General features: G+C 39.8%; 1 protein-coding gene across 14 annotated transcripts; it reads left to right on the top strand.

Annotated features, from left to right (window-relative positions):
* Positions 1–44,627: 44,627 nt before the first annotated feature.
* Positions 44,628–121,915, top strand: LOC144024108 (uncharacterized). 14 transcript variants are annotated; one of them, XM_077530191.1, is made up of 10 exons: positions 44,628–44,792; positions 45,270–45,312; positions 46,556–46,800; positions 46,875–47,017; positions 54,737–54,837; positions 95,975–96,017; positions 96,106–96,208; positions 98,381–98,478; positions 105,291–105,323; positions 120,751–121,915. In XM_077530191.1, the coding sequence occupies exons 5-10, from the start codon at positions 54,797–54,799 to the stop codon at positions 120,799–120,801; spliced, it is 369 nt and encodes a 122-aa protein (XP_077386317.1). In that variant the 5' UTR covers positions 44,628–44,792; positions 45,270–45,312; positions 46,556–46,800; positions 46,875–47,017; positions 54,737–54,796; the 3' UTR covers positions 120,802–121,915. The 14 variants fall into 14 exon arrangements, 5 of the variants coding, with proteins under 5 accessions (XP_077386317.1, XP_077386320.1, XP_077386319.1 ...); XM_077530194.1 differs by having other exon boundaries at positions 120,622–121,915; XM_077530193.1 differs by lacking the exon at positions 98,381–98,478 and having other exon boundaries at positions 105,223–105,323.
* Positions 121,916–144,179: the final 22,264 nt, after the last annotated feature.

Genomic DNA, 144,179 nt, shown 5'->3' with positions numbered 1-144,179 from the left:
TAACGCATCTTCACAATTTAAAGTCGGTGTTTACGGCTTATTGTTTACAGTGGTAAGAGCGCCTGTGCTCTCCAAGCATCACTTTTTTATCATGACCACTTGCTTGCTGCCACTGCTAACTCCCGAGTGTGATTTACCATTTCAAATACTTACACATATGGTGACCACAAGCATGGGATCAACATGAACTTATTCACTCATATTTATGGCCAAAATAACGATACGAATAATTACATACAAAAAAAAATAATAATCCATGAAGCCATTACAAACTCCACATGGTTTCCACTCTTCTAAGCACATTTTAACTTCTAAAAAAAAAAAAAAAAAACAACAACAAAAAAAAACAAGTAAATATTACGTCGCTGTTATAAATCCTTATATTTTGTGACAGTTTGTAGGGTTGAGGACCCAGGTGCAGGGAAGCAGGGCATGGAGGCAGAGGTGTAGTCAATAAAGGGATTTAATTAAACAAAAACAAACAAAACATCCAAAATAAAACAAGCAAGGCAAAACATGGTGGGAAGTTCAAGGCAAAAACGGGCAGCATGACGGGAGGAAACCACAACAATGGACCAACACAGACAGAGGGGAGACAAGAGACTAAATACACACACACTAATTGACATAACGAGACACAGCTGGGCAAGACAAGTGGCAGAGGGTTCTGATAGGTTGACACACGAGGAAGTCAGGCAAACTCAGGTGGGCAGGACAATGCTTGACGAGACAATGGGAGACACAAGGAAAGCAGAGCCTAACAGATCAGAACAGAAACTTGAAGGAACATGATGACAAACTCAAACAAAACCCACTCAAAACTAGAACGCTGACAAAAGCAAAAAAATAAAAAACAAACTGAAATCCAACCCAAACCGTGACATACTTCTGGTGGAAGTTATTTTTGTCTTCCATTTAGAAAAATTCGACATTTTTTGACTGGTCCGATTAAGAAGGAAGGAAAATACCGTAGCAACAGAAACTGCAAAAATAGCGGGATAAACCCGCAATATATGAAGCTAAGGTCACAAATGAAGAAATTGCAATAGAGTGAGACTGCAATAACCAAACCAGGAAGTAGCGAGGGAACCATATAACGAAATCATCATCAGGACACTCTTTTAAACCCAATTACTTTCACACTCTTGGGTTACTGGACTTTGTTATGGTCAAATGAAATAGTCCTTTATTAGTTATACTTGAAAGAATTGGTTCCTAGTGTGACTGCAATTTTGTCAATGCCAACATCACGTAGATATTCTGTGAACGTGCTCAGGTGTCTGGAAGTTGGAAAGGGTTTTGGGCTTCTTTCATGCTGTACTCATCCAACTGTGCCTTTATAGACATAATCCTAATTTGTATAGAAATTATAACAAGACTAATAATGGAAAACAAATACACGCAAAGCCCCCTTCCAAACAAAATATACAGTAAATACACTAATCGTGCAAATAGATTATGAGCGTTGATGAGGTTTTTAATTGGATAGTTAAGAAGAGATTTGTTTTAAAATCCCTGGTCACCTTTTGCGGTTACAAGGTTTCCAAAGGAAATGGTGGAATGGTAAGAAGACTTACGTGTTAATCACACGATTAAATACATAGGATTCACTGCCGATTTGGTCCTCTTGTGTCGGACCATGCCGTGGAATTAAGATAGGGGTCCGTTAATCCTTTCTCATTTTCCACCTCAGCACAGGCACATCTCAAAAATATTCAGGTGTTAATGACATCAACTTAGTGTGTGAGTGAAGCGGTGCACTTTTTTTTTTTTTTTTAATCTCAGGTGACACGAGCAATAAAACATTAAACAATTAATCGTCGTAGATAAACGCATAAGGCATGTTGTCACTTTTTATAGGGAATTTGTGTAATCCAGGGTTCCCTCTGTCTATCTGACCAACACATGCACAGACCTCTAATTAAAACCATTGTTGTGAAGAGATCTGATTCCATCTCAGTGTGGTTAACAGACCTTCATGGATAAGTAATGAGCTGCTCCTGTTGCTGCTGATGGAAGAAGAGAACTTCAAACCTTAAATTCCTCACCTCTACAGGACTGCAACCAGGTTTCTTTTTATATCTCACAATGACGATAGTGTCTTTGTGACAGTAGGAGCTTGTATAAAGAGTAATGTAAAGAATTGAAATTCTATCAACCCCTTGTACATAGTAGGTGATGTGTGACTGAGTTTTATGGTACTTAAAGAGTTGTGCGACAAAGAACACTGCAATTTCAGAAATACTGTAAGTTGTTACTTTGATTATCTGCACATTAAGATGGTACGATTCGCCCATTCGCATCAGTGCATCAACTATAAAAATTCATGACGCGACTGGCCCAATTAAAAATGAGTGGGCTGGGTATGATTTGAGATGAACTTGGGATGAATTCCAACAGCTTCATCACCATAAACGTTTTCTAGTCAACTGTCTCGATGGCCTTCCAACTCAAATCTTAATTAAACTTTCAGAGATTTTAACCTATATGGGAGGAAAAACACTATTTAATTCAGTCAGGTATCTTATTATTTAAACGCATATTTAGGAAATAGACATCATTTCCAGTTTTAAGTTTCTATAAAAGACATTATATCCTTTGTTCGTCTCTATGTGCCCTGCGATATGCTGGCAACCAATCCAGGGTGTCCCCCACCTACTGCCCAGAGCCAGCTGAGATAGGCGCCAGCACCCCCCGCGACCCTTGTGTGGAATAAGCGGTCAAGAAGATGGATGGATGGATGGATGGATGGATGGATTATATCCTTCTGACTACCAGAAATTCAAATTTGTCCTCCTTTAGTGCTCTATAGAGGACATTCAGAGCTTTCCAATGATACCAAATGTGTAGGGGTGGGGCTTTGCTACCTTTGTGTGCATCATAAAAGAAAATGGTTTGTTTACCTCTGCTTGAGTATTTCTGTTGGCTTGCGTGCCGTGTCGAGAGAGAAAATAATGTGAAAACAGCGCAGAGAAATCAATGTATTCCAGTGAGACTGGTTTAGCGAGTGGGACGACGCTGTACATACGTGTCGACCCCGTACTACAAAGACCAACATTCTTTGTGAATTGAAATATGAAGAAGATGATGAAAACAGGAAAAAGAAGAATAGAGCTTCTACAGAAGGCAATCTTATGCCTTCTTCAATCGAGGCATTCCAAATCTATTATATGAACAAGAATTCTGGTTACCAAAGGACTAACTCATGGGTCTTACTTGATTTTTTTTTTTTTAAACTCTAATGAGAGCATATTTAGGTTTTTACGGGTGTTTACATGGCCTTAGAAAACCTAAATATTGCCAATATTCGGGTGGGTTTTAAAAGGATCATTGCCTGCATTTAAATGTATTCACTGCCAACTTTAACCACATGGATATGGTCACAATTCAATCGGACAGAATTTGTGACACTATTTATGTCATGACATGTTTTGTTTGGGGCAAGTGGCTGATTTGGACTTATGCAATCAGCATGTAACCAGCAACTAGTTTCAACTGGTCAGAAGCTATGTGATGTCAGAAGGTATGTGATGTCAGGAACCTTTAATCTCTGTCTGGCCACAGCCAATCAGATCCATCCATCCATCCATCCATTTTCTTGACCGCTTATTCCTCACAAGGGTCGCGGGGGCTGCTGGCGCCTATCTCAGCTGGCTCTGGGCAGTAGGCGGGGGACACCCTGGACTGGTTGCCAGCCAATCGCAGGGCACACAGAGACGAACAACCATCCACACTCACAAGCACACCTAGGGACAATTCGGGGCGCCCAATTAACCTGCCATGCATGTCTTTGGAATGTGGGAGGAGACCGGAGTACCCGGAGAAGACCCACGCGGGCACGGGGAGAACATGCAAACTCCACCCAGGAAGGTCCGAGCCTGGACTCGAACCGGAGACCTCAGAACTGGGAAGCGGACGTGCTAACCACTCGACTACCGTGCCGCCAGCCTAACAATTTAAATTCCCAAAACAATAACATACTTATGGCCATAAAAATTGTGCTAATATATTTACCAATACATTTTACCAATTTTTATGTATATTGTTAATTTGTTGAAATGCTTTTTTAAATTTGTGGTGACGAGATGCCTTTGCCTTTCCATGCAGCATTTATATTTCAGCTACACTACCCTGAACTGCACAGTTTCTGATCAAGTGTTTTGGAATGCTGGTTTCAGATGATAGTGCTCACATTTAATCAAAGGAACCACATCAGAGTTTGTTTCAACTGAAGTATGACAGGACAAAAAATTAACATAGTTTGATATACTCAACTCAACTAAGGCAAAACCAGTGAATTCTAATAACGCACTACTAAAACAGCAGCAGTTAAAATACATGCTCCTTTTTATGAAGTTATGGAATTCTATGAAAGGGGACAATCTCAGTCCTCAAAAGAGCTTTTTAATCACTGCATGCATTCATAGGTTTTAGCCCTTTAGCTAACACATTGGCCTCCCATTTTCAAGGTTGAGAGTAATTTTCAAGAGAGGCTTTTCAGCAGATGAATGTGAAAACAGCCTTCTAGTGTCAAAATGTCATCCTGCACAGTAATGCACAAACATTTACTGTCTGTTATGTAATGATAAGCGCAATACGTCTTTCATGGAAGCTATTATGTGTGACTGAAAAGTAAACAGAGTCAATGGTCAATAACGTGTGTAGGTGTTTTGGCATTCATTATATGGCCTTAGGCGCCGTCGTGGGCGCAGATTTAGCCATACACCCACACCGAGTTGTCAATAGCCAGGTTGATTAAACCCATGGAAGATGGGGTGAGAAATGCTGAGAATAGATCGACTATTGTTGAATTGTCAATCCTAACAAGGACATACAGTATCTGCAACAGGCTTTAATCTTGTGTGTTTACCTAAAATTGCTTTGGATGTTTTTCACAATGATCCGTTTTTTGAATGTCTCTTGCCCTACTAATTTTATTGCGCACTGTCTGTGTGGTTTTTGTAATCTTTCTCGAGCCCCACTGTGAGAATGAGATTTCCCTTGGCATTAAATGATGATGATGATGATGACACAGTGCTGCGGTAATGTTTTTTTTTTTTCATATTGGATTTTATTATCAATTCAGTTCAATCTCCACATTGGTGATTAAATTGGGACCAGTTACACAATTACAGCCACAACTTTTCCCTGATGGATAGCCACAGAGGGCTGACAAAAAGTAATTCAAAATATGGAAGAGTGGCTTTAGGTTGGTCATATTTCAGAGGCATGATTGGGACTTACCCCGGGATTACACCGGATGCGTGTGCGTCTTGACTGCGTGCTCCGGATGCGTCAATTTTTTGGCCAACTCACACCGGATCCGCACAGCTGCGGTCCGGCAGCTCCGTCGCCGACAACTTCCCGCCGTGTCTCGCGTGACCGTGCGCGATCATGTGGCATTAAAAACAACGACAAACACACAAAGGGGCATATTCACTAAGCGTCTGGTAATAGCGCAAAATATTGCACCACAACTGCAACCGCAGTCTGCGCCCAGTTACCCACCTATTCACTAACGATATTGCTCTCATCATATACCGGCGCAAACACGCCCACAAAACTGACAGCTTGGAGCAAATTTGCACCTGATTTACCACACATGGCAATGGATTTGCGCCAACAACATGGTTGTTATAGTAACAGCTGCAAGAAAGATGACATTATCAGAAAGCGAGGTTGGACCGAGAGTAAGCGTTTAGAGCGCCATTAAGCTGTACAGAGCAGAGAGGACGACAACGATGTCATTCATTCATAAAGTACAAATTATTGGTGCGATCGTGTTTTAAAAATATATTTTCAGAGGTTGGCGTGGCCGTACAGTATGCATCTGGCACGTAAAAATGATCGTAAAATGCCTCTCCGCTATTGCCGATCAGCCCGGGTTACGCGATGTGTCTTAAACTAACACGGAAATAATTCCCCCTCGCTCTCTTTCTCTCTCTCTCTTTCTCTCCTCTCTGCGTGATCAGCCGCGCATGTTGTGCGGCAAATGTCACGCACTGCCGGAGATCGAGGTGCGTCAGGTTAATACATGCTTTCCCAAAACATTATTTGCGTCACGCAAACTCAGTGTGGCTATTTGTGCTGGCGTTCGTGAATTAGACGCTGCATATCAATGGGTCTCATTTGCATTGGGGTGGGCATATTTTGCGTCAAATGTATGCAAATTACCTCATTTACATACGCGCAAATAACACCGGCGCACCGTGACGCAATCTGTTTGGCAGAGCACTTAGTGACGGATTTCCCCATCTGCGCGTGTTTAGTGAATTAGGTGCTCCCTAATTGCTCTATTTTTGACGGTTAGCACGGTGCAAAGGTGACGTGAATGAGCACCTCGCACGTTAACTCCTAGCCCGGCTACGCCCACATCACATTTTGCTGACATGCTTGCGAAATAGGATCTGGCGAGTGTCTTACTCTGAAAGGTAACCGGAAATTTATTTTGAAACTGCGTCTGTCTTCCTGTCCCGCTTGATGTGTTTTGTGCGAGCTTGCCATTTGTCGGAGGCTGACCGATGCGGCATCCGTCAAAAATAGAAAATAGGTCTATCCTTGCGGAAGGGCGGCAGCATGCCGCAGCTGAAACACAGTCGACACACAACGCACACGCAAGCGGTGTAATTCGCACCATTCGAATGAATGGAATCTAATTGGTTGCGTCGCCGGAATGCACCGCAACCGCATCCGGTGTCAATCCCGGGTAACACTTCTGCCTTGTGCAAACATCATGCAGTCAGTTAAAGGATATGTAAAAGAGAAAAATACTTGTATTTGATATGATCGTAAAATGAAGTCATTTACGAAGAAGAAGTGAGTGTGAGTGTATGTATTTTTTTTTTTGCTGTGTGAGCTTTGCGAGTGACCTAGCTTGGACTGATTGTAGTGAATTCTCTGTCAGGCTATTGACAGCAGGTTGTAAGGAAACAGGGAAATAAGGAAGGACAATCTCACCCTGTCTGTTGGAGGAGATAAAAAATAAATAAATAAATAAATAAATAAAAAACCCTGCGACTCAGGCTGTGTGTACCATTCCTCCTCTTTTAACATATTTTCTTCTCTGTGCCTGTCGAAAAAAGCAAGGCCACTTTGATCAGAGTGTTATCTGCACCGCTGCGGCCTAATCCGTGTATTTGCTCCGAGTCTTAGCTGGATCACCGCGCTCAAATCAAAGCAGTATGGAGTCAGAACCGGCGAGGGCATAAACGTGTGGGAACACTCAGTCATACAGTCGGCATGCACGTTTTCAAACTCACTTTGAAAAAAGGCATCAAGACAGACTTCAGATGCTAGATTTCCATACCATGAAGTACGATCAAGACTAACTTAACGATGAATGTAACACTTTTATCAGGCCAAGTATAGACTGACTTTACATTTGAGTAATCACCAAGTAGCTACTAATACTTGTAATTTTGATAAAAATGTATCTTAGTTTAATCAAGTATTATTAAAAAAATTACTTTTATTGAACATAATATGTATGCGTTTCAGTAAAATGGAACATTTTATATACACAAATAAGTGTAATTAATGTGCACTCCATTTACCATTATTATTTACACAGACATGTTGTTCAAAACACATTTTATTGATTATGGCATATAACTCAAATATAATACTTTATTTAAAATAATAATAATACTAATAATAATAATAATAATAATAATAATAATGATTATTTTGTGTATTTTAAATTTTCTTATTATTATTATTATTTTTTTATATATAGTGCTTAGAAATAATAAGTTGTGTTAACTTGTGCCCTGCTCTTCGAAACACTTCCATTTGCCCGGCAGGTGTTGCCTTGAAATGAGAAGCAAAAATTTGAAACACAAGCACTATATGGTAGCTGTGAACACAATTCGCGTCACAACAAACAGCAGACGTTTACTGTCAACCCTAACTGAAAAAAAGGAAGACATAAATTATATGTGTATTGCAAACAACTGTGTAGCTTTTCCTTAGTAAAGTTCCTGGATCCCACAAATTACAGAACAGGTTCCTTTTTTTTTTTTTTAATTGGTGGTATGTGTTTTATTTTATTCAGGCTATTATGCTGAAACGTAAGTATGTGCTCAAATGTCTGTCACATGTACTTTCCCTGAAGTGTCCCGCACAACATCACGTGACAACGTACACCGGTCCACGACAGCCGGAAACTTGTTAGCCTGCGAGCTAGTGGGTGGCTAGCACCAAAACCGGAGCCAGCTGTTTTTTTCACGGTTCAAACATAAAGGGATGTGTAGGCATATGCAAGACATACAAACAACATATGAACCACCCGCTAGCACTGACTGAGCCTAGCACATGCGCTATCCTACCATGTTAGCTTGGCAGATGCAGTCAATATATTACCTTAGATTGACCTTGCTGGTAAATTTCACACTAACGTCCATCGGTCCATCAATTAAAAAACCGCGATCAAAACAAACAAATTTATTAAAAAACGTTCTCATAAATCAAATGTGGCTGGTGAGATTAATCCAGATCAAAGACTTTGACTGTGGAATCATATTCCGAATGCCCTCTCTTTATTAGATAATCTAATGCCCTTCTTGTGGCCTCCCAGAGGAAGCAATACTCATATGCAGATAGAAAAACAAAGCACAGAGAGGGAACACAGAGCTGGTGCGGTAATGAAATAACTTATGGAGATGTGACTCTCTTGGCAAGGCGACGAGAAGGAAGGAGCTAGCTGCTGTTGACTCAAATTATCGCAAGATCAGTTTGCATTGAGGACGCTTTCTGAAACCTCATTCTGATGGCCACAGAATAGTGGAAAGTACTTTGTAGGTACAATCTTTTCTGTATCCTTTTTAACTCTATATATTTATGTTCATTTCTGCGTTTTCCTCATTGTTCATGTTTTTACATTTGTCATATGGAAATAATTATTAGAATATCACAGCATTAGTAATTATACAAAAATTATTTTTATATAACTTTTACGATTTTCTCACTGCAACCTGTAACATGGCCGTTTTCTGGATGATATTTATTAAGAAGGGATTTTGACTTTGTGGACTTGATTACAGATTGATCTCATCTTGAAGCTCTGACTAAAGAAGTAAAATCATGACATCAGCAATGGGAAGTGGAATCAGTGCTGTGGCAAAGGTCTCCCAGCAATATTTTCTGCTCAATATGTGACTGAGACTGAAACAGGGCATCAGATCTACTGTAATTCCATAGAAAACTTTTAATTAATTAATTGAGCATTAATTTTCCTTATAGCCTACCATGGCCAAAAAAAAATTATTAAAGTATCAAGAGCATTTCTGACACTGGCCACAGTTTGTGCACTAGTGACCATAAATCCACTTGATTCCAACCTCCTGAAAGTCAGGAGCTGAAAATTTCGTGGTTACAGTACCCATATTGCAATGGCATGAATCACAATTAATTCAAAATTAATATCATTAAATACAGATCATTTTGGTGATACCTAAAATTCTAAGTGCTGCTTGAATGCGTGCAAACTTTGATGTTGTGCTTCCTGCACGAACCCGTTGAGACTTTCATGTTAATAAATGAGATCTCAGCACAGCAATACTGCTTTAACCCTATGTATTATGGATGAGGCAAAAAAAAAAAAAAAAAGAACACAACTAAAAAGGAGGAATCACCTAGGCACACATAAGTGCCAGAATCCAATCTCGGCTCCATTAGTGCAAGACAAATCCTATACAGTGAGGAGGGTCTCCATACGTTTCCATGAGAAAGCACAGAAAACCATTATGGAAATGAAAGAGGACAAATCACATGATACAGATCACTGCGTAAAGAAGGAACAAAAATCTCGCTACAATATACTTTGGAGGGCTTGTACTGAACATGTTCTTTACAAGACTTCCAATAATGTTTGGGGACAGCTTGAAATTTCAATCCTTTCATTTGTGTCATCTTGTATCTACAATGAAGTTGTTTTATTGTTCCCTACTATAGATCAATGATTGCGCCTCTTCGCACTCTCTTCTTCACTTTGCCATAGCGTCTTCCACCTGAAATACTGCAGTTCAACGGCATTCCATCATGTGCCACCCCTTTATCGCTGCCTTCCTCTCAACAACCCAGAACTCATTCTAAGTAGATTGGAAGTCACAACAAGGTTATTTGGGAAGACAATTTGCCTGTGTTTTCCAATGTGTTAGCATCCCCTGCCAGCATATGCTCCATCACTGTAGATACAGATCCTTACAAACAATCTCCCTAATGCTAATTGAGGTAATTAAAGCTGCAGCATCCAGAGCATACAGGTGCAGGTGGAAGGCATTACTCATGTCTTCTTGCCCTTGGAGGTAACCCTCTCAATCTAACGAGGTAAACAAGACACGTGAGTCATTTTTCACTGTTGTCTATGTAAAGGTGAGGGAACGGGAAGCCATATTTCCCCAGTGGTATGAGAGTGACATTGTTATTGTGTATGAAAACAATCAAGATTCCCTTCCCGTCTTTTGAATCACGTTTGACTTTGTGCAGAAACTTCATCAACATCAATGCAGTATTTCAAGGACTAAACCCACTGATTGGCTGGAGCAGCATCGGGCCTAATTCAAAACGCACACATCATATTTACTGTAGTCGTATGGTAACTTCATTAAGAAAATGGAACGCTGAGCCAAAAATACCTTTCGATATTTGAATGAAAATGCCATGGTAGCAAATGCCACGGAGAGCTGGAGATTGGTAGCGATGGCAGCAGGTGTCTAGGATCTTGTTTTTATCACACAGTGATTAGATTAATACTCATTAGAGAATATTTGCATGTGGATCACCCTCACCCCAGGCAACTGGAACCATGGAAATTAAAAATAGGAAACAATAACCCTCCTCCCTCCTTGCGAATGCGTTGGCTTGACAAACCCAGACATGCATGTGTGCTGAAATGAAAAAAATATAATCAAGCTTACATTAATTCTATGTTACGTTTTTATTCAGTGACTTCAATCGCTACGATCCAATAATACAACGCAATAAGAAATTGCAACATGACTTAAGGTCCCGAATAAAATGCAAGAATCCTGACAGTTATTCTGCTTCTGGACGAAAACAGACAATTTGTCAAACATTTATGACCTTTCCCTGACTCTTCAAGCAGATTATTTTTTTGCTTAACAGGAAGATGCTATTTGTATTCTGTATGTGCATGCTTGCCCTAAAATCCATATTGCTCCTCTGCCAACATCTAAAATGGAAGCTCATCCATGTAAATTCTAACACAGTTGCTCATTACTTTTGAGAGCATTTTATTGGCAATTCATCGTGACATTGATACCAATTTTAAAAAGCCACAATTCGATCAATTGAACTCTGTCAAGACAACTGATACTGCGCATGGTTCTCAAACAGTTATCACATTTTACGCAAATCGCCACAACAAACAAAATCCTCACTTCTTCTGTCCAATTTAGATTGAATCCATTCTATTACCAAATTGAACCACACCAATTAATAGACTAACTCTCAATTGTTTGGCCACTTGGAAAAAAATTCAACAGTATATATACTTTAGTCACTTCGGAGTATATGTTACATTTTTGGGTGGACATTTATTTTACAAATCCAAGACCAGTGTGCTAATGAGGGTGGCGCTAATACACCAAAAGTATTTTCCAAGTGCTAGTGCTAGTTTAGCATGTAGCACCCAACACAACAGGTCAACGATTTTCTATTTACAGCACCAAAATGAGCAGTCTGACCAAGATTCTACCTTTGGCCAGAATGTGACAAGGGATGCTAGTTAAAGTAAGCCAAAAAGAAAAACCTTTCAGTAGCTAGAAGAGGAAGTTTCAAATAAACTCAAACTCGTTTGCTGCTGTCAACATGATAAGTGAGCAGAGATTTTGGGTGCTAGTCCGACCGCTAATTTAATAATTTAATATACAAATTGCACCTGAGTATCTGTTGCAAGACTAGCCAAACTATAAAAAAAAAAAAAAAAAAAAAGTGTGACTTATAGTCTGAAAAATACAGTAGATCCTTAATGTTTAATGTGTATATCTGAGTTTGTTTAATAAAAATTAGCATTTCTCCTCCTTACGACCAGGGTTATTATATTTTGGAATTTTTATTTTCTTTTTATTTCGTTTTTAATTTTGTTTTTTAAATTTAGTTTTTTATTAGTTATTTAATAAATGCTTAGTTTTGGTTTAGTTTTAGTTAGTTTCGGTATTAGTTTTATTTATTTAATTTAAAAAAAAAAAGTACATTACTTGTGAGCAATATTTAACAAAACACCATGGGAGCGACGTCATCTTAAGGTGCTTTTCTAATTGGCTGCCGCTAGATGACGCTTTCAAACGTCCTCATTCCGGTTAAAATCAAAATAGATTTACTTAAAATCACATTTAAAATCATCCCCATAGCCTCATGCATTAAATTAATTACCACAAACTAAAACAAAGGACATTTATGATATAATTATAGTTAGTTAATTTTGTAAACATAAAATGTAGTTTCAGTTAGTTTTTGTTTTTTAACAGCAATTTCGTTTTAATTTTATTTAGTTAACGAAATATTTTTTTTTTTATTTGAGTTTTTTCATTAGTTTTAGTTAACTAAAATAACATTGCTTATGACCTTGTTAAGAGCAACACGGCCATCATCATTGCTTCAAAACTGATTTAAATAACTGCAGCCCTGTTCCATGATGTTGTATACATATATATCCCATTTGAAACATTTCCTAATAATTAGCCAATTTGTATGTGATCCTCATATGTCCTTCCATCCCCTGAGATCATTGCGAGATGGTGATCTTAATAATTAGTGCTTAGAAAGTCACCGCTGCCTTTGTGACGCCACTTTAGCTGTCATTATAACCGAATGTATTCATGCCATCTTTTTGAGTCATTTTAAGCACCGTTTGGTGCTCTATTAGCTATGGGTTATGATCATTAGGATAAAAGGGGCGTACTTTACTAAGCCCGAGTTTGCCCAAAAGGGACAAACTTCAGAGAGCACTGCTCCCTCAAAGATAGAGGCAAACTTTGTGCTCAGGCTGAGGCAGCTTTAATTATGCCTGTCATAAAGGCTTCACTTCCCTTTGCAAGTGTAAAGGCGCAACTCTGATCTCCTGTGTCTAGAAAAGAGTTCCTCAGATGTTCTTCGTGCGATGGCTGCCAGCCGCTGCTTGCAGTGAGCATTGCTCTCAGTCAGGCGTCCACAGTGATGGTCAATCCGGCCTCTCTCTGCCTAATTATCCCATCTCTGCTGTGTCGGTGTCCTTCCCTATTTGTGCACTCCAACACGCCATCATGAGGAACATCGCAGAGGTGTGATTAGACGGGTCGGGGCTTGTGAAAAGACAGCAGACGCACAAAAGAAAACAAATGTAAAGATACTTAAATGGCACATTAATTCTGTCAAGTGTGAGCGTTAATAGGGACTTGATTGGTTTCCTTTACATTGCATCTTTCAGAGACATTATTAAAACTAGGGATGGGCGAGTACCGATACCAGGTATCGGTGTCGGGCCGATACCAGCCTTTTTTAAAGTACTCGAGTACTCGTGACGCAGACGAGTACAAGCGACCGATGGCAGAGGGGGAAGACGTTAAGTGAGTCTTCCTTGCCTGTAACTGGCGCTAGCTAGCAGCAGTTTTTCACCAAAACTTCACCGGTTTGGAAATACTTCAAAATTGTGAATCTTAAACTAAAAGAGCATTTTCGTGTTTTATTTTGAGCGTTAAGACTATTGAAGAGTGACTGTGCTGTTTTTTTTTTTTTTTTTTTTGTCAAATTTAAAGGAAATATATTTGTTTAAAAATATCTTTTAGTGATTTTTTTTTATTTGTCAAAATGTACTACTGGTATCGGCAGTTGGTATCGGTATCGGTGAGTACTGAGGGTCTGCGTATCGGTATCGGTCTGAAAAAAAAGTGGTATCGAACGTCCCTAATTAAAACCTTTAAAAACAATTTATTTGCATATTCGCACAGGTGAATATGTTAATCTGTCTTTATGTTTTTAAAAGCCCTGCGGTTGTAAATTGCCTGCTTTCCTGTTGGTAGTGAGAAATTGTCCTTTCAGCTTTTGTCGGTTTTTGTCGAGTGGTTTGATGTAACAGTGTAGTTTGGAAGTGTACCGAAGTTTTTATTGTTGTTCCACGGCAAAGTGCTGTCATTAGTGCCTCTTGGATCAATATGCTCTTAACACAATGTCCATATTCACTTGAGAGCAGGGGCCTTTAAAGAAGCTGTTTAACAGCAATAATGGCCAAAAAGACACAGGCAACCAACTGTGTGTCCCTTTGAAGCTTCTGTCAAATTGCAGAGATGTGAGCTATTGAGTGATGAGGAACTCAGCCCATCAATAATCGCAGAATCAAAAGTACAACAAACAGATTTTAGTTGCAATTTGGTAGCTTGCTCTACAAAGACGCTTTGTTCCATTTCCACACAGGCAGTTTCTTTTTCTATCCAAGGGTGCATAGGTTGAAACAGGCTCAGGTTGTGGTCAATAGTCATTAGAGGTGACCAGTGGCCTGAAGTCAGAACCTGTCTCACGCTGGTGACAGGCCCAACATCATCTGTCCATCGTTTGCAACACCTCAAACTCACCAATGCTTCATAAAAAAGAAAGAAATTCTATACCATATAGAGTGTGGTAAATGCTAACAGTATGTAGAACGTCTAGCTTCTGCTTCTTTCCTTTCCTTCCATGACATTTGCACAAAGCTTTCTGCTGGTACAGACAAGGAAGGTAAATGTTAGAGGTGGAGGTTGCTGTTGGTATGTGCATTGGCCATAAGTACCCTTGTTTAATTCAAAGCATGAATCCCACTCTTAAGTCCTGTCTGCACAAACCACCTCTTGTTAAAAACACAAGCACAAAGTGTGACTTTTTGTGTGCAACCACACTCTGAAATCAATAAAGAAAACCTTTCATTTATGTTCCGGCCGGCCTCTTTACAGTCTTATTGATTTTTACACAAATGCAGATTTTATTATGCAACATGGTGCTCTGTGACTGAACCCCCTCTGTCAGTTTCTTAAATTTGGATATAATCTAAGGCCCTTTTTAATCTACATGAATGATTTAATACAGCCCTATGCGACAACTCTGCGTAGCATGTTTGCTTCACAGTGTAATGGTTCTGCATTCCAAAAATGTGTGTGATAGGTTAATTGTTGATTCTACAACCAGACATATGCAGACGAACTAGAGGAGGTCGTGCACTCGAGGTTGCGAACGGCACAATCACTTACCACTGTACTAACTGTTGCAAGTCAATGTGGCTGTTTGCCATGACGTGACATTACGCTGACATCGGAAGGCAAAAACAATAGGAAAGCACGTGATCTTTTATTTCACAGCAATAAAAACAATAGACCGACCTCTTACATCAGCACTTCCAGTTGTAAAGTTCAGATGGTAACTTTCACCGTTTTTTTTTTTATCTTGAATATTTGTTATACTAATAATAACCAGGAGAATGCATCTTCTCAGTTGAACTATTTAGTGGATACCTGGAAGATCGAGTACGCAGATGTGGAGCCTTTTCTGCTGAACGCGGAAGAAGGTCTGATCTATTCAAAATGGTCGCTACTCTTGCCCACACACACATGTGGGCGTGGGGTGGGGGTCTTAACTGGTTTCAACTGAATAAGTGTGCCCGAGTGCAGCTACATAGTCAAGCCAGGACAGGTTCACAGCGACAACGGCCTAGCTCAAGTCGCCGATTGAAAAACATTAAGAGACCTAATCTAACACAAATACGGGTACGCTTGCATTCAGGGTGCTGTCGTCCTTGTAAATTCCACGGTAAATTTTATTCCATGAACAGCGAAGTTCTAAGCGAAAGCGTGTGTGTTCTTTGGATCTGGTCGGATCCCCTCTTGATTCCAAATGTCCATGATTCTTCATCTGTAAACTGTTTGGGTCTCTTTTAAGTCCCTCTGATTTCTAATTCAAATGCTTATGTACTGAACCACCGCCATGATAGTTCAGAGGGTTCAGGATGAAGAGTTTTTAATGGACTCCAGTTCTAAAGTCCCTCCCACTCTCTTGCACCCTTTGTCTTCTCCACCATGTTTTGCTTTGAATTGCCGCCAAGCTCTGTTTGTTTCGGTAATTACGAGCCGTAAGCGTGCTTTCAAAAGTCCATTTTGAAAATGGCAAACGCACCAATGGTTTATTGATAACACATTACCCCCTGCTGCTGTACATATACTCGGAGCTCCTTGAGCCTTTTCGGGTGGCCTGCCTTCACTGAAATGACAAAATGCTAAAGTAATATTTTTCTGCCACAGATAGGAGGGTGAAATTTTGGCAGGCCACTCCATCTTTGTGTGGGTAAAAACAACAACAACAAGAAAAACTATAAACATGATCATCACTAGACATTCATTTGAATCTGCAGCAGTCAAGAGACATTTGATGGCTTAATTTTCCCCAGCGGTAACCGGGGAGAGCTATAAATGTAATTCTGGTGATCCAAGCAGGCTTTCGTGATATTTCAAATTGGCATGGGTGACCCTTCGCATTTGCGAGTTGTCATCGCGCATCAATTGGCAAGGTAGATTTCCAATTAAGTTTTCAAATTATATGATTATCTGCTACAATGTGCCGAGGCCTTTTTGGAAACGGCCTGCATTACTAATTTAGTTATTTGCTTCGATAACAGCATCAGTGGCTAACCTGCTTGTGCATTAGTAATATTAATGTATGCCGACTGGTCAACCCAATAACCTGCTTATCATGCATCATCTTTCTCTGTATCTTTCGTCCTCCTTTTGCAATTTCACCTTGTTAAAAGACAATAAATGCAAAAGTCCTTAATAGCGCAAATGCAGAAGTTCCTGCAAGATTGTGAAAGCCTCTTAGTAAAATGATACCAGCCACACGTACTATTTGGCGTATATAATGGAAGATATGGATCTCCAGTAACCACATGCATGCACACGTGTGCACAGAGAAAACAACACCGCTCACTGAACGTGAATCATTGATTTGAACATGTTGGCTAGGGGAAGATGTAGAACGTCACTGTGGGGAAATCTTTGGCTGTTTACAGAAATGCTTTCTACTTTTTGAAAGTTTACAGAACAACAGCTAACGGTTGCCTTATGGTGACCAAACATTCTCTTTAGCTCAGACATGTCAACCTTTTTTACATCCTGTCCGGGGATCTGTTTTTATTTTGGACAAATGGGAGGTGGAGTCTGTTATATATTAAAAATGATAAAAAAAAAAAAAGTTCATCTGTTTACGTACCTCCCTTCCTAAGTGTTCAACAAAAGCCCTAAGCCTTATCAGCAAATTTAATCTCACTAGGTGCGTTTCCATTACCCTTTTTCGCAAAAATAAAAGCGATATTGTGCTATTTTGATAAAGTACAATTTCGAATTGTCGTTGTTTCCATTGAAGAGAGTTTCTCCTCTGAGGCGCAATTCTCAAAATGTCCTGTCTCGCGAGACCTCGATGTTCTGTAGGAGGTGCTCATGATGTTTACGGTAGACGGATACCCGGTGTAGTTATATTACTTTAAAAACACTCACCCCTTATCGGGCGGTTTCGGGCATTTAGTGTTGGTGTTGTTGTGTATGTCCCTCAGCAGTCGGCAAGCAGTTCTGACACGAAAGCGAGTGGCACCGTACTTCCTACTTCCTGTAGTCCTAAAATGTTGTTCCCATGCAGAGGCTGGGTAAAAGACGGGTTACATATTGTTAAAAGTTTCTGATGTTTTCTGGCGTCCTGCCTGCTAAATTAACCAGACATGGCAGGACAGGATTTCAAGCTCTCCTCTCCTTCAACTTCTCGAAGGAGGCTCGCTCGGTTACACCTCTCTCTCTTTTGCGCTCAGGATGTGCAGTAGCCGATACAAATCACTTCAGCATGTAAAACCAAAATACAGTACCAAAATTAACAAAACTTCTATTCTCAAAACAAATAGCAATTGCAAGTTTATAAGTCCTTTCCTCCGTGACCAGGCGGGTATCACATGGGGGTATCACAAAAAGGTTACTCTTAAAACATCATGTCATGAATTATTCATTTGGCAAGTAAAACGTCAAATGAGAGTTGAGTTTTTTGTTTTATGCTCTACTCATATGCCTCCTCTAGGCATACATTAAAATATACAGTATTTTTGAGTAAACTTTGAGTATCATTTACATATCCTAAGACGGGGCCGAATGTCCTCTTTTTTGGAAGTCAAAATATGGTTATCTTGCTTATAGTGAGCGGAGGCACACAAGCATAAGAAAGGGTGTGGTGGTCATTGGGAATGGTCCCTGTTTGCAATTCCACCTCACATGTAGCGGTGCACTGTATTGAAAATAAAACGTGATACATGGATTGTGTAGAATTTGGTCGATGTGTAGATGAAATCAGCTGAAGCGCAAATTCCTCTGGCTGAAATAGTTGATGGTCTAAAGAACATGACATCAGCTATGGGAAGTTGAAACGCATCATCCTGTACAACTGCATTTTCAACTTAATAGGCTGGACACTGGCATCGAAATAGGGATTCAAAGAGGGATTCTCCAATTCCATTAAAACTATAATTAAAAAGGTAAGAATTAATTATTAATTTCCTTTATAATCCAGGAATTTTTTAAATGATGTGAAAAGACCGTCTGTAAATCTACTATTGTAAACAGTGAAAAAGTCATTTCAATTGAAGCATGTGGTTAAGTTCTATTTGTGAGTTGATAGCATTTCATCACATACTTTGCAGCCTCCAGCCTTTTTAAACTGCAGGTTTGTTGTGATGGTAATTGTAGTAACAGCAGTAAAAAAAAAAAAAAAAAAAAAAAAAAAAATTGCTGAAGCTTACAAATTCCCTAAATAATTAGTTTATATAATGGGATGCTGCACTATCTCACTGACATTTACGCAAAACTCGCCCAAAATAAAACGTGCCTTCTAAAACACTTCGGTATTGTACTATTGCATATCACTATTCTTTCAGGGGGACAAATTGGCTTATGACCGTCTTGCAAATGTAAGTTTAATATCGCCTCTTAGTTTTGTTTTCATCTCCACTTACTCCTGAGGGAAATATTAGCTTTTAGTAGCTCAATAATGCAATATGCTCAATACGTAGCTCTACACTGAGCAAAAAGGATTCTTTGAAATTTTGTATGATCCTATAAAGACAGCTGCCAAATGATACTACAAATTTGGTTCATGAGATAATAACGTAGTGAAGTGTTTTAAGAAGGCATTATATTTGAGACACATGATAGAGTTCCCCAGGCTTGTCCACAGAACAGCAGAAGCGTGTTGTACGTTGTTTTCATTCTACGTGACACTATTCGTTATACATCACAATTTAATCCCTAGATGATAAAATGTGGATTCTTCACCTATAATTTGATCATCCACTTGCACGTCTCATTTTGCGCAAGTGTTTACTGCTGCCAAATGTCTGCACTTTATAGAGTACACTTCAACAGCCTATATGTACGCCTATATGTGTGTATCACAGTCCCACTTATAGGTGTTGAAGTGTCAAACCTTATTCAGAACTTTTTGAAGTGTTTACAGGATAGAAGCGAGCAGAAGATTGGGTTGTGCTAGAGCCTCAAATGTGAGCAAGGAGGAGAGAAACAGCTTGCCATCCTTCATGATCATAATCTCCTCGGCGCTACTTACAGCACACCTCAATATCCAAGGCTACACCAGTCAGATTGTACCTTGTGACAAGTATAGATTGCGTTACAACAGCTGGCAAATCCTCAACCCGTAGACACATTACCATATCTCCTACTAATTAGAATTATTTGCAGCCACTACAGGATTTGTGTTTATCATTCACTTTGCCGTAGAATGCAAATTCCGAGTTCAGGATATTCCTCCTTTTGTGTGCGGCAGATGAAGAAAAATGTAAAATGAAGATGTTGTGTATTGTGGTATTAATTCACTTTTCTTTTTACACATTTACAAATTACACATTTGATGCACAAGCACGCTATCTATGTTTGGTCGAGACTCCTTCCCTCTTTTGTTTCATTGTTGGGAACTTTTTTTTTTTTAACTGAAGCTCCTTTCTGTTCTAGCATGACACATTCTCGGCGAACACTCCTTAACCTGTCCTGCTACTTACCTACTTAGTACTTATCTACTGCAAACAAACACTTTATTGCTTTTGCCTGTGACTAGCATGCCAGCCAGGCATAACTTTTGTAGTAGTCAAATGACATTTTATTACATTTTGAAATCAAAATAATCCTCACAAATCAAATTATAACGATCCAAAGCCCAATGCTTTTCAATAAGATGAGCGCTCCCTTTCACTGAGTTGACCACCATTTTGACTTGTGACGTAAGCTCAGAATTGTCAACAGGACCAGGTGAAATTCAAATTAAACACTAGAGTTTGAACTTAAATATTTTTTTGTTATTCTTTTGGTGAACAGTCTGTATTTTAGACTATTTGAGAATTATAACGTAATGTGTTTTAAATAAGTAAAAAAAAACTAAAATAATAGGCAACGCTTAATACGCACATCAAACAGCTGGAAAGAACCTCCGCATAAATAGAATGTGTGAAAGACTGCTTTTTAATTATTATTATTTTTTTTTTAATGTTAGGCCACTGTTTCAGTGGGAAACATCCATCCACCCATTTTCTTGACCGCTTATTCCTCACAAGGGTCACGGGGGGTGCTGGAGCCTATCTCAGCTGGCTTTGGGCACCCTGGACCGGTTGCCAGCCAATCGCAGGGCACACAGAGACAAACAACCATCCACACTCATCAAGCACACCTAGGGACAATTCGGAGCGCCCAATTAACCTGCCATGCATGTCTTTGGAATGTGGGAGGAGACCGGAGTACCCGGAGAAGACCCACGCGGGCACGGGGAGAACATGCAAACTCCACCCAGGAAGGTCGGAGCCTGGACTCGAATCTGAGTGCTCAGAACTGGGAGGTGGACGTGCTAACCAGTCACTCACCGTGCCGCCTCACCCATCCCTATACTTTTAATTATGCAAAGCACATTGATTTACATTTTGTAATGAATGAAATGCGTTATATGAGTTATATTAATTAGCCTAACCATTTTGTAGCCGTTTTGAAATATAGGCAAATTACAAAATATTGACACCTGATGGGTGGGCAAGCACTCCAGTACAATAACTACTGCATATGGATGCAAGCATTAAAAAGTAAGTTTTCCATAATATGTCCCCTTTATGTTTGAAATTCTCAACACATTTAAGTTATTTTATGACATTTCATTTATTTTATTAACTGTTGTATTACGACTAAATCAAAAGACCAATAAAAGGTATTGGATGGCCCACAGAGAGAGATTGGTTTGTGTGGTTGATGGGTTCACCCTGACCATTTTCAGTCAGGTTTATATCTTCTAATAGAAAGTTGGTACTTATCGTCTAACTACAACAAATAATTCAACAATAATTATTATTGTTCTCCTGACAATAAACCTAAGCATTTATGGAGGTAGAAAACTTCAAGGCAATATTCTCTACAAGTCTTGATTCTCACTCATACTGTGGTTAGCTTTTGATAATGAAGACTAAACATTGAAATAATGGCAAAAAGTTAAATTTTATGTATATGGCGCTTTTGAAAAACCCAAATTGCTGCACAAGAATGAGACAGAGGCGCAAAGAGAGCAATCAAATTAATTAGGGTTTATTGGGAGAAAATCTGTGAATTCAGCTCCAAGGACAGCATGAGTGATTGTCTACACATGGGCAGCGATGTTTTACTTGTGTGTTGAGTTTGGAGAGCATATGCCATCCTAAGCGATCCTCTTTATTATCTAAGCTCTCTTTGCTGCATGGGGTCACAGGGTCATGTACCTTTCAAAACATTTCCTTAAAAGAAGCATCTAAAGAGTGTTTTGCTAAATACTGCACAGTGGACCTTTTTAGTTCCAGACAACTTCTGTTTGGCTGTAGTGCAAGTGAAAGGCGGTTTTAGCCTTGCACTGACCTTCGGGCATGAATAGGGATTAGTCTGTATGGATTGTGGAGCGATATAAAGCAGATATGTCGAGGCAGGGCATTTCTAGCTCATGTCTCAGGCAGCACATCATCTTAGCGCTTGCACTTGTTTTCAGCGTGCACGATGGAAAAGTAAACCGGTAATAGCTGAGGTTATTTCAGGTAAAGCCCTATTCATTTTTTCCCTTTATCTAAATCTCTCCCTCGGATAATCTATCCATCCTACAGCTGAACAGGAGCACTCAGATTGTGCAAAATGATAAAACTCAAGGGAGGAGAGTTTCAGAGTGAGAAATGAAGGGGCAAGGGGTGAGGTGAAGACTTGATAGATTCAATTTTATGGCCAAGAGGAATTTGAAAACCCATCACATATGGGCTAGAGATCATTGCAAACCAGCCTTCTCCACCTTTTTTCCCCTCTTGATTCCAATAAGTAGCAGGGAATATGAGACACAACCCCATCCCCTTCTAAAAGATACCAGTGAATTGCCAGGATTTGGATCTCAAGACATATACTGACCAACCACATCTTTTTTCTTGCCAATATTCACTTTTAACACTAATCTGCTTGTGTTATAAGAAGAGTGATAGAAAAAAAAAGGCTTCAGATGCCATCAAAGTGTTTCTTTTTAATTTGCTGTGATCCCTTGCATACTATCTGCAATAATTGGACCACCAGAGCTGTAGTTATATGTTGCATGTTTTGCAGGGTGACCAGGCATTGTGTTTCGACTGCGCCAGTCCCGTTTTGAGCCTTGGGTCCTGCATCCAGGCGGATTGCGCCAAACTCATAGTTTTGTCCTGATATTACTCAGTGTCCTGATTTTGCCCTTTGTATGCATGCCAAACACATTGCTGTCATAGCTATTCAGACAAAAAACACATTAAAAGGGAATTTAACTGTTAAATTCCTTCCTATTTATTTGCAAATTCACGTTTGTGTTCTACTTTGCATCCGCATCAAATCATTTCAATATCGTGACTTGCAACACAGAGGTTCAGTTCAAGTCAGAGGTGTCCAAACTACGGCCCGGGGGCCATTTGCGGCCCGACGTCCATTTTTCAGTGGCCTGCTACATATGCTAAAAATGGCATTTGACTCAGTTCAAATAAAAATAAACAAAACCAAAATGTTTGGAAATGGTCAAAGTAAGAAGGGAGGGTATCGAAAAACAGATGCCATTAAAGGTCATTTTAGGTCACTAAAACTAATGAAAAAACTAAAAAAAAAAAAAAAAAAAAAAATGTTACCAAAATAAAATAAAAACGAAAACTAACTGAAACTACAATTTATGTTTACAAAACTAACTAAAACTAACTATTATTATAGCAAACGTCCTTCGTTTTAGTCTTTGATAAGTAATTTAATGCATGAGCCTTTGGGGATGATTTTAAATGTGATTTTTAGTAGATTTATTTTGATATAAACTGGAATAATGACGTTTGAAAGTATGTCACACAGAAGTGACGTCATCTAGCAGCAGACAATAGAAAAAAAAGAGGATGTTGCTCCCATGCTGTTTTTTTAAATATTATGCACAAGTAATACACATAAAAAAAAACAAAAAAATTACTAATACTGAACCTAACAAACTAAACTAAAACTAAGCATTTTTTTAAAGAACTAAACTAATAAAAACTAACAGAACCACCCTGAAAACTAATAAAAACTAACAAATGGAAAATTCCCAAACTATAATAACCCTACTGCCATATTATAAATAAATCGGTTTATATACTGTAGCATTTTTCTAAATATGCAAAAGTACAAATAAATGATTTGGACAATTTTAGGACTAAACACAATTTCTCTTCAAAATATTATGTGGCCCATGCGTCCTTCGAATTTTCTGTATGTCGCCCACAAATGAAAAAGTTTGGGCACCCCTGGTTTAAGGCCTCGTTATACTTTTTATACACGTCTAAATAAGCACTGAATAAAAATTGTGACCATTAATGTGAGGGTTTTCATGGTCAGGTGTCTTTCTACCACAGAGGGGAACTTCATTGCAGCTGAGAAATCCTGGACTTCAACTGAACTTCATTCACATCTTTACCTCAGATTCGCTGTGTGGTCTCTGTGTTCTCCACTATATGTCGCCATGGAGATTTGATGTGCAATCAAAACATCTTCTTTCATTTGCCGTGTCAATTAGCAGCTGCAGGGCTTAATCAGGTTTATGTTTCTCAGAATGAATTCTTCTCCTGGTCATCTGAAACAGGTTCATTCATTGTTACTTTTCAGCTCTATTCTAACAGATTCTCACCACGTCCAAAATTGGACTCTTTCTTTTTCATGGGAGATTGTGCTGCGTGCACTTCTAGCTTCGTTATGGCAAAGTATGAGCAAGTATTTGCTCTCATTGCTCCCCAGAGTATTCCACCTCCATGGTGATGAACAATGAGTCAGTCCATCACTTTTCCGGCATTTATTAAACATTATTATCCAACTATGCGGTATCATTTGTCATTGTGTGGCAACAGCAGATAAATTATTACTCCAGCATGCTTGCTTTGTTCGTAATATCTGTTTCACTGCTTTGGTGTGATTGTCGCGCACTGAGAGAATCTCATGATTGCAGTGGCTATTAATACATCAGACACTGTGTAATTAACACTCCTTTGTGGCGCTTTATGCCGCAGTAGTTGTGCAGAGTCACCTGTCCTGTCACAAACCTTGTACATGAGAGCCCACTGTCAACATTTGATGCATCTCTCCAAAAGCCAGACACTCAGCACTTATTCTTGTCATGTAAAGATGAGATGTAGCAGGTGTTTTAGGACAGTATGATACAGTGGTGCCCAGGGGTGCTGCTGGTGTTGATAGGCCCACATGCATAATGAAGCACATTGCCAGATGGGAAGCGTATGATAAAGTCTGGTGGATGACAAAAAGGAAATTGGTAATGTTTTGAATTTACAGATGCAAGAACAAGTATGCAGACCCTAAATAAATGTGTCGAAACGAAATAAAAACTAACTAAAATGAAAATTTCCCAACCTCTTATAACCCTGATCATCACAGACGAAGACGCTTCTGTCTAAGAAAACATTGTTATAGGATTGAAATTTGCAAAAGATCACCTTGATGCTCTATAACATTACTTGCAAACTGTAATGTTTAGCAAAGATTAATGCAAAGTTGAGTTGTTTGAAAGGAACACAAAATGTTATGTACTGAAAAACAAAGCTACAGGAGACGGCCATAAAAAACTTCATCCCAACCGTGTATAGAAGATGAAGGGAGCATTATGGTTTGGGACTGCTTTGCTGTCTTCAAGAGAAAAATTAATTCTGTCAATACGTTTTGCAGAAAAACTCACGGCCATCTGTCTGCTCGTTGAAGCTGAACAGAAGATGTGTGATATGACAGTAGAACAACCCAAAAGTAGAACAATACAATGCAACTGCTCACAATGCCTTGAGCATCTGAAGGTTCCTTGCCTCGACATCAAGATGGCCGTGACATCAGTGCTTCTGAAAATCCCAGGAGAATCTCTCCAGGAGTCCATGAAGACATCGCAGAGACAGCTGGAGAAATGCCTGAGAGTCCAGGGAGATTACTTTGAATGGGAAAACTTTAGATTGGATTTTAAAATATATCATTGTGACGCCAGTCCTGGAACTTTCCTGACACACCTTCTTTAAAGGGATCGTTCGGCTTTTTTAACATGAATCTCTATTTCATCCTCACCTCCCGTGTGTGCGATCAGCACTGACTTACCCCTGACAGTGTTCTGTGACACGAGTTCTGGTCCGGTGTTGGACGAGAGGAAAATAGTCCAGCAAGCTGGCTGGGGTCTCGGAAATAAAGCGTTTTTCTTCGCCTGAAGTTGTTTGCCTTTTCGGCGGAAGTATCAGCTAGCTGGCTGCAGTGCGTCGGTTAGCGCTCTACAGAGCGCCGAGCAGTGATACGAACGAACAGAAAAGTAGTGGCTGGCGGTAATGGCGTCTGACTTTATTCAGGAAAGAGTGTGATGGAAATGTATCACGCTTTTGAAAACAAATAGTTTTTAGAAGAAAAACGCTTTATTTCCGAGACCCCAGCCAGCTTGCTGGACTATTTTCCTCTCGTCCAACACCGGACCAGAACTCGTGTCACAGAACGCTGTCAGGGGTAAGTCAGTGCTGATCGCACACATGGGAGGTGAGGATGAAATAGAGATTCATGTTAAAAAAGCCGAACGATCCCTTTAATGCTTTATTGCAATGAGTTTCCTCGCGAAGGGTGCTTTGGAATATGCATTTGTATTTTGCTTATCATGATCATCACAATACAAAACAAGATTAACTCATTTCCCAAAAACGTATAAATACGTCATATTTTAAATGTTTTAAGTGTCCCAAAGATGTATTTATACGTTTTTTTTGTTTTTTTTTTATGCCAGAGCATAGAGAAGGCTTTGATGCAGTCTCTCTACTGCAGAAAATGGGTGAGTGGCAGCAGAGTATAAGAGATCAACCAGGCCATGTTAAAACTCCCACAGTTTTCCCACAGTTCTAAGCAGAATTGTGAAAAACGATGAAACTTAGCTATGTTATATTGCTAATTGCTGCACAGCGGAAACAGATAGGAATGTACTTTTTTTTTTTTTCCCTGATAAAAGAAGAGACTCTAATCTCTCTTTTGGTATGTTCCATATTTTGATAGCAATAGAACATAATATTTCGCGGGCCTTGAATAATCAGTCAAAATCCAAGAAAACACTTAAGTTAAAATGGTTGGGAGTGAAAGAGTTAACCACTGGAGTGCAGTGAAGAGAGGAGGGCAAATATGCTCTGCATGTGTGCACATGCACATAGCAGGGAATATTTGTCTCATATAATGTTTTTTTTTTTTTTTTTTTTTTTTTTTTTTAAATCCAGTGTGCGTATGTGTGTTTTGAAGTGTGTGCCATTGTAAAAGTGGGCTTTTAGCAGTCAATCAGGCTTCTCTGGAGCCTCTGACCCAGTGTCCCTGGATGTGGTCCAAGTAGCCTACAGTTCCATCTTCTCTGCCAGCGTGGTCTCACAAAACCTTTTCTTTACACAGCCACCATTTTTTGAAAGTTACATTCACACTATATTCACATACTATCTCTCTCTTACTTTCAGTTAGGCAGTTACTACATCCTTTGTGTGCCATTATATCCTGAGTCTGTTTACTTTAATATTCAGATCTGACTGTCATGTTTAATTTATACGCTGCATTTTGTTCTGACTGCACACAAATTGTTTGTGCAATACCCTTCGAAAGCTTGCAACATTTAGTGCTGCAAAGCTATATTTTATCGCTCACGGTTATAGAAATGTTGATTATTACCGTGAAGGACCTTAACATTTATTGCTCCTTTATCAAGGTATTGTTATCCTGGGAGGTAGGGCGGAGATGCGCATAAAAAGCTTTATACTACAGCAAAGTAGCGGCTTTATGACAGTTGCTCCCACGTCTGCTACTTGCTGCATCACTCAGTGTGCAGATGGTGCATTTTTAGTGTCAGCCAGCCTCCAGCACTGCACAGAAAGTTGTGAAACTCCAAATCTTCCTCTCAAATCTTGCCCCTGATGGAACATCTGTTTTAATGCAACAGTGGTGGTGTTGCAAAGATCCATCCATCTATCCAGTTTCTATACAGGTTGTCCTCGTTAAGGTCACGGCAAAGTTGGTTGAGAGAGCAAAACATATATAGCAAAGCAACCGTTTACACCTATGGGGATTTGAAAGACTTCAATTAGTCATACGTGCCTGTTTTTGGAATATAGGCAGAAACAGCATAAAAATAGGCACCCTTCAGTGCTAAACCACTCCCTCGACCATGCTACTTGTATTGCAAACAGATGTTTCCTTAATAACCAACAATATTGTAAGTTAACATAAGTGAACATGCTTGCAGCATGGCTCGACACAGAATACAGGAGTTTCCAAATAAGGGTTGACGTAATTTCCGCACTTTTGTTCTTTTCTTAAAGGGACAGTAATGTGAAAAATCTACTTTTTTGGATGGAAATGGCCACCCTACTTAAATACCGTGATACGAAACCTTTAAAATGTGCGCAGGTAGAAATAAGAATTTGTGTTGCTGTGGGAGTGAACACAGTTGGCTTACTTCCCAGTCAATGAAAGTGGTTGCTCTTATTTCCTTTAAAGTCAGCGCAGGTGAGGCGCGCACAGTCTTCGACATTGCAAAAGCAGAAATGGGGTTGCCTAAAGTACATTTGGAAGGAACTGCAAGCAGACTTCAGGGGTGGATCATGTAAAGTTGGCCAGAGCTATCACAGATCGTTGTTAAGTGGGCACTTGGAGAATTCCTTCAACCTCAATCTACTGAATTAAATTACAACAATCCATCAATTACATGAATTACTAATTCATGTACTTAATTTGGCATATATAATGATACAAAACTATGAGTATAAAATCTCCATGTTGTCATTCATGCCCTCCTGCCTGTAGTGTAGAATGCAACAAATTGAGGTTTGCACCTTGGTGACTAGATTAAAAGTTAAGTTAAATGCATTATAGGTAATATAGGAAACAGTACAAGCATTTACAATACATAATCTCAAATACAGTGGTAATAGCGTGAAATATTGCACCACAACCGCACCCGCAGTCTGCGCCCAGTTACCCACCTATTCACTAAGGATATTGCTCTAATCATATATCGGCGCAAACACACCCACAAAACTGACAGCTTGGAGAAAATTTGCACCTGATTTACCACACATGGCAATGGATTTGCGCCAAGAATATGGTTGTTATAGTAACAGTTGCGAGAAAGATGACATTATTAGAAAGCGAGGTTGGAACGAGAGTAAGCGTTTAGAGCGCCATTAAGCTGTACAGAGCAGAGAGGACGACAACGACGTCATTCTTTCATAAATTTCAATTTATTGGTGCGATTGTTTTAAAAAAATATATTTTCAGAGGTTGGCGTGGGCGTACAGTATGCATCTGGCACGTAAAATTCATTGCAGATAGAACCCCCCCCCCCCCCCCCCCCTCCCTCTCTCTCTCTCTCTCTCTCTCTCTCTCTCTCTCTCTCTCTCTCTCTCTGTCTCTCTCTCTCTCTCTCTCTCTCTGGTGTTGCCTGAGAGGGCCGTGCATGTTGTGCCGCAAATGACATGCACTGCTGTCATGATTCCGTGATCGAGGTTGCGGCAGGTTTATACATGCTTTCCATAAACGTTATTTGCGTCACGCAAACTCCATGTTGCTATTTGTGCTGGCGTTAGTGAATTAGACGTTGTATATCAATGAGTCTCATTTGCATTGGGGTGGGCATATTTTGCGTCAAATGTATGCAAATTACCTATACGCGCATATAACACCGGTGCACCGTGGCACAATCTGGTTGGCAGAGCACTTAGTGACGGATTTCCCCATCGGCGCGTTTAGTGAATTAGGCGCTCCCGGATTGCTCCATGTTTACTGGTTAGCGCCGTGCAAAGGCGACGCAAACCTTTAGTGAATATGCCCCAGAGTCTGAACACATTTTAACCAACCATGAGGCTGTCACAGTGAATGAGATACTAAATCTGTTTTTATTTTCCAGGGTCCAGCATGTCATTATATATCAAGTCAAGTCAAGTCAAGTCAGACTTCATAATTTCACAGGGTGACATTGACCATTGCATATTTATTTGGTTTTATTCTCATACAGACCAAAGTCCAAGATGCTCCTTTCTTCAAAAGCTAGAGAAGATGCTGTGTTGCTTAATATGGGATGTGGGATTGTGCGTGGGAACAGCATGAAGAAGGGGGAAGGGTGAGAAGGTTAGTCTGTTTATGTGTGGGCGTGTGCACGTGTGGTTTTTGCTGGGGGGTTGGTTGCCGTTGGGACCTGCCTCTCAGTGTAATTGAAAAATGTGACCTGGAAAATGTTTGCCCAGCGGAGCATGAAAGTTACCTCCACATGGATGGTGGTGTGCTACGAGACGGCTCACCTGCCCCCCTGACAGCAAGAGCCTTGTACTGGCTGGAAGCTCACGTGAAGAGCCACTTTAAAGCCCCGGCATAAGCACAAAAATTCATTATTTAATAAGAATCCGAAAGTGACCGGAAAAATGCAAAATAATTCATGCATAATCCCCCACAAGATTGACCTCAACAAGGATTCCTGGTGTGCTCCTCCAGTGTGAGTGTGTGTATGTATGCATATTCATACACAAGTTCCTCACAGAAAAATACGTAATTTCACTTTAATAGTCACATTAGAAATCCGCTACCTGATATGATCCACATTGGAAGCAGTTACTGGAAAATATATTTTATGTGCAGAAGGGAAATAGGAGATAGAGAATCTTATGGTTCATTTATTATGGGGGTGAGGGGGGTGATAAAATCCGATGAAAAACATGACCTCCCTCTTGCACATTCAGGTTCCCTTGAGTCATTTTCATTAACCTAAAACCATTATTTAACCAAATGCTTGCGTCCTTCTACCTCAGCAGGTAGGGAGATGCATGAGTGGGGCCACACTTAAGTATCATATGGGCCCATGTGATGAATACACAGAAGTGCACAATCAGCACAAGATGGTGGTATTTTATAATTGCAGTATTGAGACTGACCAACAGTTCATTATGAGCGGTCATAGGGAAAGAAATGCATATGTCAAGGCTATGTTTTACTACACTGAGCACATTGAAATGCAATTTTGTCAAGACATTAACTTGTTACACATTTGGATATAGTCATGCATTTTAACCTGTGCAGGTTTTAGTTCAAGTATGCGCACACACAGAAGTAGAGGTGGTTAGAGTAGCCAAAATCTTAGTCAAGTAAGAGTATTGTTGCTTTAGATCAGAGGTCACCACGGGCAACAGGTAGCTCCCAAGGATCACACGAGTAGCCTGCGGACCTGTTGCAAAAATAGTGCAACATTGATGATGCATTGTGATTTTCAAGGAATGTTGCAAACAATGCAGATATTTCGAGAAATAAAGTCGAATATTCATATTTATCAGTTTCCTTAATTATAGAGAGAAACTGTTACCATGATCAGTGCCTTCACATAAATAACGTCATTAATTTTAATAGCAACTAGAGCTGTCACTAACACATTTTTAGAATTGAAGCAATTATTACAGCAACTACACAGGTAATCGCCCCATTTGGATGAAAAGAAAATTGAGGACAATTTGTGGTCGACTTAGCCAAGTTGGTCATTTATGTCCATTATCAGAACCGCTTATCCTCTCGAGGGGGCATGCTGGAGTGATTAAACGGAATTTGAGCTAATTTGTGATTTCAAAAGTGTGTATCAAACTTTTAGCCCTTTTGCACGAATCAGTCGAGAAGGAGCTCTCAGTTTGAAGAGGTTTGGTGACCCGTACTTTAGAATAATTTAACTGAAGTCAAAACTATTTTTTCGAATTATGACTTAAATTCGTAACCACAACTTTAATACAAAAAACAAAAAACAAAAAATGACAGACATTTTGAAAGAAATATCTTTATATCCCAATATAGTATATTTGCTTAAAATTGGATGAAATTACTGGCAATTTTATATTCTTATTTCAAATTTCTAGTTCCTATTATGGTGTGGAGGGTTGAGGACCGAGGTGTAGGGAAGCAGGGCGAGGAGACCAGAGGTGCAGTAAAAAAAAAAAAAAAAAAAGAAAAGAAAAAAGAAAAAAGAAAAAAAGAAGATTTAATTAAACAAAAAACAAGGAGGTAAACTAGGATCTGACTGACAAAACAACAACATTAAAAAAACAAAACAAAAAAACAAGCAAGGCAAAACGTGGGGGACATCAGAGCAAAAACGGGCAGTATGACGCGACGAAAGCATACAATGGATCGACGCAGACAGAGGGGAGACAAAAGCCTAAATACAGACCAACACTAATTGACCCGTGACACACCTGGGCAAGACACAAGTGGCAGAAGGTGCTGATTGGTTGACACATGAGGAAGGGCAGGCAAACACAGGTGGACAGGACAAAGCTTGACAAGGCTACGGGGGCACAAAAGGACAACATTGCAAAAACACAGATCATGACTGAAACTAGAGAAACACAAGGATAAAATCAAACAAAACCCAAACTAAACCTGAACCATGACGTAAGTAAAAAATAAAAATCCAACCCAAACCACGACATTTCCTAATTGTAAAATGGCCACTAGAGGTGGGTTGACACTTTTATTGGCGGCCATCATAAGGACCATTACCTTGAAATAAGGCCCGGTATCGGCCCGATACCGCTCCCTGGTATTGGTCCATGCAAAATGAATACTATGAGTAACGAGAAGAGAAGAAGAAAACTAATAGATGGCTAGATAAGAATTTTTGGATGATTTAAATAATTACTTTAAGTGCATCTAAAAAGTATACTCAATACATCCAAATTGAATAAAAAAATGTTTCACTTAAAATTCTACATACATCACCCCATACTGACCATTTTCCCTAACTGTTTGAAAATGTATGAATAAAAGAAAATAATAAATCAGTTGTACTGTAAATATCTCCCGACTTTGCCTCAAGCCTTTTTGAAAATGATGTCATGAGCTTTTAGCACTTTGCAGCACCTCCCGAGCTGCATCAGGTTGGATGACGAGCGACGGTGCGCAGCCATTTTCAGACTTCTTCAGACATGTTCAATCGGATTCAAGTCTGGGCCCTGGTTGGATCACTCAAGGTCATTTACAGGTCATGAAGCCACTTCTTTGATATCTCGGCTGTGTGCTTAAGGGTTGTTACCCTGCTGGAAGATGAACCATCGGTCCAGTCTCAAGTCAAGAGCGCTCTGCAGCAGTTTTCCATCCAGGATGTCTCTGTACATTGCTGCATTCATCTTTAATTAAATCCTGAGTAGTCTACAGTTAATGCCACTGAAAAACATACCCACCGTATGATCCTTCAACCAATATGCATCACTGGATGGGTGGACTAGCCAAGTGTGCCTGGTTTCCCCCAAATATGGTGACTGGAATTCCTGCCAAAGAATTCAGGCTTTATTTCATCAGACCACATAGTTTTGTCTCGCATGGTCTAAGAATCCTTCAGCTCCATGTGTACAAACGAAGGGCGGAAGATGGCTGTGTATTGGTAAAATATGTATTTAAAAAAAATGTGTAAAATATGTATTTAAAAATAAAAAATAAATTACTGGCCCATGTCGGCCTGGAGTGCCATTCGGAACCTGCATTCACCTATTTTTTTTGTACTTACATAACTCCATAACACTTAACTCATATGTGTCTTCCAGAGAGCGTGCTGTGTTTTTCGCTCTTGTTCTCTATACAATTTCACAGGAGTGGCGAGTGGGTTTATTAACTTCGGTTTAGTTTTAAGTTTCACTGCCCACACAAAGTCACGCTTAGTGTCTGCCGTCTGGACTGTGGACTGACTTCAGCCATCATTGACATTTAGGCAAGGCAAGGCAAGGCAAGTTTATTTGTATAGCACATGTCATACACAAGGCAACTCAATGTGCTTTACACGAGGAAAGACAACACATAAGCATCAAGCATTCAGAGGAAGAAAAATAAATGAAAATAGGTTACAAACTAACAATCTTAAAACATTATTCAACAAACTTTAAAAAATTTAACATAAGGAAGTTTAAAATGATAAAAATAAAAATAAAAATAAAAATAATAATTAAAAAAAAAAAAAAAACACTTAATTAAAGCTGTTTAAAAGTCCCTAATCAAAGGTATAAGAAAAAAGCAAAGTTTTCAACCTGGATTTAAAAGCATTTACACTCGGGGCTGACTTCACTTCTGTTGGAAGCCTATTCCATCTGTGTGCAGCATAATAGCTAAATGCAGCTTCACCATGTTTGCTTCGAACTCTGGGTTCCACTAGTTGGCCCAAGTCTGTAGATCTCAGAGCCCTGCTGGGCTTGTACTCAATCAGCATTTCTTGGATATATTCAGGACCCAAACCATTTAGTGATTTATAGACGAGTAGCAGAACTTTAAAATCGATTCTACAGCTGACAGGGAGCCAGTGTAAATCCTTAAGTACTGGAGTAATATGTTCTGATCTTTTTGTTTTGGTCAGAACTCGAGCTGCAGCGTTCTGAATGAGCTGCAATTGTCTCATGTTCTTTTGAGAGAGTCCAGTCAGAAGACCGTTACAGTAATCTAGTCTGCTGGAGATAAAAGCATGGATAAGCTTCTCTTGGTCTGCTTGAAGCATGCAGTCCTTCAGTCTGGATATGTTTTTCAGCTGGTAAAAGGCTGTTTTAGTGATGAATTTAATATGATTGCTGAAGGTCAGATCTGAGTCTATTAGTACCCCAAGATTTCGAACTTGGTCTTTAGTTTCTAAAGACAGTGACTCAAGCTGTTTTTTAACAGCAATCCTCTTTTCTTTATTGCCGAAAACAATGAGCTCCGTTTTGTTTTCGTTCAGCTGAAGGAAATTTTGGTTCATCCAGTTGTTAACTTGCTCTAGAGAATGACACAATGCGTTAATAGAACTGCTGTCATTTGGGGACATCGATAAATACAGTTGTGTGTCATCTGCATAACTATGATAGTCAACATCGGTGTTCTGAAGCATTTGACCCAAAGGTAACATATACAGACTGAACAACAGGGGTCCAAGGACTGACCCTTGAGGGACCCCACATGTCATGGCCTTTCGATCAGATTCAAAATTTCCAATGGTCACAAAGTAACTCCTTTCCTCCAAATAGGACCTGAACCATTTAAGGACTGTTCCATTTAATTTAGGTCATTCACCTACTCTTATTGTTTAGGTTTTATATGAACTCAAAACCAAAAGTTTCAATTTTGCCCCTTCACCAATCACACAAATTTACTTTCATCATTACCCTGTAAACAACACGTAGGAAATGTCATATCGGGCGATATATTAATAACAACACAAATGAGCTCATGGAGTGTGAATCTAATTAAAAGATAATGTCAACCAGTTTGTTGAATGTTTCCTGCATGGGTCCGCCATCAAAACCTGCAGCTCGCTATCTGTTGAGCTCTATTGCTCTCGGCTTGGAGGCTGTATCTTGAGTTATACTGCTATCTCCACTCCTTCACTGTGGACGGTATCTCTCTGACTTGGTGGCATTTATGCCAGCCATCACGCTCGTCCGTGCTGTCACATTACTTTCACCTTCGGATGATAATATAGCTTTTTAGCTTCCTCTGTTGCATACAGTTTGGAATTGTGTGCAGGGAAGTGGAATATACTCAAAATGGATAATACAAACAGGCACTGATGTAGTAGTAATGTATTAATGAGCTCCTAATTAGCTCCTAAACTATAATGAAACATATTTTGAAGGCTCAAAATGATTTATTCTTCTTTGCGGAGCAGTTTTGCAAATCAATGACTTCATTTGAGTAGTAACGTTCTAATTTGTAGAACATAGAATTTTTTTTTTTTTAAAGTGTTCAAAGTTGGATGTTTGCCACTTTAAACGTAGGCCAGCCAGGCATCTGTGAAAAGTGTACAAGTGTTAGCTTAGCATTTAGCACAGCCTCTCCATCTTTTCTTGTCATCCCTTTGTGAGTATGACAGTTGTTAGAAATGTAGCTTATTTGCGGTGATTACTGACTTAGGAGCATGTTTAGGTGCACCAGTAGCCAACTGAAGCTGTTGTTAGTTAGCTGCTTCTGCGTAAGTAGCACATAGTGCAAAGCGTTTTGAGACGGTCTTGTTAGTAGGCCACTTCTACTTTCTTTTGACGGTTGTCTCGGTGGTTGACTTGCAAATTTTATCTCTTAAACTGTGATGTGAAACACGTACATAGCTATGCACATTCATAGACCAAGACAGTTTTAGTGACCCCTTTAATAGCAGACATTTTGACATTGTAAAACAGAAAACAGTAGGACAGTTACTTTCAGGCGTGATGCAAAGTAACCTGGCACCTCTTCACAGTAATTTTGCCGGGAAAAGGCGGGACATTCTGTACAATAATTTGAGTTGACTGGACGATGCGACATTCTACACGGCTACGGGTGAAAATTTCGTGTTCGTTCTTGTCGAAGGGGGAGAAAGAACGAACATCTTACCAGCAAGAAATGGAAATGCACGAAGCGCCTCTCGCTGTTCAAAATTCAACAAGCAAACAGTGAGTAATTCTGCGAGAACATTAATTGGAGCGTCCATTCGTCCATGTTGGGTTTGTTTGTTAGCCCCTGCGTCGGCGCTAGCTTCCTGGTTTCGTTACAGTTTCATATCCCGCCCCCAAACACGTCGCTCTGTGATTGTTCCGAACCACTGGCGGTTATCTGCGGGAGAGCTACAAGATTCTCCAGAGTTTGTGAACTCATAAATACCTCGAGAATTCATCTTGCAACAGCAAGGTTAGATGCAAAGGATAAGGAGGACCACATTCAATTTGGTGAAAAACTGAATACAGTCTTCCCTCACTATAACGCGGTTCACTTTTCGTGGTCTCGCTGTATCGCGGATTTTTTTTTAAGTGCAATTTTGCATATTTTTTTACAGTAATATACCCATTTTATAAAAAATTATGAAGTTTTGAACATTATCAATGTTTGAACAAGAGAGAAATGTGAGAACATGTAAATGCCTCAATGAGAAAAGTGTATTTTAATTGTGCGGTCGGGGATTTTTGAGCCTTAAAACATTTATAAGAGTTGTAAAACATAAAGCTAACTACTTCGCGGATTTCATTTATTGCGGGTATTTTTTGGAACCTAACCCCAGCGGAAAACGAGGGAACACTGTACAAATATGGATGGTTTATTTTTAATTTTCATTCTCATTCCTGTCCTTTCTTTGCTCCGATGAACCAGGAAGAACATTTTGTTCTCCCTTTTTTTATTTTCACTAAATGCTGGTAAATGAAGTGCTAAAGTAGCAAATGCAACATTTTTTAAGCAACAGAATTTTCCAGTTGGACTTAATTTCTCTTTGCGCGAAAATCCTAGTTTTAAACACGTCTCACTAGAAGAATTTCTCTGGGATGTTTAACTGTCCATATCTTCACAGCAGCCACTGCACGTTCAGAATCAACATCACGTCACAGAGCTGCCAATGCAGGGAAACTTGAAAGAACACGAGTGAAGACTTCTGACACGGCCCTATAGATGCCTCAACATTTGCGGACAGTCTTCTTCAAAGAGAGAGCCTGTTTTGAACGTAACGGCCAGGAAACTCAACAGCCTGTGCATGCAGTGCAAATAGTCATCAAGAGTTAGGATTCCATTCAGAAATGATTTACATTTTTTATGCACAGTGTCTTGAATTTAATTTGACTCCATGTCTCATTATTGACACGCTAAAGCTTGCGTGCTTCTTCTTGATTTTTGATGTACTGTATACTTATATGGGACTTGCATTTTCATCAGACAGCGTCTGATGTTATTGCACATGGAGGCAATGGATAACGCTTTTGATTCCTGCGGTTCTGAGGGAATGCTGTGCGGGTAAAGCTGCCCCAGAGGCACATGTTGTTTATTTGCACAAATATATATTAATCCAGTCAATTTTCCTCACTCATACCTTGTGCTAAATTGCAAAACAGCACATGGATGTTGAATATTCTTAAAAAAAAAAAAAAAAAAAAGTCTTCATGCCCTCAGACTAAATTTTAGCTACTTACTTTTATACGCTGAAATGATCTTTTTATTTATAAATTTTGGGTACCTGCAATTTTATGGTTCGATAATTTATAGATTAGTTAGATGAGTGCAATGAAAGTGTTGCAAAAAAAAAGTATATTTTTGTTTTCAAGTAATTTTTGCGACTTCATTAAAGATAAAGGGAAACGTATACAACATTTTCTTTTATTCAATTTTTTCCCATGTCCACATTCACAGAAGGTCAATTAAACAATGTAGAAACATGATGAAAACACTTAGACGGAATATTGTGTAACCTTTTCAGTCGTGTTTCCATTTCATATTTATTACCCTTCTTTCATACTGAAGTCACTCTCAAGATCACTGTTAGTGTATTCATTTCTTTTACTCCATAAAATATCAAGCCCCAGGACACAGTCTCACAGTCTTGTTTGAGAGAGAGAGTAGGGGGTGGCGAAACGTCTTAGTGTGAGGCCATGTGTGACTGCATGTGTGTATGCGTGCGCTCAAGCGTGTGCACATGCCCGTGTCGCAGTGTCATCCCACCCTAGAAAATGACTTATTAAAATGAAATTACGCAGTGCCCTGACCCACGGCAAACGGCATGAGCCTCAATTTGTCTAGCAGTTGAGCTGTGAATAAAATCTGATTGGCAATAATTTGGCTTTGCTGTTGATGTAGCATCTCGTCCTCCTCATCTTTTCTTCTATCCCCGTTGCGCCCACCCTCTGCGCCTTATCATGGTGGTGTTGATCTAAGGGTGAAATATTACTAATCTACCAAGGTGGGGTCAGTGAGCGGAGCACTGTGATGGCGGTAAGTGGGTGGTTGTGAGGTTAGTGTTATATGAAGCAAGAAAGGATGATGTCAATATGAAATGCCACAACAAACTACTGATCTTCGGTAAAAGTGTGACTGATTGAATGTTTGGGGGCTGATTATTGTGCCTGTGTGAGAGCGTTCATCCATCCATTTTCCGAACCGCTTATCTTCACGAGAGCATAAAACTGCGTAAATCCTGCCTGGTGTGTAGCATAACTCTGCACAGAGGCGAGATAGACCTCACCAGCGTTGCCGCATGGGAAATATAGGATTATCGTACCATAGACTCAAAATTATCGTATTTTGATGGAAATTATCGTACACCCATCTTAACCAAAATACACTGATTCGCGACAAATGTAGTCGTTCTGTACATGTAGTACCGCTCACAGGTACTCAAGGCTTCGTTGCGGGTTAACGTCACTGATCTGTATATATTAGTGGATAGGTGGTTTGAGTCTTGCGCGATTTCCTGTTTGGGTGTGTTTCCTGGGGGCGGGCACTTACCATTCAGCCAATCAATGCATGGACGTCTCTCGTTACTCATGCGCAGCATTTCACATGATAACAGATGCCTTCAGGGGTCGCAAAAATCTTCTGGCAGTTTCAGTTTTACCGGCAGTAATCCGAAATGGTCAAATTATCGTACATTTGCCATTTTTTTAGGACTATTGATCGTACATCGTACAGAGGGTCAAATTATTGTACAAATACGCTAATTATCGTGCACCTGGCAACAATGGACCTCACAGACAAGCACAGTCCAATGGCTATGTGTGTATATATATATATATATATATATATATATATATATATATATATATATATATATATATATATATACATAATAGTAATAATAATACCGTGACCCTTGTGAGGAGCAAGCGGTTCAGAAAATGGATGATGGCTAATAATAATAATAATAATAATAATAATAATAATAATAATAATACAAATATTCTTTACTGATCATAAAATACTTGTTTAAAAACAAAATCAGTCTGTAAATTTGAGACATAGCAGAGTATTCTCTGCGTCTTTAGACCAAACTGTCTCACACTTTTTTTTTTTTTTTTTTTTTTTTTTTAAATGTTGGATCTCAGCTCAGTTAAAGAGCCTACTGCAGTGGCGGCCTTGGACAGGTTAATATACTCCCAGCAATGAGCAGCTCATAAAAAGTGCTATCCGTAGGCTTCAGGAAGATATTCTTTCTCTTTGCTGCAAATGGAACAGAAAAAAAAAAATCACCTGTTCCATCAAAGTCAGAACATGTCACTTATACAGCAAATTCTCAGAAAATTAGAATACTGTGATAAAGTCCTTTATTTTCTGTAATGCAATTTAAAAAAATGTCATACATTATGGCTTCATTACAAATCAACTGACATATTGCAAGCCTTTTATTGTTTTAATGTTGCTGATTATGGATTACAGCTTAAACAAATTTCAAATATCCTATCTCAAAATATTAGAATATCATAAAAAAGTATACTAGTCGGCTATTCAACTGATCACTTGAATCGTCTAATTAACTCGAAACACCTGCAAGCGTTTCCAAGTGAATCCAGAATGTATAACATTTTAATTTAATTGCATTACAGAAAATAAAGGACTTTATCACAATATTCTAATTTTCTGAGACAGTCCTGTATAAAATATAAAAGAGGTTAATGAAAAATCTTTATTCATGTACAATCATTATTTGTTAATATTTCACTTTTGAGTAAAATGTATTGTATTTTGAAAATTTGCTGACATAATGGGCAAGAAAAAGACGTCTTTGATCCCAAATACTGCGTCAAATAGTCCTCAACACGTTAGGTTTCATGCCATTCCGTGTGGGGGTGGGGCGGTGGGCTATGTGGGCTAAAGCATGCTTAGCACACGACATGTGGCTTAGCCTAGCAGAGTACAAATCCCCCGGATGCTTACCGTCCATTTCGACTCGCCGATGGCTGGATCTGCCAGTTTCATCGGGATTTCGGTTCGAAACAAATCTTTGGCATGCCCTCCGTGGCTGTACTGCTTTTCCGTGGGGCGTGATAATTCCTTGTGAATTCTTTACTGTCACTGGCAGCCATGTCATTGAATGTCTATTATACGCACGCGATACGTCACGATGATCACGTGACTGTCCAAAAATGCCCGATACAGTACTTAACGCAAAAATATTCATAAAAAGTGCTATAAAATCATAATTGCTCAACATAAATTGTCTTTTTTTTTTCAGGGAAGAGTTGAAATTAACTATTTCACAGAATAGCTGGTTAGTTTTTCATAAGTCTTGTGTTCCTTTAACATCGCAAATACAACCGAACACTGGCTTGGCTTCTGATTTCTCTTGTGTCGATGTAAAACAAGTGAAAACGACTTGGTTCATTTCTTTGACACTTAACATTTACTTGTTCGCGATTGTATACCCGTGTAAATGTTATTTTAGACGTTCAAGAACTCACAAGGAGGCATTTTACTGCACAGACCTTTCGGGTTGAAAACCCCCTTCCTAGCTCTGAAAAGCTGTCTGTTTTCCCGCAAGGAATCTTGGGGTTTTTGAGTACAAGAACTACTTGTATGTGCGTTTTCACCAAACATAATAGAGGTCTACAATTTCATGGACACGTTGACTAAAACATGATTACATTTACAACACAGAGAGCATAATATTATATGAACATGAACAACATACTGCGATTGGCTGGCAACCAGTTTCAGGGTGTACCCCGCCTACTGCCTGAAGCCAGCTGGGATAGGCTCCAGCACCCCCGCTACCCTTGTGAGGAGTAAGCAGTTAAGAAAATGGATGGATGAACAACTTAACACACAAATACAAATCAATGATTCAAGTTTCAATTAAAACAATGAAATGCGTAACAGCAATAACTCCAGCAGAATGAACAATATTGTATAATGTGGTAATGTATGGTGTACTATGACTGTAACCAATGGACAAATGTAAAAAGATAAAATGGGATCATAAACAACGGGAGCAAAAGGTAACGAAAATATACAGCAAGTTGATCTTTGTCCAATTTATTGCTCTTAAATATCTACAACCTACTCTAAAGCATGTTGACAATAACTATTTAGGGTGAACCTTCTGAGTTGTTTTAGGGTTGCACTGTCATCATCAGTCACTGGACAATCGGGCAAGTGTGCGTCTCTGCTCAAGTCTATATGGACACACAGAACTTAAATTTCCTTTCAGAGCTAATAGAAATTTAACTCTGCCCATAACTCTACAGAGTCCTGGAGTCTCAACACAAGGCCGGACCCTGGAGGAAATAGCTTCAAATGTCATTTACTTTAACTGTTCTCGTCTTATCTTTTTCATTTCTTCCCTTTCCCTGCTGCCATATCTTTTCATGATGTTTGCTGTCATTGGCAGCCACTTGAGTGGCCATGCCTCAGAAATATTGATTTCTCACCTCACCCTTCATCCCCATTCCATCTTCTTAAAAATCCCACCTCGTTCCCACTGTTGCCATTCTAAGGCTGGGGTTTGACGCAAACTAACTCCAATGAGCATCTCATCCGGTTTCAATTTTCCCACTTTTATTTTATTTTCCAAATTGTCTGGCCTTTTGACAACGCTTGATGTCAGTCTTCTGATGACTCATTGGCTGTTTGAGCTGACTGGGAATACAAAAGGCTGACGTCAATGTTCCTAGATTAACTCAATTAAGGCAAGGAATGTATTATGTAGTGATGCAATCTACACATACAAAAACAATTGTATTAATGTATTAAACACAGCAATGGAATACACTAAAGGAATGAGGTTGTTGCTATTCATGCAGGCATACACGGTTTGTCTTGAGGAGGATTCCCAAGGACAGGAAATTGAAATTGTTGCAACAACTGTTTTGCCCATAAAGTACACTCCTGGCATGGCATTTCTTAAAATTGATGAATAATTAGACATTTTACAGCTATTCCCTAAGAGACTAAACTCAAGCGTCTTGACATATGCGGTGAATAATGACAGGGGCACCAAGGGGGAATTCTATTACTTAGCGCCAGAAGACAACTGATGGGAAAAAAAGGTTGCTTGTCACAGAGTACAATTAAGTTTGTGTCTTAACCCCAAAACTAGTCCAGCAGCTGACAAGTGTGAGAATGAGATAAAGTGGAAGTGATGGGGCATTTATTTAACGCTTTGCGAATAAGAAGATTTTTTAAAGTTCATACTTACAATAATTAATTCCGGTTCTTATGGTCATAATGACACTCAGAAGGAGTATCTGACATAGAAAAAGCAAAGCATCACGTACAGTGATCATACAGTCGCCGATGTGTCAAATTTCGAGGGTAAACTGCAATAAACATTTTTGTCGGCTTGACCAACTTTTGTGCTTTAAATTAAATTTTTTTTAAATAGTCTTGTTGTTGGGACTTGTTTAACATGATATATGCAAATTTGAATAAGAAAAAAATAAATAAAATCACATTGTTTTGTACCCGAGTCACCTCATTTTGATGATTTACTGACACGGAGTCCCAATCCGATCTCGGCAATGAATTAAAGAGGGAAAAAAAAAATTTATCAAAATTGCCATACAGTATTGTTGTTTTTTAATTTAACTAAACTTTTCCAAAATGACACATTTTACATGGTGAGTGGAGCAGTAAGTAAAACAACACACGGAGGTCAATCATAGTGGCTCGGAGCCCAAGTGATGAGGGCACGGAGCCGCTACGATTGGCCAGGAAAGTGATTTGTTCCATCCCAAAACGGCACACAATGGCACAAATGCCCATTACGCCAAAGTCTATGAAAATACCAATACAAACAAAACAAAAAAATAAACCTCCTCCCATACACATGGTTATACCGCACCGTGCGCCAGACTTGCACTGCAAACAAAAATAACCGTCTAACCAGAAAATCTTGAAAATTAGCCCTAAAAAAATAATCAGCGAGATAGCATTCCTCCGAAGCGTTAGCACGGGTGTTAGCCTATTAGCAAGCTAGCTGTCAATTAGCCTCATAGCTAACCCCTCACATAAGCTAGAAATAAGTTCATTTGTGGTAGTGGTGGTGGCTTTTACTAATCACCAGCAACCTGTAGCTCACTCTTGATGTTTGTACACATACTGTATTATTCATGCAATTGCAAAAATAATGCCATTGAAAACAAGCTCTTTCAAAACAGTTTTCCTTGAATTTGTCATCCCCAGATACAGTCTACAGTAGGCTGATTTGATTAGAATTGCAAGTTGTGATGTGTAGCTGCAGTGCTATCTTGCAGATATGTCGAGGCTCTTTGCTCCCGGAGAAGAGAGATGATGCCCAGATAAGACATTGAGGGATACGCTCTTCACAGGGGCACACGGGGAATTAAAGGTGTCCTCTCCCATCGAAAAAAAATGGTCCCTGCACCTGACACCACGCAGCACCTTTACTCAAGATAAGACCTAATCTGGACTTGCTTATATCTTTCTTCATTTGAGTCAAGGTTATAAGCACACATGGCACAGAACATCCTGTCCTCATTCAATCAAACTTGGCATGAAGGTAAAATTATGACTTTGATGCTTTCTATGTACAGTAATAATTATAAAAGTCTTTAACAAATATTTTGTGTAAATATTTGCTTCTTAGGTAGCCAAAAATGTGGAATCGACATCAATGTATGCCGCTTGCGAGCTGCATGTGGTTCTTTGGCTGGCCAGGTGTGCCTCATTATAAGTCAAGTTTTGATTTCCATAGAACTAGAAATATAATTCATAGCATGGTGGCAAAAGTGCCACGTACAATCCAACTCCTCATTCTCACTGCTTAGTCACAGTACGTGTGTAAAGTGTCAATCACTGTCCATAATCAAACTGATTCATTTTATAGTACTGTACTTTCTATTACAAAATCCAAATTTTAACTGTGAACGAAATGACCGTTTGTCTTTAGAGGTTTCAGTGCATGATACTGTGTAAGTGTGCAGTCCCCTCCAAAAGAATTGGAATGGCAAGGTAAGTTAATTTGTTTTTGTTGCATACTGAATGTTATGTGCTGGAGTCGGTTTGGATCCCAAAGTGCAGACAAAAATGAGATTTTTTCTATTTATTTACATTGAAAGGCGGAAACTAAGAGATCTGTACACAGGAACAGTGAGCAATAATCCAGCAACACTAACATCTTTCAGAAAGCTTATATAGAGAATCAATCAATCTCATCATAGATCGTGGCAATACATCGTATGACATGGAAATCTCCGATTGGATTGTTGACCCGTACATCACATAGTACCAAAGATTCCTGTCACCACTCACATCATCTAGACATCGTAAAGTTCTTACATCGTATAACACAAAACTAGTAGAAAACCTGATGATTGTTACATGAGACAAAAACGTCGCATGAGACAAAAACATCACTCAAACGTCACTCCTTCAACTCACGAGACTCACGAGTCATGACACTGAAGGCATTTGAATTTCAGTTCAATAGATGAATATTTACATCTAGATGTGTTGAACAACTCAGGACAGAGAAGCTTTTGTTTGGACCCGCCTACTTTTCAGGTGAGGAAAAGTATTGGAACAGACATTATAAAGTTAGCTGAAATTCAATAACATTTAATATTTGGTGACATAACCCTTACTTGCAATATCTGCATCACACCATCACCAGATTGTTGCATTTTTCTTTACTGCAGCCTCTTTCAGTTCATATTTGTTTATAGGGCTTTCTCCCTTCAGTCTCCTCTTCAGTCTATAAAATGCATACTCTATTGGGTTAAAATCCGGTTCAACAAAAACAAAGGAATTGACCTTGTGAGTCCAATATTTTTGGAGGGGACCGTATATTGCAGGAATTGGATTTCGAAGGAATGACAATACATGATAAAATTCAACATTTTGTTCGAACCCAAATTCCCCATTGTATATAATGGTCATAAAGTTGATATCTTCAGGGTGACTGAACAGCATCTGCCAAGCATCTTTTAATGAGTTTTACCTCAAAAAACAAATGATCTTCATGTGTTTGCTTTGACACAGTTAATGATGCCAGCTGTCTACAGGAATGTATGCATTCCATCAGGTAACGATACACATGAAGTAAAACAGCCTAAGCGGTACCTTGTCTTCTCTCTTACCCCGGGTTTTCACTGACTGCGGTTGCGGTGCGGTTGCGGTGCGGTGCGTCTTGACTGTGTGCTCCGGACGGGTCAATTTTTTTGTCAATCCACACCGGCTCCGCACAGCTGCGGTCCGGCAGCTCCGTCGCCGCCCACTTCCCAACGTGTCTCGCGGGACCGTGCGCGCGCGATCATGTGGCATTTCACAACGACAAACATACAGAAAGTCTGTGCTTCTTCTGCTATGAGATTCCATGCAGCATCTTTTTTTGGTTGTCCTTGTAAAGTATATTAATAACGAGAGTCGGGTCAGTGCGTGCTCAAGGCGAGCGCCACTCTTTATTTCTGTCTTCCGCGTCCGGCTGCCGCTCAGTACGGCAAGCGAGACGGGCACAACAAGCAATCGCGAACATCAAACTCACAATACATTACAGTCCTTATAAAAAGGATGTGCCGTGTCATATATTATTTTGTGGTTTTCCACCTCCAATTTATTAAACCTCTCCGCGTCCATGTTCGCTGGTGTCTAAACCGTGAATGAGCACATGGCCCGGCGACGCCCACGTCACGTTCTGCTGATAAGCTTGCGAAATACGAGCTGGCGAGTGTTTTATTCTGAAAGGTAACCGGAAATTTATTTTGAAACTGCGTCGGTCTTCCTGTCCCGCTCGATGTGTTTTGTGCTAGCTTGCCATTTGCCGGAGGCCTACCGCATGCGGCGTCCGGCAAAAATAGAAAATAGGCTATCCTTGCGGAAGGCTTGCGGCACGCCGCAGGCCTTCCGCAGTCAACACGCAACCCACCCGCAAGCGGTGTAGACTGCACCATTCGAATGAATGGAATCTAATTGCTTGCGGCGCCGCACCGCACCGCAACCGCAACCGGTGAAAACCCGGGGTTACTGATTTGCTCCTTAGGCTTGTTATGCGCAATAGTGATGACAGACAGTGGATCTAAATTCCCAAGGATTGTTTCTATAACCTTTCTCAACTGAGGAATAACAGAGACATAATCCTGGCACCACTGCTCTTTCGATTGCTCCCTTGCTGTCACTTGACACAAATAAGACAGTGACGCCTGGGATGCGGCATCACTTACCTCACCACCGTGTGGGGGAATATGCCATCTTTTGACCCCCTGATGCATTTCAGAAAAGGTCAATCTGACAGACGTTGTTTCATCAATTCACTGTTGTGATTTTGTCAGTCTTCCAGTGGGACCCTCCAAAGGTGGTTTTAGTACAAATTTCAACATTCTGATTCCCCACCAGCCACCATTCGCTTGCCTTAGAGGGTTGGACGAGGGAGGGGGTGACCTTCGCAGCTACCTTATCTTGTGGAAAGGTCACAGTAAGGCCTCTTGAAAACCAGAGGGGTGGGGAGGATCGATCTGGAGGCTTCTTTTATTTATCTCGGTGGACATGCTGCTCCTGGTGTTCTTCCAGGCCAATGGTGAGGGGGAGAGATAACGATCTATTAGTGTTGCAGATATCCTCCTCCTTACCTCTCTCTTTCTCTCCCTGCAGCTCACCCTTGTCCCTCAGCCTCCCTCCCAGATACCCTAACACTAAAGCAGCCCCTGGTCCTGAGCCAGGAGCTCTCGGTGTAAAGAAACTTGGAGGTCATCAGAATCACATCCGGGGGTCAATGCAATCAAGCCATGTCACAGGTTAATACAGTGTTTATACAGTTTAGAAATGGGGTCATCCTGATGGAAACTGCAAAGCTATTAGGACCGTGGGAGTAAAAAGGCGGGAGATCATCAAAGGCCCATGTAGTTGTCTGTCCGTCCCCTTTGACTTTTACAGTGCAGAGCAGAATGGCTCACTCTTATCACCGTTTATCTTCTAAACTGTGCAATATGCAAGGAGTGGTTGAATTTGTCAAGGGATTCACTAATGATGACATCTGGCAAGATAATTAGATAACTGAATTAAATATGTTTTATGTATGTTTTGTATTTAGTTTGGAGGAGTATCAAATGAACCAAGTTACTCATTTGGTAATGTTGCGGATCAATGTTGCTAGAGTTACCCTAGGGCTGGGCGATATGGCCAAAAAATAAAATCTCGATTTTTGCAGCCATCCAGGACGATTACGATTTTAATCGATTTTAATCTAATAAATCCAACAAACGTTTATTTAAAGGTTTCATTTATTCAAAAATAATTGCTGTGCAAAATGTTCAGACACCAGTAACGTATACTGATTCTAGATCAGTTTTACATAAACATAAACTTAACATTCACAGTTTGTGCTTAAATGCCACAATTAAGTAGCCATTCTGCCACTTGTGCAAAATTACAACACATAAAGCATTTGGATGTAACAGAACATAAGAACAACAACTTTTAATAATCCAGAAGGCAAAACTCTATTTCACGATTTAGTAAATTTTCAACGATTCGATTTTTTAAAACGACTATGTATCGAATTAATTTGATTTATTGACCAGCCCTAAGTTACCCTAAAATGTAACGTTTTTACTGTACTGATTACTTGATTTCTAAAGTAACTAAGTTAAATCACAACTTATTTTAGTAGTTATATTCAACAAATACTGACACCACTGCTTAACATGCATTTTAATAAGAGTGAAATTTAAGAAGTTTGTTTTTATTAGAAATGATTCATCCATCCATCCATCCATCCATCCATCCATCCATCCATTCATCATCCATCCTCTTAACCGCTTACTCCACACAAGGGTTGTGGTAGAAATAATTTAATGAATAATAATTAAACTAACAATAAAATAAAGACAAGCTTTTTGAGTTAACAAATATTAATAAAAAGAATGAATCTTTTATGGATTTCACTTAACACAAATGGGCTACTTGTACAGTCTTCCTAGACTTCACTTACATGCATTTTTTAATTAAATAAAATATAAAGACTTATTTACTTGATCTATTTAACTATTAATGTTGTAATGGCAAAACTCAGCATTTATACTGTGCACATTAACACCTCGATTGGCTGGCAACCAGTTCAGGGTGTCCCCCGCCTACTGCCCAAAGCCAGCTGGGATAGGCTCCAGCACCCCCATGACCCTTGTGACGCAAAGCGGTTAAGAAAATGGATGGATTGTTAATAACTATAATGATAGTTTGGAGATTTCCTGCACTCACAATCCTGTGATCTCATTATACTTAAATGCATACAGCACTGCAATCCCTTTTTTTTTTTTTTTTTTTTTTTTTTAACATAATGTTATTAAATCTCTAGACCCAGGCAACACAAAGCATGCAATAAACCTCAACATTTTTTGTTTTTAGATGATAAAAACTCAAAATAGTTTCCCTTTTTTGCATGTTCTAAAACGTATATGTATTTGTTTGTGACTTTATTAAGTATAATGTCCAGAATCAGGTGTTTTTCTGTATTGTATTATTAATTACTTTTACAATTAATTCGTCAGGTTAGTACCTTGGGTGAGAAGAGTGTGCTGTTCATTTAAATCTTGTCTTTTTTCTTTTTTTTTGCAGTATAGGAGGTCTTCTGCTCAAATGTTATGTACATATTGCTGATGTCCAGCCAATACCTCATAAGTAACAATTGGATACATTTCTTATTTATCCAAAAGTCTATGCTTTTGGTGAACCCACGTGTGTGGGTGTCATTTTTACACATTGACCAATCTAAAGTGTTGCAAATGGCTTACTCTCTTTGATGATGCAATATTAATGGTTGCGCAGATGTGTCGTTTTGGGGGTCTCTTGAAAAGGGACAATTTTGGAGGTACAAGGTTTTGGCCTGACATCAGCGATATAGAAGTGCTTACATATTTCAAAGTAACTTTTAAGGATATTTGGAGAGTAACCATAGTCTAATTAATTAACTGGAAATAGAAATATGAGCGCATTATTGCTGCTGACTCATCTATAGCCCCTTAACACTGGTTATATTTGTTCAGTAAACCTGTGTAGCATGTGTAAATGTGTGTCCACAAACACAGTCATAAGTCTCTGTTAAGACAATAAAAACATACTTGACACATTTACAAATATCACTTCTGCGTGTTGTAAAATCTCCTGCATGCGGGCCACCCTAAACTTATTCCAAATATTTCTCCATTACCCTGCCAACATGGTCAATTAGGCCACACCTTTTATCTCCTTAACCAGGGTGCTCATCTACTGCTTGTGTCACAGGCCCTACCTATAAATAATTCAGGAGAGAGGGGAATAATTTACAGTTCCCGTCTTACACGGTCAGGTTGTAAATTCTCAATGAGGGGAAATGGGAGAATATAGTTGGGGAGAAGGGGAAGGTAGATGAGGGAGGAGAGGGGCTGTGGGGAAGTGTTCCCAGGGGGCCCATAGTCTCACACTGGCAACATCATAAAGTCACCATTAGAACGCTGTATTTATAACAGAGGGTTTGCCCAAGGCTGTGGCTGTGATGCTAAGTTCCCCTTTCAAACACGTACACACTTACTGTCTCCTCCACTTTAGAGCACACTAATCACGCGAGTACAATCATACAGTACACACTAGCATGTAGGACACATTGCCCATGTCCACATGATCATGCCTTTTCCTCCAAGTATCAGTAGAATTTCCTCATAAAACACACACTGTTTTCGTCTGCTGGCACTTTTTGTCCCTATATGGAATTCAGCAGGGCTCCCGCATCACAGAATATCAATGGCTTAATGAGGCGAGGGCTCTTTCTGATGTACGCAACATTGCCTCTTTGGGGGGAACACGAAGAGTGAAACGGCTTTGCGTAGAGATAACAACACCCCCCGATGGACTGCTGGCCTGCATGGAGCATGCTCACAAGTGCCTGACAGAATGGCTGCCTGAAATGAAACCAGCGGCCCGAGAATCCTTTTATTCTTTTTTTCTTCTGCATTATACAATGTCCAAAACTCAAAAGGGGTTTCTTTTCAGTAGGTTTTTTTATTTTTGTATTTTTTATTTTTTTAAAATTTTTTATAGATATCAAATACAGAACAAAATGTTGGTTAAATTTTTCTAACCACAAAAGAGTCATTTATCACAGTGTTGTTTTGTTTTCCTTTAGCATGATTGTTGTGTGTTAATGGACTCATGAAATCTCTCTCTCTCTCTCTCTCTCTCTCTCTCTCTCTCTCTCTATATATATATATATGGGTCTTCTCCGGGTACTCCGGTCTCCTCCCACATTCCAAAGACATGCATGGCAGGTTAATTGGGCGCTCCGAATTGTCCCTAGGTGTGCGTGTGAGTGTGGATGGTTGTTCGTCTCTGTGTGCCCTGCGATTGGTTGGCAACCAGTCCAGGGTGTCCCCCGCCTACTGCCCAGAGCCAGCTGAGATAGGCGCCAGCAGCCCCCGCGACCCTTGTGAGGAATAAGCGGTCAAGAAAATGGATGGATGGATATATATATATATATATATATATATATATATATATATATATATATATATATAATATATACCGTATTTTCCGCACTATAAGGCACACCTAAAAGCCTTCAATTTTTTCAAAAGCTGACCATGCGCCTTATAATCCAGTGCGCCTTATATATGGATCAATATTGAGCCGCAACAGGTCTCGCTGTCAAGACGCTATCGGTGACCCTGCCTGATCGGTGACACGCATGCGCAGAAGCATCCCGCCATCTTGGATCGCTAGCTAATACTAATACTTTACCTCAGAGAAAATAATAAAACAGCTGTTTATTCATTTTGGGAGTGAATTGAGTTGTCAGAAAGCTGGTTTGTAATCTATTAATAAAGTTTGACTGACCTATCAGACTGTTTTGTTGACATTCCCTTTAGCGCAGCACCATCAAATGGATGCATAACGTAACCCCAGCCTCTACTGTAGCGCCTTATATATGGAAACTGTTTTAAAATATGTCATTCATTGAAGGTGCGCCTCATAATGCCTTATAGTGCGGAAAATACGGTGTGTGTATATATATACACAACTATTTGTTTTCACGTCCCGCAAAAATAGATGTAGCAGGCCAGATCTGGCCTCCGGGCCTTGAGTTTGACCTGTTTGGTGATGTTTTCCCTTTGTTCCTGGGGGTACTTCAACTTCATGGCTTCATATTGCAAAAACATGTAGTGTAGTTTGTCTGTTTCTCCTTCGACTGGTACAGGATGTCGTCCAAAGTCAACTTTCATTGACTCCAAGCTTGCTCATGACTCTAATGTTTAAATCCAAGTAAGAAAACATCTGTTGGTTTTAAAAACTAGACACCTACATATATGTATAATGTTGTATCTGTGATACAATATGTGAGTCATGAAAAAAATATGCCAGTAGTGCGTAATCATATTCAGTGGAGCCAGAAAACACAAGAACATGCAGAATCCCCAGAGCCTTTTCATACCCTGCCGAAAAGCAATAAGAGGAGCTACAGTACCTTTTGTTTATCTGTCCCACTCATGCGTTTATTGTCAAATCTTGTTTGGGAATATAATTTCCCTTTAACTGGCCTTTTGCCTTCCTGGCACTCATGTCAGCGGTCTACAGTGGGGCCCGTGCATTGGAATAAACTCCTTTTATTTAAAGCTAGCCAGAGGGGTCGGAGAGCCTGATCTGTCATTGGCAGTGTAATAAACAGAGAAAGAGAGTTCCACATAAACACCTCCAACCAATATGAACAGCCCACTACAGGAAATGAAAATGTGGCCACAGGAAGTTAACCCTTTGCATCGCAGCAGGTTGGTGAAAGTCGCAAATCCAGTGTTTAAGTGAATGCCCCGACCCTTTGTGTGGGTTATTTTAGGGAGCATTGCCCGAGGGTGTCCGAACATGCATTAATTGGTTGTCATGGAGAGATACGACTAAATGCGGACCGGGTAGCGGTGTCGAATCCCATTTAATGAGAGAATAAAACAGACTCCCATTGAAGGCAGATAGGGAGAATCATATTGACCCGTGTTGGCGCTCGTGAATAACCAGTTGTCTCCCTCAATCGATCACGGCACAATGAGACACAACAAGGAAGGAAGGACGTCATGATTTGTGAAGGTTAAAACATGTTGCCGTGATTCCGCCCTCGCCATACATCAGTAATTTTGTCTTTGATTCCATACGGTGTGTGCCTGGATGGTGATAGTGTCTTCTCCAGCTTCCAACTCTCACCCATTCATGGTCATTAGACACAAGAGCTGAATTCCCAGGGAGGCAGCGCCAGAAACAGAGTTGACCCTTCAAGGGCGCCACTCTGACTCTTTACTCCTTCGTCATCCTCTGTTCTCACTCATCTTATCCCCCACAGTATGCCTGTCAAAGGGCCAAAGCTTTGGCTGCTTGTTACGCATGCTAACTTCTGAAAATGTGAACGATTGGACAGAGAGGGAGAGGGAGTGGAAGACGGACAGAGGCCAAGACTGTTAAAGCTACGGTCTAGAGACACACTTTGGGAGTTGAGTGAATAAATGCCCTGTCTACTTGGGACTGGGTGCACTCACTCTCAAAACCCGGCACGCATGCATAAAATCCTCAGGGTCGGAGGCTGGGGAGTGCGGAGATTTTCCGCAAAGAGATTGATAACACCCACTGCTTGGAACGGCGGACGATCCAAGCGAGCCCATGTGACTTTTAAAAATCCAGATGAATTGTGGCTGGAGATGGGTCAAGGGCAAGACGGGCGACGGGTGGGCGAAAGAGGTTTTCTTATCAATCAGGGAGTCATGAGAAGAATGTGAGAACACAACAGCCAAGCTGGGATCGTTTGGAAGAAATGATGGGAGCAGGATAAAGCTCCGTGGGTAGTTGTGAAAAAGACAAACAGATGCAGAGAAGCGGGAGGAACATTTAAGTCTGATGATGGTAAAAGCTTGAGGGGGCAAAGGCTGACAGGTTTACTGTCAGTTGTGTCATGTTGGGAAGGCACTGCTGTGGTCTTTAATGTATTTATTTATAGCCATTTTTGCGGTATTTCTTGCTGCACATTTGCTAAATTTTCAATATACTTCATACCTGACAACAATAACAAGAAGGCTCCTCTTTTCTGCGCAGACCATGGTAGATAGGCCTACTTAAGAACAGCCATAAAAATACAGTTAAAGGAATTAAATTGTTTAAAATAATGTTCCCTTTTATTGCCTTTTAACATTGTGCAGCAGATTGCATTTAGCAATTTGATTCTGTCAGTTTACAAAATGGCAAAAAAAAGAAAAGAAAAAAAAGACATGCTTTAGTTAGCACATTATTTTTATTTATTTTATTTTTTTTACTAAAGGCTGGATTTAAGATGAACTTGCACTTCTGATTTACATCTCAAATTCCAATTAATGTCTATTAGGGATGTAACGATAAGAGCAATATTGTGATATTGTGGTATTAAAACTGCCACAATATCGTCGCCGTCGTCATGTTCACAACATTTAAAAGCAGCACATCTGTTAAAAAGGTTGATTTCCATTTGTGCAGTTCTAGCATCCTCTGGTGGCTATTTTTTATTTATTTTTTTAGTGCAATGTAATTTTCATTAGGGATGTTTTGGCCTTTCCATGTTTAAAATCTACGCTAATTGTCAGATGAAAGGGAACACAAAATACCTGTGAATCGAGTCAATATGTGGAGGAACTCAATGTGTGCTTGCATTAACAAGTAATCGCCTCATTATTATTAAAGATCGTAGGTGGTTTATACATGCATTGCTGTACAAAAGCACAATATTGTGCTTTTTTTAGTATGCTTTATATTTGTATATATATATATATATATATATATATATATATATATATATATATATATATATATATATATATATATATATATATATATATATATATAATAGGGGTGTGAATTGCCTAGTACCTGACGATTCGATTCGTATCACGATTCATAGGTCACGACTGGATTCGATACCGATTAATCCCGATTCGAATTTATAAGTCGATTGCTTTTTTAACTCAAATTTAGAAAATACTATTCAGTAAACTTGTACACTGTTAAGATTTGTATAGAAATGTATTATTTATTTATCTGAAACTTCAGTCATAACTGTGAGCCACTGTATTTAACAAACAGGTTGTAATCTGTTATGTTTGAATGGCTTTGAAATAAAATATTAAGGCTTAATGTTCCATTAATTAATATAACATTTTTCCATGAATAAGGTGTGAACCCTAACCCAAAGTAAGACATTTTCTTGAATATTTTTCCATCAAAAATGGACGTTTCGAGAATTGCGTGATGTAATATCGTTATATATTGCCGAATCGATTTTTTAACACCCCTAATATATATATATATATATATATATATATATATATATATATATATATATATATATATATATATATATATATATATATATATATATATATATATATAGTAACTGAGGTTATAATATATTCAATATATTCAATGCTAAGGTGTCCATGAGACTCATGACCTAAACATCATGCTGTATTATATATTCTTTACAGGACACCCGAAAGATGAATTACTCCAAGTCTGAGAAGTGACCTGAATCAACCTGATTGGAAATGATGTCCTCTATTCAAAGAACACCCAAGAAGAATAACAGGTGGGAAGGTCTTTCATAATGGCAAATCAATATAAGGAATTTACAGCAGAGATCAGCCTAAATGCCACCCCGCCCTTTGGCCTCTTATCAGTACCCAATCACAGGCAATCAAGCTCTTTTGAACACTGATTTAACCCTGATGAGCCGTAAACTGGATGAACCTCATAAACACACGCACACACGCACAAAACACTGTCTGCAATATTGCGCCAGAGATTAAAGCCACATGAAAGGTTAGAGACAAAGGTGACGTCTCCTCTTTTCAAATGGCAAGAGCGTAGTTTGACATGAAGCGAGTGGGTGAGTGCCTGGGTGAACAAAAGGCTGGCTCCATGTGAGAGAAAGGGCAGAGGCGGCAGCGGTGGGGGGCAGGCCTTTAATTAAAAGGATTATATTGAGGTGCACTGTGCTGCAAAGGAGCTGTCCACTGGGTCCAGATTGACTACAGTAATGAAAACTATACCTGTCAGAGGAGAAGGAGTTGGAGAGTGATGAGCTTGGAATGTAACACTGCTCCCTTGTCCAGGAATGATCAAATAATTTATTTAGAAAACATAAACATGAAGAATAAATGCTCATCAAGCAGATTTGGACGCTTAAAGTAATAAATAAATATACAAGGTCATAAAGAATAATAACAGCAAATGAACTATGGCATTAAATTAGAAGTTCTTGTAGATTAAAGTCATTACTGATGTGCTTGTGGCCAATCGAGTTTCCTTCTTTAATGTAAATGAATGCTAAGTTTGCCGTATCCATCCAGTGCCTCTGCTTTCTCATTAATTTTTATCTCTGCAGATATAATGAAGTCATAGTAGCGGGGGGTCTGATGAGTTGTCAATTAGAAACTTGAACGATCCCTGTCCTGGAAAAAAAAAAAAAAAAAAGACTCAGAGGGACGTTTATTGATTCTGGCCCGTCTTTAACACAGTAGTAAGCATCACCCGTCATCGTGTACTCACTCACATATCCGTGTTTGTCCTTCATTCACACCAGGAAGCCATTATGTGATGTGAACTGGATGAACTTTTAAAGGGGAATTATCTTTACATTATGTCGTATAAACCGACTTCGATCCATTCAGTGTCAAATGTGCTGTTCAATAGAATCAGCATTGCAGACAAGAAATGCACTTTCACACATGGCCACTTGCAAACTTTTCTGAGTGGAGATAAATCCACTGTGTCTGCCTCTGACTATATTTATGTTATCATCCCAATCCGTTGTGTTGTGTGGAACTGCATGGCTTCCCACCGCTGCTGACCAAGATTAACATTATCTCTGACCACCCTGCCAGAAAACCAGAGTCTGCAGTAAATGAATTAGATAGAGGGAGGACAGAAATGCTTTAACTTTTGCCACCTACTGTCTGCTCATTCCACTGGTTCACCATTTTCATTAAGTTTGTACCGCTCATATGCAGTGCTGTATCATAAAATATCTTGCTCCAAAAAACATCTTTTCATGATTTATCAACATATTATTGATGAAGAGCATACAGTCGCTGGCCCGCCTGCACAATATCATGACATCCAATATAAGAGCTATAGCACAAATTTGCAGTTTTCAAAAGTAGCAATAGTAAACATTTCACTATGAGAGAGGTATTAATAACAAATTTCTTTTTACATGACATTCCAATCAAAATAGCATACACATAAAACACATAAATACACAGTATATCAAAAGTTAAACAGTTAGGCTTGCTATTTAACATTCTAATTGCCTGAATATAAGAATTGGCTCTATAACGAAGGGTCCGAACCTGAATATTTGGTAAGTGCCTGCCCGATAATAAGTACCTAAAAGATTTTAGAAGAGGTGGTCAGCATTATGAGGAGAACTTTAAAGGGGCTGTCTGCCGGATTCACTCAGGAAAATGCACTTTTTAAATACAGGATGTGTACATCCTGTAATTTAAAAACTTTAACTTTCTCTCAGTCTACACATTGTGTTTTTGTTAATATTTTGTGGTAATTTCGCCCTAAACCCCCACCTCCCCAGCCTGTGTTTTGCAATTTTGTGTTTGTTTTGTAAACAGCGGAACGTTTGTATTTTGCCATTTTGTGTTTGTTTTGTAAACAGCGGAACGTTTCTTGAGGTGGGGGTTTAGGACGAAATTACCACAAAAGATGAACAAAAACACAGATGTGTAGACTGAGAGAAAGTTCAAGTGTGTACATCCTGTATTTAAAAAGTGCATTTTCCTGAGTGAATCCGGCAGACAGCCCCTTTAAGGCATTTTTATTTTTATTTATTTTTATTTATTTTTTTTTTTTTTTTTAGCAAAATGTGACTTAGGTCATTATTTTAAAGAGGGTAACAATTTGTTATTTCAGCAATGCCATAATGATCATAAAATGTAGAATGCCACTAATGGCAGGCCTACACCAAGGATGAAGTATAAATAAAATAAATGTGAACACAATTTATAGAGCTTTGCAATTGAGTTTGTTTGTCCATCTGTGTGTTAGTTAGTGGGCTACTTGCTGGTTAATGGAGGATGGGGATCCGTTATGATCCTGGCTGTTGGACAGTTGTGATAGTACTATAATGATGAACTATGAATAATAATGCACCCTCATTGAGAGCACTACCAACATCTGATTGGTTGTTCCTTCACTGACAATTCCGGCTTGGATGAATGGATGGATGTTTTGTGTATTCATTTGTGTAAACTTGCTATTCTATAGTTCATGTTTTACAAGTAATTTACTCATGTTAAAAGGCTCACGCAAACAAAGATAGTGCTGGCCTAAGACTATATCACAATACATATATTATTATTATTATTATTATTATTATTATTATTATTATTATTATCATTATTATTATTATTATTATTATTATTATTATTGTCATTGTTATCATCATCATTATTATTATTATTATTATTATTATTATTAATATTATTATTTAGCAATTTGGACAATTACAGTATGCCTCTAAAACATTCCAATTACTTTCCAGTTAAGTATAAACATCTCCCAGTGTGCTATTTGAGTGAATACGGCAATGCTATATGCCATGACCGCACAAGGCGCACATCAGCATCTCTTATTCCATAATATTACACAATGAACATCTCACCAGGTGCAGTGTGGAATGCAAAACAAATAACAAATTACATTTTTTGGGTGGTTGACCCATGCCTAAGCATCAGTTCAACACAGCTACTATGTGTATTTCTAATAATGTGAATTCTGCACTTACACAGAATATTTTTTTCTTCATACTGTACACCAATGGAATTTCAGCGTACTGATCATGATATGTCCGAGATAATATTACCTCACATCATTTGAATTTATAAAGGTCAGCTGGAGAAAGGCAAAGCTGTCACAGACAATTTCATATTTCCTAATAAAAAGCATGACTACTTTTCAAGGTGCACTGTACTCAAGGACATGGAATCTGTTAGCACAGACTTTCCACAGATTTACTGTTGCTCACCTGTCAACTTTTTGTTACCACTAAATGGCTTGTAAGAGACGTCTGACATTGAAACTGTGTTAGTGTCTAACTAACCCAAAGCTGCAAAACACGTTCAATGTTACGGATGGTTGGACATTAAAAGTATATTTAAATTTTAATTTAGTACATTTGACTCACAGTAAATCATGTCTTGCCATACAAAGTATCCTTAGAAATATTTGTGTATGTAAGTACATATTGTATACAGTAGATTATGCAAATCATGCTCATGTGTTGAAATTGTCACATAGAATTAATGATTAGTTTAGCCTAATATGGCAACGGTTATCTTAGGGTATACAGCGTATACAGTATCTAAATATCTGCCCTTAAATCTATATTGGGTATCATGTATGTATCCTAGAATCTTTCTTCTATGGGGAAATGTTAACCTGGCAATAGCCAGATTGATATTGTGATTCACGAGGGTGTTCTCCACAATATCAATCTGGGACTGCTCCATAATGATTTGGTCGGGAAAGGTTGGACATTCTGTACAATACTTCGAATTGATTGGACGATGCAGCATTGTGCACGTTTGTTTTGACCAATCACGGATGAAAATGTCGTCTTCGTTCTCGTTGAAGGGGCGGGGAAAAGCACGGACATCTTTACGAGCTAAAAATTGCACGAAGCGCCTCTCGCTGTTCATCATTCAACAAGGAAACAGGGAAGTCATTCTGCAAGAACAGAATTAATTGCAAGGTCCATTCGTCCATGTTAGGTTTGTTTGTTTGACCCGGCGTCGGCTTCCTGGTTTCGTCACAGCTGAATATCACGCCCCCAAACACAATGTTGCTCTGTGATTGGTCCGAACCACCAGTGGTTTGGATCGACGGAAGTCAACAGGAGTGAGAATTCATCTTGCAGAGCAAGGTTAGGACAATGTACCTTCCGGAACTATTTTGCGCTACTCCCGAGGTGATTCCAAATGTAGCTTCACGATGGAATGCAGGCGATTGCAGCAATATACCATCAGTAACTTCCTTTTCTGACTATCCTGAAGCAATCTAAAACTACCCAAGTAAATTCTTTTTAGGATCAATTCAATCTACATGAGAGGTAATATGTCACTCGATCACACTTGTGCTTTAAAAGTTGCTTCTGTTTTGGCTTCACTTTGCATAAAGCCATTGAGTGTGCTTGAAGAGGGATGAAATTCATTTCATACCTCCTTCCCCTTCCTCATTTCCCTGACATTTTAGCTGCTGACCTCTATTCAAGCTATGTGTCTCACTATTACAGAGCTAATCCAGCCATGACAATGTTCAATTTCCTCTGGGGAATATTCACTGTGTGGCCCATCCAAGAAGCGTTAATGACATTTGCTTCATCTCCAAGAGCCACAGCTTTGTCTGACACGAAAATTCCTTGCAAATATGTTTTGTGTCTGAAATTTAGCAATGATACAATCTTTGCGACAACACATTTGACAGAGGAAAAAAAAAGGTGTCTTAAATGTTCTCTTATTTTTAAGAATCAAATCATGGTTGCTGTATATTTAGGCTTTAATTAATGTTTAAATACACTTTGAATCTGTTAGTTGTGTGTGTCATGATGTTTTTCTTTGTTGCCGAGATGCAAACTATTTGTGCTGCTTTTCTGTTCTGTTTCCAACCTTGGCATCTGTGATTCATGTGCTCAGCATAATATTGACAGAACAATCATTTTGCAATCATGCCCAGCATATACCATCTTTAATACTGATTATTGACCCCCTTCATCACTACCTCCTGGCCACTGCACAAAGACATCAGCTGCCATGTGGGAGAGAAAAAGAAAGAAACTGGTGTGAGAGAGCGGCTGTGAATCTGTCAGGTCCTTAATAAGCTGATCTACTGCTGCGTTTAGGACGTCTAAGTCAGTGACCTACAGGTGGCAATTAAATGTCAAGACATTTGGATTCCAATTCTGATCTGCTGCTGAGTCGCACAAGTCAGTTGGTAAACTCAGACGTGTCAAGCTGAATGGGTTATATCAGTTTTAATTTCTGAATCAGACAACCAGCTCTGACACCGGCAGTGTTGCAGTATGTTACACTGTGAGATCTCAACCAACGTTAAATATGTTACGATGGACTATATACACCACCAACAGATAATCACTTCCAATCTTGCCAGTTGAACTTGAACACTTTAACAGCCACAAAAAGGAGGACATTTGAGGGATGCTTTAAAGAAAATAATGGTGGATCAAATGAGCATTGCTGCGTACAACTTTGCACCAGATCACTATAAGAGCGAACATAACTCCCACCATTCTCTTAAAGACCCATGTAAAGAGTGTAGCGGTAACAATTTATGATATGGAAACCCCTGGATTGGCTATAGCAACTAGGGATGTAACGATATCCAAACATCACGATACGATAATTATCACGATATTGTGGGAGCATTGGCGCTATTTAAAAAAGATCACAATATTGTAAAAAAAGAGAGCTCATACTAAAAAAAGCACAATATTGTGCTTTAGTACATAACAGCAATGCATATACACCACCTACAATCTCTAATAACAATATTGAGGAACTTACTTGCTAATGCAAGCACACATTGATCGCTTCACAAGCAAATTAGGTTCCCCTTAATCTGACAATTAGCATAGATTTTGAACATAGAAGGCCAAAACATCCCTAATGAAAATTAAATTGCACTAATAAAGTAGCCACTTGAGGGTGCTAGAACTGCACAAATGGAAATCAACCCTACTTTTTTTAACAGATGTGTTCCTTTTAAATATTGTGAACATGACGACGACGATATTGTAGCAGTTTTAATATCGCGATATCACGATGTTACCCTTATTGTGACATCCCTAATAGCAACCAGTTCAGTGTGTACACCACCTTCTACCCAAGCCAGATGGAATAGGCTCCAGCACCCCTGCGACCCTTGTGAGGAATAAGCGGTTCAGAAATTAGATGGATGGATGGATGGATGGATATTGAAAACTTGTTTATACTGTTACTGTACAGTAATCTTCTGATGTGCAGTTGAACAATTGTTTCTAAAGCCTGTCTACCCTTAAGTAAGCAATGTATTTGATCTTTGCCGAAATGTCTGTTCATCCCTAAGAGTGGTGAGTAAACGTCAAGTCAAATTTATGTATATAGCCCTTAATCACAAAAAGAGTCTCAAAGTGCATCATACACCCACAGTTGACAAATATTCACGACATCCCCTGGCCTTAACCATAAATGCCTCCTTCAGAATTTGGGCCAACACACTCAGAGAACAAAGTCTTTAAGAAAGCCGTGTAAGCTAATTTATCTATTATAGGCTACGTTCACACCGCAGGTTTTAATGCTCAATTCCGGATTTTTTGGTGAAACCGGATTTTTTTTAGGAAGTGTTCACATTACTTATTAATTGCAACCTCAGTCTGTCTACTGTGTGAACCTTATTCGTCCCCAAAATGACCCGCATACGCAGAAAAATATACGTCACAACGGCAGTAAATATCGGAGCTCATATTTTTACCATTTCATGTCTATAGATGAGTGATGTGTGAGGAGGTAGAAATAATATTTTGTGAAAATGAAGCGAGCCTTTCCGAGTTCCTCATTTGACGGAAACCTTGTATTGGGTTGTACACAATTCACCCACAAAACGTGGTGGACAATGGGGAGCTGCGGGTGGGAATGTCATCACATCATTGCCGTGGGTAATAAATGAGTCGTCTGCGTGGCTGTATTACTAATTCACCACAAATGTCAACTTTATGCTTGATGTTTCAAGTGGGATTAAAATAAAGTCAAATATAAAGTCACAACTTTTGACGATTCACGTACGTCTCACGAGTAGTCTCACCGCCCTTGCGGAGCGCATTTGGTGACGTAACGGTCGGATATATGCGACCTGGCTATTCAGCCTGAGGTCGCATTGCAAAAAATCGGATATGTATCTGAACTAGGACCGCATATGAAAGTGACCCAGGTCAGATATGAACAAAAATCAGATTTGAGACGTTCAGACTGCCATATAAATGTCAGATACAGGTCACATTTGGGCAAAGAAATCTGATATGGGTCACAATTGCCTACAGTGTGAATGTAGTCGTAGTGTTTTGATTTAGTGCAATATCTCACAAAGCAATCCTCATTTAAACCATTCAGCCTTTTATGGAACGTAAATGTATCCCTCACATTTACAATTTTTTTCAGGCAGGTAAAGTTTTTCTGTCCATTTTGAAATGGTGTAGTTGTCTAAACTGAAACTAATTTGCTGTGGGTCCTTGTACCTCCGAAATTGGCATTTTCCAGGAGCTTTTTAATCATTAACATTATATCAACGAGAAAAAGCCATTTTCAGCACTTTAGATTGGTCAATGATTCATAAAAATGGCACTCACACGTGTGCACTGACCAAAAGTATAGATTTTTGAAAAAATATGAAATTTGCCAAATTGTGACTTACGGGGTTTCGGCCAGATGCCAACAATACGTGTGCGTGTGTATTAGTTCCACACTTCCTGTTTGTACAGAAAGTATTTATTGTTACTTCGGCTTCTTTTGTACAAGTCTTTGTCAGCCTTCTGAAGTACTGGATGTGAGTGTTAAAAGTCTGTCAGATCAGCAACATTTGGATGGAAATCACACAAAATTCTATACATTTCTTCAGAGCTGTAATGGTACCAGAAACCTAAAGTTTTTATCCTTGCAACCTTTGGCGACTGCAAACATTGTAATTTTTTCATATCGAGTTTATATGATCAGACCTGTGTTTTTATGTAAACCTAGAAACACTACAAATTCGAAATTACAGATTAGTATAGAATTTGAAAATATCAATTTATGTCACTTGCTATGCAGTTGCTATGTCCCATATGATAATGTTGTATTTGTCATTTTTATTTTCTCTAGTCACCCTTATTTTGTAGTTGATATGAAGTTACTTGACTTATGTCCCATATGATTACGGTACTCTTAGTTTGTGTATTCACTAATATTTGTCATATAGGCCTTTATTCTGTCATATAGAATTGTGCCTAGCCCTGGCGAGCGTTATTAAAAGCCTTAGGCATTATTGTGACCGGTTTTCGGCTTTTTGATGGTTCTGACCAAGTCATTTCAAAATAAGATACTGCCCATTAAACAACACTTTTTTTCAGTATGTCAAGGTTTCTTTCAGCACGGCAATTTTTCTCTCCCCTGCTATTCTATACAAGCTGTCTTCCATCCAAGCTGTTCTTCTTACATGTGTTCAGTGTTGTTTCCTTTGACCATATAACTTGCATTTCATTGAGGACTGTTAGATGCTATTTTTTGTAAATGTATTCCAGGATATTGTGAGTTGTTTATCCTGGGTACTGCAGTGTAGCACCATTAATTCAATCTCTGCCCAATAAACAGATAGCAGTGCATACAAATGCATGCATAGAGGCATCATTCAGATATCGATATTGTGTATTTCTCCATTCTCATCACATTTCATATGTATGCTGTTGGAGGTGCATGTGGAATGTCAATGAGCATGTGGGAGACATCCTGACATCCAAAGCATCTCCAAGGTCAGTATGTGAATCAACCTGCAATTTCTGTCCAAATCACGCTCCTTCTTGGTCATTTGTTTTTAGTTGTTCATTGTTTAGTTGTGTCATTCAAATCTTCTTACAAGAGAAATAATTTGAAACACTCCGGATTTGTAGCGAGTCATGTGACCATTACTGAATAATGCACTTGGTTTGTGGACACTGTAGCAAGACTTGTGCCTAATTGGGCATGGTTTCAGTACCTCGGGTACCCACAGCAGAACCATTTACTACAATGATCAGAAAAAACAAACTCTTAATGTAGGTTTTTGGGATTCCCCTATCACTTTATAAAAAATGTTCACAGTTCATAAAATCATAACAAGAGTCAACAGTTTCAGATTCAGCACAATCAGCATTTTGTGGTGTTTTTATTAATATGTTCAAACAGTATACTTCTAAATTGGAACCAACCAAGTCATTTTGGAAGATGGACAAGTTAAGTAATGTGTGTCTTAACTCCGAATAGAATTATCAATATTTTTCAAGAATTATTTAAATTAAATAAATACATTTTCACACAACAAATGCATGTCCTCACTTCCACAACAACAGTAAATCACACTATCAAGATGCTACATCAGCTATGCTAATCACACACATTGCTACTACTTTGGACCCCAACCAACTTCATGAAAATAAAAAAAATAAAAATAAAAAAAATACTGAGAACAGATCTTGTTAAGCTGAGGCACAGTTAAATACTGCTGAAAACTACTGCCATGATGATACATATATTATTCAGAGAATAGTCCGCTTAAAAAAAACCCAGAATTTTATTTTTTTCAAGGCAGAATTTTTGATACAGCTCTTGTATTGAATCTCATTAAATTTTCATACACACTTATAACACTAAGTCTAATTCTTTTATTGCTTATCAAATGATAAATATGAGACCAGACATAAACACATTTTTATTTCCAAGTATTTACATCTGGATCATCAGATACACAACTTTAAAAATGGAAGCTTTTGTATGAACCCCGGCAAAAGTATTGGAACATATGACTAACAGGAATGTTGTGTTGGCCAGGTTTTTTTTTTTTTTTTTTTTTTTACATTGACAACCAAACAATGAATAGCACTGAAGTCTATACACGGTTTAACATTTGAATAATGTCACAAAAGATTACATTTATACTTGTTAGAAGAAGTAACCAATATGAAAACCAGAGAGCCATCTATGAGTGAAAAACACGACGTACTGTATATTTGAACGACATGTCGGCCCTCCCACAACAGTGGTGCCCTATCCACTGTTACCTGCACCCCGTGCAACTGTGATGCCAATTTAAGTCGACAGCAAGTGGCAAAATGGCCGCCCCTTGAGATGGCCTAAAAAAAAAGTGGATTTTGATTAAAAAAAAACAAAAAAACAAAAAAAAACAGCACAATATTAATCAAAATACTGTTTAGACTAAAGGGGCTGCATAAAACATATTATTGTAAAGAACAATTTGTGGATGACTTCTGCTTTTAAAGTTTTGTTTTATTAAGGGGATGATATTTCCAGTATTCTGTAAGATAAGACAAAAGTTAAACAGCCCACCATTTTCCTGTTCCTGAAGCCTGAATTATAAATCAAGCAAAACAGGACTTTGTACACGCGTGCGTCGCTCATACTATTCAAATACAAAGGACAACAATCCATTAAAATACAGTCGTAGGCCCTACCTGAAAATTACATCACTAATGTGTACTTAAACAAGTTATCAAGTCAACAAGTACTGACTTTAGAGACAGGGTCTACTATTTGAAACCTAGCCACTCACAGCCTCACACACCTAGAAGGAAAAAACAACAACAACAACAACAACAACAGAGCACATGCACGAGGGAAGCAGGTTTGGCAACACGATTAATAGGCAATATAACTGGCTTTTATTGACAGCAACATCCAATCAGACTGCCAAAACAACAGCCCCTTTTTAACAATGACAAAACCTCTTTTTTAGTGGTACATTTTAGCGTGAGAAATCATAAATTGGACAGAATTGTCTCATGCTCGTTACTGGAGTCGCTACGGTACTCCTATAGCTACTTAGAGCAGCTAACTTATGGCTACTAGCTTATGGCTGTGTCAGTGCTTGGGCTGACTACCAATATGTTGATTTCACAGGGAATGCCAAAAAGTCGCATGCAGTTCCCAAGCTGCTTGTTGCTCAGGACTGGTTTAGGGTTCAACTCCTGGTCGTTAAAATTCTTAAACACTATTAGTAAGGAATTTAATAAACAGAGACCATGAAACAGGGTTAGAAAAGGAGCTTGATTCACCAAAACAATGGGGGTAAATTTGCTTGCTGGCAACTCCATCTAATTAGTGTACAACAACAGGATTATGAGTGATATAAAACGCATTAGGTGCCGGCAGAGTCGTTTGTGATGTAAGTTAGTGAGCAACTTTAAGGCCTGCCTATTGGGACCTGGTTGGGAATAAATGCAATTCATGTTTGCATACATTACTGCTGTAAAGTTTTAACGGCCAAGAGCTGAGCTGATTACACACTGGCTCCCTACAGGAGAGCAGCAATTAGCATTGTTGTGCAGCTGTCAGGAACTCTTATCCAAAAGCCAGTCGTCATGGCACACGTTGGGCCCTGGGAGAGCCATAAGCAAGCACATTACTGTTTACTGGAAGTCATTGAATGTGCAGCACGTGGCATAGGGTGCTTGGCCTTGAAATATGGTTGGGATCAATATGCCGGTCATTTGGAAAAAAATAAAAATAAAAAAATCTGAATTTAAATATGCTATTTTGAAAGAAATATTTTCCCTTTTTAATGACATTGCTGCTGTTTATGGACATTTATGACAAATACCATATCCTCATAAACAAATGTTTTCCCAATTTGTGCTATTTGTATAAAGCAAATGATTAAGTACACAATAGCTTTGGCCTTGTTTCACACCCCACTCCACTGGAGAAATCCCTTGCTTTTTGTTTCGAACACACAACCTGAGGATTTACTTCAGGGGCAAAGAGTAACTGTGCATATAATGTCAAGGACTGTTGTCAGTATTCATACATCATGCCCATGTATGTAATACACAGTTGTTAAATATACATGCTCCCATGAAATAAACATGACCATTATTTATACAAAGCTCATAGCAGTGGTAGGACTGCTTAGAAAGCAGCAGGAAATGCATATCTCCCACAGGTGCTTCTCCATCTGTTCTCTTTATTTTATTCAGTACCAACCAACATTAACATGTTGGACACTACATTAATACAGACACACACACACTCACACACACAAATGTTTTGTTGTTTAGCGTTAACCGCTATCCATTTACAGGAGCATGATAAGAGAACGTTTTTTGTTTTTTTTGTTTTGTCTTTTTAATTCAAAAGTAGTCGACAATGCCTAATGAGAGAGAGAGAGAGAGAGAGAGAGAGAGAGAGAGAGAGAGAGAGAGAGAGAGAGAGATTGATTATGGGTAAAGGGTTCGTTATTTTCAAGGGATGAGAGTGTTAATAAAATCCAGAGGTTGCCAGGTCCAGAGGTTAGATAATCAATTAAGGGAACCAGCACATTATAATAACATTCTTAAATACGAACATGTGTATTCTGCCGACATATCGATACACGAATGTAAGCTTACAGTTATGTTAAAGATAGGGATGGGTGAGTACTGTTACCAGGTATCTGTATCGGTGCTGATACCAGCCTTATTTTAAGGTATTGGTACTCGTGAAGGTGGCTGATACCAGTATTGGCCGCCCACTTGTGGCCATTTTATGATCCAGAACTAGAAATTAAAAATTAGAGGAATAGAAAATTGCCATTAATTTCAATTACTTTTTAAGGAAAAATACTATATTGGTGTATATTGTCATGTTGTCATGTCTGGGTCACTCTAGGTCACGCCAGGTTGAAGTTTGTGTTCATGACGTGAGGTCAAGTGTCTGTTTTGAACTGATGTAACCATCATCTGGTTTCAACTGAAAGAACGCTATGTGATGTTTCAACTGGTTTTATGCTATGTGATGTCATGAGCTTTGTGATGTCCATTAGTCTTTGACTTAGTCACAACCAATCAGATCGATTCACTGTCTGTAGTAGCGGTCTGAGAAGTGTGTGTGTTTGTCGGATTATTACCTGCTGTTCCTCTGTGCATCTCCGCAGTTCAAAGGGCTTGGCGTCTCATGATTCTCGATGCATTCTCATTGTTTTTCGTTTAGTCAAGTTGTGTGTAAAAAGTCCAAATCTTATTTGCATCTGTGCTTTGGGATCCAACCTCCAGCACATAACATATAAAGGTCTATCCTTAAAATTATCTGTCATTTTTTGGGTAAATTTTATGTAGTCGTGGTATTGGTGTTTGGTATTGGTGACTACTCAAAGAATGTGGTGTCGAACATACCAAGTATGCACTTTAAGATTTGAATGTAGCCGCAATTCACTCCCATCATGTCTCCAGACCACTGCCACGCCCTTCACAAATGTCCATGCAGGACCATTAAGGTTGCCACTTTGGCAGCATGCTTATTCATTTTGGAATGTTGCTAAATATGAAATGTTACCATTTTGATGTTGTATTTTTTGGGATGTACAATCAAGACATACAATAAGGGAGGTGATAAAATTTTCAGGCCCAGCGTTGCAGCCATCTGCATAGGATATCACAATTACATGGTGTATTTATCCTTTTGTCTCAACAAGTGTTGTCCAATTTCTTATTTTTAGCTGTTAGCTTGTTGCTTACCGGAGTTCAGTAATCTACAGCCCCATTCAGCTGTGTGCTGCGATATCTCTAATTTAGATGTTTTCTACTTATATGCTTGTACTGTATATGGCATTGCTAAAATCCCTCAACCAGCTTGTGGTTATCGATTGCTTTGTCTTCACACGGTTGACATTAATAATGCCTTTAATGTTAAAATTAAATGTCCCATAAATTCAGAGACTATAAAATAAGTATGCTATTTTGATCTTTGGCTTAATAATAAAAAAAAAAAAACACTACTGTAGGGACGGATACAGAATAAACAAACAGAGATATTCTTAGATCTGTCCACTTTAAATGGAAAAAAAAAAAAAAAGACCAAGCCGCTCCATGAGAAGACACTTAAATCAAAACAGAATGGTTGCAGTTTAATATTTTTGCTCTCACAAGGAGAGAGGTAGAAAGAGAGATTAACATCATAATCTGATCTATTTTGCTCATTTTTATTTTGATTTGTTTTCAAATTGGGAGCCATTCTCCCTTGGAGGCAAAGTCATTAGGCTTTATACATAACCATTGCTGCCACATTAAAATCACATTACACAACACTGATAATCATTGCATTCAATTACACATGGTAATAAATACCCAACACCATCTCCACTAAATCCATTAGCCTGGGAGACAAACACAAATGTGCACACAGATGCAAACACAAGATCTGAGTGTTTGGACCCGTGGTTTCATAGATACTGTCATCCCACTGCAAGAAGTGGAAGAAGGCGGAGGGCGACTACAAACATTTTACATTAGGCATTCATAGCACAAACATTCAGACTCAAAAATGGAAAAAAAAAAAAAAGTCCAGATGCCACAAAGTTCTACAGCTGCAGTTTTAAAAATGCACAATAACCTTCAAGAACTAATATGAAAGCAATCCTTCAACAGATATTTTCTGCATACCAGAATTTAAAGCTTGAAAAGAATCTATTCACCATAATAAAGCTGTACCACTCAGGTGGAGGGATGACTAATTTTCCGAATGGCGGTGGTTACCTTTCGGAGGTTGATCATTTATGAAGTTGAATGTTCGAACCGGTGCTCCTGTCTTCATGGTTATGTTATGAGGGTTTGTTTTAGAGTGATACATGCATCACATTATTATTATTATTATTATTATTATTATTATTGTTGTTGTTGTTATTATTGTTATTATTGTTATTATTATGACCAGATTATCATGTTTATTATTCGGGATGTTCAATGCCACTTTTTTTCCAGGCCTGATACCGATACCTTAACCTCACAAGCCAGATTGTAATTGTGATTCACTCAAGGGAATTCTTCACGTTATCAATCTGAGACTTCACTCGGCAGATCTGTTCGGGAAAGGAGGGACTTCCTGTACAATACTTCAAGCTGATTGGACGATGTAGCATCTTTGCACGTTTGTTTTGACCAATCAAGGCAACGGATGAAAATGTCATCTTCCGTCTCGTCTTAGGGAGGGGAAGGGGGGCAAGCATGAATATCTTTACCAGATAAAAATGCACAAACAGCCTCTCGCTGTTCAAATTCAAAAAGGAAACGGTGATTAATTCTGCGAGAACTGAAATTGCAGCGTCCATTTGTCTGTTTGGTTTATTATTGGTTATATCCCTGATTGGTCCGACCTAAAACAAGTTGACTGCAAACGTATCAAGGGAGCGGTACAAGATATATTCTCTGGAGTTTGTGAACTCACAAATAAGCGTAAATTCATCTTGCAAGGTTACCAATACCTGGCATTGGTACTCACCCATCCCTAATTATTATTATCTTCAGGATGAGGCTATCTCCTTGTTTTAGTGTTTGTTTTAACATTTTTTTCCATGTTAGTGGACTTTTCATTTCTTGTTTTGTTAGTTTCTTTATCGATTTCAATATGTTCTGCCTTTCCCAGATAGATTGTCCTTTCCCATGCTGCGTTGAACCCAACTATCAGAAAATAAACCCGAAAGGCTTACGTGTTGAAACAAGTTTTCTGGTTATGAATCCTACAACTGCAGCAGGTTGCCAACCATAGTCTTAGCAAATGTATTATAACCTAGACTCACACTTTTCGTGGTTTATTTCATTTTCACATCCCGTGCTTTGAACCGCTCAATAGTCTCTTCTCCACTCTTTTGCACCAGCTCCAACTCTCCCTCTCTTTGCCTTCAGCCGCTTCTCTTCCCCCTTTTGCTTGATGGCGGCCTCACTTGTAATTAACTGTTATGTGGGGGATTGATTGCGTACAGCTTAGCATTGACCAGCTTCATTATGGAGTCCCTTCAAAGTGGAATTCTGGTCCTGCCAATACTCCTGAGTTTATTTCAGTGAAGGGATCAATAGCTAGCGCATTAAAAGCTTTATTTGGGCTTTGTCCGCCCCTTGAGTACCTTCGCCATGGTTGCTCTGTGGATCTTAATGGTACAGCCACCATGGCAGCTTAAACCTTTCAGAGCTGGGCGGTCGACGGTTTATGCTAGGCTGCTTATCAGGTGTGGAAGGCAAAGACTGTTTTATTTGGTGTTTGATGACACAGAGACTGATACCAAATTTATTTAATATTAGGGCCATGAAAGTGAAGGCATTAAATTTGGAGATGAATTTAAATTTTAGAAATGAACTCAGTTTTTAACTCTGTTTTATTTGCTTCCCTGAGGCAGCTTACATCTGCTTACTTTGCAGACAAATTTAGAGGAAAGTCAATGGCACAAAGACGAACTTCTAGGTAGTAATATCATATTAGTTGTACATCTTTGGCATATCATCTCAGAGAAAAAATCCCTGCTCAAATTACCTTACCACAAATCATATCAAAGCTGCTGGAGTGTGCTGCTAGTGGGTAGAACTACAACTATAAGTGAGGAATTTTAACAATTGATTCTATGAGAAAAATATTTAACAAAAATGACTGCAAAGATCAGTTTTGATCATTCTGTTCAACAGTTGTATTTTACAGGAAACAAGTCATAATAAAAACAAAAAAGATATTTGAACATAGCCTAGAAACCAAACTCATCGCTTTACCAGCAAATGAATCGCAATCAAGTCCAGTTCTGATGCAGGGCAAACCTGACCAAACAGACAGTGTAATGACTCAATCAGCACAGAGTTCGTTTGACATTAGAAAAGTGGGTGCTTCCTAAATATTTTAACTTAGTGTAGTTGCTGTAGTTGACAAATAAATATGGCCAACCTTCTGGACATGCGTGACTCATTATTATTCATGTTCGGCAGCCTTAGCGAGTGGCAACCTAAGATGGCCGTCAGTGGCTCCTCTCGCGATGGCAAGTAAGTGGCATTATTAGTCCATTCATATCTAAGTCCATGCAGGCCCGGACTGGGACTTATTTTCAGCCATGGAATTCCAGGGCTCAGACCGGCCCTCTTTAGTTCACATTTTAATGAACATACACAATTTTAAAGTTTGTGTATCAATGTAAAATAGATCAGCATCCCTGCAACGATATTCAGATTGCATTTGATCAAAAATGTAATTTATAATTGAATGCTCTTACAAGAGCACAATCATTGTTTATTTGAACAAGAATGTGAACATAAAATGGGGGGGGGGGGGGGGTATACCAAAAAGCAAATGTACATTAAATGGGATAAGACATTTTACACTTAACAAGACACACTTACCAAATGAAGTTAAATCAAGATCAATCAAGATCAAGATTAAGGCAGCTAACACTGTACTTTCGGTTGATGCTCGTAGTGTGAAACGTGTTCCCACCACTTCTGGTGCACTACTGAACTGACTGATACTAACTTGGAGAGCAATGGTAATCGTAGGCTTTTCCTTCATGCTTTTTTGCTGTTACTAGTAACACTTGAGATTGTGTTTTGCCTATTGAATGTGTTGTTTTTGTATAAACAAGGTTTAATATAGCTATATTGTTATTGTATTTGTGGAGTATCCATCCATCCATCCATTTTCTTGACCGCTTATTCCTCACAAGGGTCGCGGGCGCGCTGGAGCCCATCTCAGCTGACTCTGGGCAGTAGGCCGGGGACACCCTGGACTGGTTGCCAGCCAATCGCAGGGCACACAGAGACGAACAACCATCCGCACTCACAAGCACACCTAGGGACAATTCAGAGCGCCCAATTAACCTGCCATGCATGTCTTTTGAATGTGGGAGGAGACCGGAGTACCCGGAGAAGACCCACGCGGGCATGGGGAGAACATGCAAACTCCACCCAGGAAGGCTGCAGCCTGGACTCGAATCCGAGTCCTCAGAACTGGGAGGCGGACGTGCTAACCAGTCATCCACCGTGCCTATAATCCGTGCAATAATCCACCGTGCGCTATTCGTAGATTAATGTTTTGCTAATTTCTGTATTACATTATTGTAACTTGACAGTAACAAAGGCAAGCGGTCATTGCTATACATAATATAATGGTCTATATAAGTTGACTGACAAAGAGACAGCCAACTTAAGATGACGTGGATACGCTATTAAAGTGCGGATTTCAAAATGAACGTGCAGAGTGAGATTTGGAAACGAATGTGTTGACTCCTGCCTGCCGATTCTCGGCTGAAATATAGTGTGACCCACCGAGAATTGTCCCGCCCCTCCAGATGGCCGAGGCCGGGCCTGGTTTTGCCACACGACTTCTTTTGAAATAAATGCTCCCAGTGCCTTCAGATGCTGGGGTTTTAATGACTCTATGTGTTTCTGGGTATTTGAATCGACATATACTTTGATGATTTTACATGGATTCCAAGATTTTACCCAAGCAATTATGTTACAATCTTTGTAGAATATAGTAGTTGAAAAATGTGATTAATTGCAAATATATTTTATATAGTAAGCCACGTTTCCACCCTAGCACGAAGGTTCAGTTTGGATTTGGTATTCACTGAGTAGGCTTGTGTTTCCATTTTGAGGTCTATCGCTATGCCTGTGAAAGCTGTATTGGCTACTTAAAAAAGTGTGACCTCATAACAAGACAGCGTATAATTTGCCAGGTATGGAAAAAATTAGTGCTGTCAAAGTTAAAGCGTTAACTAATTAATTAACCACAAAAAAATTATCACATTAATCATTGTATTACCACAGATTAATCACACTATTATTTTTGACCGCAGATGATCTTTTTGAGCCGACAGTGGATGATTACATTAAAGGTAGCTGTTGGAGTTTGAGCAATAAACATAACTATATGCATTAAAGTAAAGAATTTAATATGTTTATATATGCCGTAGGTCATTTTTTCCCCATTTGAAATTGTGCATTACTTTATTACTATATTTACTTTATTCCTTGATTAGAAAAAGCAGGATGAGCGTGTGCAGTGAATATACAGTTTTGAAGATATTCTCATAACATTAAATGTCGAAAAAATTTACACATAACTGTCAAGGCGAGGTAAGGTAGGACCCAGACGCAGGATAAGGTAAGCCACCAAGGCAGCAGGTTTATTTCCGGCCAACCAGCGTCTCCTCTCAAGCTGAGAGGAGAACGGGGAAGCAAAAAGGTGGAGAACAAAAAACGCTCCACTGGGGAGGAAAAAACAGGCAAAAGGTATAGGGGACAACAAAAGGCGCTCCGCTAGGGAGGAAAAAGGCTCAAGGCAAAAAGGGGTAACTCAAGGCGCTCCGCTAGGGAGGAAAAAGGCTCAAGGCAAAAAGGGGTAACTCAAGGCGCTCCGCTGGGGAGGACAAGGCACAAAAACAAGACAAGGCACAAAAACAAGGCAAGACAATAAGGTACCGGGAACAAGGACTCGAGGACTGTGGGACGCTTCCATGCACTGACTGTGTGTGACACTTCGGCCACGGAGGGGAGAATGCAGGTGGCTTTTATTGTGGCTTGATTGGTGGCAGGTGGTGGTAATCATGGGCGGGGACCGGTAATTAGCAAGCAGCAGGAAGGGTAAGTGACCTGAGGTGAGAGGGGAATCATTATTTCACAACAAAACAGGAAACATGAACACAAAAATAAAAGCATGGGCCGTCACGCCGGTGGCGGCGTGACAGTACCCCCCCCTCAAGGGCCGGCTCCTGACGGCCCTTCAACATCAAAAAGTCCCAAAAACAAGGGCGGGCGGAAGGGGGCACGGAGGTGGGAACACGGCCCACCCATCCGTCCCAGACAAAAGGCAGTTCAGGAGGGCGTCCTCGACGCCCGACAAGAGAGTCCCAGCGGGGCCAGTCAGGAGGGCGTCCCCGACGCCCGACGAGGAGGGCCCAGCGGGGCCAGTCAGGAGGGCGTCCCCGACGCCCGACGAGGAGGGCCCGGCGGGGCCAGTCAGGAGGGCGTCCCCGACGCCCGACAAGGAGGGCCCGGCGGGGCCAGTCAGGAGGGCGTCCTCGACGACGAGGTGGCGGCGGGGTGTTCGCCGCCAGATGAGGAGCAGGAGGCGGCCGCTGGCCGGGCGCCGCCGGAACTGGTGCAGGCGATGGCGGCCGCTGGCCGGGCGCCGCCGGAACTGGAGCAGGCGATGGCGGCCGCTGGCCGGGCGCCGCCGGAACTGGTGCAGGCGATGGCGGCCGCTGGCCGGGCGCCGCCGGAACTGGTGCAGGCGATGGCGGCCGCTGGCCGGGCGCCGCCGGAACTGGTGCAGGCGATGGCGGCCGCTGGCCGGGCGCCGCCGGAACTGGTGCAGGCGATGGCGGCCGCTGGCCGGGCGCCGCCGGAACTGGTGCAGGCGATGGCGGCCGCTGGCCGGGCGCCGCCGGAACTGGTGCAGGCGATGGCGGCCGCTGGCCGGGCGCCGCCGGAACTGGTGCAGGCGATGGCGGCCGCTGGCCGGGCGCCGCCGGAACTGGTGCAGGCGATGGCGGCCGCTGGCCGGGCGCCGCCGGAACTGGTGCAGGCGATGGCGGCCGCTGGCCGGGCTCCGCCGGAACTGGTGCAAGAGAAGGCGGCCGCTGGCCGGGCGCCGCCGGTCGAGGAATCGGAGGTGGCGGCCGCAATCCATGCTCCGCCGGACGAGAAACAGGCGGTGGCGGCCGCAATCCATGCGCCGCCGGACGAGGAACAGGAGGTGGCGGCCGCAATCCATGCGCCGCCTGACGAGGAACAGGAGGTGGCGGCCGCAATCCATGCGCCGCCTGACGAGGAACAGGAGGTGGCGGCCGCAATCCATGCGCCGCCTGACGAGGAACAGGAGGTGGCGGCCGCAATCCATGCGCCGCCTGACGAGGAACAGGAGGTGGCGGCCGCAATCCATGCGGCGCCTGACGAGGAACAGGAGGTGGCGGCCGCAATCCATGCGCCGCCTGACGAGGAACAGGAGGTGGCGGCCCAGGCGAAGCGGCCAGGGGCTGCGGCGGCGGCGGCGGCCCAGGCGAAGCGGCCAGGGGCTGCGGCGGCGGCCCAGGTGAAGCGGCCAGGGACTGCGGCGGCAGCGGCCCAGGCGAAGCGGCCAGGGACTGCGGCGGCAGCGGCCCAGGCGAAGCGGCCAGGGACTGCGGCGGCAGCGGCCCAGGCGAAGCGGCCAAGGGCTGCGGCGGCAGCGGCCCAGGCGAAGCGGCCAGGGGCTGCGGCGGCAGCGGCCCAGGCGAAGCGGCCAGGGGCTGCGGCGGCAGCGGCCCAGGCGAAGCGGCCAGGGGCTGCGGCGGCAGCGGCCCAGGCGAAGCGGCCAGGGGCTGCGGCGGCAGCGGCACAGGCGAAGCGGCCAGGGGCTGCGGCGGCAGCAGACAAGGTTCAGGGGCGAGAGGCTGCAGCAGACGAGGTTCAGGGGCGAGAGGCTGCAGCAGACGAGGTTCAGGGGCGAGAGGCTGCAGTAGACGAGGTTCAGGGGCGAGAGGCTGCAGCAGACGAGGTTCAGGGGCGAGAGGCTGCAGCAGACCAGGTTCGGGGTTCTGAGGCCAGTCCGACCCATCACTCCAGTCGCCACGGACCAAAGCCAGTAATTCTTTTAACTCGGCAATGACTCGGGCGTTGGCTTCAAGCCTCTGCCAGGGCTCCAATTTGGACATTCCTGCTGGGTCCATGCTGGCCGAAGTGTACTGTCAAGGCGAGGTAAGGTAGGACCCAGACGCAGGATAAGGTAAGCCACCAAGGCAGCAGGTTTATTTCCGGCCAACCAGCGTCTCCTCTCAAGCTGAGAGGAGAACGGGGAAGCAAAAAGGTGGAGAACAAAAAACGCTCCACTGGGGAGGAAAAAACAGGCAAAAGGTATAGGGGACAACAAAAGGCGCTCCGCTAGGGAGGAAAAAGGCTCAAGGCAAAAAGGGGTAACTCAAGGCGCTCCGCTGGGGAGGACAAGGCACAAAAACAAGACAAGGCACAAAAACAAGGCAAGACAATAAGGTACCGGGAACAAGGACTCGAGGACTGTGGGACGCTTCCATGCACTGACTGTGTGTGACACTTCGGCCACGGAGGGGAGAATGCAGGTGGCTTTTATTGTGGCTTGATTGGTGGCAGGTGGTGGTAATCATGGGCGGGGACCGGTAATTAGCAAGCAGCAGGAAGGGTAAGTGACCTGAGGTGAGAGGGGAATCATTATTTCACAACAAAACAGGAAACATGAACACAAAAATAAAAGCATGGGCCGTCACGCCGGTGGCGGCGTGACAATAACAGGTGCGCTTCAAATTTAGCAGGCAAAATATGTTGGGGAAAAAAAAAGCTTTTTAAAGTCAGTGATTAATCTTGATTAATCAAAATTCTAAGCTGTGATTAATCTGATTAAAAAATGTAATCGTTTGACAGCTCTAGAAAAAAATGTAATACACTACAAAGCGTAGTCAACACAGTAATAAATGAAAATACCTCTCAAAGCACAACTCAACAAAGAGCTTTCATGATGCAGTTCTGGTCTTGAATCTTTTTGTGGATCTACAGGTACGTCCTGTATGTACATATGCCTATAAACAGTGGATTGATGTGACTTCCACTTTTCCAGATGTGCAGACACCCTGCAGAGTTTCTCCACTCACCAGTAGACTTCATTGGTACCATGGCAGCAGCAGCTCAGAGCTCAGTTTTAAAGCTCATGCCACACACAGCATGCTGCTCCATGAAAGCATGTACACATTGGGCTACCTGGGGACTTTTCCACAGTTTCACACATGCGCACGGGAACACGCGCACAGGTGGGGCGGCCCTCTGATGAGATATCATTTTGTCATTTAGCATGCTGCGTTACAAGATCTATCTTCTCCAGCAAAACGTTCACAGCAAACCCAACTCTGTCCTTGTCTGCTGTTCCCCTCAAGGCGATACACACCACAGAGGAGCCACACACCCTGGGAGATGGAGCGAGCATGGCAGACGCATTATAAATGACTATGAGATTCTCTTTCACTCGCTCTCCTTTATTCTTCTGTTTCTCCCTTACTTTTTTTTTTTAACTTCCTACTTGGCATCTCTATCCCATCCACACCTGCATGAGCACACCAGTTGCCATCTGAGACCATTACAAAGATATTTCCTGTAGGAGCCCCATGGATACAAATGATGACCTTGCCCTAAAGATTTTTTTCTTTGCTTCTTTTGACTGTCTGAAATTGAACTAGCAAGGGGATATGCCACCCTGTTCCTGAGCTTAGAGATCATTAAAAAAAAAAAAACCCTTACACAGCCAATTAAATGCTTTTGTAAATGATTACTCTTTGGTTATGATCTTTTGTTTCAGCTTCAATTAAGTAATCATCTTCAGGAAGTGAGACATAGTCTGAGTTTACTGATGTACTGTTCATCAACCTTTGCATCAACAGAACTAATCACATGGACTTGTCAAATGCTTTGCGAAAGGAATCACAATTCTGGACATTTCAAGAAATCTTGCATGCAATTCCATCAACATTGTATCTCCCCAACTATTACAAATAGATGGCATTGCAAAGCTGTTTGGATCAGCACCTCCAAATCCGAGACCATGGTCCTCAGTCGGAAAAGGGTGGAGTGCCGTCTTCGGGTCTTGGATGAGATCCTGCCCCAAGTGGAGGAGTTCAAGTATCTTGGGGTCTTGTTCACGATTGAGGGTGGGATGGCGCGGGAGATCGACAGGCGGATCCGTGCAGCGTCTGCAGTGATGCGGACGCTGTATCGGTTCGTTGTGGTGAAGAAGGAGCTGAGTCGAAAGGCAAAGCTCTCGATTTACCGGTCGATCTACGTTCTGACCCTCACCTATGGTCACGTGCTGTGGGTCATGACCGAAAGAACAAGAACCCCGGATAAAAGCGGCCGAAATGAGTTTCCTCCGCAGGGTGTCCGGGCTCTCCCTTAGAGATAGGATGAGAAGCTCGGTCATCCGGGAGTGACTCAGGATCGAGCCGCTGCTCCTCCGCGTTGAGAGGAGCCAGCTGAGGTGGCTCGGGCATCTGGTTCGGATGCCTCCTGGACGCCTCCCTGGGGAGGTGTTCCGGGCATGTCCCACCGGCAGGAGGCCCCAGGGACGACCCAGGACACGCTGGAGAGACTATGTCTCTCGGCTGGCCTGGGAACGCCTTGGAATCCCGTCGGAGGAGCTGGTTGAAGTGGCTGGAGAGAGGGAAGTCTGTGCTACCCTGCTAAAACTGCTGCCTCCGCGACCCGACCCCGGATAAGCGGTGATGGATGGATGGATGGATGGCATTCCAAAGCACATCATTAAAGTGACATTAAATATTCAAAACTGCTCAAAATCAATTGTATCTCTACAACAATGGAATGAACCAGACTACTGTTTGTATACAAGTAAATAAAATAAGTCAAATATATGCACAAAATGAGTTGTAATATCAGCATCAAGAGAGCTCTTAAAGTCAGATAGGATTAGAAATTAATTAAAATATGCCTTCATAACAATTGTAAGGTTGGTTAGGCTACCAGAGGATGTTGCTGGGTCCCTGCACAGGGAGAGAAGATGTAAAATAATAGCAGATTCAACAACATAATCCCACATTGGGTTTTCATTTGGAGCATGCAGAAAAATCTGTAGATGGAATTTGATGAGAACCATCTGCCGTTTGCTAATCAGTGGGCCATCCCTGCGCAGTTCACTGAAGCTTGAAAAATGTTAAATTATAAATTATTAAATTATATATATTTAGGGGAAAAAAAACAACCTTGAATTCAACTAAGCTAAGGAAGACTGTGTTTGATCACATACTGTATCTGATTGATATTTACTTGGAAGTTGATGAATCTTTCAAGTTTCTGAAATTATACATACTTGATATGATAAAATAATTCAACACACGTCTTCCACTCTTCCATTTTCTGGACTGGACAAATGTCAATATTCAGAGTCGGTCTGTTCTTTCTCCTACTTGTATAAGATGACAGATGAGACAGAGTGGAGACTGTCAAAACACCCACATGTTAAGATGAAACAGAAATGATAGCTGTTCAATTTTGACATTTCATTAATGAATAATTTTCCCCTTGCATAAATATTGATAGATAAAATTAATTAGTTAATTCATTGATGTGGGACAAAATCAGCTGGGAAGTTCTCCAATTCGTCTTTGTGCATTCTGACCTCATTTATATTCCTGTACTGATTACATTTTGGATTTACAAGTTTAGCAGGTTGAGTCTCAAATCTCTGATGGTTTTAAACTTATGTTAGAAAAACTGGCCAATCAAATTTTACATTGCAAATATCACAATGCTTGGTATTAACATTTTCAGAGAGATGAAATTTTTGCTTGTACTGCAACATAGCCAGATGCCTTTACAATGTTTTGCATTAAGATTTGTTATCGTAAAAATATTTTTGTGAACTGACAGTGTGAGTTATGTAGAGATTTGAGGTCTATTTGCATCCACTAAAATGTCCTATCAAAATTTCAAATTAACCATCTGAAATATTTTTGGCTGGTGTTCAGCAGTCTATGACTTTCTCGCCTGTCATTTTATTTTACATAAATGAGTTCAGACGTACCAAATGAGCCGTCCACGCCCTTAAAACAGCTAATAGGGTAATCATTAAAGACTACTCTGTTGACCTTTTAAAATGCTGGCTCCCAACTCCTCACTCCTCTGCTTATTGACTTGGCAGCGTCTTCAAATGCTCCTCTTAAAGGAGCCATGCATAGATTTTTTTCCTCCTCTCTCTCTTTCTAGTCTCCTTTCCTTGGCAATACCGCTCACCTCTGACCCTGGCAGCAACACCCTGGGAAATGAGTGGCGTATTAATGATGTCCACAAATGAGCTGCTATTGCCTGACAAAAGCGCACTGTACAATTAAGCGTGTATACATGCTCTCCAATGTATAGTGCAACAATGCAAACATTAACGAGCACAATGGCTTCCCTTACCTTGAAAGATCAGCTTTTGACTTCATTCTCATAACATAACAGTTTACTGTCACTCTCTTGCCGCCGCCTCCTGCTCTATGGTGTGCAGGCACTGCATAGCCCCAGGGCTGCGTTGACACTGAGAACAACTGTTCCGTTTATGACACCTGTGAAATGAGTGTGGAGAGAGGTTGGATCTGCAATGTGACAGAATAATGGAAGAAGTTGAGACAAATGGCTGTAATAGATACTTCGTATGGTGCATCTCTTCCGCAAACAAATTCATTATGATTCTATGCAAGAAATGAAGTCCATCAAAACAGTGTTATTCTGCAAACATATATATATATATATATATATATATATATATATATATATATATATATATATATATATATATATATATATATATATATATGGGCTGTGTGACAAATGAATAACAAAATTATAATTTGTGCACTCAAATCAAATAGTGTGATGTAGAGCTGGGTATTGCCGCCAACCTCATGATACGATACGTATCACGATACAGGGGCCACGATACGATACGTATTGCGATACATATGTATCCCAAATAAGACACATTTTATTTTATTTTTTAACAAAATATAGTAAAATTGGTACACTGAGACAGGCGCCATGTTAAGTTTATAAGTAAATAAATGTTGATATTCTTCCTCTGCTTTAATTTTTTTTAGTAAGACACAGTGTCCAATCACTGGTAAGCTATTTTTGCATTAATTGAAGGCAATTAACTTCAAAGACGCTGATGGTTTTGATTTTTTAGGTACAATGCAAGCCGCAAAGCAAACGTGAACTGCCGATTAAAAGTTAACGAGCAATATCGATTCTGACGCCTGCGTATTGATACGTGTATTATGATGAGGCCGGCAACGATATATTGCCGTTTCGATTTTTTGAGCACACCCCTTGTGTGATGTCACCTGAACTGCCATTTTGTGTACATGGTATCTGTTAGGGGTGTGAATTGCCTAGTACCTGACGATTCGATTCGTATCACGATTCACAGGTCACGATTCGATTCGATACCGATTAATCCCGATACAAATGGTCACGATTCGATACCGATTAATCCCGATACGAATTTATAAGTCGATTGTTGCGATTTTTTTCCATTCAAATTTAGAAAATACTATCAGTAAATTTGTACATGTACACTGTAAGATTTGTATGAATATATTTATCTAAAACTTGAGGCTTATAACCGTGAGCCACTGTACACAAACAGTTTGCAATCTGTTTCACATTTGAACAGCATTAAAATAAAAATATTAAGGCTTAATGTGCCGTTCATATAACATTCTTCCATGCTCAAGGTGTGAATCCTAAAAAAAAAAAAAAAAAAAAATATATATATATATATATATATATATATCGATTCTGCCGATTATTGAATCGATTCGAGAATCGCGCGATGTAATATCGCGATATATCACCGAATCGATTTTTTTTTTAACACCCCTAGTATCTGTTTAGTGCAACTCCACATTTGACAGTTTTAAATTTACATACTTAAATAGTGTGGAAACGCCAGTTGACGCATATTAAAATAGAATGTACCATATACTTATTGTATGAATTTTATAATCACTGAAGTTAGCAGAGAGGATGAAACACTGACTTTCTCTTCAACTTTATACTTTCAGTATGTTTGGTTGTCAAAATCAGTACCACACTTTCTTTCACAAACAGGACAACTGATAACTTCACATTCTCATACACCTGCTAGACAACAAGTGGTCTCTATTACTCACATGCAACCCTTCCACCTGCCCATTTATCATGTCTCTCTGCACCATGGGTCGACTGCTGCACTAATGATGCCAATTAATTGAAAACCTTAGTGTATCACCAAGATTAACATTCCCAGGCCACACATGGAAAGGACAACCTGTGAGAGGATATCAAAGCTCTAAACTAAAGCTCATTGATGCATTGTTTGGCCTCTAGCGATTAATAGGGAACATAGGTTAAACAGAGAAGGGAGCCAACACTCCCCAGCAGTGTGATTACACACATCAGATTGGCGTCTTGGTGGTGAAGAAGGGAAAAAACGCATTGAGGAGTTGAGAAGAGCTGTGATCAGCAGAGGATATTTGTCACATTTGCTGCGGATGTCACAATAACGACGGTTGACACAATAAATTCCTCAGTGAATACAATGTTGACTGCGAAAGCTGTTCTCCTGTTTGAGTGCTGCTAGTGGAGAAGTGTAGGCGTTCCTGATGTGCGCATGGATACATTACCTGCCAGCTCCTGATGCCACCCCCGTACAGAAACTGTTATTTTACCTCCAGACACCCAGCAATTCATACTTGCTATTAAAGTTGCATTAAAGTATGTTTATAAAACACCGACGTAGACTCATCAGCCACAACGCTAGTCAAAGTTTTTGCCCACTCACGTAGTTATATGGAAGAGTGGAACTGAAATGCCAACGTGGAGTAAACATTTTTGAATGGCTAACGGGATACTGACAAATACACATTAAAAAATGGATTTGCTCTACATACCATTAAATTCATAAATTAAGTAAAGATTTTTTTCTTTGTAATTTTTATGATTTGATAGTATGTGTGCAGGTCTTCTCCGGGTAATTCGTTCTCCTCCCACATTCCAAAGACATGCATGGCAGGTTAATTGGGTGCTCCGAATTGTCCCTAGGTGTGCTTGTGAGTGTGGATTGTTGTTTGTGTCTGTGTGCCCTGCGATTGGCTGGCAACCAGTTCAGGGTGTACACCGCCTACTGCCCATAGCCATCTGGGATAGGCTCCAGCACCCCCGTGACCCTTGTGAGGAATAAGCGGTCAAGAAAATGGATGGATGGATGGATGGATGGATATTATGTCTGCAGTACATGATATCCATTCGTCATTTGTTTCCCATAATGCCAAGGGTATTGACTTGTATGTGAGTGTATGGGGGGGGGGGGGGGGGATGCATTATCAGGGGGAAAAAAAAAGGTATTGGCATTTAGCCTAAAAGTACCTTTGAACGTATTTAAATCACAGACTTAGTATAAATATGTTGAAATGTATCAGCTAATGTAATGCAACATATTTGTCAGTCTAAAATGTCTACTCCGAATTGGCACTTCCGTTTCCGTATAGTTAAAATAAAATAACCTAAATATTTGAAATCGAGTTCTACACCAACGTAAACTTAATTCCTAAAATATAATACTGCATTTTATTTGCTGTTCTTTAATTAGGCTGGTGATTGAAATAACATCTAATAGCATCTTCACTTTAAAAGGCTTTTTGTTAGAACGTTCAATCTGTGAAACATCCAAAATATGGTGTACAAAGTTTACATCATGTATTATCCTGCATGGCTAGACTATTTCGTTTTAGCTTGTTGGTGTTGAGTCAGCTTCGTGGTCATCGGTAGGGCATTCATTTGGCTCATTCGGCCAAACTTTTCAGCATTCATATGAAGTTCAAAGGCTTCTAGTTTGCCCTTATGAATGAAAATCAGAATGACTTAGTGTGACTCAGAGGGGCTCCTCCTGCTATCTTTTTTAGTTCTCTGCAACACTTCTAGACATTTGTTGCCTTTTGCGTGAATCATGCAGATGTAGGATACTTTCAATCCAAACCGAGACAGTCTTATTACTGTTATAAAGTAGTCCCATGATGCATTGTGTAAGGTGTGGAACAGATTTGCCACCCAGATGACATCCTAATAGTTTAACCTGAATGATGCTCACACATAGATTGAAAATGTTGCCATATTAGAACATTATTTCTGAAAATGTGTGAACCCTATATTTACTATATCATGTGAATCTGTATTTTCTCTTTGCCTTGGTTAGCAGTCCAATATTTATTATGTATATGTATATTGCCACCGCTGCATTGTGGCATATATTCAGCACATATAAACCCAATGCTGTGTTTTGATTTTCTCCAGAGTGGAGTTTGCAAGTCCAGACATTACTTTCAAATGATACGCACACGTGCGTTGACCGTTGAGGCTCTCGGCATCATAGAGACAGAGTGAGATGGCTGACTAGCTCACAGTCTTGGCAGGCAAGCAGTTTGCCACATGCCTGGCAGACATTGATGATGACAGCAGAGAGATGATTCCAGGCTCCCAGCCTCAGTATTAGCCAGGTGTCCATTCACCAGATATGGGGAGGGTGAGAGAAGAGATGATGGGGCCAGAAAAGTGTAGCAGCTGCTAGCAGGTCCAGTCTAGTAGGCTTGGCCTAAAAAAAAACAATAAAAAAAATGTCATCAGTTACAGTAATATAACAAGTAAACGAACACACTTAATCAAAATTGGCATATTTTTCCTCAAGTGATCAAACACGCATAATGATTGCCTAAAACTTCAATTGTCAGCACTCCTCGTCAGTTGAAAAAACATCTTTGGACAAAGCACTCAAAAATTCCCTAGTTAAATGATCAAAAATGTGTCTACTGCGGCAAGCTTAATTGCTTATGTGAAACGGTGTGCTTTGAACGCGTGCGCATAAATATAGAACGGTGGAGTCTGACAGTGTTCCAATGCGCAGCATTGTTTACACACTTTCATTGCCCAGCTTGCCAGCTGCTCCGAGCTGCCCAATTATGGAGCAAAATCCTGGCTTGATCTTCCCCGAGTCCTGCCCCACATCCCGCATCCATCTCGGGCTCCTGAGAGCTCCCCCTCAACTCTCCACCAATGTCATTTACACCTCCCAAACCACCCTGACTTAGGTTGCTTCCTACTGCTATTTAATGTGAGCTACAGGCCCCCTGCTGCCCAGTAACCCAGCACACAAGCAAAATCGTCTTCTTGGAAAATGAAGACAGTGAATGTGACGCAGCACGACATCTCATTACAGCAGTAGAAGTTTTTCTGCTAGTGTTTGCCCAGGCTTAGATCATCAGACGCGGGAGAGATTGCTTGAGCCTGGCTCCGTCGTTTGCCGAACAGGAGGAGGGATGGAGAAATGAAAAGAGAGGGGGGGGGAAACAAAAGAAAGTATAGAGCGGGCAGCGGAGCTGAGAGGAAACTGCGGCAGCTGTACTGCGGAGAGCTAAGGTTCGAAGCATGTGGGAACCAGTGGGTGCAAAGCGCTATAATACGGTGGAGTCTGTGCGCCAATGAAAGCAGCAGGGACTCATTCCTGTCAGCTTCCAGCCTATCACAAATGAAATATTTTTCAGTGTATTTTGTATGAACAAAATCGTACACTTGAAAACAAACCATTTTGTCACTTTTTTGTCTATATGCTTGAAGCATATCGACATAGCATACGAATGACAACACAATGGACAGCGCTGAAATACTTCTTTCACTAGGGGGCAGCTGTGGCAGAGAACTCGGACGGAATGACCACAGTATTTGCCCAAGACACCAAGTGGAGCTAACTGATTCCTGCTCACTATTTTTCTATGACAGCTTGTTCATTGTGATGTGTTGAATGAAAAGAAAAATGGCTGTTCTGCATTTTTTAATCATTATTGGAGCTGAATCTGTGACTTGTGATCTTGAGCAGTTTGCTTATGACTGCATACTTGCAGACAGGAATGCGCAACTAAACAATGGAGGGTGCCACAGTTTTTTTGTCAGCGCTCTGCTGGGTGAGCTAGGCTGGGCAGCGCTCCTAAACAATGTATATGACTGATGCGTTTTAGTAATGGATCGATGGGGACGGGTCTCGAATAAGCAATCGGCTTCTACCCGTCAGCCCTTCTTTCGGATGTCAATGTTGCAAATGATGTGATGTGATCGATGTAACCTCTAATGTGTCCAAAAGGAAAAAATGAATAAACAAACTAAACCAAATCTTGGGGCCACATAGGAACGGACACTTCTTTACCAAGTGTATGACAAAAATGCCATTTTAAATAAAGGACAATATATTTGAATGCTCACTTGTATATTCCAAAAAAATCCCATTAAAAATGGCACTAAACAACTGAACAGCAAACCAACATTAAGTGTAAAAACTAATTTTGTGCATGTTTTCACAAAAACCAAGAATCTGAAAGATTTTAAAGGGGCTGTCTGCCAGTTTCACTCCGGAAAACTTTTTAACTTTTTTAACTTTTAACTTTGCACTTTTTAAATACAGGATGTAAACAAACAAACTACTTCTCAATTTATAGATATGGGCTTTTCATAACGTGTGGGGGTGATTTTGTCCTAAACCCCCACACCCCCAGCCTGTATTTTGGCATTTTGTGTTTGTTTTGTAAACAGCGGGCCGTTTCTGTGGAAAGACAGTGTTTACACCCCTCCAGCCAATCACAGAGCGTGGCGTGTCGCAATCGGGGCCGGGTGAACGTGTCAGCTGCGTGATGTCACGCCCGCGGCAATTTGAAAGCACGCACGGATTCTTTTTTTTCACTCACTCATTCACACATGTAAGCTTCTGTGAGTGAGTGAGTGAGTGAGTGAGTGAGTGAGTGAGTGAGTGAGTGAGTGAGTGAGTGAGTGAGTGAAAAAAAAATAATGCTTATATATAATAAGTACTTTTGAGATTTAGGTTGAAATCTACCATGGCAGATAGTGGCTCTTAGCAAACTAGACAGAAAGGTTTGCGTAAAACCTAATTTACCTGAAAGACACAATTTTCTTGACCTGATTTTGTCTGGCTTCTTACCAGGACATGCTCTTCTTCTCTAGTGGGGTAGTCATGTACAGTTTTGTGTAGACTACTCTTAACATTATTACTTACAAAAATTAATTTCCATGCAGCCCATGGGCTGCCAGTTGCCCATCCCTGGTCTACTTGATAGAATAGTCCAAAGTTGTTGAACCATGAAATGACCAGTGAAATTTTCCTTTCCTCAGTTATTCATTTAGCTTTGCCCTAATGTTGTCAAGACCACCCTTGAAGTGGCGGATCAACAGGAAATGAAGTTGCACTTGGAGAAAGGAAAGGTAAAGGCTGCGTTAAGATGGGTAAGATGTGGGGGCAGGCGGGAGGTGACAATGCCATTGAAGCTGAGCAGAGGTTGAGTGGGGTTGGAGCCACACTGTAAGCCCTCCTTTCCCCTGAGACAGACGGAGTTAGAGGGCCAGGATGGTACTGGGTTACATGGAAGGACCTGGGGCCATTTCATTACAGAAAGTGTCCGTCCAGAAGATGGGAAAAGGATTATCCTCCAAACAGGATTTATTGGAGGGGATAATTCCTTGGCTGAACCCAAAGTGGTAAAGTGCCATATAGGTTGAGGTTACAATATCGCTTCATTCACAGCTCCCAAACTGCCTGATTTCGTGCCATGCATGTGTGTGAGACGCTTGTGTTTGTGAGTTTGGAACAAAAAAAGCAAGCACGCAAAGGCATTTCTAGAGAAACTGATGCAGGCTATATTTGGGCATCCACGCGTTTGAAGGTTTTCTATATCTGCTTGAAATTGTGCCAGATACGTGATGTTATTAGCGGCATTATGAGGTACCGCGAGGCTATTTTTTTTATTTAATAGACTACAAGTGACCACACACAACTCAATTGCAAAATCAAGAAATTCACCTTTTCTGTGGAGAATATGTAAATGCAGTTTGTTTTATAACAGCTGAGGTGATAAGACAAAATAGAAAATAAACTAAGAATTGGAACTCATTTGTAGTCTTGGGGCCTGGAGGGTACTTGACAAAACAATAATGGAGACATGGAAGAACACTGGGGGGGATTTGCATTTAACAAACTAATGTCTCCTGGCCTGTCATGTTGCATTAATGCTGAATAAATATTGCTGTTTTATAATGCGGTAATAAGAAAACAGAGAGGTTTTATTTGAGCTTTTAGTTACTATAACTAGACAACTGGTATGAACATGCTGTTTTTTGGAAAATCCCTCAATTCTGTAAAGGCCAGTCCCATTATTAACTCATTGGCTCCCCAAAACGTATAAATACGTTCTATTTTAAATATTACCAGTGTCCCAAAGACGTATTTATACGTTTGTATTTTTTTTTTTTGCTAGAGCATACAGAAGGCTTTGATGCAGCCTCTAAACAGAAGAGAACGGTTGAAGCAATGGTAGTTATTACAAACACGGCCAGCAGGTGGCAGCAGAGTATAAGAGATCAGCCAGGGCCATGTTGCTACAAGCTCTTTTTGCCAGTGTTTTCACCAGGAATGTGACTATTCATGGCACTTAGCTATATTCGAAAGCTAATTGTTGCAAAACGGAAACAGATAGAAATATATTTTTCACTCCTGATGAAAGAAGAGACTCTAATCTTTCTTTCGGTTGGTTTCATGTTTTTATAGCAATGGAACACAAATTTCTGTGGACCAAATTTCTGTGGACCAAAATGCAGTAAAACGTGGGAGCGAAAGGAGGTTGCTCTAGTGAAAATGTCTGGCAGTCAATGAGTTAAATGTATAATACTCAACGTTGCTCACGTGTAAACATGACAGACGTGTTGGCAGAGGATCGCACTCCACTCCATGCAATTGTGTGCATCCACTTCTTGCCCTTTAATATTTTTCCAATAGTTGCAAAAAGAGCTAGAAATCATTCCCTCAAAAGGCTGTTGATTGGGGTGCTGGGGTCTATAATTTGCAATTAACGACTGGGCTCTGGAATTTGATTTGGGTCAAGGTCCTCATTTGCATACTCCTTCCTGACTAGTAGCGAGACGCCAGGGGTGCTCCGTCTTGATGACGGTGTCTCGTTGTCTGATTTATGTTCGGCGGTCACGGTGAGGGAAAAAAGCAGAGCGGCGCTGCCCTGTGCCACCTCACTGCACTTCTTGTGACTCGTCACTCTCTTCCATTTAATGAATTCAGAGCCCAAGCAGTGATTTCTGTTGGTTCACCTCAATTGCCTTCTAATGGCATACTCGTAAGGTCGAGGAAACAGCAAACTCCGCTTTTAGCGGTTGCGGCAGACTGACAACGTCTTGGGCTGTGAGCACTACAAGTGTTAGACGTTGCCGAATCTGGAGATGGTGGTATAGTTGCACCATTTAATTAGAACTTAGCACAAAGTTAGTGGAGTATAAAGTATAAAGCTTCCTAGTATAGATTAAACGGTTTGCCATTGAGTTGCCGTGTGTATGATATGTGCTATAAACGTTACAGTAACTACGGTTCTATGAGTCCGAATGACCGCCGGAGGTGGTGCTTAGGCGCACGGAAAGTGCCTTTGCGCATGCGCAGACAAGAATAAATACTAAAGAGTAGGGGTGTAACATAAACAGATTTAAACCAGAAATCCAGTTTTGAGTTGATACGGCACACAGACTAATGAATCCATCTAAAAATAGCTTGAACCGGCCAATGGTTGTAATTAGGGATGGGCGAGTACCGATACCAGGTATCGTTATCGGGCCGATACCAGCCTTTTTTCAAGTACTGGAGTACTCGTGACGCAGACGAGTACAAGCGACCGATGGCAGAGGGGGAAGACGTTAAGTGAGTCCTCCTTGCCTGTAACTGGCGCTAGCTTGCAGCAGTTTTTCCACCAAAACTTCACCGGTTTGGAAATACTTCAAAATTGTGAATCTTAAACTAAAAGAGCATTTTTGTGTTTGTTTTTGAGCGTTAAGACTATTGAAGAGTGACTGTGCTGTTTTTTTTTGTTTTTTTTTTGTCAAAATTAAAGGAAATATATTTGTTTAAAAATATCTTTTAGTGATTTTTTTTTTTATTTGGTATCGGCAGTCGGTATCGGTGAGTACTGAAGGTCTGAGTATCGGTATCGGTCTGAAAAAAAGTGGTATTGAATATCCCTAGTTGTAATGTTATAAATTGGTTTTCTATTGCTGATAACAGCTGCTCAAAACTATTTTGTTTGTAATTATTGATTTTTATTTTTTTTTCAACCAAAACAGTCCAGTTGCGATGAATTCAATGCCATGAGAATGAAATGTCCTGGATGAATGAGAATAATATTCACTTCACTTGTTTGTGTGAGGGTGGAAAAAAAAAAAAAAAACGTCACCCGAGACTCAGATAGCGTTGTGCTTTGAGCTTGAATGGAGACCCGGTCACGCGGACAAGATTCACAATGTGCTCCGGCAAGTTTAATGTGCAAAGTATAGAAGAAATGTGTATTTTACTTGTATATGAACAATCGAATGCAGTGAATAAAGTGGCGCCTTGTACAAAGACTGTCAACCTGCGCTTGTACACACCGCGAGGACGACAGATGTACGAACACGCTTGATGGATCTGGTGTTCAACCGCACGCTCGCGAGGACTTTTTCCAACTAAATCACCCACAACTCGACCTGAGGAAAGGAAATAACAACCTTAATCCCCTGGTTTATTGTTAAAGACTTAAGGGCTCTCAGGACATGATAAAAACATTAGCTCCCCCGATATGATGTGCAACATGACTGCTGTCTGACAATCAAACCGCAGTTGGTTCTTTTAAAAAACAGGATATTGAACGATTGAACGAGTCACACGAAGGCAAAAAATAAGCAAGTGTTGAATGGAAGTTAACACAGCAATAAAGTGCCAACTCTCATTACTGATAATGGAATATGACAGGCGACATGATCGTGATGATCAAGTTCAACTACTAATTTTTCACAAGAAGAACCTTGATAAGCATTTCACTGCATGTATGGGTAGTCTACAGGAACTGACACTGTCACAAGAGTAAACGTAATAGAAAGTAACTGAGATGTAATTGTTTTAAGTTACATGTAGTAAGATGGCACATTGAAAAAATATTCTACAACTTCGGAGTGTAGTATTTTATTAGGCAAATGCATGTTAAACAGCATTTTAAAAGACTGATAGTTCCTAATTTGGTCTGTAACATGTCGGAACATTACATATGCAATGCAAGCAGATGTTTACAAATGTGCAAATTATGAGATTTAGATAATAAAATAAACAAAATGTTCAATGATTAATGGAGTATCAAAATAATTGTATATTAATTTGACAACTGACTAATTGTTGAGTAATCGAATAATCGTTCCACTGCTACACCGAATCAAATCATAATCCTACTGAATCGAACCGAACAGAATTGTTCCATTTTAAAATCGAACTGTCCTTGTATCGGATCGCACCTCACGCATTGAATCATCTTGATTGGAGAGATTTACATCCCTACCAAAGAAATATGTCACGAGTGACGACCCGGGTGACCCAGCACGTGCATATAAAAGGTCACGAGGTAAACACGCACTGTGTTTGAAGGGCTCCGAGTGACAAGACACCCAAACTATCTTCTGCACCCTATTCACGAACTGCAACTGCTTTCATGTCTTCCCTTGCTACATCTCTCAACATTCTCTTTGGTCATTCAAGATCTCTCTTGCCTGGCAGCTCCATCCTCATCATACTTCCACCAATATACTCACTTTCTCTCCTCTGAATGTGTCCAAACCATCTAAGTTTGATCTCTCCAAAACATCTAACGCTGCCTATTGCTCTAATGAGCTAATTTCTAACCTTGGACAACCAGGTCGCTCCTAAAGAGAATGTCAACATCCTCATCTACGCCACCTCCAGATCTATCTGCCTCCTTCAGCGACACGATGTCCAAGCCGCAGCATGGCTGGCTTCAGCACAATCGTATTAAGTAGACACTCTTCAGTTACATAACACACCTGACACGTTCTTCAACCCGTTCAAATGTGCTTGGATCAGATTCTCCACCTCCTTACCACGGTCACCATTGCTCTGGATTGTTGACCTAAAGTATTTTAAAGTCCTCCACGCTCGCTATCTCTTCTCCCTGTTAGCCTCACTCTTCCTCCCCCACTCCTCTCATTCACGCACATATATTTTTTATTTTACCCCATTAGCCACCAGAGGACAATATTTGTCAAGTAACTTAGATGCTATGGAAATAAATGTATCATCTACCTCTTACCTACCTCATCTCCCAACCTGATTTGTTAATTCTACCCTGAGAAAGTCAACAGTTTGTTTGTCCTGTTTCAATTTATTTGTTTGAAAGGGACAATGCACATTACTCAACATTTTACAATGTAAATGTGCCCGAGTTAACCAATTTAAGCAAATTTTAACCGGCAGTCCCTTGGGCAGATGTAAGAGCCAGCGTAAAATGAGAGTCATTATCCAAAATCATTTTCCAAAAATATACAATAATATGACAAGAATGCATTTGCTGCTCAGGTGATAGTGCTAATCTCTCTCACTCAATGAGAGCAGATTTGGCCCGACTTCAACCACTGTTTTGAGTTTTTTTGTTGTTGAAGACATTAATATAAGAATAGAAGAGTGTTCATTCTTGACAATTGAATTTGAAGCTAGATTCAATGGTCTGTCTGTGTGGTTCGCTAGCTACCAACTGTACCTGCACCACTGTTTATGTATTTTTGTCTCGTTGATAGATAAAATTACAGTTAGAAGCCATTGACTCTTACTGTCACGAAGGAAACATTTAAGGTCAACAAGCACTGATGTTGATTACAGGCTGTGGAACGTTATTGTACACTCCCACTCCTGAAAGTGGACTGTCAAGTGCAATTTGCTTTTGCGCCACAACTTATGAAGTTGTGTTTCAAGATGTTTGAAGTGGAGCAAGCGGGAGAAAGATGTGCTCCCATGATGATAATCTTTGGATCTTGTGAAGTGCATTCCGTCCTCTGCGGATGGACCGAGTTTCTCACAATTGAAGGGGTTGTGGTAAGACAATGAGGTGATGCCCTTGGGAGCTTCTGGCTTTCATGCTGTTGACTGTACACCCCATTATCAACCACCTCCTCTGCGTTGACGTTACGTATGACATTTTGGGATGTACTTTTGCTTTTTAATTAAAGTATATACAGTACACAGTACAATAAGTTGTCGAGGTTTGTAGGAGGTTGTGGACCCGAGTGGAGGAAGGCGAGGAGTTTTAATTTAACTTGGAACAAAGTGGAACACAAAATACAAGTACAAAACAAAGCTGGGAACTAAACTTAATACTTTCAAACTAAACGGGCAGAACTCAGAAGCGCAGGGGAACAAGGTGTGACGCGACAACAACAACAGACTCGACAAGGACCGAATGAGAGCAGGGAACTAAATACACATTCTAACGAGATAACAAGAGACACTTGGACAGGACACAAGTGGCTTGGGAAGCTGATTGGACAAACACAAGGGAGCAGGAAAACGAGCACAGGTGGACATAAGACATTGACAGAACTTGAGACACAAGGAAAACATTACCAAAAACCCAAATCAAAACCCAGACCCTAACATAAGTATCCTTGGCTATAATATGGAAAAATGCTTCTACTTTGAAACATGAGGAAAACTTTCTTTTTTTAATAAATTGGAGTTGGATTACATAGCATCTTAGCCACTACTATATAATACAACTCAGTTATTGTATTGTATTGTATTGTATTTATTTATTTATTTATTTATTTAAGTTTTCTATTTTTAACTCCATCTCCCCTCATAGTTCATTACTGCTCTCTGTATCTGTGGCGTGTGTTAAGTCAGGGAGTCTGCGGTCCGACAGTCCCCAGGGTGGAGTGTGTTTGTTTAGGGCCACTGCTCTGCTCGGACAGCGAGATGCAGATGGTGGAGGGAGCCGGCCCTGGAGTGCCTTTGGACACGCTCCGGCAGAGTGCAGGGTCATGTTCTCTTGCCGACTACGAGACAGGAAATCCATTTAATTACCTGTGAAGCAGAAGAAGGGGTGTGGAGGCCTGACAGAAGATGGCTGTGCTCCCTATGCACTTTGCCAATAGTTTTTTTTTGGGGGGGGGGCACTCTCTAAAAGGAAAATGGAAAAAATGAGAACAATAATACAACAAGAAAAGTAAAAGTAAAATAAAAGTTATTTTATGTGTTTATTTATGATCAATTATGTTTATCGCCAATCCTTGTGTTGGGTTGCTCGGAGTTGGGCTGCCTGCCTCACCGTCCAATCTGTAAATGAACATAATGGATTATCAGATAATATGGGTTGCAATGTTTTTCTTTTATGGTTGCGGTGGAAATTTGACTTAAAAATAGGCTTAGCAGCTCTTCCAGGGAGACGGTTTTGAACTACTTTAATCAATACATTGGTGGATCCATATGATAACTTTTGTCAGTGGTGTAGTCCAAGGTATACGCTGGTATACAGTGATAGTCACTTATTTTTCAGTCAGCATTTCGTATACCCGTTTCTAATGACTAAATCCCCCCTGATGCGCACCGTTCAGTAATATCTGTGACTGTGAACCATATTACCCATTCTTTCCTCAAGGATGGTGAAGCCATGACCCACCATTCTCTGCCTCTAATTGGCTGCTATTACCAACCTGCGCTAATTAGATTGGCTAACTTATAGGGCTGGGAATCTTTGACTGTCTCACGATTCGATTCGATTACGATTTTTGGGTCTACGATTCGATTCAGAATCGATTCTCGATTCAAATGATTTTCGATTCAAAATTATCTGATTGACAAATGATTTCTGCTTCAATTTACAGATATGCACAACACTGTCATGATCTACTCTAGTCTGCTTTGCAAGACAAAATGACAAATAGAGACATTAAAGTGTCTTTTTTTTGGTTTAAACATTTATTAATTTTGTATTGTAAGTGCCTTTTTTCCACAAAAACAGCATATGGGCTACAACTGCCTTTCCCCCTTCTTTTTCATTTCTAATAAGTGAAGTGCGCATCTCGAATTCAAGGTGCATTATGAGTGGCGGCGTGGTGCATTGTGGGTAGGCGAAACGAGCAAACGGTCATTGAAAATGAATTGGATCCAATGGAATCAGCTCTGATAGAAACGTTTCAACCGCTGGAAAGTTTCTGTTTTTATTAACATCCATAGCATGTAGTTTACATCGGGGAAGTTGACTTGCAAGCTTTAAAGAGTACAGTTACGCAAAGATTGTCACCACTCTAATCTCCGCCATTCAAATTGATAGGGTAGTTGGTAGCCTCGTTTTTTTCTTTGCGCATGCACAATCTTAATGCGCACTTCGCTTATTTAAATAAAAAATTTTGATATTAATATCGATTCGATTAATAAATGAGAATCTCAATTCTTTTATGAATCGATTTTTTGGCACACCCCTACTAACTTACCCACTTCTCCAAGCGCCACTACAACATTGACTTTTGTTATATTACCTTATGATGTCTCGAGCCCTGTAAATGAGGACAGCTGTTGTATGATCTTACTGTAGACCTATCTGATTTTTACTCAAATCCATCAATGACTAGATGGGAAATTTTCATCTTAAACATATTATGTTGTAGAAAAGTGGCTATATATTCCGAAATTCAAATGCAAACGTGAGGTTGAGAATTTATTTATTTATTTTATTTTTTTCCGACACAGCTTGCATGCACGAGTGGGTCCCGGATTTCTGTCATGTTCTGAAGTAATGCCCTCGTATCCCCCATCGCTCCTTTTATTCCTCTGCATTTCACCCGTCAAAGTCTCCACTTCTTTTCTCTTTCCTGGGTCAGCCAGCTAACGATCTGGCCGAGGAAGAATCCCACGAGACTCAGTTCAACTGCAGTTCAGGCCACGGCTGGGTGAGAGATGGAGCAAGAGACGGAAACACAAAAGGTATCCGCAGTATTCATCACCACCCTCGGTCGTTTCTCATTCTTGATGTTGCTGTGTAATAGCTGTTTTCATGCCCTAACTGCTGGAAAAAAATGGTGTCATTTAATCTTCGAGGTGAAACAATTCATAAGGAAACGTGTCAGTGCATGTATCGCAGTTGAATAAATGCTGCACGTCTTTTCCCAAAAAATCAAAGTGAGCTGTAAATTATTGATTCAAAGTACTTTGACTTAATGAGAGCGCACAAAATGGTTTTGCATTTTAATATGATATTGAAAGTATAACTCATTGTCATAACCTATATCAATTCGGTCTTGCTGCGCCTCTCACAATGTTTGTGACTCAGCCTGTCCCATTTGACTGTTTAAATAGAAACAAAACTTTCGACTGGTAAAATCAGTGTCCTCCATAAATCACTCACAGCGAGCAGCGATACTGAGCAAGGTGTTTGGAGATGATAGTTTGCTTGTGGGGGCAACAGAGCATGAACTTGGGTTGCGAGAGATGTGGAGTCGTGACACTCCTGTCCTGAGCCACCTGTGTGTATGTCTTCAGCTGGGGTGGGTGTGCGTGTGTGTGTTTGGCAGTATGGAGCAACATATTGTAGCAGGCGAGCAAATTGTGACCCCAAGACTGCAGTAGAGACATTAGACTTGAAGTTAATGTCTGTATCGATGCATATAATGCATTTGACATTTAAAGTAGTCTGGCTATGCCTGGTTAGATGCGTCATCATTTTAAAAAGAATTTTGTAGGAAAGAATACAAATGAAATGTTACTTCAAACTGCTTGGTCACTGTCCTTGTCTGAGCTCTGTATACAAATACTGATAGTGTGTGCCTCCCCCAAAAAATCTGAGTGATCTTTCCCAAACCCATTCACATAAAACAGTTGTGTCCAAACTACGACCAGGGGCCAGCCGGACAATTTTTTGCAGCCCGTGGCATATGCAAAAAAATAACATTACACACAGCCTGCAATGCTGTGTTTTATGTTAAAATAGTAGGGGCGTTGCAACACCCACATCCGAAACTATTCATAACTAAAATAGTAACAACATTTCTCTTTATGATGCTGAAGTTAGTTTCAGAAGCTGTCACGTTTGGGGGGTGTTGGGGGCAGGACCCAAATGCAACAAAAACAGGGCAAGGCAGGGATGCAAGTAAAAAAAGGGGATTTAATTAACAAAAAATGTAAACAAGGTACTATGGAAAAATACAAATTAACAAGGTCAAAAACAAACTAATGACGAAAACACGAGGGCAACAAGGCATGGCATGGAAAACATGGGATAACTAGACAGTAACAGCAACAATGACTCAACAAGAAGTGAAACAAAGCAGGGTAACTAAATACACATGGTAACGAGAAAACAACAGACACCTGGGCAAGATACAAGAGGCTTGGGGAGCTGATTGGTCAACACACTGGGAAGGGAAGACACACTCAGGTGGACGTGGTTAGACATAACGGGGCAAGGGAAGAAACAAGGAATACATGACAAATAACCAAAAGAAAACAAAATCCCCCCCCCACCCCCCACCCACAAAACCAAAACATGACAGAAGCAAAAAATTTCCTCTACTTTTGAGACTTACATGCACTTGTATATTCTACAATATTATGTTACATATATTGTAACATCAATACAATGTGGCACATTTTCATTATTTCGTCTGTGCTTATGTATCATATGCTCCCTTGATTTATTTTTTTTTTTGTGCAAAAATATATTATTTACTAATTAAAGTATGGTCCTCACATAAACTCTGCTTTCATTGTTAGGCCACATGTAGCAATAGTGATTCAAAATTCAATTCACTGCATTGGGCAGCTTTAAAGATTGTCATCTTGTTACAGATTGCTCATCTTGTTTACAGATTTCGGTCCTCAGTATTGAAATCTATTCTAGTCGGGCTGCAGGCCACCACAAAATTATGAAAAAGCCAATGCTATTACCTAACCAATCACCAAATGATTCAAATACATCATTGCATGATTTATTGGTTTTAGCGTGTTTAATGAATTTGAAGAATGGCGTAATTGAAGAAAGATTTTACCCATCCCTGACATACAGTAAAAGTATGATTTGAAAATAATTTACAGTATTGTGCTAGAAATATGTCTCAGTGAGTGGGGTTCGGGTTAAGGCATATTTTCCATCCATCATAGGGAAACTGGAGTTGACTTGGGTCAGAGTTGGTGTACCGTGGCTTGGAAAGACTGCCATTCTCACTCACGTTAACACCTACGGAGATTTAATTTTTCAGGTAATTCAAGAATGCTTTTGTACTGTAGCAGGAATAGAAAATAAATTGTAGACCAAAACACAAACGTAAATTTCACAAATAAAGTCCTGTATTGCGATGATTTCAAATATGTCACTCTTTATGGCAAATATGACTAAACGCAAATGGTTTTGACGGCCTCATACTGAATATGTTCTCTGTTGAAGTAGCAAGTATATTGTTGGAAATTGTGTGGTAACTTTTATAACTGTGGGTGCAAGAAGAAGAACTCTGCGGGTGAAATAACTTTATCAGAGTTGATCCAGGAGGAAGCCAACTAAGCATATCATGAGGAAAATAATTAATAATGCATTTAATAAATAGCTACTGAGCCAACATTGCACTACCACCATCTGCTGTAGTATAATTTCCCTCCCTTTATTTGTGTCAGAAAGCTATTAGATGACTATGGAGACAATATAACAATGCATGACATTTATTTATGTTTTTGCCAGTAATCTGATGGAGTAACATTTAGACTGATAGTTAACATTATTTTAAGATTCCAGTTCATGTCCAAAATATGAACGAAAAGTCACTGGGCTAAAACTTTCACAAAGAATCAGGTTTTATTACATGTTTGGATGCATTTCATCTTTTTATTTATTTTTTTTATTGGGATTTCAAATGTGGAGTGCTAAGTTTGTCTCACCTTTACATATCACGCAACTAGAATCTTGAAAGTCTACAAACATAATCCCTCTGAAAGGCCACATGTTGCATCAGTTTAGTGAGGCGAATATGTCCAAAGTCTGACTGCATATCATCGGTGATGTTAGTGCCTTCCTCACTTGAATTTCTTCCCTCGGAGCTTTTTTGTTTCCTCGCAACATGCTCTCAGTAAAAGCAGAAACCTGAAAGATCCTGCTCTGTGTTCTCTGCATCAGGGAGCAGTCAGTCATTTCAGATTAGACCATGGATGGTAGGTCAAGGGGAATTAAATTGTCTACAGGGGAGAGACAGTACACACTCCATCTCTATAGAGCAATTAAAGACTTTTATATTGGGGGAAGTGATGGTGGAGAACAGACAATTTCGATCATTGAAAATGTCATATTTTCATAAGCAATAACCATAATAAAGCCATGTTTCACCACAAGGTACAGTATGATATTGTACACGAGGGATGTGAACCTGCACTGAGAGGCTGATGTCATCTGCATTTTTGATGCACTGCCAAAAATATCACACAGTTTTGTAATGCTGTGATTTCCCGATAGATCAGAAATAATCAATTTGTATTGTAAAATAGAAATACCCTATATTTACTCATTTTAGTGATTCTTGGTTGAACCCATGAAAACAACATGTAACATATTGGTAGAAACATGACTTAAGGCAAAGGTGACTTGACTTGACCTTTCCACACTATGAAGCATATAGGGCAGGGATGTCCAAACTTTTTCATTTGAGGGCCACATACAGAAAATCAGAAGGGCGCAAGGGCCACATAATGTTCTGAAGAGAAATTGTGTTTAGTCCTAAAAATGGTACAAATAATTTATTTGTGCTTTTGCATATTTTGAAAAATGCTACAGTATATAAACCAATTTATTTGTAATATGGCAGTAGGGTTATTATAGTTTTGGAATTTTTCATTTGAGTTAGTCTTTAGTAATTTTCAGGGTGGTTCTGTTAGTTTTTATTAGTTTAGTTCTTTAAAAAATGCTTAGTTTTAGTTTAGTTTGTTAGTTTCAGTATTAGTATTAGTTTGTTTTTTTTAATGTGTATTACTTGTGCGCGATATCTAAAAAAAACAGCATGGGAGCGACGTCACCTTTTGGTGCTTTTCTATTGGCTGCTGCTAGATGACATCACTTCTGTGTGACATACTTTCAAACGTCATTATTCCGGTTTATATCAAAATAAATCTACTAAAAATAATCATTCCCAAAGGCTCATGCATTAAATTAATTAACAAAGACTCAAACGAAGGACATGTTTGCTACAATTGTTAGTTTTAGTTAGTTTTTGGAATTTTAGTTTTAGGTTGCTTTTTTTTAAATTATTTTAGTGAACTAAAAGAACCTTTAATAGCACCTGTTTTCCGATACCCTCCCTTTTTACTTTGACCATCTCCAAACATTTTTGTTTTGTTTATTTTATTTGAACTGAGTCAAATGCCATTTTTAGCATATGTCGCGGGCCACTGAAAAATGGACAGCGGGCCGCAAATGGCCCCCGGGCCGTAGTTTGGACACCACTGATATAGGGGAATGTATGACAAGGGGACTTAATATTAATTGTCTATAGACAGGTGCACACTGCAAGCATTAAACGTGCACCAGATTCTAGTGGGCCACTATGCATTTGTGGCCAAAGGAGTGGAGCAGTGGACGTGGCTCGAGGTGCAAAGTGCAAGCGAAAAAAGTAAGTTGCGTGTTTAAATTCCAGCCGTTCCCATTTGAAACAGTGCAACAATACTGCTCTCTTCAACCCCAACCTATCAAGTGAGACTTTTGATCAATTTCGCTGACAGAAACTGTTCTTAATTAATATGCCTGCATCGCAATAAACCCGTTTAACAAACACAATGATTACTTTGAAATGTTATGTGTTTTCATTATTTTCAGAAAAGTTGGAAAGTTTCAAACTTCTCATCAATAGTAAAATCCTAATTTTCCATATCCATAAAAATGTTCATCAGAAAAAAAGAAAAAAGTTTCCATTTTTTAGCAATTAGCATTAGTAGCTAAGTGTCATCATTATTCACAAACCTGTTGAAAACACTGGGAAAAAGAGCTTGTTGCAACATGGCCCTGGCGGATCTCTTGTACTTTGTGCCACCTGCTGGCCTTTTTTGTAATAACTACCATTGCTTTAAGGAGCCTCTTCAGGTCAGAAGCTGCATCAAAGCCTTCTGTATGCTCTAGCATAAAAAAAAAAATTGGGGAGTGAAGGACAAAGTATTAAAAAAAACATATTTATACGTTTTGAAAGAGTTAAATAATTATCATTTTTAGGCTTATCTGGGAAACTAAATATCCAAGAAAAACACTAGCCTAGCAAAATAAATCCTCAAATGTTAAACCATCCATCCATTCCTAGCGTACAAAAACATAAAAAACACAAAAATCAGTTTTTGGGAGTGAAGGACAAAGTATTAAAAACGTATTTATACGTTTTTTGGGGTTTGAATGAATTAAGTAAATTATCATTGAATTAGGCTTATCTTGGAAACGAAATATCCAATCTGATCTAAATAGACAGGAGAAAAAGTTGCCTAGCAAAACAAATCCTCAAATGTTAAATCATCCATACATTTTCCTAACGAAGGTCGGCACTTAGTTGGAGTCTATCGCAGGTGACTCTGGCAGAGTGAATGTCAGATGACCAAACCCAGACAGCAGGTGAGCCGTGATTGGTTGTTACCTGAGGCCTGAGCAATGATGTGGTTTTCATTTGACAACAATTGGCTAAATTGCCGCCCCAAGATTGGATTTTACTGCTTCATTCATATTCTACAAGTACAATATTAATCAGAATGCTGCGTTTTGACTAGTGGCGGCGCATACAACATATTGTAAAGAACATTTTTGACTTGACTTTCTTTTTAAATTGCATGTGCTCAATCATTTGTAATACTTTAGGAATGTAGTAGAGTGTCAATAACCTATTTTCTCTTTTACTTTCTCCAGACTTGACTCAAGGTTTATGCTTTGTGTATTTTGAGTGTGAGGCCAAACTACTCCACCAATTAAAGCAAGCTGAAGCTATAAAAGCTGGTGATGAGTGTAGCAGTTAAATTATATCTGACTCAGTATGGCGCTTTCATGTTTGAAAAATCAATGCACCAGAGGAGTTGCGAATGCCATGTTCTGGTGAATGATTTATACCATTTCTCCAACAAAGAAAGTCTAAGAATCCTCTCTCCAGCCTTTCCTCACTCTACCTCTTTGAAAGCATAAGCCTTTGTAGCTTGAGCAACAATATGTGAATCCAGAATATGTGTGCCATAAATTAAGGTTGACTGGACAAAGCTGGTTCTCTGCCCTTTGCTACAAAAGGGTATTATTGTGCAGCGGAGAGGCGGAGGCGAAGCGAAGTCATCTGCATCTGTGCGGGCGAGGAGAAGGTTCGAGCATTCAGCGCGAGCCTCCTCTGTGGCCGCCCAGGCCAGGCCTGCTGCTGCAGATAGACTTGTTCCAGCTCGTAGCCCTCCCAGGCTCCTTAGCCTGCCTCGGCCCAGGAACAGATGGAGAGAGGAGAGCAAAGGGGGTGAGGGAGGGAAATTGCTCCCTGTTCAGAGCTTGGCACGAGCATTCCAAGTATGTTATACAGTTAGTTTACTGTACACTACTACGATGCGGTGTAGTGCAACTTTAAAAGTTACTGCGACGACAAGAGCAGATCCAGGCAACTATGCCCCACATTCACGTTTCAGATGTTCCTTTATGTGATTAGTGCCCAGCTAAACGTTTGACAATGTAAATAAATATGTGCCGTTCTTCCTTACCGCTTTTATCCCCGTCTGTCTTGTTAAGACCACTCATAAGGGACCGAATGACCTCTAGTTCTCCTAAATCTCCTTCATTACACTCACGCTGCTGGTTGTGGGACCGGGGAGCGGCTTCAATGGCAACGCGCCACGGTGCAAGGGCCACATCTGATGACATTAAACGACTTACATCAAACCCTTGTGGGCCTCTTCCTGCCAGAAATCATAAATGGAAAACCATTTGCATATTTGAAGCTCATTTACATATTCAAAACTGACTAGCAATCACTTGCACGTGCATATTTTTAGTCACTAATAAAATCTTTGGTCAATGAACTATTTAACGGATATGTTTCTGTGTTTGGCTCACATTTCATAGCATGAAACCGGATTTAATGAAGCCATATTGAAAAGAGGGGGAGTCGGTATTCCCAGTGTTTGAGAGATGTTGATGTTCAGTGATGAGCTCAGCAATAATAATGACTTAAGGAATAATGATGAAAAAAATGGAAAGGAAGAGATGGAAGAAAACAAAGGACGTGTAGCAATACCTCCTGCAGTTCAGCGTGCTATCGAACATGTTGCAGATGGCCACACTGTGCCCGATGAGACGGCGCAAGAGTGATGCGTGTTAAAGCAAATTGATTCTATCTGAAAGGGCTTAGAAAACTTTAACCCAGATCAAAGCTCATTGTAAGTCGCTCAGATCAGCCTGTAACCAGGCAGAGCAGCAGGGGAAAAGAGAAAAGTAGGAGTGTCTTGTCCTGTCTAATTATGCATTTCAGACAGCTCACCACCAATTATCTCCCCTTCAGTAGCATCTGCCCTTCCAATGACCGCAATGTTAATGTGTGGCAAGCCCACCATTGGGTTTGGAACTTGTACTTAATGTATGGTAAGCTGGCTGAATCTCCCTAATATCTAATGATAACAAACTCAAGGTGAGACAAAAGTTTAGTCAAAGGCTGAACAGTTAATTGGCACAGTTTTAACATCATGCAAATTATAACAATGGCGGCCATTGTCAGTCATACCACACTCACAGACCTGTTTTCCATTGAGCGTAAAAGCAGTAGCACCTATCACTTTACCTTCACTGGGGTGAATCAATAATGGGTCACTGCTGATTTAATTGTCATTGTTTCATTGTTTACTATATGGGACAATGATTCAAATAACGGTTAATTCTGAATGCCAGTAAAATGACATTAATACGAGTAATTTTATTCTATTGCAAAGTGTAGTCTAACTGTTTGCATGGGTGGAATTTTCTTTCTCCTAGCATTTTCATAGACAGGCGTAGTTAGTTAATTTATGTTAATTTATGTTGTGGGACTGAACACCTGCAACTTGATTACCGGCCAATCAAAGCAGCTCCCCGTTTTCATCGCAGGTGAGGCACGCGAGGTACGTGGCTGATAACTGGAGTCTGGGCAGGAGATCGGCGTGCACAATCTTCGATCTTATGTCTGTGCGTGAGACACACGGCCTAATAATAATTTGTTCAATGATTCAAAGTTTTCATTTACGAATGAAATACAACATCGACCACACATAGCGGAGCGACGAATCGCTCTGCCTGCTCCTGGATCTAATTCACCAAAATCACGTTATACCACCTATGCCACAACTTAGACCTGGTTTCACCTGGTCTGAAGTCAGTCTACTTTCTCTGTGAAATGTGTCTGCCAGGGGTGTGTAATAGAAAACACTTTTGGTCTGCCGAAACACCCAGCAGGGCATAGCACGGTCTGCCAAATTCCTAAACGAAATTGACATCAAATTTATCATGGCACGAAAATGAAGCGATTTTACACTATGTGCACATGTGCTTGTCTACCAAAATAGGGCCTTTTGCCTTAATCTAATTTCTTCATTCATAAGACGAAAATATTTGAAAACAACAACAAAGAAATACACATTGCCTGGAACATGTTCAGTTCAAAAAGTGCTTTACTGTGTCATACCATTTCATATTCTGAATTTCATTTGTTGAGAAAATGAAATCAGTATTTTCACAGTAAGGACAGTTTTCACACTAATATATTTAACAATGCCCTATTCACACTGAGCATAGTTACTGGAGTGCCAACTAGTTCATTGGATGCAATTACAAGTTTGCGCAAAGATACTTCAGCTGTAAATGTCATTAAAAGTAAACATTTAACTTGTCTTGAACAATGATATGCTCATCTGACAGAGACATTAAAACGTATCAACAGGACATAAAACAGTAACTGACAATGCATTTGTTTTCATACTGAACTGATATCTATTGTTGTTGACAGCTCTGAAGCACGGATGCCTACTTTGGTTAGATGCTTGTTACTTCTTTTCTCCTCTGCTCACATCTCAGGTGGCTCGGCTGGGAGACAGGAGCAAAGATGAGGTCAGTGGCCCAGGATTTATAAGTTGATATATTAGTGAATGGAAACGTATTGGTTTCTGTTTCTTTTTACATACATGCATACATACTCGGGGTGGAACGGTTCACAAAATCCATGGTTCAGTTTGGTTTTGGGTTCAGTTCAATTTGCAGTTCTAGAAAAATCAATTATGTCTTGGAGTTAAAAGTGAAAGTGTATATTATTCACCATATTACTATTATTATTATTATTATTATTATTATTATTATTATAGACTTCTAAAGGTCAGAAATTTCAAGAAATCTTTCAATATTTTGATTGTCCGATGTCAGTTCATCTCAGGGGTCATAATCCATTATATTGGCTCCTTTTTTGTGTGTATACCAAAAACTCAAGTTATACTTTGCTCTTATGTTAGCCCTTTATTTTATTTATTTATTTTTTATTTTTTTTCCTCTGAATGTTAACTACTGTTTCTTGATGCTTATGTGTTGTCTTTCCTCGTGTAAAGCACATTGAGTTGCCTTGTGTATGAAATGTGCTATACAAATAAACTTGCCTTGCCTTGCCTTGCCTTGCCTGAGAGTAATGGCTGATCCGACTGAAGTGCTGGAGTGAGTTTGCAACACCCTGAAAGGTGCGACTCATTGGTTCAGATAAATCATGCAGTCTGTAGGCTTTAGCAAAGTGAATCAGCCAGATGCAAAAGTGAGTGTGTATAAGTGCGTGTGTGTTTGTGTGTCCATGAAAGAGAAGACCTTTCCCACACTGCAATAGGCTTCACTGGAGCAGGCAATTGCAGTGTAGCCATGTGAGAACAGGGCAAGTTGGAGTGACTTTTGCTGATGGCTCTTCGAAAACTCAACAGTTTTGATAGCGGGACACACCATGCCAAACGCTGGACAAACATTTTCAAAGGCTCTTACTTGCTGTGCAGATGCGACAATGTGTTGCTAAGCTGACTTAATGTCTCTCAGTTGGAAATGGCTTTGCATGGTAATTCTCACTATGGGGTGACTCATTATAGAGTTAAAAAAAAATACACTGTTGCACTGTCTTGAAATCTCATTTTTATTCTTATTTTTTTCTCTTGAAGTCTTATTTTCCAGTAGGATGCTAAAAAGTTGATATTGAAAAGAATTCAACTCTTTCCAAACATCCTTCCTGCGGTTCTATTTTCAGACGTATAGATTGAATGTGGAGGCACTGAGCCATGCCGTCAGTGCTGAAGGGCTGCTTTCTCTCGCATGGCAGAGTTTATTGGAGGCATTAGCTCTATTAGCCATCAGCGCAACAATTGTGTCCTCACTTACAGCAATAGTGATGTGGCCTAACTATAACATTAAAAGCGAGTGTACAACGGTCAGTGTGGTATAGACGTCTAAAAGGTGAAACACTGTCAAACACAATTAGGAGGATATTTAAGGGATAAAAAAAAAAAAAAAAAAAAAACATCCAAAGAGAATTGAGACAGAGTATCTTCATGATGGATCCAACACACACGCAGAGACACCGTGTAATACCAACAGTCATTTGGCCGATGTGTGTATTTTGCATATCAAACTGACATGGCAAGCGTATCCGCATTGCTACAACTCACTTTGCCTTTTGTGGAACAAGTGTGACACAATTGATCTGGTGATTCATACTTACACTAGTGTGGCGGGTGCATGTGTTGTCACATGACCATGTCAATCAAACCTAGCTAAAACAAAACAAAAATAATAAGTTTTAGAAGATGACAGTGCATGTAACTGCCATTGGCAATACATCATACATATCTGAGATGAAAAGGTGGAGTCTGTTAAGCTTGAACAGAAATTGAAGAGTGACAGTTTTAAATAGTGTCACTGTAATTTACTCAGCAATACAGTATAGATATATGTACCATGGTCACTTTAGCTCCCTCCCACCCCTCAAACAGATAAAGCCAGTTTCAATGCTAGCTGCTGCCACAGAACATTCTGTAACAGTCAAATTGTGGCCAATGGTTTGTGCAGCTAATTAAAGTGTATGAATTACAGTAATCAGTCAGCAGCATGCAGGCCTTGCCGCCACGCTGCTCCTCAGAGCATAGAAGGCCAAGACCGAAGCGAGAATGGTGTGCTGGGACTCAAAAAAGTGAGATGAAAAGTGATGAACAGAAAGACAAGCTTGACACTGAGTCCTGAGGCCTCTGGAGCACATCAGCATAAACGGATGAAAGATGGAGAGAGAAAGAGAAAGCAAAGAGATGAAAAGGACAGATAAGACTAAAATTAAAATGTAGAAATACCAGATGAAAAGGAAATTATAAGTTCGGAAGTTTGTTTTTGGGATGTGCTTTTTACTAGTTGTGTTTCTATTATAGATATGACATCTACAATTATGATTATCTGTGATAACATACACAGACGATATCATCAAAGACATAGAGAATGGAAATAGATTTCTGTTTCAGTAATTTAAATGAAACAAATGTCTAGCCATTAAATGGATTGGGAAGAATTGGAAATGAAATGACAGAGCCTGCAAGTGTATTTTGTAACCCCTTGACACGCTCCACTTAAGTATTTGAGTTCAAAATCTCCATTTAAGATTGGCCCCGTGAATTCCCTCTTATTTGTAATCCTTAAGGTTTTCTTTGGGTCATTTTGGATACTTCCAAAGTGGAAATTGTTTGGCCCTTTTTTGTTCCAGCATAAGTGTGCCTCCATCATACACTTTTGAAATGATTTACACTAATATTTGTGCGAAGGCTGAAAGCCTAATTTTTGTTACATCTCTCTCCTTCCAAATAATTCTTCTGGTTGACGTTGTTCCAATTTCAACATATTCCAAAAATTCACACCATTAGAGGCTTCCATTTTTTGTAATTGCAAAAATTTATGGTTTTCGCATAATTCAACATTTTTCACCTAAAGATCCCCCACACATTCCAAATGAGGCTGAATTTCCTTCAATATTTATTTACAATTCATTTCCATTGGCACACTCAAAATTATGATTCATTTTGCTTATTCAATTCACCTTATAAACAATTTTCAACGTGCAAAAATTTTGCGCATACCAAAACTTCCCATTTTTGTGCCCAAATAGATTCCCATAATAGGACGATATTCTACACTATTCACTCATCCCTCAACATTACTTTACAGATTCAAAGTAATGTAATCCAAACTATAAAAACATGCAGATCATTCAAGGCATCTCATTTATTACTCCCATTAACAAAATTCACAAAATGTTCTAAAGTCCCAAATATGTACATATTCACCTTTGGTTTCCATGTACAGTATATTGACCAACTAAAACCATTCCAGCTTCAACATAATCACCTAATTCCATATTATTCCAAATTATTCCACATGCTTCAAGTTTTTTTTTTTTTTTTTAATTCTGTCTTTCAACCTTCACACACAATTTCTCCAGAAATTGCAAATATCTAGTATTTATACCTATGATACATATGTATTCAGGAAATTATGTGGAGTAAATTTTACTATATTTAGAGTGGGACCAAATAGACTAAATTTCTAAGTAATATTTAAACTTGGAAGAGAGTAAATTAATGATGTGGAAAAAATAAAAGTGACTAAAGGGTGGAGGAACGAACTCACGAGCTTCAGCCGATTAACTCCCTGAGCCACGCAGCTCCTCTGTTTGTATTTTGCTCATGTCAGCTGCAGCTGATTCCATGATTCCATGGAATCAACTTAAAGAGACCAAAAAGACGTCTTTGGTTTCTTGGTGATAACAGTGGGAGGGGCATAGCTCAGGTGGTTGTGTGGCAGCCTCCCAAGCTGAAGGTCATGAGTTTCATTTCTCAACCCAACTGAGTGACTTTTATTTTTTTATTATTTTATTTTTTATTTATTTTGCTCTCTTCCTAGTGTAAATGTTACCCTAATCTAAAACTGTGTCTATTTGGTCCCTCTATAAATAATAAAATTTACTCTACAGAATTTACTGTGTATAATATGTACAGACCACACCCTGATTTTGGTAATTAACCCTCTGGGCATTTGAGAACTTTTCCACATAATGACTTTTGATGAAAGGAAATGAATCAAGGGTTCATGATATAGAGAACTCCTCATTACTTGGTAGTAAGACACACACATTTTTCTAGATGGTGAAATGACTTAGTAACCAAGCGATTTATTCCCTTTTAATAGGGTCTCAATTGCAGCCGCCACACTTAGACAAATGAGCAAACAAGTCGGAGAGTGACAGTGATATCCATTATGTGTTTAATTATCTTCAAAGTTCCAGTGAAGGGCATTTCTTTGGCTAATGGGGAGACAGTGCAGCGTGTCACAGCAAAGTGCTCTTCAAATGCTCCAACAAAACTGTCTCGCTGTTCCATTTTGCAGCCTCTTATCTGAGTTTTGACAGGCGGCATTAGGTTGGGGAAATTGCCACAATCAGTGTCCTCATCAAGAATAACTGACATTCGTTCGCTATTTGTTTCTTTTCCTCTCCCTTCCATTTCCAAGTCAAATTTCGCCGGCGATAATTTGACTGACTTCCATTAGTTGGCACTGAAACAAGGCACGTTGATTGGTGCATTCAGGGTGAGATGATTGATACAAAGATTGGAGCCTGGGCAGAAATCTCATTTCTGAGTAGAGCTGATTGCATTGTGCTAAAGCAAGGATCTGTGATTTTTCCTTTAGCATTAATCACAATGAGATTAGCTGCATCCTGTCACGACTCTGCGTGTATGCGCGTGTGTGTGTGCAGAGTTGACACAAAATTGCCAAAGAAAATTCACTGCTGGATGCCCGACTTGTTTTATACAAACACATCTCCTCAAAGAGCCATTATTAATAGAGGTTAATTAATCTGAAATGATTTTCTAACATTGTATCCATCTCATTTCATATCTGCATTTTTATGGATGGTATCAACAGTGCTAACCTGATAGGGAAGATGTCCCCCCCACTTTCATTTATTTGCTGAGTAGAATGCTAATTAGCTTCCCAACTGGGGCGTGGCAGTAAGTTGCTATGTAGGCCAAAAATGTCATAAATATGGCTAAATGTTATTATTTATTTGGGAATATGAAAGCAATGAATGGGAACATCTGCTGCTGTGTCGTGCCATGATTGTGACTGGCTCCCTGCCCCAAAATATCCGTTTTCAGCTTTGCGCTTTTTTTGTTTGCTTGGTTTTGATGTTTGGGATTATGCCTTAGCAGTGTTTGTGTGCGTATGCATGTCTCTTTTCATCATCATAAAACGTCATCATTTTAAAAACGGGACTGTTATCAGTGTCTTCAATATGTAGTATTTAAATGACTCATGCAAAGCCACACATGCTGGGCAAACGCACACACATGATAGTGTCGCTTATTTATTTAGTGGATATAGTGCACAGTTTTGTCATGCATGGTAGTTTCAGACAGGAGACGTGATACTTTCAGGCTTGTTCAAGACTATAGAAACAGGAGTCGACTCGTGTTTCTATAAGTTTATTTTAGTTAACACAAAAATAAACTATTGAAAACGAAATGTTAAAAACTTTTTCACTAACGAAATAGAATTAAAAAATTAAAACTCAATACATGAGCCTTTGGAGTTGATTTTAAATGTATTTTGGCAGCATGATATCAATTCTGTTTGCCGGAAGAAGGAACGTCGAACAGTCGTCTGGGAGTCGTGGTCCTTTAACTTTGTGGTAACTAGCAGCAGCCAAAACAAAAGCGCCACTAGACAACATCACCCCTAGTTGTCAAATTGCGTAACGACTCAGATGGCTCCCATTCAGAGATGTTATGTAACAACGGCTCTCCTTTTTTTTTTTTTTTTTTGGCTCATATTAAAATAACTAGCTAGTACAACCGGGTTTAAGACTTCTCAACAGGAATTCAAGAAATTAAATTCATTTGTGGCCCAAAAACCCACTTTAGAAGTTGGCAACTTGGCAAACAAGGGATGGAACGCGCCAGCTTATTTTAACATGTTAGGGTTGTGATGCAAGTGGTATTATGCGCTGTACTTATTGTGCTTTAAAGTCTGTGGACTGTTAAAAAATATAGTATTTTAAAAACAACATACACAGATCGAATACAGGTAACCTACTGTGTGAGTATTTAGTACAAAATACTAACTGGGAAATACACACATGAAAAAACACTTAAGCTAATAAAAACTAAACTAAAACAATTTCTTTTAAAAAAACAACACACATTTCAAAACAAAACTCAAAACAAAATAAAAATGAACCAGAATGAAACTTCCAACTGGCTGCCAGCCAAATATAATGGACTAGAAATAAATGTAAAATTGTCAAATTTTACTGCATGGTGGTGTTTGTGGCAGTCATGTTTATAACATTTATAAATGAAGGACCCCCACCACCGAAATGGTGCTGGAATTACTCATGGAGTCTTTAGTAAGGAGGTTGTGAAGCACACCAATATAGTAAGCAACTAGTTGCTTTCAGAGCAGTGCTTCCCAATTATTTTCGGTTAAGGAAGGAAGAAGAAAACATACATAGTCTAGCCGCCTCCCCCATCCGGGAATAAGAAAACGTTTCACACACCTCTATTGTACTCATTTTATTTAACATTGTATTTTAGCCTGTAACAGTAAAACTGAAGGGCATCAATTTGCCTAAAAAAAACAAAACAAAAAAACATTAGTGTCACTGAACCCAGGCTTCAGCCTTCCTGGGTGGAGTTTGAATGTTCTCCCTGTGCCTGCGTGGGTCTCCTCCCACATTCGAAAAACATGCTCGGCAGGTTAATTGGGTGCTCTGAATTGTGAGCGTGGGTGTTTTTTCGTCTCTGTGTGCCCTGTAATTGGCTGGCAACCAGTTCAGGGTGTACCCTGCCTACTGCCTGAAGCCAGCTGGGATAGGCTCCAGCACCCCTGCGACCCTGGTGAGGAATAAGCGGTTAAGAAAATGGATAGATAGTGCCACTGCCACCTACTGTAGTGGATGTGAAATGACACTTTATTGTAGTTGGGGGGGAGCACCCATCTCCCAGGATCTCACCTCACTATTTGAGAAGGAGTCAAATTGGAATATTTCCTCAGTGTTTTCTTTGCATTGTTTATGCCTGAGAGAAATAATTCAATTTTAATCCACTTATGTCTAGTGCTGTGTAAAAGTGTTTGTAATGGAAGTGCTTCTCAGAAAAAGTGCTTTTGTGTTGCTGCAATAATTAAAACCATTCTAATGTAACTGCATGTGTCCTATGAATAAATTGTTCATTTTTGTTGGTTACTTTTAATTTAGTTCAAGAGAGAAAAGAACACTAAAACTTGTACTAGATTTTCACTTTGTCAGCATTTTAGAGGAGGGAAGGCTAAGCTATTCAAGTGGCTGCAGTTGACGCGAGGCATCAATCTTTCATATGCTTTGAGGCCACTTCAAATCAATTTCACTGCTGCTTCCAGGCTAATCATGTGGCAGAGGGCAGGCAATGTGCCAGTTTGGTCAGGATTGAGGGACGGACAGACGGACGGACGAACAGACATATAGGCAAACAGACCTGCAGTCACTTCGACAGATAAGCAGAGAGACAGTCAAACATCCCAAACCTGCACCAGGGAAGATATGGAGGAGTTTGATCTGAAGTGACAGCCAGTCAACCATTACCGCCTCAAAATATTTATACTCTGTTTTGGTACTCAAATGTATTCCACTATAAATGCCAGAGGATTCTGAATTTAGACTTCAGGAAGGAGCAATCAGAAGAAGATTACGGGAATAGCTTTTTAAATATCCTGTGCGCTATTAAAAACAAACGCAATTCAAAGCAGTCACCTTCGTGAATGCATACAACCGTTTCCGTGTAAATGAATGTGAAGCATTTACACACACTCGAAGGCAGAGTTGCCAATTGGTCGCACATCCATATGCAGAAGCAACTTACATGGCGGCGGAGCCCATCATGCTATATTTGATTTGGTAGTGCATAAGTACACCGAGCACGCCGACATTGTTTATTCTATTGACTTATTGCTTCTGTCTATCGACTGTGTTGCCTTTAGCCATGGCTTGCTTTTCTCCCTTTAAATCACCACCTCCTAATTATCTGTCACATTTCCTGCGATCCCATGCCAGAGACACCCATTGGCCGATAATGACCCCCATAGACAGCATCTATCAGACACTCCGCCATTGATTCTTCTGTCTCTTTTTGTCCATTGTGCTCATTTTCTCCCTGTTGCCCACTTGCTTGGTCTTTGTCGTTCTTTCTCGGTCAGTTCTCCTCTCCTCTGCTCTTGCTTTCTGTCACTCTGCATGGGCTCGTCAACAGCGCACAGCTGCTGAAACACAAAAGCATCATCGTAATGCCTTTTTTTTTTTTCTGCAAATGCGGCTCATTTATCTTTTTCTTTGGTTCTCAATCAAAAATGTCTCAGCATCATTTTACAGATGAATCACAACATCGATGATGACTTTCTGGGTGTTTTACTCAGAAATGTTCGTCTTTGATTCTTTACAAGTGCCTCAAGTAGGAGCTGTCACTGGCTGACTGAACAGACAGTGGGGAGTCAAAGTAGCTGATGGGCCAATGTGTGGCCAAAATGGACTCCAATATGACAGTAATGCAGCTGGAGTGTTAGTCCCCTGGAGGCTGGAGAGAAGCTCATTCCCCTCCCACAGTTTCTGCTGGCAACTGTCCCCTTCCCTTGTACATGTCACCCGCTGCCGCCACCCATCACCCCCACATTTGCTCTCCCACTCCCCACAAAAAACGTCACCCTGCCGAGAGGGTCATTACAGCAAACTGTCAGTGGAAACTCTCACGGCCAAAGATCCAAGCGTCACTGTCTGCCAAGTTTGTTGCTGTTCGGACATACAGCATCAATCTTCCTCAACTAAGAAGTTCAACAACAACCTCTTTCCTTTCCACTACATGCACTAGTAAAAAAATATGTATATATTTGCCATCTTGATACAGTGATTCTTGCATATACCTGAATTGCAAGCCCCAGTTTGAAGTTGGGTTTTGTAAAATGTCAATAAATACAGAATACGATTTGGAGAATATTTTCCATTTATATTTAATTGTATACACTACAAAGACAAAATATTGACATTTTAACTTTAAATTGCCAAACTTTACTTACTTACTGACTGACTGACTTATTTACTGTCAGGTTTACCAGTTTGACATGTATTAAACACGACACAAAAAGGAGATAAGACTCGGCGAGGAGAGGAACTGGCTGATACAATTCACTTTTGCACTCTCTAAAAGAATCCTCTCCTCACCCTCTCCTTTTATTTGGTTGCCACGCCCCTAGTTACATGGGTGTTCCATTCCTAAAAATGCAAATGCAAGGCATAGTTGGGACAGATGTGTACTTGTTTGTCTATGTGTGTGTGGATGTGCGTGGAAGATTGCTGAGTACGTGTGGTCAAGTTTGCAATCATTTCTTAACAGACAAAAGGCGGACTTAGGTTAGATGTTCTTGTGCTTTTGAGTCATCTTTTGTTAAGATAACATATAGCTAGGCTATGTGAAGGTCGGTGCGGAGCAGAGCAAAGCATTCTTCACTGCAAGCAGAAGCAATTCTTCATTGCAGCAAAAGTATGATAACTCCATCCATCCATCCATCCATCTTCTTAACCCCTTACTCCTAACAAGGATCACAGGGGTGCTGGAGCCTATCCCATCTGGCTTCGGGCAGTAGGCGGGGTACACCCTGAACTGTTTGCCAGCCAATTGCAGGGCACACAGAGACGAACACACAGCCACACTCACAATTGTATAATAACTTATTATTTACAATTCTTCCTACACTTACTTACTTACTTGAATTTGATTACTGCAATATGTTCCCAAAAAGCTGTGACAGGGGCGTGTTTACCACTGTGTTACATGAACTTTCCTCTGTTCCTTCTACTCATTAAGTGTTTTGTAAATTGAGGACACGTTCGTTAAAGCTCTGTTGTTAGAATTATTGGTAACACTTTATAATAACTATCCGTTATAAGTAGTTCATAGATCATTAGTTGATTGTTAATTAATGAGTTGTTAATGACTTATTAAATGTTTGTTAAATGTTTGTTAAGGATTTATACTTATGACTATAAACAGTTAATATGTCATTATTAAACTGTTAGTTATTGAGTTATAAATGACTTGTTAACTGTATATTAATCATTTGTAACTATATATTATAAATTAGTAATACTAAGTTAACAAACTATTAGTAAATTACTTAATAATGACTTGTTAAGTATCAGTTAATAGTTTATATCTGTTATTAGGACGTTATTCTAAAGTGGTAGCTATTCCTCATTTATTAACTGTTATTAAATGAGGAACAGTTGCAACTTTACGATAATATCCCAATAGTATAAATTAGCTACTTACTAATATTTAACTTATATATTAGCTAATTCTTTACATAGTAGATGTTAACCATCTACTAATAACTATGAAACTTTGTCAAACAACAAACAGGTGGAACAAGTTGAAAGTACAGAATTTGAAGGTGAAATTTAAAATATAAAATTACTATGCCTTACCATGCCTAAATATCAATTTTCCGTACCATTGAACTTTTTCCACTCATGTGCTCCTCTACAAAGTTTCACTGGTATAGTATTAGTAGATGGTTAACAAACTATTAACAACTGCTGTAAAGAAGTGAGTTAATCTACTACTTAAATATTAGTTATTACTCTATTTATGTTATTGGGACGTTATTCTAAAGTTGCAACTACTCCACATTTACTAACACGTAATAAATGAGGAATAGTGGCAACTTTATAATAACGTCCCAATAACCTATACAAACTATGAAGTAATACTTATAAAGTCATTAGTAAGTAATTTTCTAATAGCTTGTTAACGATGTATTACTAATTTATAAAATATAGTTATGAATAATTACTATACAGTTAACAAGTCATTTAGAGCTCAATAACTAACAGTTTAAAAATAAATTTTTTACTATTTATAGACATCATTTTAAAACCTTAACAAACAGTTAACAAACATTTAATAAGTCATTAATAACTCATTAATTAACAGTTTACTAATGGTCTATTAACTAGTTATAACGGGTAGTTATTATAAAGTGTTACCGAATTATTTCCCATTCTATCTTGATGTAAAACTTCAGTTGCTCAACAGGCCAGTGTTTATATGGTCCATTTTTTTCTTCATAATGTGTCACACATTTTCAATGGGAGACAGGTCTGGACTGCTGGCATGCCAGTCTAGTACTCATACTCCTTTACTACCAAGCCATGCTGTTTGCATTGTCTTGCTGAATGAAATAAGCAGGATGTCCCTGAAAAAACCTTGCTGGGATGGCAGCACTCTCCCAAAACTGCCTTTCAGTATGAACAGTGCCTACTCGGATGTGCAAGTTACCCCAAGCCATAGACACTAACACCTCCAGACCATCACAGATGTTAGCTTTTAAACGTTGGTCCTTTTGTTCTTTGGCCTGGTGGACACGGCGTCCATGAATTCCATACAAAAAATATGAATTAGTAGAAATGTGGACTTAGACCTCAACACATTTTTACACCAGTAATGATTTTGTGCTTTTAAGATCCAATAAGCTATTGTTGGAAAGGTTTGTTTGTTTGTATTTGACACAGTCTTTAGGCAACGGTTCAAAATAAAATAACACAAAGCAAAACAAAACCTTCTTCCTCATGTTAAAAGTGAATTCAACCCCTGTCAGTCAATCAATCAAACAATCGGTGGAAGACAATATCTGCTGATATGATGCCAAAAAGCTCAAAATAGGAAGGAGGAAGTGTTATTTCATTACCAGAGGCGTAATAATAGTGTAGATAGCGTCAATCAGCAGGGTGCTAGCGGGAGAGCACAGATGATACTTAACGAAACTGACAGAGGAAGTCCTCTGGTCTCTCTTTCATCAGCAACATGTACTAAGGAAGGCCAAACCATAGCCAAGGGAGACTAACAATTATGGCGCATTTGTGTCGCATACCTGCATATAAGGGTTTGTGAGTATATGAGTGCGATATATATTTTAATATATTTGAAATACTTCCATAGAAAGAGTTGTAAATCCTTATATGTCACCTAAACATTTGGCCATAAAACCCCTCTCTGCTCATTTAGTTACATAGTTTTGATGTGATGAGACATATAGATCTGTATACACCTACAAATATTGTAAATGTTTACTTTTTGATCTCTTATATTACATTACACATGCAACTATTATAAAATATTGCTACATTTATACCTTTTTAACTGTGCCTAGAATAGTAAACTGGATGGTATTGTCTTGGATAAAGGTAATCACAGTTGTGGCTTAAAATCTTCCTGTATTGATTGAAAGGGTTTTATAGCAGTGGTTGTAACTCATGTAATAATTTTCAATATAGACTGCAATGCCATCCCAACACTGGCATGGGTTGGCATCCCATAAGTTCTGGCTTGTGGAACTGTTCATGTACTGCGCTGTTACATGACATAAGTCTCCGTGTTCAATGTTTCTGCTCTAAGTCAAAGTTAATTCAGAAAGCCACACTAAAGTCAATTATGCTTCAAACCTAAGTGTGTAAATCATACACACTGTACGGTTAGGCGTGTGTGTATTTGTCTATCTGAAGTCAGCTCCCTAAGGGCCTCTCTCTGGGTGAGCCAGTTCTAGTTGCTGTAATCACCATGGTCACTCCAAACCTGATTTCAGCAGATTGTTTCATTTTGTTTTCCTTGGCTACTGCCCAAAAAGTCTCCATGCCTCTGCTTAAACACCTTGCCACCAATTTCTCTTTCTTCTCTCTGCTATTTATTTATTTTTAACTCACCCAGCACCCATCAGTCTGTTGTTGTGCACCCAGAAGCTTTTTCCTCCATGATTTCTTTTACATTATCCGCCTTCCTTCCTCCTCTGGGTAATGCAGCTGATTGATAGAACTTGTTTAGCTTTAATTACATTGCAGGTGTTGTGGTCAGGTCTGTTCTTACTCATAAAGCAGAAAACTCAACCTGCTTAGGTTATGGATTGAATTTCTCTAAGTGGAAACACTCGAGGTCTTCACATTATTGGTGTTATAGCCTTGTCGTTTCTTAGTCCTGTTTAACTGTTTGCGTGTAGTATACATCTGTTAAGGTTCCGGTGCGACCGGAGAGTGGATCCCAGAATCACAGAACACAGAGGAGTAAGCGAGAGGTTTTATTCACCAAAACACGTGAATATGAACATAAAGCGCTGGACACAGCCAGGAAAAAGGTTAACAAAAGGTGCTTGCAAATTACAAGGAGGGAAATTAACACAACACAAAAAGACCCGAAGGCTACAAACCGCAAACACAAGAAAGCAACAACTTACTATAGCTATGAAACACGCCACATAACAGTGGGAACAAAAAGAGACGTAGCAACATACGTAGATGAAAATCGAGAATCTTGGACTATAATAATAATAATTAGCGAAGGCAAAAAACAGTAGAAACACTAGACGATGGCTGTGAGCAGACGGAGCAGCGACAGTGGCTGCAAGGAGTCCCAGTCCTTATGAAGGCCTAATAGGTGATGCACTGCAGGTGTGGTGCAGGGGACACGCCCCTCTCATTAATCAGGCACTGTGAGACAAGGAAAACACACTGAGAGCCCAGCAACATGACAACATCATGCATGGGTAAAACTGTATCATTATTTATGCAACTTCATGTTTCGTTATTCTAAATCTTTTTCAAGCATGGTACATAAGTACAGGCATGTGCACACAAATGGGATTTTTATTTTTTATTTTCTGACCAAGCTCAAAATAGGAAGGAAGACGTGTTGTTTTATGACTGGAGGCTTAATGATGGTGTGGATGGCATCAGTCAGCAGGGTGCTGGGAACAGGCAAAAGAAATGTGGAACATGGATGATGGAAGGAATACTGCCCAGGCTCCTACAAAGGATGACCAGAACACATAAAAGACACTTAACTAGAAAGAAAAACTATTTAAAAAAAAACATGTGTCTGTCTGTGTGTTAGCTGCTGCCAGCCAAATCTACAATATTCATATTCCTCTCTTCACCTTTTGAAAATTATGTGTAACTGTTGACAACACTTCAGCCAAATTCTCTTTTGCACTTGTTGTGTGCTGACAGGTAGGATCCCAAACGCAGACACAAATAAGTCTTTATCTATTTATTTACATTGAGACGCAGTAACTAAGAGAGCGGTACACAAGAACAGTTGAGCAATAATCCGGCAAAACACACACAATTCTCAGACCCTTAAATAGACAGTCAATCAATCTCATTGGTTGTGGCTAGACATGTGAGTACTAGTACTGACATGAAATTCTCTGATTGGCTGTTGACTCCGTAATTACAGATTGTTCCTGGGGTCAACAAACATCATATAGCATAAAAGATCCTTGACATCATATAGTCCAGACATAATATAGCCTAAAATGAGTTGAAACTGGATGCTGTTACATCAATACCAAAACAGACACGTAACAGGTCATGAACTCTGGCGCACGGTCATGAACTCTACTCAAACTTAACCCAGGCGTGACCCCAGACATGAGACAAGACCCAAACATTACTCCTACATGACTCGAGTCATGACAACACTAGTGTGTGTAGTGTACAGACAACTTGAGATTTGCTCTTCATTGGTTCCAAGTTATTAATGTTGCTACAGTGCTTTAGCTCAATAGCAAATACTGGTCAGTATCAGGCGTTGATTTCACTGTTCATATATTGTACCTTTTTAGCTGTTACCACCGAGCAGAAGAAGCTCTTGCTCTCCGGTTATGCAATTAATGATTTCAGTTTCATATTAAATCCCAGCATGGATTTTTATCTGATAAAAGTCTTACCACCTTGGTCGATCTATGCATTCATTTTCTGTTGCACTTATCCCATTCATCCTTGCAAGGAGCTGGTGCTGATCCCATCTGACTTTATGCAAAATGAGGAATATGCCGTTGGCACAAATCACACGACGCCTATAGAAAAAGACTCTCACATTCACAAGAACCTACACTGCCTCCATAAAGTTTGCTTGCTGTATATTTTCTAATTCAATTTTGAAAATATTGTTTGCATTGGGTGAAAAGTGATATGTACTAAAACAAGTTAGGTTAAAGTGTCATCTGGATCTGATTATGTTTGGGAATTGGGTAATGGGTAAAATTCCTATAGCCACTTGAGGTATACCTGTGTCAAATCTTCCAAGATCTGGTTTTAATCCAGATTTAGTTCCCTTGAAATCTAGAATAAATGTTGAATCTCTAATTCTATACTTAATCACATTATTGTTTTGTATTGTACTGTGCAAAAGCTACTTCAGTTGTAACTACATGTTTGGTCTACAATATCTTGATAAAATCCAAGAAAAACTAAGTGTAACTTTTTCTTCAACTACAGTTAACTCACCCACAATAAGTGAATCAAGTTCCTGATGTGTGATTGTTCTTCTTCCTCCCTGTTCTCACATCATGGATCACTGAGTGAACAATTTCCTGGCCTCTTTCTTTCAATGTGGTCGTGAATCAGGACCATGGACAGAGCTCGGAGCTGTCGACACAAATCAACATGTTTTCCTGACAAAGTGAGGCGTCACAACTATAACACGTCTCTGCACTCCTCCATAAAAATAGCTGTGCACATCTTACCTCCAGCTGCAGCTGATTGTGCCCCGGGGAGCGTGCACAAATGTTCCATGATGATACAATTGTATATTTAGACACATCAACACATCAGACATCAGCTGCAGGCTCGCGTTTTAATATTTGGACTGTTTTCTGTAACTCGTCATAGTTCACACTTGATATGTTTTCATCAAGCAGTTTGTTATGTTTAATATCAATTATTGAATGTAGAATAATAAATTAATTTGCGTGTGAAGGCTGGAATGCTGTATGGAAAAATATTGAAATGTGGAATGATGTGGCGTAATATTGAAAAACATGGAATGATATAGAAAGATATAAAATGATATTCAATGTAATGAATGTTGTGTTGAATGTGTCTCATTTTGGCATGTTGAAAAGAATTTCCATGATGAATAAGCGGACCATTTAGAATTAGGAATGGGATTGATGTGAATCTCATCTGTTGAATGCGTCATTAAGAATGAATAGGAATTATTTTGTGAGAACTGTAGTGTTGAAAATGTAGAATTTTTGGCAAATTGTTTTTTTTTTTTTTTTTTTTTTTTTTTTTGCATGGTGATATAATTTCCAAGAGAGAAATGAATAAGAATGAATAAGACTTTTTTTGTGAGAACTTTATTTGGGAACATTGATTTTTTATTTTATTTTTTTATTTTTTTTGGCAAAGCAGAATTTTTGTCATGTGAATTGAAGTAACTGAACATTTTAAATTTTAAAATTGTAAATAAGAAAGATGAAAATGTATTTTGTAGAAAGTGGCATTGGGAATGAATAGGGAATATTTTTGTGGGTATATTAATGGTGAAAAATTTGTTGAGAATCATTCCCAAATTGAGTTGAATTAACTGAAAGATGTAAATCAATAAATTATTGTGAATGTGCCTTTGGTAATGTATGGCTAACAACAATTTGCAGTAAATTTGTCTTCATTACGAATGAATGAATCATTTGGGATGACAAATGATGAATTTTGGGGGGAAAAAACTGTGAATGTTTGGAATGAGATTACTACTAGCCCACATGGTGCAAAATTTTGGAACATGATGAAATTGGAATGATGTGTGTCAAATTAAGTATGTGGAAGGAGATGCATGTCAAAAAAGTGGGAGGAAAAAAAGCCTTCACACAATCATTTCTCGTCTACATACAGCAGCCACTTCATATATTTTCTAAACTGAATGAGCTATTAATTTATCAATATTGTTGTCATTGTGGTAGTTACTTTTGGTGGTGGTGTTTTTAACATTGTAGCCACCAAATTTCCTGCCCCGCTTATAGAACTGGTTTATAATGAGTTCAGTTATAACAAGCAACACCTTTAGTTTCATATAGGAGTTTTGACTGAAAAGTATCATAACTTAATTATTTCCCGTAAATTCAATATATTTTGATATATAATATAACATTTGCTCATTCTATAATCACCTATAGGAACCTCAGAGTGTCCCTCAATCAAAAGTGAACAGCATGTGTGATGTGATGCAAGGAACAGACTCCATCAATATTATTCCCACTCACAAATTTCTTGCTGGTCAAGTTGATGTTTGATGGCAGGTCAAAACAACCTTCAGGCTACAGGGAAATGATGCTTTAATATTGCAGTATGGCCTTTGATCATGTTGGAATCTGGGGAACATACTGTACCATTTCATTAGACTGAACCGTGTAGGCTGAAAGACAAGACTAGGGCATCTTTAAAATTGATGGTATCTTGATACCTTGTTTTCCTGCATGCTGAGATGTCCCTGAATGGCCTCATACTTGCAGCACATATAACTTTAAAGTAAAAAAGAACACTTTAATGGTGGATTGAGAGTTGTTTAAACCTTGTCAGCTCTCTTGTTCCCATCGCTACTTAAAAATGTGCAGTGCTATAATAACACATCACATTACCCAAACCCCACAGCAAGCACAGAGTGCACGCCTGTGATTGCTGTCATCAGCGCTGAATGAACATTGACATCTCCGTCGTCCAAGTATATCTTTAGAAACCCTTAACTTTCTAAGTGTGTTAGCACTCTTTGTGAAATGCTGCGATCCACTCAGTTTCATCTCTTTGCCTATAATCAGTAATTCATTCTCAAATTTGATTAAAGTGGACATGTTTAGGCATGCTGTCACATAGGTTTCATCCTTTTTGTTTACACATCTCAAGGCAATTAGATCTGACATGCTGGTGGTGAGTAACAAATCTAGGATAAGTGCTGTGACACAATCTCGCCGTGTTACAAAAACATCTCACCATAGTTGCTGTAAAAGTGATTTTAAAAGAGGGACCGTGTAGAATGTGAGCAAAAACAAAGCGACTCATTCCCCCACCCTCTACTGAAACAAATGGGAGATATGATCAATGCAAGTGAGGATCCCATAGTAAGAATTAATGAGCATCAGCTATCATCTGCAATTTTTCTGCTGTGGTATTGACTTGTCTTATTTCACTGTATAATTTGTTATTGCTCCAAACATCTTTTTACCCGGGGTGATTTCAAGCGTCTCCTTGAGAGCCTTTGCCAGTTGGCCTCAAAGAACGTTTCAGGCTATTTGTGCATATTGGATAATGTAAATAGTACATGATGTGGAATTTCATAAAAGGGCTATAGCAGAAAAATAATTACAGTGCTCAACATAAATGAGTAGCTCTACCCCTGGAGTAAGCACTGGCATGCTGTGCTGCACTAAAAAAAATATATGACAGTATTTTGTGGCATTATCATTTCCATTATCAAGCATTCACTGCAAGTGCTGAAGCACACGCCAAAAGGTGGGCACTTCCATCAATCATCAATTCCAGTCAATGGCGATGACCACCTCTGCTAACGACAGTACTCAAAACAGTAGATTTCAAACTGATTAAAGCGCAGAGATTTGGATTTGACCCTCGCTTTCCCACTCCCACTCGAATCCCCATTCAAAACACCACCGATTCATGCACAACGCAGCCTGTAAGTATACTCATTGTACACGAATTTCGCAACATAATGTTTTCCAACGATCAATGTCAATTACAAATAGCTGTACAGCTATTAAAAAAAAAAATCTCAAAGACCAACTTTGTTTTCTTTAATTGATTTGGGAGGCAAATATAACTAGTAAAACAATGAAGTATTCCAGTGGAGAGCTCCATCTGAACACCAGAATTTAATGACAGCTATTTTTCCATTGTTTGGTCATTTTGTAATGAACAAACATGGTAGAATATATTCAGGTGGTTGTGGTGGATGATTACATTCTTTCTTTTAGGAAACAACAGCAGCAGTCCAGAATTTCTATACTTTTCAGATGCACATTCAATATGTACTTTCAATCATCAGCATGACATGCAACAACAAGTGGGAAAACTGATCGAAAGCAATAATACCAAACCATCCAGCGATAGGAGGGAAAAAAATGAATACGAGCCATGGAGTTGAGGACGTCGCAATAAAGATGACTGCACACATTCATGCAGAGAAAAGAATGTTAAGGACTCTGCATGAAGCAACAGTCACAGCGGGGTGTCTCAAATACAGAACTGGGCACACTAAAATACATTACGGCAAAAGAAAGCTGTTTGGATCTTCACAGGAGCAAAAATATTGATTTGAAGCTTTCATATGGTCAGTGAGGTTCTGCCTACAAATGAAGGGCAGTGTGGTGAGACAGAGAGCAATGCAGAAAGCCAGAAGAAAAGAACCCTGGGGCTCCTATGACCATATCGAAGGCATAGTGGGTCAACGCAACAACAGGTGGTCACCCTGCTTCAGGGTACATTCACCTGGTGAATGCTGTGTCACTGGGAAGAATGAAATATTTGATCTCCAGTCAGAGGCTATTTAAAATTAAAATGTGGGATGTTTGCTAACTCAGGAGTAAACACTTTTTGCACAGATTGATTCGTGTGTATCTATGTGTTTGTTATGTACGTTTGCAAGACACCACAAAAAAACATTGTGTACATATATATATATATATATATATATATATATGTACACACACGGGGCGGCACGGTGGCCGAGTGGTTAGCACGTCCGCCTCCCAGTTCTGAGGTCTCCGGTTCGAGTCCAGGCTCGGACCTTCCTGGGTGGAGTTTGCATGTTCTCCCCGTGCCCGCGTGGGTCTTCTCCGGGTACTCCGGTCTCCTCCCACATTCCAAAGACATGCATGGCAGGTTAATTGGGCGCTCCGAATTGTCCCTAGGTGTGCTTGTGAGTGTGGATGGTTGTTCGTCTCTGTGTGCCCTGCGATTGGTTGGCAACCAGTCCAGGGTGTCCCCCGCCTACTGCCCAGAGCCAGCTGAGATAGGCGCCAGCAGCCCCCGCGACCCTTGTGAGGAATAAGCGGTCAAGAAAATGGATGGATGGAGGGATGTACACACACACACACACACACACACACACGAGGGTCATTCAAAAAATTCTTTATTTTGGGTGGCACGGTTGATGACTGGTTAGCACGTCCGCCACCCAGTCCTGAGGACGCAAGATCGACTCCAGGCTTCGGCCTTTGCATGTTCTCCCCGTGCCTGCATGGGTCTTCTCCGGGTACTCTGGTCTCCTCCCGCATTCCAAAGACATGCATGGCAAGTTATGTGGGTGCTCTGGATTGTCCCTAGGTGTGCTTGTGAGTGGTTGTTTGTCTCTGTGTGTCCTGCGATTGGCTGGCAACCAATTCAGGGTGTACCCCGCCTACTGCCCGAAGCCGGCTGGTATAGGCTCCAGCACCCCTGCAACCCTTTTGAGGAGAAATCTGTTCAGAAAATGGATGGGTGGATAAGCGTTACTGTACCGAAGAAGAAATAGATAATGGAACAACCGTTGCACATGCACCCATTTCCTGTTTGCAAGGCATGGGTGGCGCACTCCAGCCATCACCAAAGTCATAAAAACACAGTATACACAATAAACATAATAGTAGATGTATACTAGTGGATGAGTTTTTAATGATTGTTAAAATAGCGGTTCTCTGCCGACGGCACAACACCGAGCCATTCAACTTAATAAGCGCTTCAGTTAGTCGCAGCACGGCGCCTCCCTTGGAGCTCGCCCGGCCCATGGTCATGGCTCCGGCTTCGGGTATGGCGGCTTTAGAGACTGCAGGAAGCCTTCAGCTGCCCGGTGAGTGAGGATGACAAGAAATTACAGTAACTCTGGACCGTAGCCAAAATGAATTAGACTTATGGTGTGTTCCATTTGAGCTCTTCCCGTGCTTGTAGCGAAATCACGACGGCAATGTTTCATCCGTGGTGGAAATGCAAAATGTTTGTAGTCTGTGCATTGTGTATTTTTGACAGTGATGCTGGCTGGCTGGCGGGCACCTGGTTGTTTTGCTGGTACACCTGGAAATAGATTTTTCATCTATATGTGAAAGTTTCTGTGCATTTGATGGGCTGTACTTTAAGATGTCGCCACATCATGCAATGAAAATTCATATTTTGAATCCTGAAAAAAGTGACCGATACTTCCCACTCATTAAATGTTATGGCAGAACTGTTTTAATGAAAGAATGCTTTAACCTGATAGTAGTCATAGGAAGTAGTCGATATTACTGATACCAAATACCAAATACTGATACCAAATACCGTTACCACTAGTAAATAAAATTCCCCACACCCAAAGAAATACCTTTATACCCCAATATATAATTTTCCTTAACATCGCATGAAATTAACTCATTCACTGCCTTTGACAAGTATACTTGTCAATTGTATTTTTTAGAGCGGTGCTAAATGGGGGCGAATCTGAGCATGCTCCACTGTAAATATCAAACTTGGAAACAACTTTACTGATGCCCAACCACCGGTAGATGACATCATTGCCCCATTTTATAGGAAATAAACACAGTTTCAGAGTCCATGGGAGAAATGGCTGTATTTTGGCAAACCTACATTTTTCTGCTGTCAATTATAAAAGAACGGGACGGGACAAAAAGTAGGGAGTCTATTCTGTTATTTGGTAGATTCGGTTTATATATAATTATTGAATGGAATATCACGTGAGTATTGGAAATGTAAAAATTTTCTATAATGACTGGCAGTGAATGAGTTAATGGCAACTTTTTATTCATAATTTCTCATTTCTAGTTCCTGATCGTAAAATGGCGGTCACCACCGCGAGTACCGATATCTTAAAATAAGACTGGTATTGTCACCAATACTGATATCTGGCATCAGTAGTCGCCCATCATACTACAATTTGAGCCAGGAAAAACCCTGCTAGTGCTTTTTAACCTTCGAGGAATTCACTGTCTTCTCATTCATTCGTTCATTCATTTATGAAAGTATTTCATAGCATTTAATGTATATATATTTTACAAAAAATATGTGGGTTAACACTCGTTTACTATATCAAATGGATAGTGCTATGTTGATATGTTGTAATTTCTTTACTGCCTAAAATAATCAGCCAAGTTTTACATGATCTCCATGGGTTATACCACTACCAAAAATAATTTTTTTTACAGTGTACAATTATTAGGGTTGTCACAATAAGGGCAATATCGTGATATCGTGATATTAAAACTGCCACAATATCCTCGTCGTCATGTTCACAATATTTAAAAGGAACACATCTGGTAAAAAAGTCAGGTTGATTTCCATTTGTGCAGTTCTAGTACCCTCTAGTGGCTAGTTTATTAGTGCAATTAAATTTTCATTAGGGATGTTTTGGCCTTCTATATTTAAAATCTATGCTAATTGTCAAATGAAGGAGAACTTAATTTGCTTGTGAAGCGATCAATGTGTGCTTGCATTAGCAAGTAAGTGCCTCAATATTGTTATTAGAGATTGTAGGTGGTTTATATGCATTGCTGTTATGTACAAAAGCATAATGTGCTTTTTTTAAGTATGAGCTCTCTTTTTTTTTTTTTACAATATTGTGATCTTTTTTAAATATCGCCGACGCTCCCACAATATTGTGATAATTATCGTATCGTGACCTTCATATCGTGATAATATCGTATCGTGATTTTTGGATATCGTTACATCCCTAATAATTATAGGAGCTATTTTCACGTGTACTGGATTTTCAGCTTCTTTTTTTTTTCCCAATTGAGACACAGCGTAATGGAAAATCTACATAAAGCTTGCAGGGAGATTTGTCTTGTTGCCCAGACCTGCAGCTATGAAAAGTTAATTGGAGTCGCTAATGCTGTTTGCAAAATTCTCCCATAATTCAATCCAGTCACCTTTGATATCTCTTTTAACGTATGTTTATGATCAATTCGGGAGAACAAGATTTGTATTTATTATTATTTTGTGATGCTTAAAGGGGCAAGAAACAGTTTAATTCCAATTGCAGTAAGTAATTTTCATTAAATGTCAATTTGTTATTAATTCAGAGCAACGCTGGAATCAAATGGGGTTCATTAATCACAGTGCCGTCCGGCAGGCTGCTAATTAAAATGTTGGGGGCCAGCTCGTTATTCACTGGCAGACCTGATTGTTAATGTCGACTCATTGTCCTCCTCAACTATGCCATCATTTATTTTCTTTGGTTTTCTTGTAGACTCTTGCTAATTATTAAATTGTTTTGTTTTTTTAATTATTATTCCTTGTGTCAGTTTTCAGATTATAATCAAAGTGCTGCCAAGGAGTGGAAGACTGATGTGAGACAGTGTTGTCTTTTTATTTGCTAATAATGATATGATACAATAAGCAGCGAGCAATAAAAATTGTTAAATAAAGAATGAACCAAGTATAATACACTGGAAAACTAATTTTATAGCTTTAATAATTATGATTGTTCTGTAAATAAGCCATGCTTTTTGGGTTAAGTTCCATTTGCTGCACATTCATCTTTATTCGTTATTATTTGACACAATTTTGAACAGATACTAAAATCTAAGAAGTTAATTTTTCATTTCTAAAAAAAAAAAGAAAAAAGAAATCTTTCTGTGGTAAAATACTTACTTTAGTGTTACGTTTAAAGGAAGTCTTACCTCAGCTGGTATGCAGGGACAATTAGTGTGAGGTGTTCCACAACAGGTTGACTCCCACAGTAGAGGCCCAAGGTCTGTGTCTTTGACTCACACCCCTCAGCCAGCGATATAACCTGTTTTCCTACCCCTCAATTATGCATGTTATCCACCAGCAGCCATATGTCTCTGTCAATACCTTTTCCTAGCATTCAGCGGCCGTCTGTGTGGGATTTGTGTGCGTTAAATAATGCAGTACTGAAAGGTCAGGAGGGAGACGAGGAGAGGGTCAATGCTTTGGCGAGTTGCACAAGTGGGGGTTTGGAGCAGAAGCTCCGAGAGGCAGCCGTTAATTTCCAGGTCAGTTCCAATAATGAAATGCATACGGTAAATGTCAAACAGCACCCGGTAATCAGTAATCCGGCTCAGCTGGGAAATAATGAATGGCTTTCTTTAAAAGCCCCAAAAGCTCATTGGAACTCAGATATCAGCATTCGCTCGAATTATTTTTGAGACAAGTCTTAATCATGTCGTCGCTTCGCTTTTGGGTTTGCTGCCCACACATGGCCAGTACGCCATGCGAAATAACATCTCCATGTGTTAAAAGTTCACAAAACAAAATACTAAATTGTTCTACACTTGAAAAATGTGTACAGTATTTACTTGATAATATAGACCCCACTAGCCAGGCTCTCAAAGTTCACAATTTAATTTATAAATACTTTGATTGCAGAGCAAATCTAATCAAATAAAAACACATTTAGTCTGAAGGCAAGACACATCAAGGTAAATCTTTAAAAAAGAAAACCAAGGATTAAGCCAATTAGCAAATAAAACCTGCTTTTCAAGTGAGGTTTTAATGGATAATTCTATTCAGAGAATCATTCAACAAGTTTGAGTTCACATATATATCAAAATATAAAAAAAAAAAAATACAAAAAAAATGCTTTTTTTTACCCAAAGCATCTATTAAAAAATTCTCACCACCAAACAAATATGCCACAAAAAAGTATACATTTCTCAATTTACTCACAAATGAACTTGAATGTGTGAAATCTGAGTCTGTTTGATTTAACCCAAAGCTTATATAACTTAGTGTACATATTCTATTGTATGAATGGTAATACTTGGAGGCAGATTATACCTAGAAGTGAAATGTGTTATGAATAGATCATTTTCAGACAAATGAAGTGTAAACCGATACCATACCGATACCTAAGGTTTTTTTTCGTCAACATGAAAGCTGTCATTCCATTGGTTCAGAGCATTCAAGGGCCAATAGGAGCAAGACACAAGATTATGCATCCAAAATCCTATATTAGCTTTGGAATTAATGGTATTGGCATGTTACTTGTGAGTAGTCACCGATACCGATACCACTGTTTTAATGCAGTATCGGCGCCTCTATCGGAACGACACTACTCCTAGCGTGGTATTAATCATTCATTCATTTTATATAAGAATTTCATAGCATCTGCTGGTAACCACAAAGAAGTTCACTGAATTGTTTCGACAGAGCATCTTTCATATTTCTCTATTGTCATGATTCGGGTCATGCAGAGGTAATGTTTGGGTCTTGATTCATGAATGGGTCATGCCAGGGTTAAGTTTGGGTGAAGTGTCCGTGTTGTACTGATGTAACAAGTGTCTGTTTTGAACTGATGTAACCAACATCTACTTTCAACTGGTTTTGGGCTATGTGATGCCATGTGATGTCAACAACTATGTGATGTCAAGAATTTAATCTATTTACTGGGTAAACAGCCAATCAGATAATTCCATGTCAGTACTGGTACCCACATGTCTAGTCACAACCAATGAGATCGATTCACAGTCTATTGAAACTGAAAAGTGTGTGTTTGTCGGACTGTTACCTGCTGTTCCTCTCCGCAGCCCAAGGGGGCTTGGCGTCTCGTGATTCTCGATACATTCTCGTTATTTTTTGTTTCGTCAAGTTGTGTGAATAAAGAGTTAAAATCTTATTTGTGTCTGCGGTTTTGGGATCCAACCCCAGCACATGACATCTATAACAATATGCTATTGAAGCGAGGATGCGCCAAGAACAAACCGAATACTGTAAGAGTATAAGAATAGCCACTTTGAATTGTTCAGATGCTGTGAAATGAAGACACTTTACCTGTTATCAACAAGCATGCACTGCACATCTCTCTCAGTTTCATTGCCATAAATTATTGAAGTGATTGTGGGGACGATAACAACAACAGTGCTACCCTTAGTGGAAGATGGAAGCTGTAATGAAAAGGAAAGAGAACTCAAGGTGAGTGTGACTCACAGACTACATTATCTTTCGGTTGCTCTGCTCCAATGTCAGCAGCAAAGAGAGATTCTTCTTTCATCTATGTCCTTGTTCTGTTTTCTTGTGTGTGAGCGAGTGTGGAGGAATATGCTGGAGTTTGAGCGCACTTGCTGGAGGAGCAACATTTTGCGCCGTGTGAGGAAAGCGGAAATTTTGTTGAATTAATAAGGACAGCCATGATTTCAGATGATAATTTCGCATGGTTACCAGCACTTGACTTTTGATCCCCATTTACCCGAGCTCTGTCGCTATTCAGTTGAGCATGTGCGTTAACCTTGGAGGGTGCGCACAAACACACACGGGAGGATGTAACAGAAATACGCTCGTCTTATGCACCCCCCGTGAAGCCGCCCACACAGACGCACAAACATTTATAGCCCGCTCCTCTGTTACTCTCGTTTTATCTTTTCACACACATACATCAAGCATGTACACACATGCAAACAAGGAAAAGAGGCATTTGGAAGCACACACATGCACACAAACACCTGAGGCGTTGGAATAAATGCATCTTTAATGATAGCAGATAAGGACTTCCAACCAGGCCCGTAGTCATAGCTCAGTGATTTAGCTCGCAGCGAAAGGGAGTGTGGGAATGAAAAACAAGCCAGTGGAAACTTCTGGGCCTGCAGGAGTCATCCACAAAAAAAAAAAAAAGTCAGTCGGACAGAGAGGAAACGCTCAGAGCTACTATTTCAATACACTGTCAGATGCTAAGCAAAGTCTCTTAAAACAGAACTGCTGTTGTAGTTTGGCTACTTCCAATTGACACATTCAAATTATGTTTTAGGAAAATGTGTTGGCTTTGCTGCGTCGGTGTTATTCTTTTTTATTGCCGCTGTTAATGAAATTGCTAATGGCGTTCTGCGGTGACACATTAACAGATGTGTTATTGTGCACGTGTGAGAGAAGGCGCTCACGTGTGAGATGATGAGATGGATCAAAATGCTGAAGCATCCGTCCGGGTGTTTGTTTTGCGGGTCTTATTGTGTGTCAGTAACATATGTTGGCTATGTTCAGTCTCCTGTACAATGCATGATTGACATGCAAGAGTCTGCATTCTTTATTCATTCACTTCTATCCAAACATCAATGGCACTAGACGGTATCGTAAGCTCGAGCTTAAATAAATGGCACGGCTCTCCCTCAGGCCCCTCAGCTGACATTTCCGAGATTTATTATGCATGTGGATGGGCTGTAGGGAATTCAGGTGACACTAGATAATGCTTGTGTTATAATGGAGGGTTTGTATGTCTTACAACAACACAAATGCCCATATGGCATTGGGGAACTTGATTGTGTTGGTCTTCAATATTCAAGGCCTCCTGCCGAGAGAAACGCAAGCATGCCCTTACATATTTTAACTTCTTAATTCCTCTTTTGCTTCTTGTCTCTTTCTCAAGGAGCAAGCATTAGCCAAACATGCCAGCATCGAGGTCAGGCATACAAGTGGTGAAATCAGCGGGATGCTAGACATACATATTTCTACAAATTACAAAATGGTGTACTATGGTTATATTTCCAATAATAGCCTGATATAATTAGAGAATAGTGAGTGTAACCCCGGGTTTTCACTGGATGCGGTTGCGGTGCGGTTGCGGTGCGGTGCGTCTTGACTGCGTGCTCCGGACGGGTCAATTTTTTTGTCAATCCACACCGGCTCCGCACAGCTGCGGTCCGGCAGCTCCGTCGCCGCCCACTTCCCAACGTGTCTCGCGGGACCGCGCGCGCGCGATCATGTGGCATTTCACAACGACAAACATACAGAATGTCTGTGCTCTTCTGCTATGAGATTCCATGCAGCATCCTTTTTTTGGTTGTCCTTGTAAAGTATATTAATAACGAGAGTCGGGTCAGTGCGGGTCCACTCTTTATTTCTGTCTTCCCCGTCCGGCTGCCGCTCAGTACGGCAAGCGAGACGGGCACAACAAGCAATCGCGAACATCAACCTCACAATACATTACAGTCCTTATAAAAAGGATGTGCCGTGTCATATATTATTTTGTGGTTTTCCACCTCCAATATAAACCTCTCCTCGTCCATGTTCGCTGGTGTCTAAACCGTGAATGAGCACATGGCCCGGCGACGCCCACGTCACGTTTTGCTGAAAGCTTGCGAAATAGGAGCTGGCGAGTGTTTTATTCTGAAAGGTAACCGGAAATTTATTTTGAAACTGCCTCGGTCTTCCTGTCCCGCTCGATGTGTTTTGTGCTAGCTTGCCATTTGCCGGAGGCCTACCGCTGCGGCGTCCGGCAAAAATAGAAAATAGGTCTATCCTTGCGGAAGGCTTGCGGCACGCCGCAGGCCTTCCGCAGTCGACACGCAGCGCACCCGCAAGCGGTGTAAACTGCACCATTCGAATGAATGGAATCTAATTGCTTGCGTCGCCGGACCGCACCGCAACCGCACCGCAACCGCACCGCAACCGCAACCGGTGAAAACCCGGGGTAAGACAAGTTCAATAGACTTTTAGAGTTTAAATTAATTGGCTTGGGAGTTTTAGCGTAAAAGCTTCAGTTTAAATTTACTTATATTGGTACCTTTTGTCTATTTAACAGGCATTTGTTTCATTCAAGAGTGAATGAAACATTAATATGCAAAAAAAAAAGAAAAAGAAAAAAAGGCAGTGGCCTTTGTGGGGAATGTCTTCACACTTAGAGGAAAATTCAACGAGGAAATCATGCTATTCAGTAATAAATAAAGGACTGTCTCAGAAAATTAAAATATTGTGATAAAGTCCATTATTTTCTGTAATGCAATTAAATAAGGAAAAATGCCATACATTCTAGATTCACTACAAATCAACTGAAATATTGCAAACCTTTTTATTATTTTAATATTACTGATTATGGTTTACAGCTTAAGAAACCTCAAATATCCTATCTCAAAATATTAGAATATTTCCTTAGACCAAGTAAAAAAAATGCCACAACCAGCAATATTAAAACAATAAAAAGCTTGCAATATTACAGTTGATTTGTAATGAATCCAGAATGTATGGCATTTTTGCTTATTTAATTGCATTACAGAAAATAATGGACTTTATCGCAATATTCTAATTTTCTGAGACAGTCCTGTACTCGTTAGCTAACTTAGTGGATTCAGCTGTTTTTCATCTACAAGCACCTTACTGTATTTTGAGTATATTGCAATTCAAAACTGCTGGGAGAAACAAAAACAGTTGTTACTTTACTCTTGTAATATATACAGTATATACTGCATTGAATCAAAACAATCGATTATTTATATATATATATATATATATATATATATATATATATACTGTATAAATAGCACACTTGTCAATGAATCCATCAACGTCTAGTTGTGTGTAATTAAACAAGTCTTGAGTAAGAACCCCCATCTGCTATTCATTATTCATGATGTGTATATAAATGTTTTGGCCAGCTTTTAGTAATTAGCTCATTTCAAGTTGCCCCTAGTGTTTTAAGGCAAAGCCTCAAGCTGAGCACAACTGTTGAAGGGTACAAAATAATTCAAAAAATCCCTCTGTTGGACGGTGGCACATCGTCCGTGCTTGTACACCTTTCTTTGTCCATTCGCAGCCTGGGGTGTCACAAATGATAAGCTTCCTATTCGTATGTAAAACAGGTCGTCCGTATGATCCTGCTGTTGGACTTGTGATGAGAGTGGCTCAAAATGCCACACGGAACTCATTAATCAGAGACAAGCCAGTAGTGTTGCTGTTGGAGGTGATTGCAGTTTAAATCCTTGCTAAAAGTTAAGTATGCCTTCTTCACACTGAAATGTTGTCTCCCAGAAATACCAAGAAGATTTACAAATGCTGAATGTCAGGTAGAACTTCTTATGCTGTTATTTGCACTGAATCTTTACCACACCTTCACTTTCTCATGTAATGTATTGTTTTATTGTCATGGTATTGTTAAAAAAGAAACAAATAACGTAAACAGGAAGAAGAAGGATTTTTCTTAATACTTGCAACTAAAATTTAATTAAAAACAAATGTGAACATTAAATATCTTGTCTTTCAATTGAATAGAAGTAAAAGGATTTTCAAATCATTAAATGGATAGTGTGTATTGTGTTATATTTACATTTTACACAAAGTCCCAACTTCATTGGTACTGGGATTTGTAAATGTCAAATATCACCTACCAGCTGTAATTACAAATTCCTCTCCCCAATGATATGGCATTTTAACGAAAAAAAGAGATGGATCGTCGCCAAAACTGGTAACAGGACAAAAATGAAACTCTGTCAAGGGTATTATAGAAGTGATAAGGAAGGCCATAGATCAAAGCGTGGGACGACCATTTGTTCCTGAGGAATAATAGCTGTGATGTGCGCCAGACCCGTTGACCTGCTGGAAGAATAAAGCCGAGATGCGACTGCCTAAGAGCAATGACCTTGTGCGGATGAAACCTGCCTGAAACGGGGAGGGGGTGTGAACGAGAGATGGATGGGATGAGGGATGCGTGAGCAGGGAGAAACAATAACAATCTATATAAAGGCTGATTCCTGTCCAACATGGCTACTCACTCTGCTGGGAGGGGACTGTTGACAGCTGCCTCTTAAGAGCATACTGAGAAACTGATTTTTATTAGGCGTGAAGGTTGTACAGATTACTTGCAGTGTTGCCACTTTTCTTCAAACTGCAAAAATGTGTAAATAAAATATAACTTTATTATTCTCTATTCTAGCGTAAACACAAGATCAACATTATTCTGTGGAGTGTTTAATGCCAGCCCAGTCCAGGTGTGCTGCATTTGTTGGGGTCATTTCTGAACAGCAAACTACACAGTGACTCTGCCAAATATTAAACAGAAAAGTGAACAGTTTTGTTTGTTGTTGTTTTTTTCTTGGTTTATTATTTTCTTTATGACCAATTAATGACTGACAGGATCAAAAACGATTCAATAAAGTCATCTGGTTTTTACTTAGCAACTGAAACTATGATAGAGTGCACATCCCATGCCAATGGCAGCACAAAGACAGAACTCAGAAAGAAATAAAAAAGTGCCGGTAGTTACTAGTTAGCCCCAAGGACCACATGAGTAGCCCAGGGGTCTGTTCCAGAAAATAGCTCACCAGTGATGGGACACCGTGATTAACTAAGAATAATTAAACCATAAGAAGAATGTTAACATTTATTTACTTATTTATTCACAATAACACATTCCTTCTGTACTAATTTGATAAAATTTTATTTAAAAATAAAATAAATTGCATTCAAAGGGGCAACATTTATTTTTTATTCAACCAAACACACACACACACGCATATATATATATATATATATATATATATATATATATATATATATATATATATATATATATATATTAGGGGTGTGAATTGCCTAGTACCTGACGATTCGATTCGTATCACGATTCACAGGTCACGATTCGATTCGATACCGATTAATCCCGATACGAATTTATGTCGATTGTTGCGATTTTTTTTCATTCAAATTTAGAAAATACTAATCAGTAAGCTTGTAGAGTGTAAGATTTATATGAAAATGTATTATTTATTTATCTGAATATAGAGGTTGTAATCTGTTTCATGTTTGAACAGCATTAAAATAAAATATGAAGGCTTAATGTTCCGTTCATATAACATTCTTCCATGCTCAAGGTGTGAATCCTAACCCGAAGTAAGACGTTTTGTTGAATATTTTTCCATTAAAAATGGAAGTTTAAAAATCAATTCAGCCGCCTATTGAATCGATTCGAGAATTGCGCGATGTAGTATCGCGATATATTGCCGAATCGATTTTTTTAACACCCCTAATATATATATATATATATATATATATATATATATATAGACTTACATTGGAACTTGATACTAAAACTACTTGCTTGACTTATACCTGTACATGTAAATGTATAGCCACCTTAATTTTAGCAACACTATTCACCATATATCTTTTGAAATAACATTAGTCACACGCAATTTACTCTATTTATGATCATGTACAAAATATGACCTTATTCTGTGAGCCCGACAACAACTGTAAAATTGAGTAAGGTGCCCAACAGCTTAGACAGAGGCTTTACTCTAGTGTAAGGGAAACATCCAATGTGAGGGAAAAGTGGCAAGGAACAAATCAAAGGAAAAAGCCATTCAGCCACCTCAGAGATAGGTAACAAAAGGCTTTCCACAAGCTCTGGGCTTCTCAAGAGATAAAAGTCTATCTGAGAGACAGGGTGGCTGACTGGTGTTCATTGTGCTACCAGGGGAAAGAGCAGACAGTGGTGTGAAAGGAGCCATCAAGGTTGAATGGATGAGAAAGGGGGATCTTTGGGAGCAAATGAAAAGGGTTTGGATCAAGCATGCCATCAGTCTCAATAGGCTAAAATGACAGCACGTCTACCGTACTCTCAACATTTGGCCACCAACAACAGAAAGGCCAAAGAGTGAATAGGAAAATTATATGTATTTGATATTTTTCAAGACCTAAAAACGTTTAGCAGATTCATGAGTATGACAAATTTATTTATTTATTTATTTATTTAGTCTAGTGCCATTTACAGAAACCGTGCCAAAGTTCATTCAAGTAGAACTTAATGACAGAACTTAGTTACCATCTCCTACTTCCAACATACTAGGTTTAATTCAAGGACATATGGTTGTTTTGAATAAATGCAAAAGCATGTGGCTTTCCAATGTGCACTACACCCTGTGGCCGAAATGTGTCATAATTTGCTGTCAGACGTGTAAGTAAATAATAATAATAATAATAATAATAATAATAATAATAATAATAATAATAATAATAATAATAATAATAATACAATTATAAGTTTACAGTACTCCAGTTTGTTATTGGTAAACCATATATATCCATGATTTCAGCAAGGACTTTGAAACATTTCTGTTTTTGTTCTGATTCAAGTCATTTGTTTATTTTGTTTAGTTGTTCTGTTGCTTGAAAACCTACATTGAGCTGTTTGTATTGATCCCTACAATTTCAATTTGTGATCTAAAGTCTCATTTTGATTTAAATTAGCCTCATTATTAAAGCATTTTATATCTTTTTGGCAGAGATTAAGATCTGTTTGTTTGTGTTGAATCTCTTGGGCCTGGTGTTGATGTATTGACTTTAGTGAAGCTTCATACATTAACTAAAAACAAACAAACTCTTCGGACCTCATGTATCTGTGCTCAACCCCGATTGTCCATGTGTTCCTCTCCCTCCGCCAATAATGTAATGATTTAGAATCTTTGATGCTGTTGTCACATTTACCTCATAATCTATATGCTTTTGCTCCAAACAAATTTAATAAAATCATGTTAGACTACCTGTACTATAGACATGGTCCTAGAAGGCATATACTGTACTTTAGACGGACTGTTTGTCACCAAATTGTCAGTCAGCTGGTGTATCTTCAAAGACACACCCTCTCTACACATCGTCCAGCACGACGCAGCACAATGTGCCAAATTGTCAAACAAGTGTAGCGAGCATTGCACCAGCAGTTACGCATGCGCCGTCTACGAAAAGAGAGCCTCAATGTCAATCAAACTCGGCTCTCTCTCTGAATGTTTCATCTTTGAGCTCTTAATTTCATACTATTTTGCTGATGTAATGTTACTAACAATTTTTGCTGCACTGTCACGTAAAATATCAAAGCAGTGGTTTAAATCTGTGGCACCAGCCTCAGCCTCAATTGAATGTAACACTCTCAGTGTAACTAACCATTACACAGAAAATGGATACATTTGTCATCCAGACAATTTTAAGCCACACATGACCTCACAAACCTCTGGCAGGTGAACTTTAATCAGTAGTGGTGATTCACTACTTCTGTCTCCCATCGGCCATTCCTCCGTCTCCAGACGCCAGGTGGTGTCACGGCTGTCTGCCGGAATGCAAATTTGTCCCCAACAATGTTTCAGCTCTTACAGTTCCCCCATTTGTCACAGGATATGTTCATTACCCACAGCCTAAAATTAGGGTCGCAACAAGACATCCTGGCTGTGCGATGAATGCACCTGCCGCTTGCCTCGTCATCCCTTGTTCCAATCTGAGCGTCTCCACCCTCCCATGAGGCAACGTCCCTGCTCTTCAATGTCCTTCACATGTTTGTACTTCTGTTCCTCAGTTTCCTCCAAAACGTTTGTGAACAAAGATACACGCTGTAAGGTTCCACCCACTACTACGGGGAATGCCATATTACCCTTCCAGATGGCGTGCTAATGTTGATAGTTGATAGCAAGGTGTTCTAACTCAAGAGGTAACCACTCAACTGTCAGTGAATTATAACCTTACAACATACAGTAAGGACATGGCATCTTTGCAAAGAGCGTTGGTGTATGATACTTTGGTAACCTTGTCATAAGGGAAACAAAGTGACACGTGTTGATAGATGGAATCCAGTAAACAATTCCATGCATGTTGCGTGATTTCACTGACTGCAAGGAGAGGTTAGACACAATAATTACATGCCACCTCATTTGAGGAGTCATTATTTTTCCCATGCAAGAACTATCAGCACAACAGTATTGGGATCGACTCATAGCTCAACTGTATTGAGAAAATAAATGCAAATGCAGTGATTTATTTCAGTAGATTGTCATCAGAGTACAAGAAGGATTGCAGTGCAAGCATAATAATCTAATAGATTCTTATGTGTGAGTAGAGTTCAATGTCATCACATTGTTGAGTGATGCAGACTGTATGAGAAGAAAACCAGCAGAGGAGAGAAAGGACAAAAATACAAACAGTATATCCTCAAAAAATGTTTTAAACACATCAACCTTGTCGACAGTCAAAGGAACATTTTATTTCATATCACCACTGACTTGGATTAATGATGATGGCCGGTCCAGACTGTAATGAATGCACAGCCAGCGTGCAGATCCTCAGTCACAGCAGAAGGGCAGTCGCCACGCCCGACAGTTGGAGAAGACAACACCATAGTCGCCACTTTCATTTCCCCTTTCTCTCCACCCCCACTGTGGTAATGGTTTCTCTGACCTCTGTCTCCCCATTACTGTACGCTTCACCCAACATCAACCGTCAGACGACATTACTCATCAACACACATCCGACATTGTCAACGTGCAGGCAACGTCTCTGCCGCCGCCCGATGTCCGCCACATCCTCTGATGACAGCCTGCATCTGTAAGATCATAAAGATGAACACGGCTGTGTTTAGAATGGTGTGGATGACCCTGACATTGATCTTTACAGCTGTGTTTGTGGAAAATTTGCTGCAAAATGCACATAAGTGCCAATGACCAAAGGGGTTAAGTGTACAGAAAATGTGGGCAAGCTACCGTATGTTCCACACTATAAGGCGTACCGCATTATAAGGCGCACCCTCAATGAATGACACATTTTTCAACTTTTTCCAGATGCAAGGTGCACCGCATTATAAGGCACACCTTCAATGAATGACATATTTTAAAACTTTTTCCATATATAAGGCGCTACAGTAGAGGCTGGGGTTACGTTATGCATCCATTAGATGGTGCTGCGCTAAAGGGAATGTCAACAAAACAGTCAGATAGGTCAGTCAAACTTTATTAATAGATTACAAACCAGCTTTCTGACAACTCCATTCACTCCCAAAATGAATAAACAGCTGTTTTATTATTTTCTCTGAGGTAAAGTATTAGTATTAGCTAGCGATCCAAGATGGCGGGATCTTCCGCGCATGCACGTCACCGATCGTGTCTTGACAGCGAACCTGTTGTGGCTCAATATTGATCCATATATAAGGTGCACTGGATTATAAGGCACATGGTCAGCTTTTAAAAAAATTGAAGGCTTTTAGGTGCGCCTTATAGTACGGAAAATACGGTACTTATAAATAAATGATGCCAAATTAACTGCATAAAACTTCTGAGCATAGTCAAGAAGTCACACAAAAAGTGTGAGTGATCTCAGTAGCAACCTGTGGTCAGGAGTGAAGGTCATGAGCATGAACAAAAGTGCAGATACAATGCTAGAAGATATAACCACTTATTAGCAAGAATAAAAAGGTCATGCTGGGATTTGTCAAAAATACAGAGACTAGTCTAAAAACATTCTGGGAGATTTATAGGCTGATGAGAAAAGGATTAACCTTACCAAAGTGGTGGAAAGGCTAAGACAGGATGTACTCATGATCCCCAACATACAAGCTCAACTGTGAAACTGCAATTGCTTGGGCTTGCATGGCTTCTTCGAATAGAGGCTCACTAATCTTCATTGATGAACAACATGATGGCAGCAGTAAAGTCCGGACTGAAACACTACAGAAAATATATTTTACCTGCTAAGTAGGGGAATTAATGCAAATGTATCCAAATTTCCATCCATCCATCTTCTTAACCACTACTCCTCACAAGGGTCGTGGGGGTGCTGGAGCCTATTCCAGGCGGCTTCGGGCAGTAGGCGGGGGGGAGCCTGAACTGGTTGCCAGCCAATTGCAGGGCACACAGAGACGAACAACCATGCACACTCACAAGCACGTCTAGGGACAATTCGGAGCGCCCAATTAACCTGCCATGCATGTTTTTGGAATGTGGGAGGAGACCGGAGTACCCGGAGAAGACCCACGCAGGCACGGGGAGAACATGCAAACTCCACCCAGGAAGGCCGAAGCCTGGACTCGACCTTGCCTCCTCAGTACTGGGAGGCGGATGTGCTAACCAGTCATCCACAGCGCCGCCAATTAATGCAGTAACCTCCAAATCAAAAACACTGAAAACAAATGTGGTTAAAATATCACAAAAGAATGCACAACCGTTGTAATGTAAATTGTGTCATAAAACATTTTATAATAAAGCCATGTGTTTTCAGTCAGCAGAAAAGTAAAATAATTTGGAGGGGAGTGGACAATAAAGAGGAGGGAGGAAACTAGCAGGATACAATTTAAAAATAAATAACAAAATAAGCATTCTGAATCTGTCATTGTCATCTATTATTATCGTGACATTGCATGGACCAATGACAAAACAAACAAACAAACAAACAAAATGTCAAGTTGATTGATTGAACACATTTAAGATTATTTTAACGATTTAATACCAAAGACCATTGTTTGACTGTTTTACATTATCTTGACATGCTATATTTGCTTTTTCTAGCTAATTAAACATTTGAAAAAAAAAATGGTGGTAGGAAAGGTATTGTTTTGTAATGACAGACCTCACACGTGAGAATTGAACAAATGTGTGTGAACCGTAATTTAATTCTGTAAATGAGTAAATTTTATTCTAAACTGAATCAATTTGGTCCCACTCTAAATGGAGTAAAATTTACACCTGGGAGAGAGTTAAAAAAAAAAAAAAAAAAAAAACTCACTCAATGGTCGAGGAACAAACCCACAACTTCAGGTTGGGAGACAGCCAATCTCCTCCCTGAGCTATGCCGGTCCTTCTATGTGTTAGTATATTGCTCGTCACTTGGAATGTTCGTAACAATAGCAGTGGCATAGCACAGGTGGTAGACTGACAGTCTCCCAAGCTGCAGGTCGTTAGTTTGTTCCTCAACCCTTGTGTAACTTTTTATTTATTTTTTATTTATTTATTGTTTTTATTTTATCCATTAGTTAAAAAATTGTCAAAATCTCTCCTTGCAAAATTTTGTTAATTTCTGAGTAAAAAAAATCATTAATATTTTTTTTTTCCCCCCATGGGATAGGCAAATTCTCTCATACACAAAAAAAAAAACACTTGGAAGAGAGTAAAATAAACCCCCAGAGTAAATTTTACTCTGTTTAGAGTTGCACAAAATAAACTCTGTTTCGAGTAAAAATGTACTCTACAGAATTTACTGTTCCCCTCTAACTATCAAGAGTCTTGTGTCGGCTCACTATTGGCTTATCTGGTGATTACATTGTCTTGGATTCTCCTTGCCAATACTTCTCCTATTCACAGACAGATACTTGTCAGGTAAATAGCTAGCTAGATCGCTAGGTACTGTGGACGGACGGACGGACGGACGGACGGGCGGGCGGATTGGGCGGACGGACGGACGGACGGACGGACGGACGGACAGACAGACAGACAGACAGACAGACAGACAGACAGACAGACAGACAGACAGACAGATAGATAGATAGATAGATAGATAGATAGATAGATAGATAGATAGATAGATAGATAGATGGATAGATGGATAGATAGATAGATATTTTTCAACAAGGTTAGGACGTCACCAACCGATTTATTCCCCGCTTCACAGCAAGACTTCTTTTTGCTTCTTGTTTTCTTCTCACGTTTTCTTCTTCTTGATCAAAGCTTCACTGCATTCGCTTCAGAGAAGATTAAGAAAGATGTCTTTATCATGCAAATTATGTTGCAATTTGTAACATGAATATTTTCCTGTCCGTGTTGGTAGGTTAGTTAGGTTATTACATACTGTCAGGGATGAAAATCCATATTCCATGACTTGTTTGTCAGTGTGACAGTTGTCAGCATTAGCAACACGCTCAGCTTGCAGTAAATGTAGCAATTACCTCCAAACTCAATTAATAAGCTTTATGAAAACATTATCATTACTGTTACAGAGGCTTATCAGACCTTGCCAGGCTCCCCTCTTTCATCCCTCTTTTAACAGACACTGAGTCAATAATTTGGTTAAGCTTTGCAACATTCTAAGTGTGTTTGTGAGTCTGTCTGTGTAGAAATGGGGTTTAAGTATGCCAAGCAAAACTGCTCCGTTTGAGTGAATTTTATGAACTTTTATGTATCATGTCAGTTAACCGTATATTTTCCAGTTAACGCATTTGATCCATCCATCCATCCATCCATCCATCCATCCATCCATCCATCCATCCATCCATACCCACCCACCCAATCCATCCATCCATCCCACCGACCCACCCATCCATCCATCCATCCATCCATCCATCCATCCATCCATCCATCCATCCATCCATCCATCCATCCATCCATCCATCCATCCCATACCATTCACCCACCCACCCATCCACCCATTCCACCCACCAACCCATCCATCCGTCCATCCATCCATCCATCCATCCATCCATCCATCCATCCATCCATCCATCCATCCATCCATCCATCCATCCATCCATCCATCCATAACACAGTGAGTCAATTGCTTTACTGCTGCATGTGTGGAAGCTGCATTTGCTCCTGTCAGAAGACTTTGCAATG

Source organism: Festucalex cinctus, chromosome 8 (genome assembly GCF_051991245.1).
Source record: "Festucalex cinctus isolate MCC-2025b chromosome 8, RoL_Fcin_1.0, whole genome shotgun sequence".
Lineage (NCBI taxonomy): Eukaryota > Metazoa > Chordata > Actinopteri > Syngnathiformes > Syngnathidae > Festucalex > Festucalex cinctus.
This window is presented reverse-complemented; position numbering and strand designations above follow the sequence as displayed.

Coding starts and splice junctions, on each gene's coding strand:
- LOC144024108 (XM_077530192.1), top strand. CDS start 54,797: ATGATGTCCTCTATTCAAAGAACACCCAAGAAGAATAACAG. Junction 96,209..98,380: donor AAGAGACGGAAACACAAAAG/GTATCCGCAGTA, acceptor CATCCATCATAG/GGAAACTGGAGTTGACTTGG. Junction 98,479..105,290: donor ACGGAGATTTAATTTTTCAG/GTAATTCAAGAA, acceptor CTCACATCTCAG/GTGGCTCGGCTGGGAGACAG.